Raw genomic sequence first — 121,896 nt, 5'->3', positions numbered from 1 at the left:
CACAGAAGCTTTAAAATCTTCACGTAGTCACTCACGTGACTCCGAAGTAAAATAGTAAGATCAAACGAGAACTCACCAGTTTGAAGTTTGATCTTTATTTTATGAGGAGTTACTTCGAGGAACTACTTGCCCTCCGCTCCCACCCTAATAAGATCAAAGGTAAGTTAAGTTTGTATCACGTAGCTTACTATTATGCTTCGGAGTATATCATCTGTGATTTCACACCGCTGCTTTGAAGTTTGACGCACGTGTGCGCCTGAACGGCCTTCTTCACGTAGTCCCTCGACGTAACTCCCCATAAAATAAAGATCAAACTTCAAACTGGTAAGTTCTCATTTAATCTTACTATTAAAGTGTTTACAGGAGGTAGCACCGATGCAGTCATCAATGTAACGGAGATAGAATTTGGGGATAGGGCCAGTGTGCGCCTGGAACAGGGATTGTTCAATGTACCCTACAAAGGGGTAGGCATAACTGGGGCCCATGCAGGTGCCATAGCTATGCCTTTGATTTGGAGGAATGGGGTGGAATTGAAGGAGAAGTTGTTAACGGTGCGGACCAGCTCTGCTGTTATTAGAGGGAAATTGGATGGTTCTACGGTCGAGGAAGAATCGGAGGGCGTGTGAGGTACCTTGGACTAAGGTCGGGAGAGATTAGACCAGGGGGCTAAGATGGAGTCAAGGTAGGTGGATATATTTTCCGTGGGACAGGAGCAGGCAGAAACAATCGGTCTGTTCAGGCAGTTATGTTTATAGATTTTGGGGAAAAGGTAAAGCTGGGCTGTGCGGGGCTGGGAAACAATAAGGTTGGATGCTGTGGAGCACAGACAGCCGGAAATGATCAAATCAGAAATGGTCTGTGAGATTATGGCCTGGTCCTCATCTGTGGGATTACGGTCCAAGGATCAGTGGGAGGTGGTGACTGGCCTCAGTGTGGTAGAGGTCAGCTTGCGGCACGTCCCTTGTTGGTGGGTTTAATGATAACGTTGGGGTTGCTGCAGAGTGAGCAGATGGTTGCAAGTACAGAGGGGGCGAGGTTAGAGTCGGTAAGGGGAGTGGAAAAGTTGAGATGGTTTCGCAGCATTATTGTCGCCGCAAATTTTTCAACATGTTGAAAAATTAGCGGCGACCAGAATGAAGCCGCCATGGAGGCTAGCGTGAATTCTCGTGCCGTTGGTGGGCCGCCAGGAGGTCCACGTGGGTTGCCAGGAGGTTGAAGGTTATCGTAGATTGTAGCCGGTCTTGACCAATGAATTTCATTGGCTCATTGGGGAAAAAAAACATAAGCAGTAGTTTTCAGAACCAAGGATAACCGACCGGTAATGTTAAATGTCTGCCGAGTTTCTCAGCCGTGTATCTCTGGCTTCTTAAAAGATGTCTCCACTCCTTCCCCCCCCCCCTCTCTTAAAGGACATACTATACACTGTGCTTTAGCCGTCTTAATCAGAGCGCCAACCTTCCTGTTCATCGCGGTGTGTGTCGGGGGGGGGGGGGGGGGGGGGCGTGTGTGTTTGTGTTCCACTCTGACAGTCGCCGCTCCAGTTGCCGGTTTTTCAGTAAAATTGCCTCTGTAGGACAGACCCATAAGTCAGCAACTCTACTGCTCCACCATGCCGCCCAAATTCTATATCTATATCTCAGTCATAACAGTTCCTTGAGCCCAACTCGTGCATGCTGCAAACAAAGTAGTCGCCCAGTCATAACAGCTGCAACATTTCAACACTACTCCATTAGCCGTAATGGGCTTTGAGATGAAGCTTGCAAAACAACCGATGTGAATGCAATTTCGAAATTCATGACAGAGGAAGTTCATTAAGAAATATGAAGGACATGTTTACAAAATCTCATCAGCGTGTGTTTATTACCATTATACAGTCTATGGACAGATATATTGTTAAACCAATTCACAATTAAGCGTGCACAGGGAAGACTTAGAATGTTCCATTCGTTATTACGTTTTTGCAACAAAATAGTCTTTGGATTTTATTTTTTAATACATTTTGTACAATGTTCCATCGAGTACAAAGAAAAAAGACAATTAATTTTGCCATGTTGTTATTCTCAAGTTTGTCTCAATAACTCACCAACGAAAAGATAAAACAGGGTTGGCATGGAGACACCCCTTTAATAATTACTCCATTGTGACAACATTTCTGATCAACCCATCCCTCAACTTGCAAGCAGAGTGTTTGATTTATCAAATATATTCCAAAACTTTTGTGATGCCATTAACATCGCTCGTAAAACAAACTGCATTGTGATTTTGTGGAGAGCTCAAGCATGCTCATATTTAAGATACAAATTTGTGGGTTAAGTTTGTGACATTTTAAAAAAGTTGACTTCAAACCACATTGGGGAATGTTGAACTAAAAGGTGGGAAGATTATGACTCGGACATTAGTCCAAGCGACTTGGTCTCAAGGGCAGCTACGGAGTTTGTGACTAAGCAGGCAATATTCTTGGCTGCAGTACCCTCGGCTTCAATTAAAACATTCATTTTTCCTCCTCTTCCCCTCCAAAAGGAAACATGTTGGCATTTAAAAACCCAGTGTTTTACCCAAAAAAAAGTGGGTTTAAAACATTGCTCCAAACGCCACCTTTGTTTGGTTAGCAGTGCAATTGTCCGTTAAAAAAAACTCAAGCAGCAAAAAGAACATAAAGCAGGGGTGTAAGACATTTGGTAAGGAATTAAAATTCCAGAAAACATCAAAATCGAGGGTGGAGCCAATTATTTTTAAAGAGAACGATTTTTTAGAATTACAAAAAGCCTGCAATTAGAGTACCTTTAAACAATTGGGAGAGTGTTTCTTAATAAAGTGTAACAATTATGAGATACTGCAGTTTTTTTATTTGCAATCGATTCAATTGCACAGTAGTGTTGCCATCAAATGGTTCATCATTCATCATGTGTGTCTAATTCCAGGCTTCAAGCCCCTTCCCCGAACATCCACGTAAATGCAGGCTGCCCCTGTTCTCAAGTCGGGGCTTTGGCAACAGAGGGCAACCTGTGCGCAGCTAAGCTACGCCGCTCACAAATTATTAAGCTCCTGCAGGGTTTGATCGAGCATCTGATGCATGTTGAGGTTTTCTTCCTTGGCTTGTGCCAATTTCTCTGTTGCAAGATTAAAAAATAGTTAAATAAAGCACACATTATCTCCAAGATTCACAGTCAAGGCATGCACACTGTACTTAGCCAGCAAGGTCAAGCCATTTACTCATACGCAGAAAACTCTAGTCCGGAAAGTAGGAAAATAAAGATAACTTATCTCCAAAGCAACATAAGGTATCTACTTTTCTCATGTAATACGAGAGACTACATGTCATGGTTCCAAGGCATCAGGACAAAAGGGTATGCCAGGATCCTGCAGAATGTTATTTTTTTTACTAGCAAAGATGACAAGCTAGGACGATGCAAAGATATATAGTACTTGAGTACAAAAATAAGCATGGCCCAGTGTCATCTGGTAGGACGAGCGCATCTAAAAATACTGGCTTAATGTTGCACAAATCAGAATGTTTATGCCATGGAATGAAGAAGGCATAAAGCAGAATTAGGCCACTCAGCGCCCATCGAATCCACCCCACCGTTCAATCATTGCATAGCATTTGCACTGTACCGACTGTTCTCCAGTAGACTAGTTAACTTACTGAGAAATCAAAATCAAAATTTGGCAAAGCTAGCTAAATTATCTGACTCTGATAGGCGAAGGACATATCCCCAAAATAATATCGCCATATCCCCAAAATAATCCAAAACTAGTCAGAAGAGAAAGTACAACAAACAAGTGACAATTGTCAGAAACAAGCTAGATATCACCCCGCAAATCAGTCACTCAGGTCATTCAATGCCAGCTTAAGCTCATTAGCAAGAAGGCGGTTTTGCTCAAGTTGGTGATACAGACGGTCTTCAGGATCCCAGGCAAGATGCAGGAAACAAAAGCAGAAAAGATCCAGTTAGGGTGAGATAACATGTCAGAAAAATAAACAGTAGAGGTCAGCAGCAAAGCAAATCCAAGTGGCTCTTGTTAATATTAATCTCCAACCTCTGCAGTGTCACAGTACCATGCTCGTGAGTACACAATCGCCGGCACAAGGCACAATACACCAGCATCACATCTACAGCCTGCCACAATTCCAAACCCATTCGCAGCAATGTCAGATTCAATACATTTGTAGCTTTTGTTTTAGAGATAAAGTATGGAAACAGGCCCTTTGGCCCACCAAGTCCGCACCGACTAGCAATCCCTGCAGTGTGCGGGGATCGCTGGTCGGTGTGGACTTGGTGGGCCTAAGGGCCTGTTTCCATACTGTATCTGTAAGGGACAATTTACAATTTTACCAAGCCAATAAGCCTAGAAACCCGTGTCTCTTTCGAGTGTGGGAGGAAGCCAGACATCCTGGAGAAAACCCACGCAGGCCACAGGGAGAATGCGTAAACTCTGTCATTTGCTCTGTACACAATTTATGGAGGATTGAGGATTACATTATCATGTACAAGTGACTTGCATTCATGCATTCACAACCTGGACAATCATTAACCATCGGCAGTGACCTGAAATCGAAGTATAGCCTGCATTGGACATGGGATGGAAACTTCCTTTCCCAAGAGAATTCAAGTAAATCAAGAACTTAGAGACACATTTAAATACAGAACCTGGACATCAAGTAATATCAGCAGAACCCATTCCTTCCATCCACAGATGCTGCCTGTCCCACTGAGTTACTCCAGCATTTTGTGTCTATCTCTGGTGTAACCCATTCCTACTATCCAGAGATGCTGCTTGTCCCGCCGTGTCATTTCAAAATTTTGTCTCTATCTCTGGTGTAAACCAGCATCTGCAGTTTCTCCCTACACATGTCTATGAAAAAGCATGTGGTAGGTATAGGGCTCTGAAAACAAAATGGCTATTTAGGGGGGGTCAAGTGTGTTTGGGGTAACTTAAAAAACAAATTAGCAGAATCATGCAACATTAAAACAAACCCTTCAGCCCAACTTGTCCATGACATGTTAAGATGCCCATTCCAAACTTGTCCTGTTTAACTGTATTTTAAGAATAAGGGGCAAGCCATTTGAACGGAGACGAGGAAACACGTTTTCTCACAGAGAGTTGTGAGTGTGTGGAATTCTCTGCCTCAGAGGGCGGTGGAGGCACGTTTTCTGGATGCTTTCAAGAGAGAGCTGGATAGGGCTCCTAAAGATAGCGGAGTCAGGGGATATGGGGAAAAGGCAGGAACGGGGTACTGATTGGGGATGATCAGCCATGATCACTTTGAATGGCGGCGCTGGCTCGAAGGGCCTACTCCTGCACCTATTGTCTATTGTCTATATTTGGCCTATAACGCTCTAAACCATTCCTATTCTTGTACCTGTCCGAAAGTCTTTTAAATTCTGTTACAATAACTGCCTCAACGACTTCCGCTGACAGCTCGTTCTATATATACCACACTATTAATGACAAAGTTACTCCTCAGGTTGCTATTGAATCTTGCCCTTCTCTTCTTAAACCTGTGTCATCTGGTTCTTGATTCCACTGCCTGAGAAAAAAAGCCTTGTGCATTCACCCTATATAATCCTCTCATGATTCATGATAAGTTCTAGGAGCAGAATTAAGCCATTCGGCCCATCATCTACCCTGCCATTCTATCATGACTGATCTATCTTTCCCTCTGAACCCCATTCTCCTGCCTTCTCCCCATAACCCCTGATACCCTTATTATATGAAGAATCTGTCAATCTCCACCTTAAAATTACCCAATGATTTGGCAACCACAGCCATCTGTGGCAATGAATTCCACAGATTCACCACTCTCTCACTAAAGAAATTTCTCACCTCCTTTCCAAAGATACATCCTTTTATTCTAGGGCTGTGCCCTCTGGTCCTAGAATCTCCCACTTGTGGAAACGTCCTCTCCACATCCAATCTATCCAAGCCTTTCACTATTCGCAAAGTTACAATACAATAAAACTCCTCTCATCCTAGAAAAATAGGTGCAGGAGGCCATTCAGCCCTTTGAGCCAGCACCACCCATCAATATGATCTTGGCTGATCATCCAAAATCAGTACCCCGTTCCTGCTTTTTCCCCATATCTCTTGATTCCTTTAGCCCTAAGATCTAAATCTAACTCGCTCTTGAAAGCATCCAGTGAATTAGCCTCCACTGCCTTCTGTGGCAGAGAAATCCACAGATTTACAACTCTCTGGGTGAAAAAGTTTCCCCTCATCTCAGTCCTAAATGGCCTACCCCTTATTCTTAAGCCGTGACCCCTGGTTTTGGACTCCCCCAAAATGGGGAACATTTTTCCTGCATCTAGTCTGCCCAATCTGTTAAGAATGTTCTATGTTTCTCTCATCCTTCTAAGTTCTAGTGAATACAAGCCTAGTCGACCCATGATATGTCAGTTTCGCAATTCCGGGAAGCTGCACTCCCTCAATAGCAAGATTGGCCTTCCTCAAAATAGGAGACCAAAACTGCACACAATACTCCAGGTGTAGTCTCACTAGGGCCCTGTACTCAAATCCTCTCGTTATGAAGGCCAACATACCATTAGCTTTCTTCACTGCCTGCTGTACCTGCATGCTTACTTTCAGTGACTGATATACAAGGACACTCGGGTCTCATTGCACCTCCCCTTTTCCTAATCTGACACAATTCAGATAATACCTGCCTTCTCGGAGAAGAAGCAAGGAAGAGATAAGACTTGTTTTTACCTCCCTTCGCAGTAAAGTGCGTGGAGGGGAGTCACTGTGATGAACGTTTATGTTAAATTTATGTAATTGTGTGTTTTGTTTGCTGTTTATTGGTACGACTGTATGGTAATGACATTTTGTACAATTTTCTTTTTGAATGACAAATAAATTCAACTCAATTCAATTCATTCAATTCAATTCTTGTTCTTGCCACCATAGTGGATAACTTCACTTTTATGCACATTATACTGCATCTGCCCACTCACCCAACCTATCCAATTCACCCTGCAGCCTCATAGCATCCTCCTCGCAGCTCACACTGCCACCCAGCTTTGTTTCAACCACAAACGTGGAGATGTTACATTAATTCCCTTGTCTAAATCGTTAATATATATTGTAAATAACTGGGGTCCCAGCACTGAGCCTTGTGGCCATTCTGCGGTCACTGCCTGCCATTCTGAAAAGAACCTGTTAATTCTTACTCTTTGCTTCCTGTCTGCCAACCAGTTCGCTATCCATGTCAATACCCAACCCCCAATACCATGTGCTCTAATTTTGCACACTAATCTCTTGTGTGAGACGTTGTCAAAGGCTTTTTGAAAGTCCAGGTACACATCCACTGGCTCTCCCTTATCCATTCTACTTGTTACATCCTCAAAAAATTCCAAAAGATTAGTCAATCATGATTTCCCCTTCATAAACCCATGCTGACTTTGACCGATCCCATCACGGCTTTCCAAATGCGCTGCTATAACATCTTTAATAATTGATTCCAGCATCTTCCCCACTACCGATGTAAGGCTAACTGGTCTATAATTCCCCATTTTCACTCTCCAGCCTTTCTTAAAAAGTAGAGTTACATTGGCTACCCTCTAGTTCACAGAGTTGAGAGAACATTGAAAAATGATCACCAATGCATCCACAATTTCTAGGGTCATCTACTTGAGTACTCTGGGATGCAGACCATCAGACCCTGGAGATTTATCTGCCTTCAGTCCCAACAGTTTACCTAACACCATTTCTGACTAATGTGGATTCCCTTCGGTCCCCTAGTATTTTCACGAGAATGTTTGTGTCTTCCTCAGTGAAGAGAGAACCAAAATACTCATTTAACTGTTCTGCCATTTCCTTGTTTCCCAATATAAATTCACCTGCCTCTGACTGTAAAGGACCTACATTTGTCTTCACTAATCTTTTCCTTTTTAAATACCTGAAGAAACGTTTACAGTTTTTATATTCCCTGCAAGCTTTCTTTCATGCTCTTTTCCCCCCCTCTTAATTAACCTCTTTGTCCTCCACTGGTGAGTTCTTAATTTCTCCCAGTCCTCCGGTTTCCTGCTTCTTCAGGCCAATTTATATGCCTCTTCCATGGTTTTAACACTATCCTCGACTTCCCTCGTCAGCCACGGTTGAGCCACCATCCCAGTTTTATTTTTTCGCCAGACAGGGATGAACAAATGCTGGAGTTCATCCATGCGGTCCTTAAATCTTTGCCATTGCATCTCCACCGTCATCCCTTTAAGTATAATTTACCCGTCTATCCCAGCCAATTCCCATCTCATACCTTCAAAGTCTCCTTTATTCAAGTTAAGGACCTAAGTCTCTGAATTAGCCGTGTCACTCTCCATCCTAATGCAGAATTCCACCATATTATGGTCACTGTTGCCCAAGGGGCCTTACACAACAAGATCGCTAACTAATCCTTCATTACACAAGACCCAGTCTAGAATGACCTGCTCTCTAGTCGGTTCCTCTACATATTGGTTTAAAAACCCATCCCCTATACATTCCAGGAATTCCTCCTCCTCAGCACTGCTGCCAATTTGGTTGGCCCAATTTATATGTAGATTAAAGTCACCCATCATAACCACTAGACCGTTGCTACACGCATCCCTAATTTCCTGTTTGATGCTATCCCCAACCTCCCTACTACTGTTTGGTGGTCTGTATACAACTACAACAAGCGTTTTTTGCCCTTGGCTATTTCCCAGTTTACCCGTACTGATTCTACAGCATCAAAGCTAATGTCTCTCCTTGCTATTGCATTAATCTCCACTAACCAGCAATGCCACGCCACCGCCTCTTCCTTCCTGTCTGTCCTTCATGAATATATGTATGTTTAGCTCCCAGCCTTGGTCACCCTGGAGCCATGTCTCCGTTATTCCAACTATATCATATTCCTTAACTACTAAGTGCACATTCAATTCATCCACCTTATGCATTAAGTTTTTCTTATCTCCCTCTGCTTCTGTCCTCCATTTATAGCCCTTTGTCTCTTGCATTGGGTCCCATCCCCCTGCCCTGTTAGTTTAGACTTGACCTTTCCTACACTTTCGTTCCAGTTAGCTGCACGGACACGGAATCCACATTGTTGACTCACTTGTCCCTGCTTGTCCCACCAGCCGGCATTTGGCCCATATCCCTTCATAACGTTTCTATCCATGTAATTGCCCAATTGTCCTTTAAATGTTGTTATTAAATCTTTCCCGTCTCACCTTCTCCCTCTATTCTTTAGTTCTTGATTCTCTTACGCTGGTTAAAAGGCTGTGCTCACAATTGACCCTTACAATTGCTCTCATGAGATTGCACTCTTTAGATTCTGGAGTAGTTCCAGAGGATTGGCGGGTAGCAAACGTAACCCCACTTTTTAAGAAGGGAGGGAGAGAGAAAACGGGGAATTACAGACCAGTTAGCCTAACATTGGTAGTGGGGAAACTGCTAGAGTCAGTTATTAAAGATGGGATAGCAGCACATTTGGAAAGTGGTGAAATCATTGGACAAAGTCAGCATGGATTTACAAAAGGTAAATCATGTCTGACGAATCTTATAGAATTTTTCGAGGATGTAACTAGTAGCGTGGATAGGGGAGAACCAGTGGATGTGGTGTATCTGGACTTCCAGAAGGCTTTCGACAAGGTCCCACATAAGAGATTAGTATACAAACTTAAAGCACATGGCATTGGGGGTTCAGTATTGATGTGGATAGAGAACTGGCTGGCAAACAGGAAGCAAAGAGTAGGAGTAAACGGGTCCTTTTCACAATGGCAGGCAGTGACTAGTGGGGTACCGCAAGGCTCAGTACTGGGACCCCAGCTATTTACAATATATATTAATGATCTGGATGAGGGAATTGAAGGCAATATCTCCAAGTTTGCGGATGACACTAAGCTGGGGGGCAGTGTTAGGTGTGAGGAGGATGCTAGGAGACTGCAAGGTGACTTGGATAGGCTGGGTGAGTGGGCAAATGTTTGGCAGATGCAGTTTAATGTGGATAAATGTGAGGTTATCCATTTTGGTGGCAAAAACGGGAAAGCAGACTATTACCTAAATGGTGGCCGATTGGGAAAGGGGGAGATGCAGCGAGACCTGGGTGTCATGGTACACCAGTCATTGAAGGTAGGCATGCAGGTGCAGCAGGCAGTAAAGAAAGCGAATGGCATGTTGGCTTTCATAGCAAGAGGATTTGAGTATAGGAGCAGGGAGGTTCTACTGCAGTTGTATAGGGTCTTGGTGAGACCACACCTGGAGTATTGCGTACAGTTTTGGTCTCCAAATCTGAGGAAGGACATTATTGCCATAGAGGGAGTGCGGAGATGGTTCACCAGACTGATTCCTGGGATGTCAGGACTGTCTTATGAAGAAAGACTGGATAGACTTGGTTTATACTCTCTAGAATTTAGGAGATTGAGAGGGGATCTTATAGAAACTTACAAAATTCTTAAGGGGTTGGACAGGCTAGATGCAGGAAGATTGTTCCCGATGTTGGGGAAGTCCAGGACAAGGGGTCACAGCTTAAGGATAAGGGGGAAATCCTTTAAAACCGAGATGAGGAGAACTTTTTTTTCACGCAGAGAGTGGTGAATCTCTGGAACTCTCTGCCACAGAGGGTAGTTGAGGCTAGTTCATTGGCTATATTTAAGAGGGAGTTAGATGTGGCCCTTGTGGCCAAGGGGATCAGAGGGTATGGAGAGAAGGCAGGTACGGGATACTGAGTTGGATGATCAGCCATGATCATATTGAATGGCGGTGCAGGCTCGAAGGGCCGAATGGCCTACTCCTGCACCTAATTTCTATGTTTCTATGTTACTATGATTTTACCTATGCCCTCAAAGCAATAAAGTCCTAGCGTGCCCAATCTCTGCTCATAGTTCAGGCCCTTGAGTCCCAGCAACATTCTGGTAAAACTTCTCTGCACTATTTCCAGCTTAATGCCACAATTGGTTTGGAGGTAGATGAAGGTGAGCTGTGGTAGAGGGACTAGCATGATTAGCCTATAACATGTCATGCCCTACAGGGTCTATTATAGATGTGAATGTGGATGGCATGGCTCATAACACATTGGTATAGTAAACGGTGAGAAAGGTTACAATGTGATCAACTGGACCAATGGGTCAGGTAATGACAGGTGGAGTTCAGATAAATGTGAGATGTTGCATTTTGATAAGTCACACCAGGGCAAACTTGCACAGTAAATGGTAGGACCTTGGAAACCACGAGGTGCATGTACAATGCAGATCCATGTAAGTGGTGAGACAGGTAGACAGAATGTGAAAGGCAGCATTTGGCATGCTTGCCTTTATCAGTCAGGTTATTTATTACAGGAGCTGAGACGTTATGTTACAACCGTACAAGACATACACTTGGAGTACTGTGCACAGTCCTGTTCTCACTCTGCTATGGAAAGGATGTAATTAATTTGGAAAGCATGCAAATTGATGTGAGGATGTTGTCAGGTCTGGAAGTTTTCAGTTATTCGGAGAGGCTGGATAGGTCGTGTCTTTTCCCTCTGGATCGCGGAACACTGAGAGGTGATCTTATAGTTATGTAAAATCACGAGGGGCACAGCCAAGGTGAATAATCACTGACTTTTGCGCAGGGTAGGGAGTCCAAAACTAGCAGGTATAGGTTTAAGGTGAGAGGGGGAAGATTTAAATAAATGGACCAATGGAGCAACTTTTTTTAGAAGGATGATGTGTATGTGGAATGAGCTGCCAGAGGAAGTTAGAGGGGGGGATATTTATGACATTTAAAATACACTTGGACGGGTACATGGATAGGAAAGGTTCAGAGAGATAGGGGCCAGATGCAGAGAAGTGTGACTAGTTGGGCCAATCTTGGTGCTGTACAGCTCCATGACATTGTCAACGGTGCCGGAGAACTTATTGGAGAAACTCCTGAAAGTTAGAACATATGTTCATTTAGAAAGCCAGGAGCTGATCAGAGAGAGATAGCATAGGTTTGTTTGGGGTAGATCTGACCTCATTGACCTTGAGTTGCCTGAGGGAGTAACAGGGGAGATTAATGGTGGCATGGCAGTAGATGTTGTGTATGCAGGAGACAGAGGGCACTGCTACTTGTCTGATCAAAAAGACAATACGGGGAGAAAAGATGAGGTACGAAGGTAAGCTAGCCAAGAATATAAAGCAGGATTGTAAAAGCTTCTTTAGGTATGTGAAGAGGAAAAAATCAGTTAAGACCAAAGTTGGACCCTTGAAGACCGAAAAAGGTGAATTTATTATGGGGAACAAGGAAATGACAGAGTTGAAAAGGTACTTTGGATCTGTCTTCACTAAGGAAAACACAAACAACCTTCCTGATATAGTAGTAGCCAGAGGATCTGGGGTGATGAAGAAACAGAAGGATATCCACATTAGGCAGGAAATGGTGTTGGATAGACTGATGGGACTGAAGGCTGATAAATCACCAGGGCCTGATGGTCTGCATTCCAGTGTACTTAAGGAAGTGGCTCTAGAAATCGTGGATGGATAAGTGATAATTTTCCAATGTTCTATAGACTCAGGATCAGTTCCTGTGGATTGGAGGGTGGCTAATGTTATCCCACTTTTTAAGACAGGCGGGAGAGAGAAAACAGGGAATTATAGACCAGTTAGCCTGACATCGGTGGTGGGGAAGATGCTGGAGTCAATTATAAAAGATGAGATAGCCGAACATTTGGATAGCAGTAACAGGATCGGTCCGAGTCAGCATGGATTTACGAAGGGGAAATCATGCTTGACTAATCTTCTGGAATTTTTTGAAGATGTAACTAGGAAAATGGACAAGGGAGAGCCAGTGGATGTAGTGTACCTGGACTTTCAGAAAGCATTTGATAAGGTCCTGCATAAGAGATTAGTGATCAAAATTATAGCACATGGTATTGGGGGTAGAGTGCTGATATGGATAGAGAAGTGGTTGGCAGATAGGAAACAAAGAGTAGGGATTAACGGGTCCCTTTCAGAATGGCAGGCAGTGACTAGTGGGGTACCGCAAGGCTCGGTGCTGGTATCGCAGATATCTACAATATACATCAATGATTTGGATGAAGGGACTCAAAGTAACATTAGCAAATTTGAGATGCAAAGCTGGGAGGCAGTGTGAACTGCGAGGAGGATGCTATGAGAGTGCAGGGTGTCTTGGACAGATTCGGGGAGTGGACGGATGCATGGTAAATTAAGATTAATGCGGATGTGAGGTTATCCACTTTGGTAGCAAAAACAAGAAGGCAGATTACTATCTAAATGCCGTCAAGCTGGGAAAAGGGGTACAACGGGATCTGGGGGTCATTGTACATCAGTCTATGAAAGTGAGCATGCAGGTACAGCAGGCAGTGAAGAAAGCCAATTCAATGTGATCATGGCTGATCATCCCCAATCAGTACCCCGTTCCTGCCTTCTCCCCATATCCCCTGACTCTGCTATTTTTAAGAGCCCTATCCAGCTCTCCCTTGAAAGCATCCAGAGAACCTGCCTCCACTGCCCTCTGAGGCAGAGAATTCCACAGACTCACCACTCTCTGTGAGAAAAAGTGTTTCCTCGTCTCCGCTCTAAATGCCTTACTTCTTATTCTGAATGGCGGTGCTGGCTCGAAGTGCTGAATGGCCTACTCCTGCACTTATTGTCTATTAGAAGTCGATGTCCAGTGATGTGCTGTGGAGATCATTGCCGGAACCCTGTTGCTTATGATGTCCATGAAGAATCTTGATGTGAATGATGGAGAGATGATTAGCAAGTTTGTGAATGACAATGTTCATTAGTTTCTTATAGAAACTTACAAAATTCTTAAGGGGTTGGACAGGCTAGATGCAGGAAGATTGTTCCCGATGTTGGGGAAGTCCAGGACAAGGGGTCACAGCTTAAGGATAAGGGGGAAATCCTTTAAAACCAAGATGAGGAGAACTTTTTTCACACAGAGAGTGGTGAATCTCTGGAACTCTCTGCCACAGAGGGTAGTTGAGGCTAGTTCATTGGCTATATTTAAGAGGGAGTTAGATGTGGCCCTTGTGGCCAAGGGGATCAGAGGGTATGGAGAGAAGGCAGGTACGGGATACTGAGTTGGATGATCAGCCATGATCATATTAAATGGCGGTGCAGGCTCGAAGGGCCGAATGGCCTACTCCTGCACCTAATTTCTATGTTTCTATGTTTCTTCAGTAATTGAGAAAACCAATGCATATTGCACAATCTATTGTGGCTTCAACAGTCTTTTGTAAAGTTGTAACATAATGTCGAATACCTTTGAATAATGTCGTTAGTGGTTTTCAAGGTGAGGTCAGGACTAATCAGACAGGAGCAGAGGAATCGATTCCAAGTTTTCTGACGTTTCTGCACATTCTTAATTGGATAAGATATCAAATTGATCTTCCCATCTCTCTGGTGTAGGAAGAAACTGGTTTACACCGAAGATAGACACAAAATGTTAGAGTAACTCAGTGGGACAGGCAGCATCTCTGGAGAGAATGTAGGGTCTCAACCCAAAACGTCACCCATTCCTTCTCTCCAGAGATGCTGCCTGCCCTGCTGAGTTACACCTGAATTTCATGTAATATACATTGTATACTAATTTACTCCAGTATTGTGTGCCTATCTCATCATCTCTCTTCTCAAGCAGATATGAAAGATTCCCCAATGGTAGCTAGCCTTTAATCAACATCACATCAAATGATGGTGTGGACATTGTCTCAACATTTGGGGGACCATGTTGTGATCAAACTGGCTGCAGCACTTCCCTTAGTCCAATGCACGTTCCATTTCAAAAGATCTTATTGCCAGTTAGACAGTTGGGTTGTGGTGAGTTTAGTGAAAGCCATTATTGCTCTGTCTATGACCGCCAGCATAAGCCTGCTCAGCTTTTCAGAAATTAAAATACGGTTGGTGCCAAAATATGGCAAGTTGTGCATGTGTGAGCGAGGGGGGGGGGGGGGGGGTCTGACCCTCCTCCCCCCCATCCGGTATGGAAAATTAGGAGGGGCACTATAGGGAAGATGGTAGGAAATATTTCCCCATGGTAGAGCAATATCTAAAGCTAGAGGGCACAAATTTAAGGGATAAGTGGTTTAAATGGGACCAGTGTATGAATATTTCCTTCCAGAGGGTGGTTGGGATCTGGAAGTCACTGGCCAAGGGGGTTGGTCGAGGTAGGGGCACTGATGACACTTAAGTAACTAGACGAGCACTGAATTGCCAAACCATAAAAGTGTATGGATCAAGTGCTGCCGAATGGGATACGTAGAGAAAGGGCGGCACAATGCGCAGTGGAAGGGTTGCTGCCTTACAGCGCTTTCAGCTCCTGAGACCCAGGTTCGAACCCGACTACGGGTGCTGTCTGTACAATTTGTACGTTCTCCCCATGACCGCGTGGGTTTTCTCCAAGATCTTCAATTTCCTCCCACACTCCAAAGAAACATAGAAACATAGAAAAAAGGTGCAGGAGGAGGCCATTCGGCCCTTCGAGCCAGCACCGCCATTCATTGTGATCATGGCTGATCGTTCCCAATCAATAACCTGTGCCTGCCTTCTCCCCGTATCCCTTGACTCCACTAGCCGCTGGAGCTCTATCTAACTCGTTTTTTCTCACCTCAGTCTTAATTGGCTTCCTCTTTATTCTAAGACTGTTTATTCTAAGACATACAGGTTTGTAGGTTAATGGCTTTCTGGATATGTAAATTGTCCCTTGTGTGTGAACAGTAATGTTAATGTGCGGGGATCGCTGATTGGCATGGACTCGGTGGGCCGAAGGGCCTGTTTCCACACTCTATATCTATACTATACATATTGATGCGTTCCTAGCATGGACATACTCGACCAGAGGGCCTGATTCTCGGCTATATTCATCAATCCAGCAGTTTTCACAGCATCTGAAATAGTGTGACATTGTAACAGCACAAGGGGATCTGACTATTGATATTAGGTTTACCAGCCAATTCAACAAGGTACATTGCATCCTTCCAGTGACTAACAGTAACAGAGGATAAGATAAATGAATAGGCAACAAGGAGGAAGGTTAATGCAGATATCGATACTGGAAATGACTCATGCACGCTTTAATGATATTAGTCAAAGATAATACCAGTGCTGTACTCAGCCCAGTAGATGAATCGGGTGAACATGTGCAATGCATCAATCTTCTGACTGGAGTCAGAGCAAGGACAGCAATGCGGCAACCATTGTGCTGATGCACTCCGTGATGACTGTTGCAGGAAAGCACCATGAAGCTCCAACCAGCTCAAGAATTCACACTCAAGTGGATAGCTTACAACTCAACTCAACTAAAGTGGATAGCTTACGAACAGCACACTCTCCACCTTTCAATTTCTCCTTTCTGAGACCTCTCACCTCAATGCGCATCCATTTCTCCCACCAACCCGTCCCCCTTTCTCCTCTTCCCAGCCCCTTCCACCTTAATTCCTCCATCTGGCCTTACACTTCACTCCTCTTTTTACCTCTCCTGACATCCTTTTGTATCCTTTACATCTCTCGCCTGTGTTAACTCATCGGCCAATCACTTGCCAAGCTTCATCCCTCCCTCTTCCAACATTTTCCCAACTTTCACCCCCTACTACAATCAGTCTGAAGAAAGATCCCAACCCAAAACACCACCTACCTATGTCTTCCAGAGATGCTGCCTGACCCACTGAGTTACTCCAGCACTTTGTGCTTTACTCAAGACTCCAGTGTCTGCAGTTCCTTTTGCCTCCACATCAAACTAAGCTGAGGATTGGGCCAAACTAATGAAATCATAGCGAACTGTGAGAAGCAAGTCTAACAGAACTGATGGTAGTTAGGAAGGAGAAGGAAACAGCAGGTGATTAGCAGAGATGTTTGATGCAAAGACGTCTGCACTGTGTACAGGAGAAATGCAGAAAAATACTCGAGCCCCGTGAAGATGTCGTGAACATTAAAAATGACTGTAACGGTTTGTACAAATCTGAAAAAGATACAGCCTAGTGAAGTCACGCTTAGATGCCTTGGTCAACCAGAGAAAGACTCAGTAGGAGACAAGGAATGAGTGTAGACTTGATGCGACATTAAGTGATGCACAGTCCAGCTTTATTCAGAAATCAAAATTTATAGACCACAGCCGAAGCAGACAAAGCAACATTTGCAGTGGGGTGGAGCACTGGGTCTAGGTCTGGATTGTACAAAGAAAACAATTCTACACTATTTAAACAGACAATGGCATCATGTTATCTGGAAAATAGGATGTGGATGTCACACTGAATCAGCAGTGGGAAGAGGACAGGCTGGTGATGAAGCTGGAGTGTGTTCATGTTCTCTACACATATAGTGTTAAATAGCTTCAACCCCACATTTGCAACCAACCTGCCACACTGTTAAACAAGTTCTGCTTCATTCCATAGATTCAGTGTTTTGTTTCAATTATTAACAGACAAACTGTTCTGCCTGCACCCATGGAGTCCCACAGCCTTCCTTTAGCATTCGGAAATTAGTTCACGTTTCCCTTACTCACTCCACAAAATACAAGTATCCATTGCACCTCTCAAACTGTACCTGAACATGGAGTCTCTGAAGATGCCAATGGACTTGGATCACCAGAGGAATTTGCAAGGAGTCTGTGACCGTGAACGACCAAGGCTGGGGAATGTTCAAAGTGGCTGAAATCCAAAGGCTGCAAATCACACTGCAGCTCCTCAATATCCTGGTGAGTTTGCACCTGGGACACTGGACCCGTTCCAACCGTCAAACCTTCAGCAGATAGTTCAGAGATACAGCAAGGAAACAGGCCCTTTAGCCCAGAGTCCATGCCAACCATCGATCATCTCTTCACACTAGTTCTATGTTATCCCACTTTCCTGTTCCCTACACACCAGGGGCAATTAACCTACAAACCCGCACGTCTATAGGATGTGGGAGGAAGCCGGAGCACCTGCAGGAAATGCGCACGGCCACAGGGAGAACGTGCAAACTGCACAGACAGCACGAGAGGCCAGGATCAAGCCCGCGTTGCTGATCCCACGAGGCAACGGCTGTGCCAGCTGCGCCACCCAAATGAATGATGAATGAATAGACTGGGATTGGAGGGAATGCAGTTGGTGATAGCCAAGGGTTAATTATATTTGTGCTGTATTGACTAAATTTTAACAATTATTTAGACGTTTTGGAACACTTCCAAGTGCAGGTAGTGGAAAAGATTTGGAATAATCTTCAGCAAACAGTTTTGATGCGGGTAAATTGTTGATCTACTATGGAGGAGGTGTGCACTGAACCCATCACATTGATGCCAGTTGAACAGCACCCCCTCCCCACTACCACACTGGTACAGACACACCCTTCAACACTGGTTCTTGTACAGTACACGTCTGTGCCCAAGAACTCCGCTCACATACCAGGTTCCAGGCTGCTGTCACCCTGCCCTGCTACCTTCAAGGTTCTTGGACATGGTCCAATAACAGAAGTAAGCGGGCATTTGGTTTACTTTTGCTGAAAGTAAACATGCAGGTACAGCAGGCAGTGAAGAAAGCTAATGACATGTTGGCCTTCATAACAAGAGGATTTGAGTACAGGAGTAAAGAGGTCCTTCTGCAGTTGTACAGGGCCCTGATGAGACCACATCTGGAGTATTGTGTGCAATTTTGGTCCCCTAATTTGAGGAAGGACATCCATGCTATTGAGGCAGTGCAGCATAGGCTCATAAAGTTAATCCCTGGGATAGCTGGACTGTCATATGAGGAACGATTGGAAAGACTGGGCTTGTATTCACTGAAATTTAGAATGATAGGTTATCTTATAGAAACGTATAAAATTATAAAAGGGCTGGACAAGCTAGATGCAGGAAAAATGTTCCCAGTGTTGGGGGAATCCAGAACCAGGGGCCACAGTCTAAAAATAAAGGGGAGGCCATTTTGATTTGAAATTGAAATTAGAAAATACTTTTTCACCCAAAGAGTTGTGAAATGGAATTCTCTGACACAAAGGGCAGTGGAGGCCAATTCACTGGATGCATTTAAAAGAGAGTTAGATAGAGCCCTAGGTGCTAGCAGAATTAGGGGATATGGGGAGAAGGCAGTCACGGGTTACTGATTGTGGATGATCAGCCATGATCACAATGAATGGCAGTGCAGGCTCGAAGGGCCAAATGGCCTCCTCCTGCTCCTATTTTCTATGTTTCTATGGTTCAATCAGGACCACCTCAGCAACATTTTCCTGTATAACTCCAAATCATCCTTGATAAATTCAGCACATGCTTCAACAGCCCTTTTAGATCGAGAGATCCAAAGATTGAGACCCATACTCTGAAACTCGTCAATGTTGTACCAGTTAACGTAACAATTCCTTGGAAGAGTAAGCTGCCCCATGCCATGAATCAGTGGTGCTCAGTTCCTCCACAGTTAATATGCTGCCACTTGCTCCACCATCCCTAGCCTGTGACACATCAAACTTCTTGGGATAAAATTGCCAATTCCCTGGCCTGCAGATCAGACCATCAATCTTAAGAGTCATGGACTGATACAGTGTGGAAACTTGCCCACACTGGCCAACATGTCCCAGCTACACGAGTCCCACCTGCTCGCGTTTGGTCCACCTCCCTCTAAACCTGTCCTATCCATGTACCTGTCCGTTTCTTAAATGTTGGGATAGTCCCAGAAAACTGTCTCCGCTGGCAGCTCGTTCCATACACCCAACATCCTTTGTGTGCAAAAAGCTATGCCTCAGAATCCTATTAAATCTTTTCCCCTTCATCTTAAACCTATGGTTCTCTATTCACCTACTCTTGGCAAGAGACTCTCATCCTCCTGCACTCCAAGGGCTAGAGTTTTGTTGGAGAATTACGCTGCTGAACTTTCAACTAGGGCGGCAAGCTTGCACAGCAGAAGATTTGCTGCCTTACAGCGCCAGAGACCTGGGTTCGATCCTGACTACGGGTTCTCTCTGTACGGAGTTTGTACGTCCTCCCCGTGAACTGCGTGGGTTTTCTCCAGGTGCTTCAGTTTCCTCCCACTCTCCAAACCCTACAGGTTTGTTGGCTAATTGGCTTCATATAATTGCAAAATTGTCCCTAGTGCATGTAGGATAGTGTTAGTGTGCGGGATAGCTGGTTGCCCTGGAGTCGGTGGGCTAAAGGGCCTGTTTCTTCACTGCACCTCTAAACTAAACTGGAGTGGAAACTACAACTCATGCAATGTTCTTGTGCTGTATGTCAATGGCACAGAGCTCACAAACAATGTTTATCATTTCAGACAAACTGATAGTTTTCTGAGAAAGAATCAGTTTCTTATTCTCGTAAAGAAATAAACATTTAGTTCAATGACTACTTCCAGGAAGAACTAATAGATTTCAGACGTTTCCACAGATATTGAGAGATGTTTATAGATTTCCTTCATGTAGCTGTGCCTTGGTTTGGATTTGAGCAGTTTGCTGTAGTTATGCCACTTTTTCCAGCTCATTATTCGCAGTGCCCTACCATTCCTCTACACAAACCAGGGAATACACTTCCAATTGTACACAATTTGGAGTAAATCATACAAAATGTTTGCAAGGATCAACAGTGAATCTTACGTTTCACCAATTACAAGTTGAAGTCTCATCTCACTGTACCAGCACAAGGAGAGAAAAGCAAAATTAAAACCATTTGTTTCCATGCTAGTTGTGACCTCTGCTTCAGTTTTCAAAGTTGCTGCTTGAAAATAAGTTGAAGAAATTGCAAAAGGATACAGTTGATCTAGAAAGTATTTATTTTACAGTGAAGCTGGGAGGAGTAGCACTGTACAAAGAGCATTGCGAATGTTACCAAAAGCAGGAAGCAGCACAGTGGGTGGGGCAACAGTTCGGCCCATTTAAATACTCGCGTCGAATCAGAAATTACTAAAGCCAGCTGGTTGGAGAAATCTTTGGCATTGCAGAGAAGCAGTTTATCTGCACAAGAGAAGGTACAGAACAGAAATAAATGAAACAGGTGAAAGCAAAACAAAAAGATTCAAGAAAATCAATGGAAAAACGTTGGCTATGTCGCCATCTCAGTTTTAGTGCAGGGTTACTCGTCAGTATGGTAACACAACAAGGAGGGAGCAGTCAGACAGAAGCTAATTAGTCGCATGCCAGGTTGCACAGGATGGATCAATGCATATCAAGCTGTCCTGCTTTAACTGCTGTCAGTTGGAACAGCTCCAACTCAATGTGACCCAACTGGAAGGTCAAGGATGTTAAAAGGAGCCAAGACCAAAACAGACCATACCAAGCTGTAGGATCAAGGAATCTGATCCAACATTGTCCTCATTTCCACAGTACGTTCCCGCCCTCCACAATGTCCAGTACCGGACAACGCCACCTCACCCACAGCCCAACCTCCCACTGAAGCTGAAGCAGGCCATCAAGTGGTGGAGTCAGATTTCAATTTGCCACACGGGTTAACATGTGTGACCAATCGCATTTACAATGTGTACTTTCCGATTACTGGTTTGGAATAGATTAGTAGATAGAGTCCACCATGGAACTTCAAATAATGTCATGAACGGCTAAAGTAGTGAGCTAGAACACTATCTTGCATGGATGTTGACCAACCCACAATGTACCATCTGCACACTACATCCTACAACTTGCATGGGCAAGTTTAGAAAGTGACTGAGGATGAGAACAGAGGAGCAACTAACACATAAATAATTGACCCATGGTCTCCTATTCTCCTTGTTCGAATATTACTTCAGTATGGGCACAGGAGTGCTTACATGGAGACTGGGGTCCTTGGACTGGAATAAAGGGGACATTTTAAAGGGTTCAGAAAGGCTCTTACTTGGGCTGCTGCCAAAAGGATCACAAAGGTTTCTGATAATTGCCAAATGGCCCGTTTCCATGCTACACAATTCTATGTTTTGATAGACACAAAAAATCTGGAGTAAATCAACGGGACAGGCAGCATCTCTGGAGAGAAGGAATGGGTGCGTTTCGGGTCGAGATCCTTCTTCAGTCTGGCTCGGGATAAGGGAACTGAGAGATATAGACGGTGATGTGGAGAGAGTGATATAGTGGTTTGAGGCATGGACAGAGCAAGGAGTGGGTGTCAGGGTGTAAAGGGTCAGGGGCTATGGGGAAGAAGCAGGAGAATGGTGTTAAGAGGGAAAAATAGATCACCTATGATTGAATGGCAGAATAGACCTGCTTCTTGACCTTATGAACATGGATAAAGGACTAACCATACAGATTCCAAAGATGGCCAGCTTTGTACCAAATGACGTGCTATGTCCTCTCAGGTGCAGGACAAGCAGATGAGCTGATGGGGCTTTTATAATAGTCTTCTTACAAAATGACCCAATGTAGACAGTTCACTGCCATATCTTGCTGTGCTGGGACCAGGTGTTAGGCCTATGCACTGGCATCACATGCTAAATACTAATACTCCTTTATCACTGCTCATCCCAACTGGAACTAAAAACAGAAGATACTGGAAACACTCGGCAGGTCAGGCTGCACCATAGGACAGTGGAACACATAGTAGCAAGGAACTGCAGATGCTGGTTTACACAAACTGAAACAAAGTGCTGGAGAACTCAATAGGTCAGGCCGCATCTCTGGAGAACACGGGTAGGTGACGTTTCGGGTGGGCACCCTTCTGCAGGCTCTTCACACCCTTCAGAGGAACAGATGTGATGTTTTCAGGTTTAAGATCCTTTGTCAGAACTGATAAAAATCTGACCAAGGGTCTTGGATTTGAAACGTTAACTGTTTCACTTTCAATAGATTCTGCCTGACTTGCCGACTGTTTCCAGTATTTTCTGTTTTAATTTCAGATTTCCAGCATCTGCAATTTTGCTTTTAGTTTCCAACTGGAATCAAACCAGCCAGACACTCGATTAATTTGCAGATGGCCAACGTTGACGCCACGTGAATGGCCAGAGGCTTTGCAAAGGTCTCAAAGTCAAGTGTGCAGGAACTAAAACAAGTCTAGTTCCGGCCTCAACTTCAGGCTGTGCGCCCAAATCTGGGAAAAGTAGCATCTCTGGTTGGTCTCCAGTGTTGTGTTAGTGCAAGAGAGGTGCATTTAATACCCGAAAGAACGCCAAGTTAAAGACACGCAAAAGATGGAGATGTGGTCAATGGTAGGAGGAGTTTTCTAATAATTTATTGATTAGTACAACATAATGGAACTCAATGAAAGTTATCAGAGTTGCACGGATATCCACACACACACACACACACACGTGAGTGAATGTGACCAGACTCAGACTACACAGGATGCCCACAACCAAGGCATGGTTAATTCTGTGTGGGATACATTTGCTTGGGGAGAGATAGTATATCACTTGCAAAGCAAATGAATCTTGGCTATTAAACAGAAGGTTAATCCAGCAATGTACACACAACTTTGTAGAGCCGACCAAACATGCAGGAATGCAATTTGCATTCCTGTTTATAGTAAATTCTAAGTATTTGCTTTGGGTGGGGAAAAAATCCAATTTTTAATTAAACAAAGCAAATGAACTTCAGAATTAAGTTTGGTTAGAAAAACGGAACCATAGATTTAAATACAGCACACTGATGTTCAATACTGAAATCCCGCTATACACAGGTACCATTATGCGGGAGGAACGATTGTACTTCCACTTTTAAGACAATTATTTTCCTGGAAAGAGTGTCAAGATAAATCAGTTCCTGAATCATAAAGTTAGTGCACTGCAAGTTAACTAATGTTAAGAGACAGAATGAAGAGAGTTACAAATCAGTTTTAGGGAGACACAAAGAAGTGCAGTGAGTTCTATGGGAGTTTATTAGATGTTATGCACAAGTATGATGGTGATGTGGAGTATAGGTGGAAACAAGCAGAGAGAAAGATTTACATTGATGTCATGTCGTTGAGAGCATGGTCCAGTTCCTCACTGATCGCCTTGTACTTCAGCTTCTGAGCATAGAGCTCATCTGCAGAGGCAGACCAGGCAGAGGCAAGCAGAATGCGATGTGATGAATGGATAGGGTGAAGACAGGTCCCAGCGCCAGTGCGGAAAGGACAGCAGGAAAGAGAGGAGGAGTCGGTGAACAGCGAATGCAAGGGAAAAACAAAACGGGAACAAATTAAAATAGTGATGAACAGACAGGCACCTTACTGCCCCGAGAAAGAAAGCTACTGTCCCCTGGTCAAACTGATGAGTTCTACATATTGTTCACAAGACAAACGGCACCCAACAACACAAAGACCACCCAGGACCCGTCGAGACACAGAACAACAATGGCTAGACTGAATAAGAATCAAATCCATGCGGAGAGCAAACTATTCCCAGCTGTCTGTTCTGAACAACAAAAATGGCCGATCCCGACCTCAACACCCTTCCCAGCAAATCCCCTGATCCAACATTCCCAATCCCGGCCCAAACATACTCCAACCCCAGCACAAACACACACAGACACTGACAACATACACCAACCCAGATCTAAACCACCACCGACTCCCAACTTAAACACCCTCCTCAGAAAACCCCTGACACTGACTCACCCAAACACCCAGCAAACATGAGTCAAACACACTAGACCTCCCCACTAGCAAACACCCCCGACTCAAACCACTCTCCAAGTAGTCACAAAGAAGCCCCAAACCCGACCCAAACTCCCAATCAAAGCCCCCACTCACTACGCTCCCTCCCCCACCCCGTCTGACAAGTCTTCTAACCCAAAACTACATACGCCCAACAAGCCCCTCCAAACTCCAATAACACCCCCCCCCCCCCAAAACCCTCCAATCTCATCCGAACACTCACACCTCACACTCAAACCCTTACAAATACCTTCCACCTAAATAGCCAGTTAGAAAACACTCCAAACTCCTTTGAGAATCCTCACCCAGCAAACTATTGATCTGTACCAAACCCAACTGAGATAACAACCCCGTAAACTTCACCCCTAAAGGTTGCAGCAGCCACAGTGCCACCCTCGCCATCCCGTCACCCATGCGCCCGTCACCTACCACAGCACCTTACCGGAAATCTAACAGAGGTAAAGCGGGTCATTTTAACCAACCTCCACCCTGAACCACAGGACGGTGCTCACAGAAGGGAGCAGCAGATGAGCCTGATGGGTCAAATGCACTCCTGCCCCCAATGTTTCCCCTCACTAAACTCACAACAGTGCGGCTGCGCTTAGCCCAGCCAAGCCCAGCCCCCTCCACAACTTACAGTCACACCTCAACAGGCTAGTCAGAAAGTCTACAAGAAATAACAGCCGCGCCCCACAGATACAGGCAGACTTGAACATTACAGTGAGACTTTAACATGTAACAGCCATACCTTCCAAGTCATCAATGGATTTTTCCAACTTGGCCACAGACCTTTCTGCAAACTCAGCACGGGTTTCAGCCTGAAATCACCAAGAGTGCACATGTTAGGACTGCCCAGCCAGAGAACCACAGCCAGATCCAATTCCAACAGCAAGCTCCACTTACCTCTTTCAGTTTGTCAGTCAAGACTTTGATTTCCTCTTCATACTTGTCTTCCTTTTGTGAGTACTGCACAAAGAGAGGACCAAGAAACAATGCATCAGCGACGAATCCTGGGCCACAAATATCAGACTCACTGTCTCACCAGCCCACCAACCCCCAAAAACAAATGGAGAGCAATTCCAGTGCGGGTAGCTAGGGAATCTAAATTACAATTTACAATTGTTTTCTCGACTATGTAGCATCTTAACATGTTTACTTTGAAGACATGCTATTCAAGAGTTATCTTCCTCAATGAGAAGACTATCGGTCAGAACTGTCCTGCAAGTTCCTTTCTCCATTCCGAGTGACAAAATACCCGAACCAAAAGCTGCCAGAAATAATCAGACTACATCAGAATACAAGTATTCAAAATTACAACAGTGCTAGCCAGAGTCAAGAGAGATGAGAGTCAGGGAAACGGGCACTTATGTTCGAGATTGCCTCAACCATTGAACTCCCATCAATACAAATCCCATTTTATTCTCCCCACATTCCCATCAACTATCTTACGCCCACCATTCACCTGCACAATTTACTTTACTTTTGTGATTATAGCATGGAAACAGGCCTTTCGACCCACCAAGTCCACACTGACCATCGATCACCTAATTCTATGTTATCCCAATTTCCCATCCACTCCCTCCCTACACTGGTCAATTAACCTACAAACCTGCACATCTTTGGGATGTGGGAGGAAACCGGAGCTCCCGGTGGAAACACACAAGGTCATAGGGAGAACGTCAATAGTGAAAGGCTTGGATAGCATGGATGTGGAGAGGATATTTCCACTGGTGGTCTCGGACCTCAGAATGAAAGGACGTTCCTTTAGGTAGGAGATATGGTGGAATTTATTTGGTCAAAGGGTGATGAACCTGTGGAATTCATTGTCACACAAGGCCAAGTCAATTGATATTTTTAAGGCAAAGGTCGATATTCTTGGTTTGTACGGGTGTCAGGGGTTATAGAGAGAAGGCACGATAATGGGGTTGAGAGGGTAAGATATATCAGTCATGATTGAATGGTGGAGTTCACTTGATGGGCCGAATGGCCTCACTCTGCTCCTATCACTTATGAACATCACATAAACTATACCGGAGGTGGAATCCAGGTTGTTGGAGCAGTAATGCAGCAGTTCCACAAACTGAGCCGCAGTGCAGCACTAAACCCATCAGTAAGTTAGGATGCTTCACACGGGTAACACTACAGCAGCGTTTATCCCATGGCCTACCTTCTCAGCCTGTGCCTCCAGTGACTTAAGGTTGTTGGTCACAGTTTTCAACTCTTCTTCAAGCTCAGCAGATTTACTGTTTCAAGTCAGAATAGAAAAAGGGAAGGAAAAGCAAAAATAAAAAAAAACAGGAAGGGTGGAGATGCAGGGGGGGAAGAAGGAAGCAGTAACAGGAAGGGAGGTGAAGAGGGACAAGTGAAAGAAAGAAAGAAAAAGATTTAATGAAATGGCTCTAACTGAGCACAACAGGTGGCCTTAAAGCAGCAGGGCCTCGAGAAGTCGACCAATATAAAACTTGGCTCAATCACTACTTTCTTGTCACTGGGAAGACCAATGGAAGGTTGGACGTTTACAAGAGATGGAGTGTAGGAATGCTTGATTATTGCTACATTACAGGACATTGGCAAGATCACACCTGCACTGCCACAAACACTTGTGTACTCCACAGTACAGGAATAGAGGAAGTTGATTCCTGGGAGAAGGGGAGTTGACTCGAGAAGAAAGGCTGAGCAAGCTGGAGGTTAGAAAACTGTCGGGTGATCTTATTGAAACATGCTCAGCATGGGACTGCCTGAATGGATGCCGAGAGATTTTACTCCTGGTGTGGGATCTGCAAGTGGATGCCCACTGCAGGCCAAGATGAGGAGTGTATTTTCTTAGGTCACGAGTCTTTGAAATTCTCTACCCCACAGAGCAGTGGAGGCAGTCATCAAATATTCTGGGCACAGGTGATGGAGATTTAAACTAGGAGGGAGTGGAGAAATTTGGGGAGAGAGCAGGAAAGTAGTGTTGAGGCCAAGATTGGATCAGCCATTGATTGAGAGAGCAGGATCGTGAGGCCAATTAGTCGACACCTGCTCCCATTTCTCATCTTCCCTTTGGGCCAGGAAAATAGGGAATATCGACAAGAATTCCTCATGGCTTTGGAAAATAGGCCAGCAATTTCTCTTTCAAAACGGCAATTGCTTTAAGGTCCCTGGAGGAAATAACACATCAAGACTGGAAACCCAGTACCAACAGATTGCAGAGCGTAGGAGAGGCAGCAGAGAGAAGCAAGTCAGCAAATCCTTCCTGAGCACAAAGGCAGCATCGATTTCACACAAGCAATAACCCCCCCCACCCGAGTGTGTGTCATTGTACCAGAGCACATTGCAATGTGAGCCAGTGCAGACAGTATTAGTTCCAGTACCTTGCTTTCTGCTGCCACTAATGATTTCAAGGTTTGGTCCATTATTCTAACCTCCTCGTCCACCCGGCGAGCACGACTATGAGATATCATGAGAAATGCACATGGCCACAAACAGTGTGCAATGAAAACATGCAGTGAAGAAGAGATAACAGGTTAAAACCCCAAACAGTACACGGCCAAGACATTTAACATCTGAACAAGCTTCATTGGTGCTTTAAATCTTTGAGTACAGAGCTTGGTTCACATTGCTGGATGAGGTCACGTTTTCTACTGATTTTGTTTTTTTGGATCGACAAGGTGACCAGAGATGTGAAAAATTATTCTTATCCATCATCTGAAACAAAGGGAAGGCTGCAATTTCCACTCATTGTACTCAAAGACTTAATTTTCCAGGATGTTTTAGCACTTTGTGTCCAAGCAGGATTTAATGAGTGGCGGCCACTGACATTGCACAAGAGGAGACGGTATACATACGATTCAGACAGCTCAGCTCGCTCCTCAGTCCTCTCCAAGTCGCTCTCAATGATGACCAGTTTACGTGCGACCTGATGGGGAAGCATGAGAATTAACACTGTTTGAGACACACCGCAATGACCTAGTTTTTGTTTAGCTTTGAGATACAGCAAGGAAACAGGCCTTCCTGCCCAATCAATCACCCATTCACAATGGTATGCCATTTTCACATCCACCCTCTACACACTGGGGGCAATTAACCTACAAACCCACAAGTTTAGTTTGGTTTAGATACAGCGCGGAAACAGGCCCTTCGGCCCATCGAGTCCGCGGTGACCACACAAACTGACACTATCCTACACACACACACTAAGGATAATTTACAATTATGCCAAGCCAATTAACATACAAACCTGTCTTTCAAGTGTGGGAAGAAACCGGAGCTCCTGGAGAAAACCCACACGGTCACGGGGCGAACGTACTAACTCCGTACAGATGGACCCCTAGTCAGGATCGAACCCGGGTCACTGGCACAATAAGGCAGCAACTCTACTGCTGCACCAGTTTAGGATGTGGGAGGAAACTGGAACACCTGGTGGAAACCCATGTGGTCACAGGGAGAATGTACAAACTCCACACAGATAGCGCTCATAATCGGGATCAACCCCGGGTTTCTGGCACCATGGGGCAGTGGCTCTACCCTCTGTGCCATTGTGCCACCCCTGTTGGGTGAGATTTGGTCCAAAAGTCTCCTGTTGCCCAGTGCAACATTACACATTGTCCATAGCTGTGATACCACTGGGCATCCTACCTCTCAGCCAGCACCAGCCTCAGTATCCACACAAGCCTCGGGTTACACAAACGCCTCACCTCCTCATATTTGCGGTCAGCCTCCTCAGCAATGTGCTTGGCCTCCTTGAGCTGGATCTCCTGCAGCTCCATCTTCTCCTCATCCTTCAGGGCCCTGTTCTCAATGACCTTCATCCCTCTATAGAAAGGAAGAGCAGAAACACGACAATGAACATCACTGTGAACCGAGCACAGCTTCCTGTTGGCGTACACTGGTCAGGTTGGGATTGGGAAGGGAAGGAATCCCACCAACTGTAGTCGCCAGCATTTTCATTTTGTTCCTAGGGGGCAATGATGTGCAAATGCCACCTCACCCTGATGCCAGAGATTCAAGCTGTGCCATCCTGGGTCAGAAGTCAGCAGTCCCCACCCCTGGACAATCGGTCTCAACAAGTCTTGTCAGCACCAGTTGGGTAGCATCAAACTTCACATTCGTGGCTCCCCTCAACAAAAATCACAGACCACCGATATTACCAAATACTGCCTGATCGACCTCCTCTTTATAGAGTCACGCAGCAACCAAGCAGGCCCTTTAGCCCAATTTCCCCTTGCCGATCAACATGGCCCACCTACCTGCGTTTGGCACATATCCCTCCAAACCTATCCTATCCATTTATAGCTCCCAATCTATTTATATGGATTATTTCTATCCATTTATAAATAAGGGAACAATGGCTTTTCTCTTGTTGCAACAAAGAACTGCAGATGCTGGATTACAAAAATAGACACAAAAATGCTTAAGTGACTCAGAAGTGTCCCAAAGGTTGTCTATCTATATTCTCCAGAGATGCAGCCTGCCCCACTGAGTTACTCCAGCACTTTATGTCAATTTTTGTAACCAAGCATCTGCAGTTCCTTGTTTCTACTCAATGTAACACTGGTTAGGACGAAGGTGAAATACTGCAGGAGGTTCTGGTCAACACACTGTAGGAAAAATGTGATAGTGTGTACATTGTTCATGTGCAGAAGATGATGCTGTCTGGGATTGAATACTTCAGACATGAGGAGAGACGGTCGGAGAGTTATTCAGTATGGAAACAGTCCCTTCAGCCCAACCCGTCCGTGCTGACCAAGATTACTATCCGAACCATTCCCACTTGCCTGCGTTTACCCCTATCCCTCTAAACCTTTTCCATACATGCTCTTGCGGGGTGGGCAGATGCATGGCAGATGAAGTTTAATGCGGATAAATGTGAGGTTATCCACTTTTGTAGTAAAAACAGGAAGGCAGATCTATCTAAATAGCGTCAAGTTGGGAAAAGTGGAAGTACAATGGGATCTGGGGATCCTTGTTTGTCAGTCTATGAAAGTAAGCATGCAGGTACAGCAGGCAGTGAAGAAAGTGAATGGCATGTTGGCCTTTATTACAAGAGGAGTCAAATATAGGAGTAAAGAGATCCTTCTGCAGTTGTACAGAGCCCTAGTGAGACCACACCTAGAGTATTGTGTGCAGTTTTGGTCCCCTAATTTGAGGAAGACATTCTTGCTATTGAGGAAGTGCAGCACAGGTTTACAAGGTTAATTCCCGGGATGGCGGGACTGTCATATGCTGGGCTAGTACTGAGCGGCTGGGCTAGTACAATATGGAGTTTAGAAGGATGAGAGGCTATCTTATTGAAACATATAAGATTGTTATGGGTTTGGACACGCTGGAGGTGTGTTGGGGGAGTCCAGAACAAGGGGCCACAGTTTAAGAATAAGGAGTAAGCCATTTAGAGCAGAGATGAGGAAACACTTTTTCTCATAGAGAGTGGTGAGCCTGTGGAATTCTCTGCCTCAGAGGGCGGTGGAGGCGGGTTCTCTGGATGCTTTCAAGAGAGAGCTAGATAGGGCTCTTAAAAATAGCAGAGTCAGGGGATATGGGGAGAAGGCAGGAACGGGGTACTCATTGAGGATGATCAGCCATGATCACATTAAATGGCGGTGCTGGCTCGAAGGGTCGAATGGCCTACTCCTGCACCTATTGTCTATTGCCTAAATTCTTAAGGACTGCAACAATACTCCCCTCGACTGCTTCAACTGGCATCTTGTTCCATAAACACACTGTCCTCCGTGCAAACAAATTGTCCCCAGTTCCCTTTTAAATCTTTCCCCTCTCACCTTCAATCTGTGTTCTGTAATTCTAGTCTCTGCTAATCTGGAAAAGACTGCGACCATGCCCCTCATGATTTCATACACCTCTACAAGGTCATGACTTCTACACTCCAGAGTACAAATGCCTCAGCCTCTCCTTTTAACTCAAGCCCTTCATTCCTTTGGGAATCCTTTCTGCAATCTTTCCAGCTTAATGACATCCTTCCCATAGCTATGCAACCAGGACTGCACACAGTACAACTGTGGTCTCATAAACAACTTATACAGTTACAACCTCATGTCCCACATGCTGTACTCAATACCCTGACCAATGAAGCCAAACACCTTTCACCACCCTGCGTCACCACTTTCAAGGAACTATGCAGCTGTACACTTGGACACTGTTCGACAACGCTCTCTGGGGGCTGGCAATTACTCTGCGTGACCTGCCCTGTTTAAATTACTGAAGTGCACCACATTGCACTTGTAGAAATTAAATTCCATCTGTCATTCCCCATGTTCATTTCGATCCATAGAGTCAGTAATACCGCACGGAAACAGGCCCTTTCCCCCAGCTAGTTCATGCCAACGAAAGGGCTCATCTAAGCTAATCCCATTTCCCCGTGTTTGACCCAGAACCCACTGAACCTTTCCTATTCAACTTCGACGCCCTTCTTCCCTGTCCACTATACCACTGACCCTATCAGGGGCTGTGACCTAGAGAACTATAAATGGTGCTGGATGGTGCTATCAGCCTAGGGAGCTGTGTTTCAACTGGTCTGGACGCAATGGGCCGAATGGCCTCCTCCTGTGTTGTAAATTTCTGATGACTGGGCGATTGACAGAAGCAGCCACAGGGCAGAATTGGGGAGGGATAGGAAGGTGTGGGGTGGAGAGCAGTCAGCTACAGCCCCAGCACAGAACACGGTATGTCTCCCACACACTGCACACCTTTCATTTGGATAATGCAAATGAAAAAGGGGAAATTTAACAATGCCCTCTTGTAGTGGCAGGGAGCTGGTGTCAGATTTCCAACTCTACTGGCAATCCAAACAGGAGCCTTGTGCATCTGGAACAGTGTCGAGGACCAAGCCCTCGTTACCACATAGCCAACAGGTCAGTCATTAGTGTAGAAACAGCAACAACTTGGAAGGAGCCAAACCGCGACTCAAAGGGCCCAACATAAATTCAAATTTTCATGCCTTTATGTCAATTGAAAAGTATCGCTAAATAGAGGCAAAACAAACTGTCACAGGAAGTCTGGTTGACAACCTTATCACGGAGGGTGTTGGGTGTATGGAATGTGGGTGCGTGTATAGAGGAGGTCCTTGAGGCAGGTACAATAAAAACATTTTACGATAACCAAATGGAGGTTCTTGGCTGGAAAGGTTTCGAGGAATGTGGGCCAAGCGCCTGCAATAGGCCGAGCGTGTACGGGGCACCTTGGTTGGCATGGACGTGTTGGGCCAAAGAGCCTGCATGTGACTCAATGACTCTCTGAACCCAGCATTAAACACAAAGCCCGGGACCGGATGGCTGAGCCAGCAGGTGCCCCTATTCAGCAAAATCTTACCTTTCACTCTCATCGGCGGCCTTCTCAGCCTCCTCCAGCTTCTGCAGGGCGGTGGCCAGGCGCTCCTGGGCCCTGTCCAGCTCCTCCTCAACCAGCTGGATGCGCCTGTTCAGAGAGGCCACGTCTGCCTCGGCCTTGGGGGGAAACAAGCAGTCAGAGCCCAGGACCAACACAGGGTGTGTCTCACACACAAGGCATGTGACCACCCACAAACATTCTTGTGTCATTCCCTTGCCCATCCTGGAATGAATACCCGGCCCACCTCCACATGGAGCTAGGAGTGGGGATAAAACTAAAGTAACTAACCCTGAGCTCCATGGAAGATAAACTGCGCTCCAAGCACTGCAAGGTACACTGCGAATGGCTCGATTGTAATCGTGTATTGTCTTTGCGCTGACTGATTAGCACACAACAAAAGCTTTTCACTGTACCTCGGTACACGTGACAATAAACTAAACTAAAATTAAACCTACCTACTCCCCCCCCCCCCCCCCCCCCCCCCCCCAATTGTACCAATTCTTCAAAATGGAGGCACTGACCTTCTGATGCCATTTGACTTGTTTTACACAGAAACACTTCACCAGAATGTGTACTGTGAAGTGAACACTGTTACAGTTTGTACAACAGCACTATGTTTGTACAGCAATACTATCTGTTGTGCTGCTGCAAGTAAGAATTTCATTGTTCTGTTTGCGACATACGACAATAAAACACTCTTGACTCTTAAATGATTCAACTTTGCACCTTTTTGGTCCCAGTTGCAAAGCAGTTCGGGACTTTCAAAGCTCCTAACCTTTCATCTATTTACATATGATTTACAAGCAAGGTGTTTTATCCTCAGTCACTGCTGCAGTTTATGACACACACACACCTTCCCTTTTATTCACCTGCTCCCGTATGCAAAACCTTCCAGCCCTTCCTCATTTGTGTCTTTTCCTGCTTCCCCCTCAATACAACAACGCCATTCTTTCCAACCTCTCCCAGCAGGACAGCATTTCACTGTCTCCAGAATTCCCTGAAATCTCCAGTTCCAATTTTGGCTCCTTAAACATATTACTATTAATTCCTTCAAATTGCGGAACAGCCAATAAACACTTCCAGTGAGGTCAGAGTGGGCAGCTTTCAGTTCTGACCCACATGGTCAATGATCCCGTAAGGCAGCAGCTGTACCGCTGTGTCACCCTGCCACCCAAATTGATAGTGAGGAAGCAACAGAAGAATATTGATCATTTGCTTTACAAGACAGATGGAGAAATGTGAGATGATGCATTTTGAGCAGATGAACATGGCCAGGATATATACACTGCACAGCTGGATCCTGCAATAGAGGCAGGAAGTGAGGGATGCTGGGTGCTGTCACAAGTGCGGGTGACAGCATTGGTCGATACAGTGGTTAGGGAGGCATAAATAGATGAAAATCTAAAATAATTTCCAGGTGCCGGAAATCTGAAATGAAATCAAAAACTGCTGCAAACACTCAGCAGGTCAGGCAGTGTTCGTGGAGGGAGAAACACAGCTAACGTTCCAGGTCTGAGACCTCAACTGAGTGGTTGGGATAATAGCCTTCATTTGCCTGGGCACAGAACATAAGTTGAGGGAGTGCTGAAGTAACTCAGCGGGCCAAGCAGCATCACTGGAGGACATGGATGAGTGATGTTTCGGGTTGGAACCCTTCTTCAGACTGAAGAAAGTTCCCAACCTGAAATGTTACCTATCCATGTCCTCCATGAAGGGTCCCAACTATAGTCTCTTGTGCCCCCATCAGTACAGGGAGGATTCAAGAGAGAGTTAGATTTTGCTCTTAGGGCTAAGGGAATCAAGGGATATGAGGAAAAAGCCAGAATGGGGTACTGATTTTGGATGATCAGCCATGGTCATATTGAATGGCGGTGCTGGATCGAAAGGCTGAACAACCTACTCCTACACCTATGTTCCATGTTTCTATGACATGGTACAACCGAATCATCCATTAGTTAGATCACTGTTGGAGTCCGGCACTCAGGTCTGGTCACCACACTATAGGATGGATGCCATTGTATTGGAGGGTGTGTAGAGGAGGTTCACCAGGATGTTACCTGGGGCAGAGGCTTTCAGCTATGAGGAGAGCTTGTTTCTTTTGTAGCAGAGAAAGCCGAGGGGAGGTGGGGGCAGATTGAGGAGACAAAATATTGGCAGGTCAAAATACTGAGGGGGACAGATAGTGAAAAACATTATCAGCAAAGGTAGAGGTGTCTTTAAACAAATAGGTTTATGGCACTGGGTGGGAGACTGCAGGTGGGGGGGGGGGAAGAAGTGTTTTTCACCAGAAGATGATTGAAATCTGGAATAGGTGAGGGAAATGTGCCTCACAACATTGAAGTATTTGGATGAATGCTTGAAGCGTAGAGACTGCAGGCTGAGTATTTCTAAAACTGCCATTGTATTGATAGCAATATCATGTTCGACAGGGCTAGATGGGCCGAAGGGTCAGTTTCCTGGCTGCATGGTTTAATTCTTCCGTATTTATACAATACTCTCAGTTTCCTTCTCTCTGGATTCTTAAGCCTTGATAATGCTGCATTATCAAAGCAGGAGTGTGTTATTAGAGTTCTGGTCATGAAGCGTCTGCCCTTTCCCCTAAACTCTTGCCAAATTGATAAAGAGAGTGGGCGCTGTCAGGAAGCTAATCCTTCAAGCCGAACTGATAACCATCATTTTACTTTGGTGACCTATAGACTTTATTTTGAGAAAGAGCTATAAACATTAATGATTGTACGAAACAGCTCAAGGGAAGGGAGGATCAAGGTACCTGCCACCCCGTCACAAGGAGAAGAGATTTCACAAGGGCAAGTAGTCACGTGGCCAAGGCGGGATGGGATACCTACCCTCAGCCGGGGCACAGAACACAAGGGCAAGGAGTCACGTACAACTTCGTAACATTCTGCTTAGGTCAAATCAATGCATTTCGTTGTCTCTGTACTGTACACTGACAATTAAAGTTGAATCTGAATCTGAATCTGAATCTGAAATCTGCAGAAGGACATCTAGAGAGAAGAGATGACAGGGAGATGTGTCGGGCAGTGGGTTAGATGGGATAGGCCCCAGAGCAGGGGGTCACTAAATCACCTCCGTCAGGGGGAACGTGGATGACATGAAGACCTAGCCTCAACATTCACCAGGCAACCAGTTAACTTCCACAGACACAGACACAGACACAGAGAGTTCTGGAGTAACTCCGCTGGGCAGGCAGTATCTGGGGAAAAGGGATAGATAGGCAGATTTCGGGTTTGGACCCTTCTTCAGACTGTTTGGGGAGTGGCGGTGGAGAGAGTAAGCTGGGAGACAAGAGGGGGGAGGGGCAGGACAGGACAGGATCAACCACAGCACTATCGTGTTGTGATAAGAAACAATTTAGCCTTTGGATTCGCTTGAATTTTTTTTTAAAGATTCACCAATGATTAAAGTGAGCGAGTGCCCTTGGAGCAAGGTCAGGCTGCATCCTGAACCCGGGTACACACACACCCCCGCCCCTTCCCCTCCCTCGGCCTGGGCCGTCACACAGTAGTGGCAGGCAGGCAGCCCGCGGCTCTAGGCGACTGGCTCAGTGAAGGATAATCATCTGGTGGAGAATTGTGTAGCCATTTGTTGCCCGCATTAACACATTGTTCTGGATTCCACACTGCGGCATCGACACTGACAAGCCCTCGCAGAAGTTGGGGAATCTCACAAATACACAGGAAAGATAGAAGCACGAAGACAGACACAAAATGCTGCAGTAACTCAGCGGGACTCGAGAGAAGGAATGGGTGACGTTTCGGGTCGAGACCCTTCTTCAGACCCTCGACCCGAACCGTCACCCATTCCTCCTCCAGAGATTCTGCCTGTCCCGTTGAGTTACATTTTGTGTATATATTCGGTTTAAACCAGCGTCCACAGTTCCTTCCTACATAGGAAAATGAGCATGCCACTCGGCCCTTCCAACCTGCCTCACCCACATGGCTGTTCTACCCTGACCTCAGGTCCTCACAGCTCTCAAGTCCTACACCTACCTCAATGAGACCAGCTCTCCCGGCTGTGGACCCACCTTACCCCCACCCACAGCCAGAAGCTCAGCCACAAGCTCAGCCGTGGACGCGGCAATTCCACTCCCCATGTCTTGGACACGGGCCAAAGCTGCACACTGAACTCCAAATAAGGAATCCGTGCAATCTTTACATGACATTTTATGTTTGAAATGAAGGCCATTGCCTTCCAATATAAACAAACACAAACTCCTTGTCCCAAAATGGAGAATAAATGGCGTTAATTTAAACGTAGGCACAAAAAATGTTGGAGTAATTTAGCGGGGCAGGCAGCACTGCAATTAAAGGTGCAGGGAAGAACTGCAGATGTTGGTTTAAATCGAAGGTAGACTCTTAATTAAAGGTACTGGAATATCAACAGATTCGTGATATTTTGGTGGGTGGTGGGGGGGAGGGAGATGGAGATACATGAGGGGACTCTAAGTCAATGCAGGATAGGTGTTGGACCCAAACTGATTCGTGATATCTTGTAGTAAGGGAGGGAGAGAGGGAGGGAGAGAAGGAGGGAGAGAAGGAGGGAGAGAGGGAGGGAGGGAGAGAGGGGGTACATGGGCGAATACAGTTGCAGGTTGTCTGCTGAACGCTATTGGTTTATATTGCCCTGTGAAGCAAGCCCTGATAGCCCTGGCATGTAAACAGCCTCACGTTCTAGATAAACCATCGTGGGGCTGATCGGCGATCTTGAAGCAAACAGCCCAGGGCTGGACTGATTAAGCCCCACCTTTGCACTGGCCGCTCAGACTCGCTTCAGCTTAGGCCAGTTGATCAAATCAAACCAGTCTCGCTGAGTGCCAGATGGCAAGAGCACATCAAAGGCTGTTTTGTCAGGAGGGCAGCACGGCTTCACAATCCCCATACACTGCATGGGCCCAAATCCGGGATTACAGCCACAACTGATTGTACCAGTATACACAAAACACGGGTCTCACCTCCGAATGAACTCATTAGCGTTATTAAACAATACACCGCCGTGACCAAATTAAAGGCATCGGACTGTGTAAACACGCTTCACACGGGAACAAGAGGCGAGTTCCAACCTCAGAAGTTACGGTGCACAGTACCAGGGAAGGTTGGAATTAAATGGGGCCATGATTTCTGGCGGCGCAAGGTTGCATCTACAGAGGGCGCCTCTGCCTCGACCTGTACTGGGTTTAGCCCTGGAGACAACGGCCGCATTTCCCCAGCTCGCCCGCTCCATGATGCAGGTCCGGCACTGAGTCAGCGGCCCGGCCACACTGCAGGAGCGGTCACCAGCTCTACCTCCACCCTCATGCTCCTACCCCCCTCCCATACATTCCCCTCCTCCCTACCCCATCTCCCCCCACACTCCCACTAGTTTCCTCCTCTCCCACTCCTCCCCATCTCATTCCTATCCCCTACTCCCTTCCCAACCTATTGCCACACCTGTCCCCACCTCATCTGCACCCCCGCTCCTTTCCCCAGTCCCGTGCCCCCCCCCCCGCCGGCCGGCGCTCACCAGCTCCCGGTTCTGCCGCTCGCCGTCCACGTCCCGCTGCAGCCTGTTAGCTTTCTCCTCCGCCACATCTGCCTGGTCCTGCAGGCTCCTGATCTTCCTCCTGACCGCATCCACCGGCATGGTGTTGGCCATCCGCTCGCCCCGCTCCTGCTCCTGCTCCCGACCCCCTGCTCTCGGCACCGCCACCCACCCGCCCGCGGGACAACCTTCAGCAGGTTGCCGGCTCGGCCTCCCCGCTGCACAGGCACTCCCGCCGGAAGTCACCCGCCGCTAACCTGCGCTGTTTAACCCTCTGCCGGCCGCTAGAAGGAGGGAGGGAGGGAAGGAAAGAGAGAGAGAGAGATGGAAGGAAAGAGTGAGGGAGCGAGGAAGGAATGATGGGCGACAAGGGTGAGGAAGGGAGGGGGAAGAGGAAGGAGAGGGCGAGGGAAGAAGGGAGGAGGTGAAGGAAGGAGGTTGGGCGGGAAGAAGGGCGAGGGAAGAAAGGAGGGTACGTGAAGGAGGGAGAGCTGGGGGAGAGATGGGGGCAAATGAGAGGGGGGGGGGGGGGGGCAAGGAGTATTAATTCCGGTCACCACATAGAAACATAGAAAATAGGTGCAGGAGTATGCACCGCCATTCAATATGATCATGGCTGATTATCATGGGAGGGATGAGATTGGAGAGGGTGCAGAGGAGATTTAGCTATGTGTTGCCAGGAATGGAGTATCTCGGTTATGAAGGGAGGCGGGAACGGATGGGTTCGATTTTCTTGGAGCAGACATAGTTGAAGGTAGTCAAAAGTGCTGGAGAAACTCAGCGGGTGGGGCAGCATCTATGGAGCGAAGGAAATAGGCAACGTTTCGGGTCGAAACCCTTCTTCAGACTTTCCAGCATCCGCAGTTCCTTCTTAAACATAGTTGAGGGCGGTCCTAAATCAGATACAAAATGAAGGGGTCCAGAGAGGTAGATAGTAAGGAACATTTCTCCAGGAGGCCAGATGTTTAGGGGAATGTGTAAGGGGTTTGGATGGGATCTGAGGAGGATTGTTTCCGCCAGAACATGGTTGGAATCTGGAGATCAATGTGGTGAGAGTCGTAAAGGCAGATATTAGCACAAGATTTAAGAAATATCCAGGCAAACAGAACTGCCAAGACATGGAGGTCCATGGACCAATGGGTTGGATGTGGGGTTGGTATTGAAGGGGGTGGAGTGGTGAGGGGAGAGAGAGATAGAGTGGGCAGAGTGTTGGAGTGGGGAGAAAGAGAGATGGAGAGATGTGGGGTGGGGAGAGAGGGATTGGGGGAGGGAGGGTGGGAGATGGAATGGGGAGAGGGGGAAGGAGATGCAGTGGGGAGGGAGGGAAATGGAGTAGGGTGGGAGGGAGGGAGGTCAGAAGAGCCTGTTTCTTTACAACCTCATGACCAAGAGCTGCGCTGGAGAGAACGTGTGCAGAATGTGTGCACACCATCCTCTGATATATCATCGTCCTTTTTTTTAAATTAAATGTCACTTTACAACCATGCCTTACATCCTTGTACATGCTTCTTCCCACTCCATGGTCAATGGACCTTCTAGCTTCACAAAACTGTCCGTAATTACTGCAGATAAAATAACCCATGTTCAGTTCTGACAATTAGTGGTGAAGACATTATCTAAGGTCACAGCAGGATACTAGAACTGGATCAACATGACAAGCAGTTCGGAATGGCAGCTGGAATTTAACTTGGATAGGTGGCATATGTTGTATCTTAGTGATTTATACTAGGATAGGAATTACATGGTAAATGATAGGGCCTCAAAGAGGTTTGTAGAACAGAGAGGTATGCTTGGGTAGTGCTACATAGTTCCCTGAGGGTGGCGACACAGACACAGACAGAGAGGTAAATGTGTTTTTATCCTTCATTGGCTGTGACACAGAGTATATGACTCCTGTATTTTTCATGGGGCAGAGGATTGCTTTCCATTGTAATGTGAAGCCACATCATCTGCAAAGGTGAGATGAAAAAAAGATTTCTGGTTCATTCTTTACCTTTAGCTAGGTTTAGAGATACAGGCCCTTTGGCCCATCGAGACTGCATCAACCGGCGATCCCCGCACACTAGCACTACTCTACATACTGGGGACAATAAAAAAAATTACCAAAGCCAAATTAACATACAATCCCGTACGTCTGTGGAACATAGGACTGTTTTCGATCTATTGTACTTTTGTCAGCACCACATACATGGCAACGCTTGTGTACGGTCTAGGTGTGGTCTGCTGTATGATTTTAACAAAGCATTTCACTGCACCTCGGTACATGTGACAATAAAATATTGTTAAAATGAATTGGATCACCCATCAGGTCACCCGGGGGTAGGGGGGAGGGAATAATAGGGACCACAAATCCACACACCCCTGTGACATGGGGGGAAAACCAGAGCACCCGGGGAAATCCACGCACCTGGGTGAACATGAAAACTCCACACACGCAGACAGCAGCAGAGGTCAGGGCTGAACCAGATTACTGGAGCTGTCAGACAGTGGCTCCACCAGTTCAGGCCTCAGCTGCTCTCCCCTTCCGAGGGGATGTTAGAGAGTCTGCAACAACTTAATCAAAATTATATGGATAGGACAGGTTTAGAGGGTTATGGGCCAAATGCAAGTGGATGGACATGTTGGCTGGTGTGGGCAAGTTGGGCCGAAGGGCCTGTTTCCTCGCTGTAATATTCTGTGAGTCTACGATTCTAAAGGTTGGAGGGCTGCACGGTGTTGCAGCGGGTAGAGCTGCTGCCTCACAGTGCCAGAGACCAGGGTTTGATTCTGACCATGGTGGAGTGGTGTTTCTCCCTGTGACTGTGTGGGTTTTTCCAGGTGCTCCGGTTTCCTCCCACATCCTAAAGACGTGCGAGTTGGCAGGCTAATTGGCTCTGTAAATTGTCCCCAGTGTTCGGCCTCAGAGGACAGACTGTGGCCTCTGCCCAAGAACCTCAGCGGTCTGTCTCACCTCTCTGTGTCCAAGCCCCAGAGTCAGATAGTAACTGGGGGAGAGTGACCTCTGTTTAGGAGCACCAGCGGTCAGACTGTGACCCCCTGTCCATGGATCCCAGAGGTCAAACCATGACTGTCCATCGCCACCATGGGTCACCGTACTGTGACCTCTGTCCAGGAGCCTATGACATATGTTCCTGTTTGTAGGGGTCAAACCATGATCTGTATTCAGGAGCATCAATGGTCAGACCATGACCTCTGTCCAGGTGAGACCCCGGCTGTGTGGGACAGACCAGACCTACCCCCTGAGCAGAATGGACAATGTTTGTGGCCAGTGGTCTGTCCCAGGGTTGTCTCGCTGCATGGGTGCTCACAGTGGCGGCAAGGTGGTCGGCGAGCAGCTGGTCAGCTTATCATTGATAAAAAAAACAATTCCTGTGGGGAAAGTCCCCAGTACTAACTAGATTTTGGAGTAGTGTATCACAGGAACAGGCCCTTCAGCCCACAATGTCCGCACCGAACACGATGCCAAGCTAACTAATCTCCTGTGTCTGCACCTGATTCATATCCCGCATCCCTGCATATTCATGTACCTGTCTCCTAAACCTCTTCATCGCCACTGTCCCACCTACCGTCACCCCCGCCCCTGGCCGTGCATTCCAAGCACATCACCTGTCTCACCTGATTCAACTTCCCGCTCCCTGCATATTCATGTACCTGTCTCCTAAACCTCTTCATCGCCACTGTCCCACCTACCGTCACCCCCGCCCCTGGCCGTGCATTCCAAGCACATCACGCTCTGTGTAAAAAACTTGCACTACACAACTTTTGTTAAAGTTTCTCCCTCTCATTTTAATGTTCTGCCGTCGAGTGGTGGACGTTTCCACCCTGTGGTATCTGACCATCTACCCAATATCTGCCTCACATCGCTTCAATCAGGTCTCCCCTCAACCCCCGCCGGCTCCAGAGAAAACTATCCACGTTTGCCCAAACTCTCCTTGGAGAGAATTCCCTCTAATCCAGGCGGCACCCTTGTAAAGGTTTAGCGGTGTGTGTTTGCACTATAGACCCCACGGTGCCCACTCCCAATGACAGCGTGTGGCCGGGAGCGGGGATCAGAGAGCAGCAAACTGAATTATTTGGAATTTTCTCTGAAAACATTGAAACTAAGTATTGTCTCAGGAGATTGTCCCTCTATCTGGGGGCGCAGATTCACTCTCCCTGGATACAGATTATCTCTCTCCCGCAAAAGATTCACTCTCCCCCTGGGACACGGATTGTGTCAGTGTGGCCGGTAAGGTTGTGGGCGCTGTCCCAGGCAGGCGGGGCCGGGGTGGGGAGCTGGCCGGGCCTGGGTGTAAAGACCCTGGCAGTTAGAGGGGATTTACACCGAGCGGGCTGGGAGCCGTGCCTGGCCCGTGCCGGTCCCCTCAACCCTGTGTCCAGCGCGGACTCCACTTGCTCCGGATGCCAAGGACGTAAGCGGTGAGCCGAATACTCCACATACTTTTCCTTTTAAGGAGTGTGAACGGCAACGTGATCTTCCGCTCACATTGCACGCTGATGGCCCCGGGGGGGGGGGGGGGGGGGGGTGTTGACGCCTCTGTCCCACATCAGCCCCTCCCCCGCACTCCCCCGGGTCGCCACCCAGGGGCTTGTCAAACATGGGGCAACCTTGTACCACAACCGGGCAACGAGTTCTCGCCTCGGCCGCGAAAGACACAATTAGCCCAGCGCCTTATAAAGTGCTGCCACTATTATTACACCGCCTCTCGCTCGCTTGCTGTTTACTCTACCCGTTTTAACCCTTGCGCGGTTATTTTTAGGCTCCGGCGGGGGGCATTGGAGGTGGGTGTAAGGAGATTCTTCAGGCAAGGAAGGGGGTGAGAGAAGATGTGACGGCGCTGCCCATGCAGAATGAGTGAGAGAGAGTGAGTGAGTGTGTGCCCGGAGCGGGCGGAGAGTGACTGCAAGCGGGCGTCTCATATACTCACGTCTGTCGCCGTCTTCTCCGCCAACTCCAGCTTCTCCTGCGCGTCTTTGAGAGCCTCCGAGTACTTGTCGAGCTCATCCTCTGTCTGCTTCAGCTTCTTTTGCAGCGACACCAGCTCATCCTCCAGCTTCAGGGCGCACCGCGGGCGAGACACAGAGAGAGACAGAGAGCGCGCAGCAGAGAGGAGACAGAGCGGGCGACAGGCAGCCAGGTGGACAGTCAGAGATGTGGAGACAGGGAGAGAGAGAGAGAGGAGAGAGAAGCAGAGAGATTAGCAAGCAGAGATCCGTCCACCGCGATACCTTCGCCGCGTTCTCCTCGGCCGCCAGTTGCCGCTCCTCCGCCTTGTTGAAATCTTCCAAAAACTTATCCCTCTCGTCCTCCACTGTCCGCAGTTGCTTCTCCAGTTGCAAAGCCTCGTCCTCAAACTACACACAATCAATCGTGCACAGATTAAAGGCGCATTCATCACACACTCCCTGGTCACCGTTACTCCCCGGAGTTTGGAGACAGTTCCCATCCCAGTGCAGTGAATCGCAACTTACAGATAAAGTAACCCACCAGAACCTGCTTCAGTCTGACAATAATACGGCTCGACTCATTCTAAACCCAACACTGTTCCCTTTCATCATCTACACGCTCACTTTTGCCCCTGACAATCATACACCCCAGAACCCGCACCACGGAAAAGTCCACACCCTGGATTCTGCGCTTCGGACCAGTCTAGACCCCGGGCACCGCGCTGCAGGCAAGGACTACAGACCCCGGACCCCCGCTACCCTGACCCCGCGTTACGGACCAGTCTAGACCCCGGACCCCGCGTTACGGACCAGTCTAGACCCCGGACCCCGCGTTACGGACCAGTCTAGACCCCGGACCCCGCGCTACAGGCAGACCCCGCACCCCCCCCCTCCCCCTCCGGCTCCCCGGTGTCTGAGCGCGGCCGACCTGCTTGCTCCTGTCCTCGGCTGCTTTCTTGTCGGCCTCCGCTTGCTCGGCTCGGTCCAAGGCGTTCTCCTTGTCCAGCTTCAGCATCTGCATCTTTTTCTTGATGGCCTCCATGGCTGTCGGTGTGTGGTGGCGAGGGGCAGAGAGAGAGAGAGAGACGGCGAGGAAGGAGCAGCGAGCGCAGCGGTGTCGGGGCTGAAGTGAACCAAATCTTCCAGTGGCCTCAGAAATATCTCCTTGGTAGGGGGGAGGGGGGGCAGATTGAATTCCTGTGGATATCTAATACTTTTTTGGAAGCAGCCTGGTCCGCCCTACCCTATGGCGATCTGGCTCCAGCTGATTTGTTGCGGGAGCCGCTGACCAGCACAGCACCGTATATGGGGAGCGGCCTGGGCCGCCGCTCCGCGTCAGCACATTCCCCCCTCTCTCTCAACCACACGAAAGCGGGACTCTACCACCCACCCGCCCGCATACCGACCGGGACAGACACGGGGAGACTCTCGGGCAGAAGGGCGCACATTCTACCTTGGGCAACACGCATAGGGAGTCTCCCATCACACAGACTGGGATGAGGAAAACCCTTTTCACCCAGAGACGCGTGTATCTGTGGAATTCTCTGTGGAGGCCGGTTCTCTGGATACTTTCAAGAGAGAGCTAGATAGGGCTCTTAAAGATAGTGAAGTTAGGGATATGGGGAGAAGGCAGGAACGGGGTACTGATTGGGGATGATCAGCCATAATCATATTGAATGGCGGTGCTGGCTCGAAGGGCCGAATGGCCTACTCCTGCACCTATTGTCTAGGTTTCTATGTGTCACACATCCCGCCAGCGGCCACGGAGTTGGCCATCGCCCTCTTAGTTTAGTTTAGACAGATAGACACAGAAAAGCTGGAGTAACTCAGTGGGACATGCAACATCTCTGGAGAGAAGGAATGGGTGACGCTTCGGGTCGAGACTCTTCTTCAGATTAGGGACAATTTACAAAAACACCAAGCCAATTAATCTACAAATGCGATACGCCTTTGAAGTGTGGGAGGAAACTGGAGCACCCGGCGAAAACATACGCAAGTCACGGAGAGAACGTGCGAACTCCGCACAGACAGCATCCCTAGACAGGATGGAGCCCGGGTGTCTGGCGCTGTGAGGCAGCAACTTCGCCCCCTGCGCCACCTTGTGTCGGGTTACCGGGTAGAAAGCAGTGGGTCTCCCCCACAGACAGGAGCTGAGGGTCGGACACAAAAAGCTGGAGCGACTCAGCGGACCAGGCAGCATCTGTGGAGGGAATGGTGGCTGGAGTTCAGTGAAGGAAAGGGAGTCAGACAGGGAGAGGAGTCGGGAGTCCGGGCACTGGGCATTGGGCACAGACACAGGGACTCTCACTGAAACTGGGCAGGGGATGGGATGGGAAAGCGGAGATAGGGAAGGGTGATGACATTCATTTTGCCACAAGAACAGGAACGCATATATTGTAAATATCAGGAGTTGATATTCGGAGGGAAATGTACTCCGGGCAGGAACCTTGAATCCGTTACCGAGGCTGCATGGAGGCTGCTACCGAGGAGGTTCAGGCCAGCGGTCGGCAGGCCCATGAAGGGGATCAATGGGTGTTGGAATTGATCTGAGGAACGGTCCCACCCCGAAAGGTCACCGATCCATGTTCTCCTCAGATGCTACTTGACCCGCTGAGTTACTCCAGCAAAGAAAGACACAGATTGCTGGAGTAACTCAATGGGTTAGGCAGCATCTCTGGAGGTGATGTTTCGGGTCGAGACTCATCATCTGGAGTAGATTTACTCCAGTCACCCGATGCGTAGCTGGTGCCGGGACATGGCGGAGGTACAGGACCTTTGACTGGTTGTGAGCGGGCCCAGGCACCGCCTGTGGAGGACACGGGGAGGCGACGTCTTTGGGCCCGAGCGTTTAACATATAATGAGCGTTTGATGGCTCTAGGCCTAACTCGCTATTAGAAAGATAAGTGGGAATCTCATTGAAATTTACAGAATCGTGAAAGACCTGGATAGAGTGGATGTGGAGAGGATGGTTCCAATCTCGGACCAGAGGCCACAGCCTCAGAATAAAAGGATGGTCCTTTAGGAAGCAGATGAAGAGGAATTTCTGTAGTCAGAGTTTGGTGAATTTGTGGAATAAATTGTCCCACACGGCTGTGGAGGCCAAGTCAATGGATATATTTAATGGCAGAGATAGATAGATTCTTGATTAGTACGGTTGTCAGTGGTTATGGGGAGAAGGCAGGAGAATGGGGTTGAGATTGAAAGATAGATCAGCCATGATCGAATGGCGGAGTAGATTTGATGGGCCGAATGGCCTAATTCTGCTCCAAGAACTTATGAACATGAGTTGGGTCGGAAGAAATGCAGCAGGATGGAATACTGAAGGAAGGATCAGTAGGAACCTGCACATGGTCTGGGAACCAGGGCTGGGATATGGAGCTTCCCAATGGACAGGGCCAGGCTGCGGGCAGGGGACAGGCAGGCCGGATGGGGAGGGGCAGTCTCCCTGCAATAAGGACACAGTTAGAGGCGCTGGAGGGTGGGCAGTGGGTGAGGAATGAGGACCAGCCTCAGGAGAAACTGCCAGCACCACAGTGCTCCAGGGCTGGTCATGAGGTCCTCCTGACAGGGAATTCTAAATGACCCAAATGAAGGAGATCCTCCTCATCTCAGCACTAAACCCAGACTTAGAAAATATTTTAAAAAATTAAAACTAAAAAAAAACTGCAGATGCTGGAAATCTGAAATAAATGCAGAAAATTCCAGGTAAACCCAGAAGATCAGGCAGCATCTGTGGAGAGAGAAACAGTTAATGTTTCAGGTCTGGGATCTTTCATCAGAACTGAGCAAGAGAGGGACAAGAATCAACCTCCTCCACCCACTGCTTGCCATCCTTACCCCCCTCCACAACACTGCCTCACCTTCCCTGCCCTCTCCATCCTCCTCCCCCACCCAGCCCCATCTACCCTCTCATCCCCACCCTCCAATCTCACACAGACCCCACCCTCCTCCAACCCCACCCTGCCCCACCCCAACCCCACCCTGCCACACCCCACCTACTCTGCCCCTACTACCACCCTCCCCCACCCACCCGTCCAGCCCAACCCCACCCTGCCACACCCTACTGTGCTCCTACTCCCACCCTCCCCCACCCACCCTGCCCCACCCCAACCCCACCCTGCCACACCCTACTGTGCTCCTACTCCCACCCTCCCCGACCTGCCCGTCCAGCCCAACCCCACCCTGCCACACCCTACTCTGCCCCTACTCCCACCCTCCCCGACCTGCCCGTCCAGCCCAACCCCACCCTGCCACACCCTACTCTGCCCCTACTCCACCCTCCCCCAACCCTCCTGCCCCACCCCAACCCCACCCTGCCACACCCTACTCTGCCCCTACTCAACCCTCCCCGACCTGCCCGTCCAGCCCAACCCCACCCTGCCACACCCTACTGTGCTCCTACTCCCACCCTCCCCCACCCACCCTGCCCCACCCCAACCCCACCCTGCCACACCCTACTCTGCTCCTACTCCCACCCTCCCCGACCTGCCCACACTTATGCCTCCTCCTCTTAATATTGACGTTCTTGGATTTCACCATCTCCCGTGCTGAATTCCCCAGTTACGATATCAGCTTCAGTCATGAAATCAGATGCCATGTATTCACTTAAGGTGCAAAAGGGAAAGGTCAAAGCAAACATGGTTGAGATGTGCTTTACTGCTGTAATGAATGAGGATACACTTGGAAGTTCTTCAAATGAAGCTGTGCAGCTGCAGGTGGAGCATAAAGAAGGGTATTGACCCGAAACATCACCCATTCCTTCTCTCCAGAGATGCTGCCTGTCCTGCTGAGTTGCTCCAGCATTTTGTGTCTCTTCCTATGGCTTGTGGACTTATGAAAATTAACAACTCTATTCTGTTAGCTTCATTTATTACTAGTAATGTAGACTTTTAAACGTTGTGCCCCAGAAGATCCAGGGCCATGTGCCTGTCCCTGCTCTGTGATCTCTCACATATTATATGACGGGCTTGCTCTTGTCAAAATGAACTACCTCACATTGCCCGATTATATTCCATTGCTAGATTGTTGCCCGCCCACTTAACCCACCTCCTATAGTCCTCACAAATCCTCTGTACAACTCACTCTCCTAATATCAACTACCATACCTTCAGCAAACCATCGATATAAACTGTAAAACGCTGAGGCCAGGTAACTATTTCGATATTGTGTTACATTTGTTAACCAGTAAATGACCCATTCACACCGAGTAAAAGACAAAGCGTTGGAACTTGGCAGGTCAAGCAGCATTTGTGGAGAGAAATGAACATTCAATGTTGTGGGTCAGGACCCTTCAATGGTTCGATCGTGCTTTTATTGGCACACGTGTACATGCACAGTGGAATTATTTCCTTACATACAGTCCAGTACTGTATTCCCACATCCTTGATTAGCACGTTTACAGAAATACTCTACTGAGCCCGCGTGCAAGAGACGCCACGTTTTTGTGCCATTTTATGACACAATTTTCTGATTGATATGAATGGGTCTCTGCAGTTTGCACTGTTCTACTTGGAATAGGTCGGTCAGTTGTATATCTATGAATACCCATCAGTTTGTTTTTGCTTCAGCATGCAGCAGCCTCTTGTGTCTCCACGTACACAAAGTGTTTCTTCCCTGACCTGTACATTACCTCTTCTGCCACCATGCTTCCTTTGCACAATGCCCTTTGATGCATCACCATGACAAATCTCTGTGGAAACCCTGCATTACTCCGGATCATCCAACTTATTCCATCGTTACATCAACCCTAGCAGAACAATCTTCCACATCATCCAGCTTTATGATGTTCAAGAATTATTGCAGTTTTATCCAACAATGACCTGAAATTATGAGATGTGACTCCTGAATTAGAGTCTGAAGGTGTTGCAGCACAGAACCAGGCCCTTCAGCCCATTGTGTCAATGCCGACCATCAGCTCCCTATCCCACTTGGTCTGTAACTCACTGTGCTTTGATCTTTCAAGTGCTCGTCCCAGCTTAAACATTGTGAGCATCTCTGCCTCCACCACTGGTCCAGATTGTTGTCACTCTCTAGGTCTAGGTGACAGAATTCTTCCTCAGATCCTTCCAAATCTCTCACTTCTCACATTAAACCTATTCCCTCTGGTTTTAGACACCTCTGCCATGGGCATTATCTTCCTGTCTACTCTTTCGTTCAATTCTCTGTTTCTCTGCTCCAAGGAAAACATACCCAGCCGATCCAGTCTCTCCCTAGAACTATGATGATACAGTGGCGCAGGGGTAGAGTTGCTGCCTTACAGCCAGAGACCCGGATTAAATCCTAACTACGGGTGCTGTCTGTCTGGAGTTTGTATGTTCTCCCTGTGACTGCATGGGTTTTCTCCGGGTGTTCCGGTTTCATCCCACACTCCAAAGCCATACAGGTTTGTAGGTTAATTGGCTTTGCATAATTGTAAATTGTCCCTGGTGTGTTGGATAGTGCTAGTGTACAGGATAATCGTTAGTGGGCCGAAGGGCCTGTTTCCACACTGTATCTCTAAACGTCTGAAGTGAAACTTCCCATCCCACTCAATATCCTAACAAATCTGCTCCGCACCCACTCTCAGATAATCACAACATTTTTGTATCAACAGACAAGATGCTACAATACATCCTGTACCTTTGTCTATTTTGTGAACATAAACAGTTGAGGCATCAGCATGGATCACTGTGATTCCATATTAGTTACTGATATCCAATTCAAAACTGATGATGCCTGTCCCGCTGAGTTACTCCAGCAGTGTCTATGTGGGGAAGGCCAGGGGCGTGTCCACTGTGATAGTGGAAAAATCCAAAGAGAAGAATTACTCCTTTCACACCACACCTGAGTTGCCCTGGCCCATGTACCGATTGTCCCTTTATTCCCAATGCCTTCATTCTTCCTCTGGGGGCTATCTTGCTGTTCATATACTCATCTCATGCCCACAATTGTTCTTAATCTGATCTCCAGTGATGTTTTATGTATTCCATTGCCCCTCTGGCCTTGTACTTCCCGTTTGAAACACCTCTCCAATACTATAATCCTGACAACCTACTCCTCTTTTCAGTATCTGTACCTACTATCCACATCCCCTGTGCAAGAAAGGAACTGCAGATGCTGGTATAACCGAAGATAGACATAAGTGCTGGGGTAGCTCGGCGGGTCAGGCAGCATCTTTGGAGAAAAATAATGGGGTCAGGACCCTTCTTCAGATGCATCTCCTTTTGTCTTGATTGAACCCTCAATATTACTTGCCTTCCAGGAATTTGCCATCCTAATGGGCCTGTCCCACTTAGGCAACTTTTTAGGCCACTGCCAGGGACTAGTTTTAATGGAATTCACAACACCTGGTGACAACCTACGACAGCATCTACGACAACCTACAACAGCTAAAAATTGTTGCCATTGTCACCCAAAAATGATCAACATGTTCAACATTTTGCGGCAGTTGCCTATAGTCACTCATAAAAATCGCCTAAGTGGGACACGTCCATTACCCTTCACCCTCACAGGGTGGCAATGGCAGGAATGCTCACTATTTCACTTTGAAAGGAATCCCACTTCCCAACCTAACTAAACCAACCTCTCAGTCTCCAGCTCTACTCTCGCCATCTTTAAATTCGCCAATAATCCCACCATTGTTGGACGTCTAACAATAATCAGAGTACAGGAGGGAGAGCGATAATCTGGTCGAGTGGTGACAGAACACCAATCCCGCTCTCACCTTCCCACTGATGGTTGGCATCAGGAAAAGAAAGTCGAGAGTCCATGAACCTAAATTCATCGATGGGACAGTGATGTAGACAGTGAACAGATTGAAGTTCCTGGGCGTGTATATCTCTGATCATGTCCTGGGTCCAGCACATTGATCCAAGCTGAAAGAAAGCTCATCAATGCCTTTACTTCCTTAGAAGTTCAGCATATCGCTGAATACTCTATTGAATTTCTACAGATGTAAGACGCAGTTGGTCTGGTTTTGTGACTCAAACACCCAGGAACAAATGAGGCTCCAATAAGTGATATACATCACAAACATAATTCTTCATTTACAACCCAATGATATGAATATTGATTTCACTAACATCCTTGCATCCCCTCTCTCTGTGTGCCTCATCCACCCTAGTTGTCCAACAAGCTTCACAGTCATCCTGCTTAGTTTTGCTGTTTGTATCCACTCATTGTCACCTTCCTCACAGCCAACAATGGACCATTGTGGGCTCCACATTTCCTTCATCATCATTGCTGGCTGTGATTTATCCTATTGCATACCTTTCATTTATTTGTTCTTTGGGCCTTTTCATATCTCTTGTTTCCCTCTCCCCTGACTCTCAGTTTGAAGAAGGGTCTCGACCTGACACATCACCTATTCCTTCTCTCCAGAGATGCTGCCTGACCGACTGAGTTCCACCAACATTTTGTGTCAATCTTTATTATCTTGTGTTACTTTGGCAATACCAAGCATCACACAGCAATGTCCAGCATGTCAAGCAGTATTCAGCGAGATCCAGTATTATACAGTAATATTTAGCATTATTTAGCATTATTCAGTAATATTCAGCATTATTCAGCATCCTGCAGAATTACATCAGTTGGTCAAATCAGCTGCCAGTAGAGACACAAACCCAGAGAGCTGGTTGTAGTTGAGATACTTGCCACTGCCCCATCTACACTACTCGGATGTGGACAGGTTTTGCCCATTGAATGGCACTAATAACTCAGCAGCAGTTCAGGCTGATGGCTCATCACTACCTTCATCAAGGGCAATTAAGGATGGACAAGACATGCTCTCCATCCAACCTCTGCCCCCAGTGATATACAGCTGTCTGAATGGACATCGATGATACCACAGTACAACCTTTAAAATACATTTGGACAGATATCGAGATAGGAAGGGGTCAGAAAGATATGGGTTAAACAAAGGCAAGTGCTATCGCCACTTGGTTGGCCTGGTCTAGGTGGGCCGAACAGTGGGTTTCTGTGCAGTACAGCTCCATGACTCTATAACTCTTTCTATGACTTCTCCACACTTGTGTTAAACCACTGAATTACAATCTAACTCAGTTCCTCATTATCAGATCAGACATGTACATGTGAGGATCTGGGTTATGTGCAGGCAGATAGGAGATGGTCTTGGCATCATGTGTGGTACAGACACTGTGGGTTGAAGGGCCTGGCCTGGTGCCTATGTTCCACCAGTAGGTTTTGAAGTGAATTGCTGAAGAGCCAATGGGCCAGCACCCAATGCCCGATTTGTGTTTTGGCACCGGTTAATTTGCTTCATAGAATCATGGACTGGCAGCCAGGAAGTGCCATGCCTCTGCCAGCACTATGTTCACTGGTCAGGCCAGCATTTTCACAATCGTACTGAGAATTTCCCCTTTTTCATATCTAATTCTGCTTTGAAAGTTGCTGTGGAATTTGCTTCCTCAATCCAGGTAGTGACCACTCACTGCAAAAGGAATTCTCCCTTCTGGAGGGCTTCCCCACTACCACAGCGCACAGCGCTCCTGGCCTTGTCTCATCTTGTTTCCCACACTCTGCTCCTGGCCAGAGCAGGAGCATGTTCCCCTCATCCTCCCCAGTGCCTCTTACCGTTACACCAAGCTCCAGGAAACACACCTCATGTTACATCTGGGCACGGCCCTCTCTCCTTCTAGTTGATAGAGACATTTAAAAGGCAATTAGATAGGCACATGCAGGGAATGGAGGGATATGGATCCCATGCAGTTAGAGGGGATTAGAGTCATTGAATCATTCAGCACTTAAACAAGGCCAAAATCTACCCGCCCCATCTGCCTGCATTTGGCACACATCGTTCTAAACCTTTCCTTCTACGTACCCGTCCAAATGTATTTTAAATGTAGTTCTAGTTTCTGCCGCACCTACCTCCTCTGGTAGCTCAATCCATATACCAACTACCTTCTATGTGAAAAATGTTGCCCCTCATTTTCCTACTAAATCTTTCCCCTTTCACCTTCATCCTACAATATGTCCTCTGGTTCTTAATTCCCATACTTTGGGTAAAATACTCTGTTTAGTTCAATTTGGTATCATGTTTGGCGCAGATATTGCGGGCGAAAAGGCCTGCTCCTATGCTGCACTGCTCTATGTGTAGAAGGGAACAGCAGATGCTGGTTTATACTGAAGGTAGACATAAATGCTGGAGTAACTCAGTAGGCCAGGCAGCATCTCTGGAGAAAAAGGATGGGTGAGTCTGAAGAAGGGTTCGGACTTAAAACATCACCATCATTTCTGGAAACAGGCCCTGTGGCCCAACTTGCCTTGCACACTGGCCAACATGTCCCAGCTACACTAGTCCCACCTGCCTGCTCTTGGTCCATATCCCTCCAAACCAGTCCTAACTGTTTCTTAAATGTTGGGATAGTCCCAGACTCAACTACCTCCTCTGGCAGCTTGTTCCATACACCCACCACCATTTGCGTGGTAAAGTTACCCCTCAGATTCCTAGTAAATTATTTCCCCTTCACCTTGAACCCATGTCCTCGGATCCTCGATTCCCCTACTCGGGGCAAGAGATTCTGTGCATCTACCCGATCTATTCCTCTATTCCTCTTTGTACATTCTGACTTGATGGGCACTTGCCAGACTGTCTTTGGACTATCTTTGATCAGACTTTAATGGGTTTTATCCTGCACTCAACATTATTCACGTTATTCCCTTTCGGCACGGACTTGTAGGGCTGAGATGGCCTGTTTCCGTGCTGTAATTGTTATATGAGTGATCCCTTTATCACATATCTGTACACTATAGATGGCTCGATTGTAATCTGGTATTGGCTTTCCACGGACTGGTTATCACGCAACAAAAGCTTTTCACTGTACCTCGGTATATGTGACAGTAAACTACACCGAACACAAAAAACTTAACCCTGGATTGCCATTGAAATGGAGGCTTATAATACTATGAGGGGTGTAGATGGAGTCTGGAACTAGAGTGCGGAGGTGAGAGGAGAAATTTAAAGAAGTTCTGAGGAGTAGGGTTTTAACACAGTGAGTGGCGGTCATCTGGAAAGATCTGCCAGTTACAATTCTAACAGTCAAAAGCATTTGAATAGGAATAGAGTAGAGGGATACAGGCCTAAGGTTTCAAAGGTTTCAATGGTCTTTTGTTGTCACGTGTACCAATTAATGTACAGTGATATGCAAATTACCATACAGCCATACAAAAAACAAGCAACAAGACACGCAACTACTTCAAAGTTAACATAAATATCCACCACAGCAGATTCCCCACATTCCTTACTGTGATGGAAGGCAAAAAAGTCCAATCTTCTTCCATATAACCATTTAACCATATAACAATTACAGCACGGAAACAGGCCATCTCGGCCCTACAAGTCCGTGCCGAACATCTTTTTTCCCTTAGTCCCACCTGCCTGCACTCATACCATAACCCTCCATTCCCTTCTCATCCATATGCCCATCCAATTTATTTTTAAATGATACCAATGAACCTGCCTCCACCACTTCCACTGGGAGCTCATTCCACACCGCTACCACTCTCTGAGTAAAGAAGTTCCCCCTCATGTTACCCCTAAACTTCTGTCCCTTAATTCTGAAGGCATGTCCTCTTGTTTGAATCTTCCCTATTCTCAAAGGGAAAAGCTGATCCACATCAACTCTGTCTATCCCTCTCATCATTTTAAAGACCTCTATCAAGTCCCCCCTTAAACTTCTGCGCTCCAGAGAATAAAGACCTAACTTATTCAACCTGTCTCTGTAACTTAGTTGTTGAAACCCAGGCAACATTCTAGTAAATCTCCTCTGTACTCTCTCTATTTTGTTGACATCCTTCCTATAATTGGGTGACCAAAATTGTACACCATACTCCAGATTTGGTCTCACCAATGCCTTGTACAATTTTAACATTACATCCCTGCTTCTATATTCAATGCTCTGATTTATAAAGGCGAGCATACCAAAAGCTTTCTTTACCACCCTATCTATATGAGATTCCACCTTCAAGGAACTATGCACGGTTATTCCCAGATCCCTCTGTTCAACTGTATTCTTCAATTCCCTACCATTTACCATGTACGTCCTATTTTGATTTGTCCTGCCAAGGTGTAGCACCTCACATTTATCAGCATTAAACTCCATCTGCCATCTTTCAGCCCATTCTTCCAAATGGCCCCTTTATTTTCCCGTGGTCGGGGAAGTCAAACCATCTGTCGGGACGATTGAAGCTCCTGCAGCTTGCAGTTCCCAAAGTCGTTCTCTGACCAGTGACCGCGGGCTCCGTGATGTTAAATTCTGTAAGCACCAACAGTTGGAGTTCCGTGGTCGATCCCTGGCAAAGGGCTTGTGAGCTCCACGATGGTAAGTTTGCAAGCCCCGCCGTGGAGCTTCTCGGTCTCCAGCAAACGCCACCAACTGCTCGATGTTAGGCCACAGTGTAGATGGACATACGATAGGGAAAAAAAATCACATCCCTGTCGAGGTAAGAGTTTCCCCTGCCCCCACCCCCACATAAAACAAGCGAAATAACTCTAAAAACATCGTTTAACACATACTATTAAACACAATAGAAAGAAAGGACAGACAGACTGTTGGCGAGGCAGCCTAATTCAGGCTAATGGGAGTTGTGTAGATAGGCATCATGGACTATGGACCAGGTTCTATCATAGACTTGCTTCTGTACTGTACAATCCCTGAAAAAACCTGTTTCCTCATTTTCTCAGTTCTGCTGAAGAGTCCCATCTGTTTCTCTTTCCACAGATGCTGCCCGCACTGCTGAATTTTCCAGCATTTTCTGTTTCTGTCTCATTTCTATTGGCTGTCCTTCTGACCATCTCAGCTGCAGCCCTTCCACTGTTCTATCACAACTCCTACGGCATTCGGTAATCCACACGAGCAGTAGATAAGTCTAAAGAAAGGTTCCGATCCGAAACGTCACCTATTCCTTTTCTACTAAGTCGGACCCTTTGAGTTACTCCAGCAATTACTGTCGATCTTCGGTATAAACCTGCATCTAAAGTTCCTTCCAACAGAATGGATAGGTTTCTCTGGAAAGTGTTGCTTGTAGGTGGGACAGTTTGGTTGCTCCCTTGTAGCCTGCAAACATTACAACAGGTCAATAACTTGTCTGGAATGGCTCACCTGAAGGATGCTGGGCTGACTGCAAAGCCTTCCGTGTTCCAGGGATGAGGAGCAAAGCCTTCTGAATTCCAGGGATGAGGAGCAATGAGAAATGAGCCTCCCTGGGCTCCAGTTTACACTGTGTGGCGTGCTGTCATGTTGAAGCAGAAGACTGCCGCTCTCATAGAGCAAGGGATAAGCAGTAAGGTGCAGCACGGCGGAGCAGCGGTAGAGTTGCTGCCTTACAGTGCCAGATACCCGGGTTCGATCCTGATGACGGGCGCTTGTCTGTATAGAGTTTGTACGTTCTCCATGTGATCTGCGTTGGTTTTTCCCGGATGCTCTGCTTTCATCCCACATTCCAAAGACATACAGGTTTGTAGGTTAGTTGGCTTCGGTAAAGATTGGACATTGTCCCTTGTGTGTAGGATGGTGCTAGTGTACGGGGATTGCTGTTTTGCACGAAGTCAGCGGGTCTAAGGGCCTGTTTCTGCGCTGTATCTCGAAACTAAACTTAGATGAGCCAATCCCACCACAGCCCAGTCACTGCCTGCCTCTGGCTCCTGTCTATTCTGCAGCGTATAACCTCAATCCCCACTTTCACCTGTGAGAATGGAGCACTGAGAATCAACTGTGCAGAATTTTACATTTCATTTCCACCTGATTGGAAACCCCTGAAGCTAAAGATAAAAGCACGAGGAGTTTTGCCAAGCATTGATTCAAGATATAGAGAAAAATCATAAATCAATGAAACTAAATCAACATGGTTGTAGCCAGGAGCGAAGATGGAATTTGGCAGATTTGCCCATGTTGTTTCAAGATATTACAAATAATATGAATGATTGGCAAGGGAGCAGACAAGTGCATTGGGGTTTCCTAATGTTATTTAATACGCTGCCGCATAAAAGAATATTACTCAAGGTGGGGATTGTGCATTATGTTGGCACGGATAGCGAAGAGCTAATCAACTGAGATGAATGGGTCATTTTTGGATTGGACATCAGTACCTGGCATGGAGTCACAGTGATCCATGCTGTTACTGAAAGCCTCAACTGTTTATATTCACAAGATATAAGATGACCCAGCGTGTACCATTGTAATGTTTTTGCTGGAACAAAAATGGTGGTTGGCTAGTCACGAGGAATTCAGGGAACGAGCAATGTGACATACTACAGTGGGATCTAGGGGTCCAAGTCCATAATTCCCTGAAAGAGGCCACACAAATAGACAGAGTGGTAAAGTTATCCCATTCCCTTTGTCTATTTAATGACTTCCGCTATCCGAGCCCCCACTCCCCCATCTTTACTATGGACATTCAGTCACTCTACACCTCCATCCCCCACCAGGAAAGCCTTAAAGCCCTCCATTTCTTCCTCGACCACAGAACCACCCCATTTCCCTCTACTAACACTCTCCTCCACCTAGCGGAGCTGGTCCTCACCCTCAACAACTTTTCCTTTGACTCCTCCCACTTCCTCTATGTCTAAGGCGTAGCTATGGGCACCTGCACCTGCATGTGCCTGCCTCTTTGTAGGGTACGTTGAACAATCAGTGGTCCAGGCTGCACTGGCCCTATCCCCGAACTCTATCTCCGTTACATTGATAATTGCATTGGTACTACCTCCTGCACCCATGCAGAACTCATGGACTTCATCAACTTCACCACCAATTTTCATCCTGCACTCAAATTTACTTGGACAATCTCCGATACCTCCCTCCCCTTTCTTGATCTCACAGTCTCCTTCACAGGAAATAGACTATTGATTGATGTCTATTACAAACCCACACAACTATCTCGACTACACTTCTTCCCACCCTGCTTCCTGCAAAGACTATCCCCTTCTCCCAATTCCTCCGCCTACGCCGCATCTGCCTCACTCATGCCTCCTCAGTCCCCCGCAGCCTCGCCCTTGCTCCCCCTCCCCCTAGTCGCCACAGAGACAGAGTCCCCCTGGTCCTTATCTTCCAACCCAACAGCCGTCGCATACAAAACATAATCCTCCAAAGTTTTTGCCACCTCCAGCGGAATCCCACACTAGCCACATTTTCCCATCTCCACCCCTTTCCATCTTCCGCAGAGACTGTTTCCTCTGCAACCCTGGTTACCTCATCCCTTCCCACCCCCTCCCCAGGTACCTTTCACCTGCAGCCGCAGAAGATGCAATACCTGTCGCTATACCTCCTCCCTCGACTCTGTCCAGGGACCCTGACAGTCCTTTCAGGTTAGGCAGAGGTTCACTTGCATCTCCTCCAACCACATCTACTGTATCCATTGTTCAAGATGTGGACTCTTATACATCGGCGAGACCAGACGCAGACTGGGCGATCGTTTTGTGGAGTACGTTCGCTCAGTCTACTTGAACCAACCTGATCTCCTGGTTGCTGGACACTTTAATTCTCCTTTCCATTCCTACACAGACCGTTCTGTCCTCGGTCTCCTCCATTGTCAGTGAGGCTAAACGCAAATTGGAGGAACAGCATCTCATATTTCTCTTACAGCCCAGTGGTATGAATATTGATTTCTCTCACTTCAGGTAGCCCCGGCATTCCCTCTCTCCCCATCCCTCCCCCCACCCAAGTCGCCCTAGCTTCTCATTTTCACCCTACAGACAGCTTACGATGGCTTGTTTCCTTTATCATCGTTACTGTTGCCTCGTCAACAGTCTGTCTGTCCTTTCTTTCCTTTGTGTTTATTAGTATGTGTTAAATGTATGTTTTTAGAGATCTTTAGTTTATTTTATGTGGGGGGTGTGGGAATCTTTTTCTAATCTCTTACCTCGAAGGAGAGGTGATTCTTTCCCTATCGTATCTCCGTCTGCATTGTGGCCTAACTCGAGCAGTTGGTAGCGTTTGCTGGAGACCGACTTCGAGAAGCTCCACTGCGGGGCTTGCAGGCTTACCATCGTGGAGCCCGCAATCCCTTAGCTAGGAATCGACCTCGGAGCTCCAACCGTGGGGGCCTGTGGACTGAAACATATAAGATTGTTAAGGGCTTGGACACGCTAGAGGCAGGAAACATGTTCCCGATGTTGGGGGAGTCCAGAACCAGGGGCCACAGTTTAAGAATAAAGGGCACATTTAGAACGAAGACGAGGAAATACTTTTTCTCACAGAGAGTGGTGAGTCTGTGGAATTCTCTGCCTCAGAGGGCAGTGGAAGCAGGTTCTCTGCTTGCTTTCAAGAGAGAGCTAGATAGGGCTCTTAAAAATAGCGGTCAGGGGATATGGGGAGAAGGCAGGAACGGGGTACTGATTGTGGATAATCAGCCATGATCACATTGAATGGCGGTGCTGGCTCGAAGGGCCAAACGGCCTGCTCCTGCACCTAAAGTCTATTGTCTATTGTCTATTGTCTAATATCACGAAGTCCGCAGTCTCTGATCAGAGACCAATGTCAGGGACTCCAAGCCATGGGATTTTTGATCGCCCCAATGCAGAGGCTTCGATCGCCCCGACGGATGGTCCGACTGCCCCGACCGCGGGAGAATATAAAGGAAGATGATGGGACATTTTTGCCTTCCATCACAGTGAGGAATGTGGGGATTCAGCTGTGGTGGATGTTTATGTTAACTTTTATGTATTGTTGCTTTTTTTGTCGTATGGCTGTATGGTAATTTGCATATCACTGTCCCTTAATTGGTACACGAGACAATAAAAGACCTTTGAAACTTTTGAAACATTTTTGTATTTCTTTCGTTTAATGTTCTTTATCTATCCACATCGCCGTCTATATCTTTCATTTCCCTTATCCCTAACCAGTCTGAAGAAGGGTCTCAACCCGAAACGTCACCCATTCCTACTCTCCAGAAATGCTGCCTGTCCTGCTGAGTTACTTCAGCATTTTGAGTCTATCTTAGGCAAATGTTGCCTTCATTGGTCGGGGCATAGAGTATAAGAGTCAGGAAGTCATGAAGCAGCTTAATAGTAATTTAGATCGGTCGTGTTTGGATGAATGTGTGCAGTTCTGGTCACCCCATTCCAGGAAGGAGTTCAAGTTCAAGTTCAAGTGAGTTTATTGTCATGTGTCCCTGTATAGGACAATTAAATTTTTGCTTTGCTTCAGCACACAAAAAATAGTAGGCATTTACTACAAAACAGATAAGTGTGTCCATATACCATGATATAATTATATACACACATGAATAAATAAACTGATAAAGTGCAAATAACAGAAAGTGGTTATTAATAATCAGAGTTTTGTCCGAGCCAGGTTTAATAGCCTGATGGCTGTGGGGAAGTAGCTATTCCTGAACCTGGACGTTGCAGTTTTCAGGCTCCTGTACCTTCTACCTGAAGGTAGCAGGGAGATGAGTGTGTGGCCAGGATGGTGTGGGTCTTTGATGATACTGCCAGCCTTTTTAAGGCAGCGACTGCGATAAATCCCCTCGATGGAAGGAAGGTCAGAGCCGATGATGGACTGGGCAGTGTTTACTACTTTTTGTAGTCTTTTCCTCTCTTGTGGAGGCTTTGGAGAGCGTGCAGAGGAGGTTTACCAGAATGATGCCTGGATGAGGACATATTAACTATGGGGGAAGGTTTGACAGATTTGGATTGTTTTCTCTGGAACATTCGAGATTAAGAGGAGACTATAGAAGCATCCAAAAATTATGAGAGACATTGAACTTCATAATTTTATCCCATATATAGAAAAGGGTGGCAGCTGGAAGAGCTGGTGCTTCACAGCACTAGAGACCTGGATTCAGCCCTGACCTACGGAGCTGTCTATGTGTAGTTTGCACGTTCTCCCTGTGAGTTTCCTCCCACACCCCAGAGGCGGATAGAAGTTGGGAGGTCATGTTGCAGTTGTATAAGACGTTGGTGCGACCACAGTTAGAGTATTGTGTTTAGTTCTGGGAACCATGTTATAGGAAAGATTTGTCAAGCTTGAAAGGGTTCAGAGAAGATTTACAAGGATCTTGCCAAGACTAGAGGGTGTGAGCTATAAGGAGAGGTTGAGTTGGCTGGGTCTCTATTCCATAGAGCATTGGAGGATGAGGATTGGATCTTATAACGGTGTACAAAATCATGAGAGGAATAGATCGGGTAGATGCACAGAGTCTCTTGCCCAGAGTAGGGAAATCGAGGACCAGAGTGTTCAAGGGGAAATAGAAACATAGAAACATAGAAATTAGGTGCAGGAGTAGGCCAGGAGTAGTAACCTTTTCCACACAAAGGTTGGTGGGTGTATGGAACGAGCTGCCAGAGTAGGCAGTTGAGGCTGGGACTATCCCAACGTTTAAGAAATGGTTAGAAAGGTACATGGATTGGACAAGTTTGCAGGGATATGGACCAAGCGCAGGCAAATGGGACTAGTGTAGCTGGGACATAGTTAGCCGGTGTGGCCAAGGTGGGCTGAAGGGCCTGTTTCCACAATCTATCACAATATGACTATATGACTATGACTTGCGGGTTTGTCGATTAATTTCCTTCTTTCCCTAATTGTCCCTGAGAAAGTGGGATAACAGGGAACTAGTGTGAATGGGTGATCAGTGGTCGTTGGGGTCTCGGTGCCCCAAAGGGCCTGTTTCCGTGCTGTTCCTCTAAACTAGTGGGAAGTAGTGAGTTGGACCAAGGGTTGATTGAGGCACAGTGATGGGGCACCAGTGCTATACTTTCACTAGTGAGAACTCACTGACTGAGTGGGGTCCCTCTGCAAGGGTTGTGGAACTTCGACTAAACTACAGTAAGAGGAAGCAGCTGGAGTTTGTTTTCAGTGAAATCTTTGTTATCTGAGAGAAATTCCAGCTTTGCAGTTCAGCCTGTAGGGCAAAGTGGGAATTGTTTGAATGCTTTCGAAGGGAAAGGGCAGGTCAGTAAGTCTGTGGATGAGGGAGCCGGGACTGACAGAGAGACAGCAGGGAACTGGAACTTCTGCACTGGTCATGACTGTGAATCATCGCAGACTGATCACTGCCCGGCTGTACAAGGTCACGTCACAGTGAAACCCCTCCATTACCATGTTAACGTTGGCTGGAGACAGACACAGAGTGCTGGAGTAACTCAATGGGTCAGGCAGTACCTCTGGGGAAAAGGAATAGGTGACGTTTCGGTTCGAAACCCTTAATTGGATAACATTTGCTGGACTTGGGTCCGGATTAGACAGTACTGAAATGCCGTGGATTCATGTCTCAACTGAAATGTACCATTTGTCACAAAGATTCACACCTGGTCACGGGCTCAAACCTCTGCAGTGGCTTTGAACCCAGGAACATTGTCACAATGAGGTGTCACTTGGTCACTGTGTGAACCCGTTGATCAAAGAGCTCAGGCCCTCCGGCCCAGGCTCGTCATAATTACAGCATTAAATCACATAATCTCAGTCATTATCTCATTACTCTTTATTGCTATGAATTGCTTTGGCACTTCTGACATCATGAGCCTATCTGGACAGGAACACATCTCACTTTCTCACTTTCTCACTGCTAACGAATGCCTCGAGTTCAAGGGAACAACACCAGGAAGCCTGTCAAATGACACAGCGGGATATAGCGGCATTACCTACAGAAATGGATGGAGGTTAATTCAAGCATGTGTGAGGTATTGCAATTTGGGACGTCTAACATAAGGATGTGTGGCACGGTGCCTTTACAGCGCCAGAGCACCAGGTTCAATCCTGAATATGGGTGCTGTCTGTCCACAGTTTGTACGTTCTCCTCATGACCTGTGTGGGGTTTCTCGATGAAGCTCTGGTTTCCTCCCATAATTCAAAGACGTACATGTTTATAGGCTAATTGGTTTGGTATAAATGTAAAATTGTCCCTCATGTGTGTCTAGTGTTAGTGTGCAGGGATCGCGGACCTAGGTGGGCCGAAGGGCCTGTTTCAAAACTAAACTAAACTAAAAGAAAATATATAATTAATGGCATGATACTTAACACCGTGGCTGTCCATCCGAAACTCGCTGACAGTGACAACAAATGTCGATAGAAACATAGAAACATAGAAAATAGGTGCAGGAGGAGGTCATTCGGCCCTTCGAGCCAGCAGCACCATTCATTGTGATCATGGCTGATCATCCCCTATCAATAACCCGTGCCTGCCTTCTCCCCATATTCCTTGACTCCATTAACCCCTAGAGCTCTATCTAAATCTCTCTTAAATCCATCCAGTGACTTGGCCTCCACTGCCCTCTGTTAGAGTTTGATTGAGTGGTAAGGAAGGCAGATATGATGTATTTGTCTTCATTTGTCAGGACATTGAGTATAAGAGTTAAGAAGTTATGATAGATCATTATAGGACTTTGGTTAGACTGCATTTGGAGTATTGCATGCAATTCTGGTCGCCCAAGATGTGGAGGCAGTGTAAAGGGTGCAGAAGGGGTTTACCAGAACGATGTCTTGATTACGAGGTATTATCTACAGGGAGAGGTCAGACATACTTGGATTGGGTTTTTTTTTATTGCTGAAGGTTACTGGGAGACCTAATTCTACTTCTTCCTCGTGTCCGGCCATCTTCTATATCACGTCTTTCCGGTCGGTCAGTGATGGTCGATGGTTGGTGGATGCAGAATTGGCTACTTCAGTCAGTCACTGTGGTACAGTTTCTGTTATCAGCATTGCCCGCGATGCGCCACATGGAGGCTTCTGCTTGCATCCCGAGAGACCTAATGGAAGTAGATGAAATTATTAGGAGGCAAAGGTGGGTAGCCAGTCAGAATCCTTTCCCTTGGATAGAAAAATCACAGACCAGAGGGCATAGCTTTAAGGTGAGAGGGCAAAGTTTAAAGGAAGTGCAGGGCAAGTTTCTTCACACAGATAATGATAAGTGCCTAGAGTGTGATGTGGGGGGTGGTATTTGAAGCAGATGCGTTTGTGGCATTGAAAACGGGAGCGCAGTGGTGGAGTTGCTGCCTTATTTTCAGTCATGAACCCAGAGATCCGGGTTCAATCCTGACTATCTATGGGTGCTGTCTGTATGTTGTTGGCATGCTCTCCCCGTGACCTGCATGAGTTTTCTCTGGGATCTCAGGTTCCTACCATACTAAAGACGTACAGGTTTGTACTGAAGAGCCCGTGATGTGCTGTACTGTTCTAGGAACGTTTAGACCTTCCCTTTGGTTAATTTAATGGATTCCAATTCGATAATATTTTTTCAAAGGTCATTCAAAACAGTGAAATTTTCTGATCTCAATACATGAGGAAATTACCTACTTTATTTATTTTGCAGACTGAATCTCTGCTTCTTTATCCAATATCCTGTCAACTTATCCTATGAGATGGGCATTCTCCTGGGGAGTTAGTTGTGCAGAATTACATGTCAAAACTGAGAGGCACACTGACTGCCTGGAGCTCTGCCCCGACCACAAAAATGGAGCGTGTTTGCACACTGCACGATTCGCAGTCTGTTTTTTGTCTTTTTTAAAAAATTTTGTGTGTGTTAAAGGTTTGTGTAAATATTCTCCGGTTTGTTTATGTGGGGGGAGGGGGAAACATTTTTTTCAGTTTCTTATCTTGCTGGAGATGTGATTATTTTCCAGATCGCATCTCCAGTCGTTCTGCGGCCTACCATCAATGGAGCTGGAGGCCTCCTTCGACTGACTTGAACCCCACTGCTGGGCGTGGACTTAACATCGGTGTCGATCTCTTGCCTGGGATCGCTCCACCTGCGGACTTTACATCGGGAGCTCGCAGTCTTGAGAGAGGCCTGGGCAGGAGCTCCGACGATGCGGAAGGTTTGACCCCAGCCCCGACCCGGAGTCTGATCGCCAGCGCAGGGGAGCTGACATCCCCCCAATGCAGGAGCTGATCGCCCCGATGTGGATGGCCCAAACACCACCAACTACGGGAATCAAGATTGTGCCGTCAATGGGGCGCTCCAGGTCCCCGACCGCGGGAGAGCTAAGGGAAGAGATTTGAACTTTTTTTTTGCCTTCCATCACAGCGAGGAATGTGGAGGAGTCACTGTGGTGGATGTTTATGTTCAAATGTATTTTGTGCGTTCCGTTGTTTTTTATTTGTATGACAGACTTGGCAAATAAAATTCCTGGAATGTTGCAAAACATACTTGGCTAATAAAGTATTATTGTGATTGTGATTGAAGATACAAGATATTGCTTCTGAAGCTAACAGGAGGAAGGGAGCAGTGAGGCAGCTTGAGTTCAATCCTGACCTCTGGTACTGTCTGTGTGGAGTTTGTATGTTCTTCCCGTGACTGTGTGGGGTTTCCTCGAATGCTGTGGTTTTCTCCCACATCCCATCTGTGTAGTTATGAATAGCTTGATTGTACTCATTTGTGGTACGATTTGGTTAGACTGGGTAGCACGCCAGGGGGGAAATTAATCTATAAGTGTCATAAGAAACACAAATCTCGGTATCTCAGTACACGTGACAATAATACACTAATATCTAAGACCTGCAGGTTGGTGGGTTAATTGTGGGCGAGTAGTGGAATCTGGGAATGTTATCGAGAATGCGGGGAGAATATTTAAGGTAAAGGGGAAGAGTGAGCAGGCTGGTGCTCTACTCCCTGGAGCACAGGAGGATGAGGTGTATAAAATCATGAGGAATACGTAGATCGGGCAGACCCACAGTCTCTTGCCCAGAGTAGGGCAATCGAGAACCAGAGTGCATAGGTTTAAGATGAAGGGATAAGAATTCTTATAAGAATTCTATCCCCTACACCCAATTCCTCCATCTATGCCGCATCTAACAAACTTAAAGCACACGGCATTGGGGGTTCAGTATTGATGTGGATAGAGAACTGGCTGGCAAACAGGAAGCAAAGAGTAGGAGTAAACGGGTCCTTTTCACAATGGCAGGCAGTGACTAGTGGGGTACCGCAAGGCTCAGTGCTGGGACCCCAGCTATTTACAATATATATTAATGATCTGGATGAGGGAATTGAAGGCAATATCTCCAAGTTTGCGGATGACACTAAGCTGGGGGGCAGTGTTAGCTGTGAGGAGGATGCTAGGAGATTGCAAGGTGACTTGGATAGACTGGGTGAGTGGGCAAATGTTTGGCAGATGCAGTATAATGTGGATAAATGTGAGGTTATCCATTTTGGTGGCAAAAACGGGAAAGCAGACTATTATCTAAATGGTGGCCGATTGGGAAAGGGGGAGATGCAGCGAGACCTGGGTGTCATGGTACACCAGTCATTGAAGGTAGGCATGCAGGTGCAGCAGGCAGTAAAGAAAGCGAATGGTATGTTAGCTTTCATTGCAAAAGGATTTGAGTATAGGAGCAGGGATGTTCTACTGCAGTTGTACAGGGTCTTGGTGAGACCACACCTAGAGTATTGCGTCCAGTTTTGGTCTCCAAATCTGAGGAAGGACATTATTGCCATAGAGGGAGTGCGGAGAAGGTTCACCAGACTGATTCCTGGGATGTCAGGGCTGTCTTATGAAGAAAGACTGGATAGACTTGGTTTATACTCTCTAGAATTTAGGAGATTGAGAGGGGATCTTATAGAAACTTACAAAATTCTTAAGGGGTTGGACAGGCTAGATGCAGGAAGATTGTTCCCGATGTTGGGGAAGTCCAGGACAAGGGGTCACAGCTTAAGGATAAGGGGGAAATCCTTTAAAACCGAGATGAGAAGAACTTTTTTTCACACAGAGAGTGGTGAATCTCTGGAACTCTCTGCCGCAGTGGGTAGCCGAGGCCAGTTCATTGGATATATTTAAGAGGGAGTTCGATGTGGCCCTTGTGGCTAAGGGGATCAGGGGGTATGGAGAGAAGGCAGGTACGGGATACTGAGTTGGATGATCAGCCATGATCATATTGAATGGCGGTGCAGGCTCGAAGGGCCGAATGGCCTACTCCTGCACCTAATTTCTATGTTTCTATGTTTCTATCTGCGCCCAAGATGAGGTGTTCTTTACAGGACATCCGAGATGACCTCATTGTTTAGGGAACGGGGCTTCCGCTCCCATTAGAGATGAGGCCCCCATTTGTGTCTCATCGATGCCCAATATCTCCCCCTCGCCCTAGTCGCAACCGAGACAGAGTCCCCCTAGTCCTCACCTTTTACCCCATCAGCCGTCGCATACAACACATAATCCTCCAAAATGTTGCCACCTCCAACGGGATCCCAACACTAGTCATATCTTCCCATCACCACCGCATTCTGCAGAGACCGTTCCCTCCACAACTACAAGGTCACATTTGTTTAAGAAGCATTTAGACAGATACATGGATATGACATGTTGAGAGGTCTATGGGCCAAATGCAGGCAGATGGGACATGTTGGTCGTCATGGGAAAGTTGGGCCTGTTTCCACACTGTATGTCAGTGACACTCTACGGCCCTCTGGGGCTAGTTCTGTACCCACAACCGCCTAACTCAGTGGGCTCGTCACAACTGCCATGGCCAACACCATTACTTCTCCCATGATGCTTGCCATCCAGTCAATCAACAACCTTACACGAGAGGCACGGTGGCGCAGTGTTAGAGTTGCTGCCTTACAGCACCGGAGACCTGGGTTCGATCCTGACTAGGGGAGCTCTTTGCACATAGTTTGAACGTTCTCCCCGTGACCGCCTGGGTTTTCTATGGGTGCTCCGGTTTCCTCCCACGTTCCAACGATTTACAGGTTTGTTGGTTATTTATCTTCTGTAAATGTGGGCGGAGCACCAAGGAAAATTCCTTGTATGTGAATACTTGGCCAATAAACTTACTTACTTACTTGTCCCTAGAGTCCCTAGAGTGTAGGATAGAACAAATGTATGAGGTGATCGATGATTGGAGGGGACGTGGTGGGCCAGAGGGCCTGTTTCCACACTGTATCTCTAAAGAAATTTAAACTTAAACTAAACAGTTAGAGGTGTCTAGCACAGAAACAGGCCCTTCAGCCCAAATAGTTGATACCGCCCAAAATTGTGAGATTGAGACAAGTTTGTGATCGAATGAAAGCTCCAAGCGATCAAATATATTCATCATGCTTCCTTTGTGCCAGACGTCTCCCAATCTCCTACCACCCCGCCCCCCCCTCCCCCTCACCCTGCGACAAGTCATACACTCTTTATCACCACCTGTTCACCACAGAAGGTCAGAATCTTGTCCCCAGCTGACATTTTCTGACAACTGCACCTGACATAAGCCAGTGGAGACACAAGGAACTGCAGGCTCTGGAACCTTGAACAAAACACTAAGTGCTGGAGGAACTGTGCGGGTTTGGCAGCATCTATGGAGGAAATGGACAGTCGACATTTCGGGTCTGGACCCTTCTTCAGACAGTCCAAACGTCAATGAGCCATTGCCACCAGCGATGTGCCTGGTCCGCTGAGTTCATCCAGTGTTTTATCTTTTACTGACATAGTGAGACAAGTGAGACAATGATCAGCAGACCTGGAGCCTCTATAACAACCAGTAATGATCTTCAACATGTTGATCCAGTCCTGAACCTGTTTGTTCTGTCCTGAACCTTGTTCTGGCTGCTTCCAACCCCCCACACCCCCTCACGTTTAATCTGAAGAAAGGTTCTGACTTGAAATGTCACCCACCCTTTTTCTCCAGAGATGCTGCCTGGTCCGCTGAGTTACTCCAGCACTCTGTGTCTACCTTTGGTATAAACCCGCATCTGCGGCTTGTTCCTGCACACATGTTCACACCTGCCTGATGCTGCTGTGATATTCAGCTCCACGGCAGCAGAATGAGGATAAGTGGCAGAATGGAGGAGAGTCTGGGTCTGGGCTGAAAGCCTCCACTGATTTAGACCCTGTGGAACGCGGGAGATGACTGGAGTCTGAAGAAGGAGGATGACCAGGCTCCTTGGGCATCAGGTTTCAGCTGATGAGCTCAGCTCACTAAGATTGGGGCTTGATCTGCTCACTCAGCGCATTGTGCACCATCCAGCCCCGATGTGCAAGCAGCAAGAATGAAGTGGCAGCAGACAGGGCCCGGTGTGTGGCCGGAGTTGAGGGGAGAGGGGGGGGGGACGTTCATGGAGGATCGAAATCGCTCCACTTTAGATCCCAGCTGAGTCTTTAAACCTCTCCCCGCACCAGAGCGGTCAGCTTGGAGTCTATTGCAGCAGCTTGAGGACTGGGAGAGACTTTCTCCTTCGTGATAAATTAGGACGTTCCCTAAATTAGCTTGGGCCAGATTTAGAAAGCTTACTCCTTGCTGACTCAGAAGCATCTAGTGTTCTCCAGCACCAACTCCACCGCCAGGCCTGCGTCTCTGAGAGGCGGGAACACCACACAGGAAACACAAAGTAGTGGTAAACTTACTACTCATGCCTATTACATTCACATCCAACTCATTAACTCAGCGGGACAGGTAGAATCTCTGGAATGGGTGACGTTTCAGGGAGAGACCCTTCTTCAGATTGGTTAGGGATATGCGAAACGAGAGATATAGACGATGATGTAGAGAGATAAAGAACAATGAATGAAAGATATGTAACAAAGTAACGGATAAAGGAAACAGGGCTGTTGTAGGATGAAAATGAGAAGCTAGGGCGACTTGGGTAGGGGAGGGATAGAGAGAGGGAATGCCGGAGCTACCTGAAGTGAGAGGAATCAATATTCATACCACTGGGCTGTAAGCTGCCCAAGCAAAATATGAGATGCTGTTCCTCCAATTTACATTTAGCTTCACTGACAATGGGGGAGACCGAGGGCAGAACAGTCTGTGTAGGAATGGGAAGGAGAATTAAAGTGTCCAGCAACCGGGAGATCTGGTTGGTTCACGCGGGCTGAGTGAAGGTGTTCCGCGAAACGATCGCCCAGTCTGCGTCTGGTCTCGCCGATGTATGAGTCCACATCTTGAACAGCGGATACAGTAGATGAGGTTGGAGGAGGTGCAAGTGAACCTCTGCCTAACCTGAAAGTACTGTCGGGGTCCCTGGACAGAGTCGAGGGAGGAGGTATAGTGACAGGTGTTGCATCTTCTGCGATTGTAGGGGATGGTACCTGGGGAGGGGGTGGGAAGGGATGAGTTAACCAGGGAGTTGCGGAGGGAACGGTTCTGTGGAATGCGGAAAGGGATGGAGGTGGGAAAATGTGGCTAGTGGTGGGATCCCGTTGGAGATGGTGGAAATTTTGGAGGATTATGTGTTGTACGCAATGGCTGTTGGGATGGAAGGTAAGGACTAGGGGGACTCTAGCTCTGTTGCGACTAGGGGGAGCGGGAGCAAGGGCAGAGCTAAGAAGTAGTGAGGAGACATGAGTGAGGGCCTCATCTATGATGGGAGAAGGGAATCCCCATTTCCTAAACAATGAGGACATCTTGGATGTTCTAGTATGGAACACCTCATCTTGGGCGCAGATGCCTCGTAGACATAGGAATTGGAAGTAGGGGATGGAGTCTTTGCAGGAAGCAGGGTGGGAAGAAGTGTAGTCGAGATAGTGATGGGAATCAGTGGGTTTGTAATAGACGGTAGACAAAAGTGCTGGAGAAATAGTCTATTTCCTGAGAAGGAGACTGTGAGATTAAGAAAGGGGAGGGAGGTGTCGGAGATGGTCCAAGTAAATTTGAGTGCAGGATTAAAATTGGTGGTGAAGTTTATGAAGTCCATGAGTTCTGCATGGGTGCAGGAGGTAGTACCAATGCTGTCATCAATGTAACGGAGATAGAGTTCGGGGATAGGGCCAGTGCAGCCTGGAACACTGATTATTCAACATACCCTACAAAGAGGCAGGCATAGCTGGGGCCCATGCGGGTGCCCATAGCTACGCCTTGGACTTGGAGGAAGTGGGAGGAGTCATAGGAGAAGATGTTGAGGGCGAGGACTAGGCAGAGTAGAGTGTTAGTATAGGGAAATGGGATGGTTCTGCGGTCGAGGAAGAAACGGAGGGCTTTATGGAATTCCAGATGGGAATGGAGGTGTAGAGTGACTGAACATCCATAGTAAAGATGAGGGAGTGGGGAAGTCATTAAAGCGGAAGTCATTAAGAGATGAAGGGAATGTGAGGTATTTGGACATAGGTCGGGAGAGATTGGACCAGGGGGGATAGGATGGAATGGAGTTACGTGGAAATCATTTCCGTGGGACAAGAGCAGGCAGAAACAATGGGTCTGCCAGGACATTTGTAATAGTGGATTGTGGTGAGAAGGTAAAACCAGGCTGTGCGGGGCTAGGAAATGATAAGGTTGGAGGCTGTGGAAGGCAGTAATGGTGTTTGAGATTAAGACCCGATGTTCATCTGTGGAATCATGGTCCACGGATAAGTAGGAGGAGGTGTCTGAGAGCTGCCTATGCCTGGTACAGGTCAATGCGCCAGACTACCACGGCACCTCCCTTGTCGGCGGGTTTGATTATAATGTCAGGGTTGCTGCAGAGTGAGTGGAGGGTTGTACGTATGTAAGGGTTGTAAGTTCAGAGGGGGTGAGGTTAGAGTAGTAAGGGATCTGGTTGGGGGGTGATGGGTGTTCAGAGAGGTGGGGCCGTGAGGACTATTGTTTGGGTGGGTTGTGGCCGGGGTAATCTGGTTAATAGAGGGGGAACGGGAAGGGGAAGACCCATCACTACTGTGTTTCCCTGTAGGGCGGGAGGGTGGGGGGGGGGGGGGGGGTAGTGGGACCCAGCAGAGTCAGACCACATGGTGTGGTAGTCTGCATCATGGACGCTGTAGGCCCGGTGCTGAACCTGGAACTCTGGTGAGGCAATAGCTCTGGCCCGCTGGTGGGCGGTGGAGAGGTGAGGATCGACGGAGTCGCTAGTGGAAGCCTGTGGAGGACTGGAGTAGAGATACGGGTCCTCAGCAGCTGCTTCGGTGGTCCCTGGAAGACAGTGCAGGAGGAATCACAGAAGGTGAGCAGCGAGAGAGGATGTTGCACATAGGAGGAGAACTTCTTCAAAGTAGACATACCTTGAGGAGATTTCACAGTGGAGCAGACATAATGTGTAGGAAAGAACTGCAGATGCTGGTTTAAACTGAAGATAGACACAAAAAGCTGGAGTAACTCAGCGGGACATGCAGCACCTCTGGAGAGAATGGATGGGTGACGTTTCGGGTTGAGACCCTTCATCAATGCTGATAAATGTGAGGTGCTACATCTTGGCAGGACAAATCAAAATAGGACGTACATGGTAAATGGTAGGGAATTGAAGAATGCAGTTGAACAGAGGGATCTGGGAATAACCGTGCATAGTTCCTTGAAGGTGGAATCTCATATAGATAGGGTGGTAAAGAAAGCTTTTGGTATGCTAGCCTTTATAAATCAGAGCATTGAGTATAGAAGCTGGGATGTAATGTTAAAATTGTACAAGGCATTGGTGAGACCAAATCTGGAGTATGGTGTACAATTTTGGTCGCCCAATTATAGGAAGGATGTCAACAAAATAGAGAGTACAGAGGAGATTTACTAGAATGTTGCCTGGGTTTCAACAATTAAGTTACAGAGAAAGGTTGAATAAGTTAGGTCTTTATTCTCTGGAGTGCAGAATGTTAAGGGGGGACTTGATAGAGGTCTTTAAAATGACGAGAGGGATAGACAGAGTTGATGTGGACAAGCTTTTCCCTTTGAGAATAGGGAAGATTCAAACAAGAGGACATGACTTCAGAATTAAGGGACAGAAGTTTAGGGGTAACATGAGGGGAAACTTCTTTACTCAGAGAGTGGTAGCGGTGTGGAGTGAGCTTCCAGTGGAAGTGGTGGAGGCAGGTTCATTGGTATCATTTAAAAATAAATTGGATAGGTATATGGATGAGAAGGGAATGGAGGGTTATGGTATGAGTGCAGGCAGGTGGGACTAGGGGAAAATAATTGTTCGGCACGGACTTGTAGGGCCGAGATGGCCTGTTTCCGTGCTGTAATTGTTATATGGTTATATGGTTATATCTGTGGTTAAGGATAAGGGAAATAAGAGATATAGACCGTGATGTGGAGAGATCAACAACAATGAATGAAAAATATGCAAAAATGTAACGATGATAAAGGGGAATTGTAAACAGTTAGTAGGGTGAAAATGAGAAGCTGTTGCATTTATATCTTATCCCTCAGAATACTCTCGAGTGACTTGCCTACCACAGATGTTACTCACTTGTCTATAGTTGCGAGGATTTTCCTTGCCACCCTTCTTAAATAGAAGCACAACATTAGTCACCCTCCAGTCATTCAGTATTATTTTTACACTGCATTGCTGCTCACACTGCAGTCTCTTTTTCCTTCATGTTCATAAGTTATAGCAGCAAAATTAGGATATTCAACCCATCAAGTCTACTCTGCCATGCAACCTTTCCCTCTCAACCCCATTCTCCTACCTTCTCCACATAACCCCTAATCTGTCAATTTCCGCCTTAAAAACATTAATTCACTCGGCCTCCGCAGCTGTCTATGGCAATGAATTCCACTGATGCACCACCCTGACTAAAGAAAATCCACCTCATCTCCTTTCTGAAGGAACGTTCTTTTATTCTGAGGCCCTCTGGACCTAGTCTCTCCCACTAGTGGAAACATCCTCTCCACATCCACTATATCCAGGCCTTTCATTATTCGATGTTTCAATGAGGTTTCCCTTTGTGTCCTTGTATTGAACAAAGTTGCTCTGCCGGATGCCTCCAATCGGCCCACAGTCCTGACCCTGGACTTTCAGCCCGTCTTGGACCATGCTATCCTCAGGCTGCAACTGTGTTCCACCACAGTTCAATGGAAATGTGAGCAACAGTATTTTTACAACCATCTTCATTGCCCATGATACCATCTACATTCGATTTATCTGCAGACTTAAGGGTCTGTCCCATTTATGTGTCCTTGGCATGCAAATTACGCGGCCTTGTGGTGGCGTTGAGGCGCACGGGCATCACGTGGCCGCGCGGGGCCGGTCCCACTGAGAAGCGCGGAGGGGTATGTAGTTGTGCGCGATATCGCGCGGCGCTCCGAAAATTTTTGTCGTGGCAGCATCTCTGGAGAGAAGGAATGGGTGACGTTTCGGGTCAAGACCCTTCTTTTCAGACTGAAGAAGAGTCTCGACATGAAACTTCACCCATTGCTTCTCTCCAGAGATGCTGCCGGCCCCGCTGAGTTACTCCAGCTTTGTGTCCATCTTCAAATGACGTCACGCGCTCCAGACTGCCGTGCGGGCGCATGAAATCGCGCACTACCTTCGCCGGTCCGTCGTGGCTCGTGGTCGCGTAATTTGCGTGCCAAGGACACGTAAGTGGGACAGGGACTTTACTAATCATGTCTTCTACATTCTCATCCAAATTGTTGATCTATCCAGTCTCTCAGATAGGTCGGTGAATCTTCTGTTCCCAGTTCAGCCCATTGATTCCCTGATTCATTGATTCCCTGGGGACTTGCATCTTCCTTTTCCATCTGTTTTTCCTTCTCCCTGCCTCTCGTGTTTTATCAGCTAAGCATTTGATAAGGTCCCACATGGTGGGCTGTTTGGAAGGTGAGATCGCATGGGATCTAGAAAGAGCTCGCCAGCTGGAGAGCAAATTGGCTTCATAGAAGAAAGCAGAGGCTGGTAGTTGGGTGTTTTTCAGAGGTCTGTGATTAGTGGTGTGCCTCAGGGATCAGGGATGGACCCATTACTGTTTGTGGTTGATTTGGATGAGAATGTAGATGGCATGAATGTAGTTTCAGATAACACTAAAGTGGGTGGAATTGTAGATAGTGAAGAAGGTTATCAAAAATACAGCAGAAACGTGATCAGTTGGGCAAGAGGGTGGAGGAATGTAAATGGAGTTTAATGGCAATAAGTCCGAGGTGTTGTATTTCAGGAAGTCAAACCAGAGAAACTGAGTTTCTCCAGCATTTTTGTCTACCCAGGACCTTTACAGTGAATAGCTGGGCTCTGATGAGTGTTGTAGAGCAGAGGAATCTCGGAGTGCAGGCATATAGTTCTAAGAAATTGTCACCACAGGTAGACGGGGTGGTCAGGAAGGTTTTTGGTACATTGGCCTTCATCAGTCGGGCTATTAAGTATAGAATTTGGAATATTGTGTTACAGTTCTACAAATCATTAGTGAGGCTGTATTGGGAGTATGGTGGCCAGTTTGGTCACCCTGCTGAAAGAAGGATATTGTTAAGCTGTAAAGAGCGCAGAGACGATTTACAAGGATGTTGTCAGGACTTGAGGAATTGAGCTACAGGGAATGTTTGGGCAGGTTAGTACTTTATTTTGTGGAGCGCAGGAAGATGAGGGGTGACCTTATAGAAGTATGGAGAAGGATTTGGGTCAAATGTGGGCAGGTGAGACTATCTAGATGGGACATCATAGGCAAAGGGCCTGTTACCATGCTAAATAACTATAACTCTATAACTAACTGGCCTTAGAGAACCTGGAGATTGATAGATTCTTCATTAATAAGGGTGTTGGGGCTTATGGGGAGAAGGCAGGAGAATGCGGTTGAGAGGGAGAGATAGATGAGCCATGCTGTATTGATGGGCTGAATGGCCTCATACTGCTCCTAAAACCTATGAACATATGAACTGACTGTGAACTGTGGAAAGTGGACGGAGCGATGCAGTGTGAAGAGGAGAGCGTTGTGGGTGATGGAGGAGAGGCAGTGGGTGCAGAGGGACAGGTCCGGTCGTGTGCACCTTGCAGTTTTCTCTTCCCCCCCTCGCCCTTCCTCTCCCCTTCTTCAGAGAGCAGAGAATTGTGGACGCAGCCCAGACCATCGCACAAACCAACCTCCCTTCCATTGACTCCATTTATACCTCATGCTGCCTCGGAAAGGCCACCAAAATAATCAAGGACGAGTTGCACTCTGGTCACTTCCTCTTCTCCCCTCTCCCATCGTCAAAAGGTTTAGAAGTGTGAAAACGCACACATCCAGATTCAGAGACGCTTTCTTCCCAGCTGTTATCAGGCAACTGAACCATCCTATCAACAACTAGGGAGTGGTTCATAGCTACTATCTACCTTATTGGAGACCCTCGAACTATCTTTGATTGGACTCTACTGGACTGTATTACACACTGAGCATTATTCATGTTATTCTATTCATCATGTTTCTGTGCACTTTGATTGGCGATTTGAATCATGCATTGTCTTTTTGCTGAGTGGTTAGAACGCAACAACAGATCTTCACTGCACCTTGGTTCACGTAACAATAAACTAAACTTTACTGAAGAAGGGTCTCGACCCGAAACGTCGCTCATTCCTTCCCTCCAGAGATGCTGCCTCACCCGCTGAGTTACTCCAGCATTTTATGTCTACCTTCGATTTTAACCAGCATCTGCAGTTCTTTCTTAAACAAAGCTCAAACTCAAATCATTAAACACAGGACTCACACCTTCCAGGCTGTCGGTGGGGCATTGATTTGTAAAGTCATGCCCGTTTCTCTCCTCACAGGTACTACCTGATCTGAACCATATTTCAAATACGTCTATTTAAAATTGTTCTATTGATTTGTAATCCTTCATAATAAAGTTGGGGCAGCATGGTGACGCAGAGATAGAGTTGCTGCCTTACCACATTAGGCACAGGGGTTAAATCCTGACTAAGGGTGCTGTCTGTGCAGAGTTTGCATCTTCTCTCTGAAACAGCATAGGTTTTCTCAGGTGTTCCAGATCAATTGGCTTCAATAAAAATTGTAAATTGTCCCTGGTATATAGGCGAGTGTAGTGTGTGGGGATTACTGGCCAGCATGAACCCGGTGGGCTGGAGGGCCTGTTTCCGTGCTGTATCTCTAAAACTAAAAATATGTTGCCCAGCCTGCCCTGGTGCCAAATGTGCAAACTGTTTGTGACAGGTAACAAGTTAAATTCAGTTTCATTAACCACAGTTGGAATAACTGTCACCATTCTACACTGTTAGAATGAGCGATGTAGAACAGCAACAGGCCCTTCATCCCACTAAGTCCATGCCGACCATCAACCCCCCCTTTACAGTTCCATTCTGCCCACGCTCTTACGATCCCTGGGATGGCGGGACTGTCATATGAGGAAAGATTGAAAAGACTAGGCTTGTATTCACTGGATTTTAGAAGGATGAGGGGAGATCTTATAGAAACATATAAAATTATAAAAGGACTGGGCAAGCTAGATGCAGGAAAAATGTTCCCAATGTTGGGCGAGTCCAGAACCAGGGGCCACAGTCTTAGAATAAAGGGGAGGTCATTTAAGACTGAGGTGAGAAAAAACTTTTTCACCCAGAGAGTTGTAAATTTATGGAAATCCCTGCCACAGAGGGCAGTGGAGGCCAAGTCACTGGATGGATTTAAGAGAGAGTTAGATAGAGCTCTAGGGGCTGGTGGAGTCAGGGGATATGGGGAGAAGGCAGGCATGGGTTATTGATAGGGGACGATCAGCCATGATCACAATGAATGGCGGTGCTGGCTCGAAGGGCCAAATGGCCTCCTCCTGCACCTATTTTCTATGTTTCCACCAAACATCCATGGGGTGTGGGAGGAAACCAGAACAATTGGAAACCCACGTGGTCACAGGGAGAACATGCAAACTCCACACAGACTGCACCTGAGGTCAGGATCTAAAGTTTAGTTTAGAGATTCGTCCCACCGAGTCGGCATGTATTTAACACTATCCTACACACACTAAGAACAATTTACACATACCAAGCCAATTAACCTAATCTGTACATCTTTGGAGTGTGGGAGGAAACCCACGGGATCATGGGGAGAACGTGCAAACTCCGTACAGAGAGCACCCGTAGTCAGGATCGAACCCGGGTTTCTTGCCGCTGTGAGGCCGCGACTCTACACCACCATGCCGCCCTGTGAGGCAGTGGCACTACACACTGCACTGCTACACGAGGCAAAGATTCACTGTAGTGATTTATCGTGATGTAACCTGCCATCATGTAGTCAGGGTGCTGTTTTACTGATGGTGGCCAGGAAAACATGAATGACTGACTGACGTGGTTCTGGGAAAGTGGTCTGATATTGTCCCTTGTCTGGATAATGTGCGCTGCTCACACGTCACAAGGACGTCACTGGTCTAACAATACATTCAGTTCAAGGGCAGTCAGGTCAGGCACTAACATCTGCCGCAGCTGATAACATCTGGATCCAAGAAAGAAAGAAAAGAGCTGGAGGAGTAAGGATAGAATTTCTTTCACCTCTTGTTCATCTTCACCAGATTTTATCAAACATGTAATAATTATATGTGGCTAACAATCTATTAAAAATTAATAATCGCATGATAGACGGGCACCTCTTGAATTGTAGTGTGTAGGAAGGAACTGCAGATGCTTCTCACCAGAGATGCTGCCGGTCCCGCTGAGTCACTACAGTTTTTTGTGTCTATCTTGTATTGTATTGTTTATTATCATCACATGTACTGAGATACAGTGAAAAGCTGCGTTAGTGCTGTCCAGACAACTCATATTATGTACAACTAAGCCCCACACAAGTACAATCGGTAGAGCAAAGAGAAAACTACCAAAGAAAGACATCAGAATATACCAGAGAAATGATGTAGTAACAGCGGGTCAGTCAGCATCCCCGGGGAACAGGGATATGTGACGTTTCGGGTAGGGACACTTCTTCATTCACCACAGTTGGGGAGAGAGTGTCACAGCATTATAACGTTACACTTAGAGAAAGAACAAGTAATAAAAAGTGCAAGAGCTACAATGAGATAGGTTGGGAGATTGGGACGATACGCTAGCTGATTGGGAAAACTATCAGTAATGTGATAACGAGCTGGAAGATTCTGTTCCTGGGTATGACGGGACATCAAAGCCAAGAACCGTTCGGCATCTTGACTCCGGCCTCTTGGCTCCGGCTTCTTGGCGCTGGCTTCTCGTCCATCGGCACCTTGTCCGCACACGTACGGTGATACATGCTTTCAGGCTCTTATATCTTCAGCTTGACGGGAATGGGGAGAGGTATGAACGACAGGGTTGTAAATGGTCCTTGATTGTCTTGGATGCTTTCCCAAGGCAATGTGAAGTGTGGATGGATTGATGGTGGCAAGACTGGCCTGTGTGATGGACATCCACAGTTGTCTACAATGGTCTTGGACAGAGCTATTGCTGCGATGCATTCTGGTAGAATGGTTGTAACAGTGCATCTGTAGAAGCTGGGAAACATAATTGAAGACCTGACGGACTCGGTCTCCTGGGGAAGTGGAAGCATTGGTGTGCTTTCCTGGCAATAGTTGTTGGTTCCGGACAAATTGTTGTTGATATTCATACCTCGGAACCTGAAAGTCTCATCCGTCTCCACTTGTGCACCATCGATGCTGACTGGGGCACGTACTCTACTTGCTTGAAGTCAATGACTATCTCCTTTGCGTTGCCCACATTGAGGGATGATTGTTGTCAATACTATGTTCCTAAACATTCAATCCATCCCTGTAGTCCGTCTCATCATTGTTCAAGATGGAGCGGGACAATGGTGTAGCGGTAGAGTTGCTGCCTTACAGTGCCAGACACCCAGGTTCCATCCTGAGCCTGAGTGCTGTCTGTGCAGAGTTTGCACGTTCACCCCATGACCCACGCGGCTTTTTCCCAGATGCTCCAGTTTTCTTCCACAGGCCAAAGACGGACGGGTTTGTCGGTTAATTTGGCTTCTGTAAATTGTAAAATGTGCCTAGTATGTTGGCTAGTGTACAGGGTTAATGGTCAGCCCAGATTCAGTGGGCCAAAGGGCCTGTTTCCATGCTGTATCTTTAAACTAAACTATATCTGGCCCATTACAGTGATGTTATCTGCAAATGTAGAGTTGAGAACACCTCCTTGTGATGTTGGGAATGATTGTGGAGGTTATTTTGACACCTATCATCACTGGCTGTGGTTTGTGGGTCAGGACATCGATGTGGCAGAGGAGGGGTGCTGATGGCCTGGTCCGTGTTTAGGTGGGATTACAGTGTTGAGGGCAGAGCTATATTCAATAAATCAGAGTCCGAGGTCCTTGTGTGTAGATGTTCCACAGATGAGTGAAGGGACGGGAAAATTAGGTCTGTCATGACCTGTTGTGTTGGAGGCAATGTCAAGCTGCCTGGGAGGCTGGAGCTAATGAGTGACTGCTACTCCCTGCAGATGCTGCCCATCCCGCTGAGTAATTCCAGCATTCTCTGGCTTTGTTTGTCATTACTATTGGATAAAGTGGTAATAGTGAAATAGCCACAAATAGCTGGAGTAACTCAGCAGGACAGGCAGCATCTCTGGAGAGAAGGAGTGGGTGACGTTTCGGATCGAGACCCTTCTTCAGAGAAATGGCCTTTGTTCCCCACAACTCCAGTTGCTTTAATATCACTAAAAGAGTTTGGTTTAATTTAATTTAGGGATACAGTGTAGAAACAGGTCCTCCGGCCGACCGTGTCCACGCGGACCAGCGATCCCCGCACACTAACGATATCCTGCACACACTAGGGACAATTTGCAATTTTGCCAAGCTAATTAAACCACAAACCTGGACGTCTTTGGAATGTGGGAGGAAATTGGAGCTCCTGGAGAAAACCCACACAGGTCACGGGGAGAACGTACAAACTTGTACAAACAGCACCCGTAGTCACGATTGGACCCAGATCTCTGGCACTAGATTTGATCCTCACCGCGGGTGCTGTCTGTACAGAGTTTGTACGTTCTCTCTGTGACCACATGGGTTTTCTCCAGGTGCTCCAGTTTCATAGAAACATAGAAACATAGAAAATAGGTGCAGGAGGAGGCCATTCGGCCCTTTGAGCCAGCACCGCCATTCATTGTGATCATGGCTGATTGTCCCCAATCAATAACCCGTGCCTGTCTTCTCCCAATATCCCTTGGCTCCACTAGCCCCTAAACCTCTATCTAACTCTCTCTTAAATCCATCCAGTGTTTTGGCCTCCACCGCCCTCTGTGGCAGGGAATTCCACAAATTCACAACTCTCTGGGTGAAAAAGTATTTTCTCACCTCAGTCTTAAATGGCTTCCCCTTTATTCTAAGACTGTGTCCCCAGTTTCAGGACTCGCCCAACATTGGGAAAAATGTTCCTACATCTAGCTTGTCCAGTCCTATTATAATTTTATATGTCTCTATAAGATTACCCCTCATCCTTCTAAACACCAGTGAATACAAGCATAGTCTTTTCAATCTTTCCTCATATGACAGTCCCGCCATCCCAAGGATCAATCTCGTGAACCTACGCTGCACTGCCTCAATCACGGCTCAAATTAGGAGACCAAAACTGTACACAATACTCCAGATGTGGTCTTACCAGAGCCCTATACAACTGCAGAAGAACCTCTTTGCTCTTATATTGAAATCCTCATGTTATGAAGGCCAATATTCCATTAGCTTTCTTCACAGCCTGCTGTACCTGCACACCAACTTTCAGTGACCGGTGTACAAGGACACCCAGGTCTCGCTGCACCTCCCCCTTGCCACCTTCATTCCAAAGACATGCAGGTTTGCAGGTTAATTGAGTTCTGTAAATTGCCTCTAATGTGTAGGATGCAAAACTGAGATAACATCGAACTAGTGTTTAAGAAGGAACTGCACATGTTGGAAAATCGATGGTAGACAAAAGTGCTGGAGAAACTCAGCGGGTGTGGCAGCATCTATGGAGCGAAGGAAATAAGCAACGTTTCGGGCCGGAACCCTTCTTCAGACTGATAGAGGGTGGGGGGTTCGGGGGTGGGGAGAAGAAAGGAGAAAGGAAGAGGAGGAGGCAGAGGGCTGAGGGAGAGCTGAGAAGGGGAGGAGAGGAGGAGAGGAGGAGGCAGAGGGCTACCAGTAATTGGAGAAGTTAATGTTAATGCCGTTAGGGTACAAACTGCCCATGAGGTGCTGCTCGTCCAATTTCCGGTGGTGCTCACTCTGCCCATGGAGGAGGCCTAGGACAGAAAGGTCGGATTCGGAATGGGAGGGGGAGTTGAAGTGCTGAGCCACAGGGAGATCAGGTTGGTTAATGCGGACCGATCGGAGGTGTTCGGCGAAATGATCGCCAAGCCTACGCTTGGTCTCACCGACGTAGATCAGCTGACATCTAGAGCAGCGGATGCAATAGAAGTGGTTGGAGGAGATGCAGGTGAACCTCTGTCGCAACTGGAACGACTGCTTGGGTCCTTCAATGGAGTCGAGGGGGGAGGTAAAGCGAGAAGTGTAGCATCTCTTGCTGTGCCTGGGGAGGGGGTGGTGCGGGTGGGAAGGGAAGAATTGAACAAGGAGTTACGGAGGGAGCGGTCTTTGCGGAAAGCAGACAGGGGGGGAGATGGGAAGATGTGGCGAGTGGAGGGGTCACGTTGGAGGTGGCGAAAATGTCGGAGGACTATTTGTTGTATGTGCTGGCTAGTGGGGTGAAAGGTGAGGACTAGGGGGACCCTGCCCTTGTTGTGGGGGGGATGGGGAGAAAGAGCAGTGTTACAGGATATTGAAGAGACCCTGGTGAGAGCCTTATCTATAGTAGGGGAGGGGAGCCCCCGTTTCCTGAAGAATGACGACATTTCCAATGCCCTGCTGTGGAACACCTCATCCTGGGAGTAGAAACGGTGTAGACGGAGGAATTGGGAGTAGGGGAAGGAGTCCTTACAGGAAGCAGGGTGGGAAAAAGTGTAGTCTAGATAGCCATGGTAGTCAGTGTGTTTATAGTGGATGTCGGTCAGAAGTCTATCACCTGCGATGGAGATAGTGAGGTCAAGAAATGGTAGGGAAATGTTGGATATGGTCCAGGTGTATTTGAGTGCCGGATGGCAGTGAGTGGCGAAGTTGATGAAGTCAGTAAGTTGTGTGTGGGTGCAGGAGGTAGAACCAATGCAATCGTCGATGTAGCGGAGGTAGAGTTGGGGGATGGGGCCCTGGTACGTATTGAACAAGGATTGTTCGACGTACCCTACAAAGAGGCAGGCATAGCTGGTGCCCATGCGCAAGCCCATAGCTAGGCCTTGTATTTGGAGGAAATGGGAGGAGACAAACGAAAAGTTATTAACGGTAAGGACAAGCGGGGGAGAGTATCTGTAGACGGGGATTGGTTGGTTCTCCAGTCGAGGAAGAACCGGTGGGCTTTGAGACCCTCCTGGTGGGGGATGGAGGTGTAGAGTGACTGGACATCCATGGTGAAGATGAGGGGATGGGGGCCTGGAAACCGGAATGCTCGGAGACGACGGAGAGTGTCTGAGGTGCCTTGAACATAGGTTGGGAGGGGTTTAACAGGGGGGATAGGATGGAGTCGAGGTATGTGGAAGAACTAGTGTACGGGTGGGCGTTGTTCAGCGGGGACTCTGGGAGCCTCACTGCCTGTTTCCACGCTGTAATTCTAAAAGTAAACCAAACTACAATATGGATATGCAGGGACTAGAGAGATACAGATCACACGCAGGCAGAGATTAGTTTAGTTTGACATCATGTTCACCACAGACTGTGGGATGAAGGGTCAGTTCTTGTACTTTTCTATGTTCTATGTTTTATGTTCTATTCCAAATCTGCCTTCTTATTCTGATTGCCAAAACTATTTCCAACTCTTCTGGGTTTAAGGGTGTGAAAGAGTTAATTTTTATTCATCAGATTAGTTGACAAAACTGCAAAAAGAGATGTATTTCTACATAAATTCCATTCACACGCTGAAGCAGAACAACACACTCTCCGAGTCTGAGCAACGTTACACAACTGGTGGATCCAGAGAGACGGCAGCGACTGGAAAAGGCCAAATATGGTGTTAGCTAAAAGCACGGCTTGCAACAATTCCATTCTCAGAGAGAACGAGAGTGACAGAGAGAGAGAGGGGGGGGGGGGGGGGGGGGGGAGGGAGGGGGGGAGAAAGAGGGTGAGAGGGGAGAGAGACAGGGAGAGAGAGACAGGGAGAGAAAGAGGGGAGAGAGAAAAGGAGGGAGGGAGAGGGAGAGAGAGGCAGAGAGAGACGAGGAGAGAGAGAGAGAGAAGGGGGGGGGAGAGGGGGGAGAGGGGGGAGAGGGGAAGAGAGAGACAGGGAGAGAGAGGAGGGAAACAAAGAGAGAGAGTGGGGGGGGTGGGAAGAGGAGGAGGGGAAGAGGGAGGAGGGGGAAAAGGAGGGGAATGGGGAGGAGGGGGAAAGAGAGGGAAGGAGGGAGAGAGAGGGAGAGAGGGAGGGGGAGGAGGAAAGGAGAGGGGGAGGGAACGAGGGAGAGGGGGGGGAGGAGAGGGAGGAGGGGGGGACGGGGAGGGGAGGGTGGGGACGGGAGAGGAGGGGGGGGGAGGGGGAGGGAGGGGGGAGGGAAGGGGAATGGAGGGGTGGGGAGGGTTGGGAAGGGTTGGGAGGGATGGGAGACCTGGGTGGGGAGGAGAGCAGAGAGGTGTGAGGGAAGGAGAGTGTTGGGGAGACTGTGGGTGCAGTAAATGGAACGGTGATGATTCTTCTGTGGAAACCAAGAGGGAATTCAGGAGTTGGTGGGATCAGGAGATGGATCTGCCAGATAAGGTAAAGGAGAAACCCAAAGAAAACCTACAAATATATTAAATGCAAGAGAGTACCTTGGGATAGAATAGGGGAGCTAGAAGATCAACACGGTGGTCAATGTCTGGGATCACAGCAGATGTTAAAGGCATATTTCCCATCTGTATTTACTATGGAGGTGCCAGGCCACCCGACTTCAAAACTCAACGTGTGTGTGGAGTAACTCAGCGGGTCAGGCAGCATCTGGGAAGGGAATAGATAGGTAACATTTTGGATCAGGACCCTTCTCCAGTGTGAAGAAAGGTTCCGACTCTAATCCATTTCCTCCCCAGATGCTGACTGACCCGCTGAGTAAACTCCAGCAGTTCATGCTCTACTCAGGATTCCAGCATTTGCAGTTTCGTCTGTCTACCAACATATTTCGACTTGCCCCTTGCAACTTTTTTACCTGCACTTTCTCTGTAACTGCAAGACATTAACGCTGTAACACGGCATTCTGCGCTCTGGTTATTTTTTTCTTTGCACTACCTGTTGATCTTAACCATATAACCATATAACAATTACAGCACGGAAACAGGCCATCTCGGCCCTTCTAGTCCGTGCCGAACACGTATTCTCCCCTAGTCCCATCTACCTGCATTCAGACCATAACCCTCCATTCCTTTCCCGTCCATATAACTATCCAATTTATTTTTAAATGATAAAATCGAACCTGCCTCCACCACCTTCACTGGAAGCTCATTCCACACAGTCACCACTCTCTGAGTAAAGAAGTTCCCCCTCTTGTTACCCCTAAACTTCTGTCCATAGACAGCTGTGGAGGCCGAGTGAATGAATGTTTTTAAGGCGGAAATTGACAGATTAGGGGTTATGTGGAGAAGGTAGGAGAATGGGGTTGAGAGGGAAAGGTTGCATGGCAGAGTAGACTTGATGGGTTGAATATCCTAATTTTGCTGCTATAACTTATGAACATGAAGGAAAAAGAGACTGCAGTGTGAGCAGCAATGCAGTGTAAAAATAATACTGAATGACTGGAGGGTGACTAATGTTGTGCTTCTATTTAAGAAGGGTGGCAAGGAAAATCCTCGCAACTATAGACAAGTGAGTAACATCTGTGGTAGGCAAGTCACTCGAGAGTATTCTGAGGGATAAGATATATATGCACCAGCTTCTCATTTTCACCCTACTAACTGTTTACAATTTCCCTTTATCATCGTTACATTTTTGCATATTTTTCATTCATTGTTGTTGATCTCTCCACATCACGGTCTATATCTCTTATTTCCCTTATCCTTAACCACAGATATAACCATATAACCATATAACAATTACAGCACGGAAACAGGCCATCTCGGCCCTACAAGTCCGTGCCGAACAATTATTTACCCTTAGTCCCACCTGCCTGCACTCATACCATAACCCTCCATTCCCTTCTCATCCATATGCCTATCCAAGTTATTTTTAAATGATCCCAACAAACCTGCCTCCACCACTTCCACTGGAAGCTCATTCCACACCGCTACCACTCTCTGAGTAAAGAAGTTCCCCCTCATGTTACCCCTAAACTTCTGTCCCTTAATTCTCAAGTCATGTCCTCTTGTTTAAATCTTCCTTCTCTCAGTGGGAAAAGTATATCCACGTCAACTCTATCCCTCTCATCATTTTAAAGACCTCTATCAAGTCCCCCCTTAACCTCCTGCGCTCCAGAGAATAAAGACCTAACTTGTTCAACCTTTCACTGTAACTTAGTTGCTGAAACCCAGGCAACATTCTAGTAAATCTCCTCTGCACTCTCTCTATTTTGTTGACATCCTTCCTATAATTATTGTGTATTTGTGTATGGATTACTTGTACACATGTATAACGGGATTTGACTGGATAACAAACATGGGAAAATGAACTAGGGCAACCAATAATGAAAGATATTTGGGATGAAAGTTTACAACATATACGTCAATGCTCGTTAAATGCCAGACATTCTTTAATACAATTTAAAGTATTACATAGGTTACATTACTGAAAAACGAAATTAAAAATAGAATCTTCCCACATATTTCTCCTATTTGTGAAAAATGTCAGCATTTAGAGGCTAACTCACACATTTGTAAATTATATAAAAATTAAACATTATATAAACATAAAATAATTTCGGAGGTTGTCAATTGGATCCCGACTCAAAACTAATAATACTAGGAATATCAGAACAAAGTCTAACACTTACTACAAGCCAAATAAACTTTCTCGACTATAGTATAATAACTGGGAAAAAAATAATATTAAAAGTTTGGAAAGGCCCTACAACTCCCACAATTAAAATCTGGATTATGGAAATAATGTGGTCTCCATTTATTGACTATTTGAAGGGGTAGAATGGTTCGGCACGAAAAACTGACTGAAGCTCGAACTCAGGATTAGATGAAAGGTTATACTTAATAATTTTCGAACCTGTCTCCAATGTTGTATTATTAGTAAATTATCACATTCTTCTTTATTATGCCTTTTTTTCCCTCTCTTTATTATTTTCTATCTATAAATAAAATAGAAGCAGTCATTAAATAACTGATAATATTAGCAATGTACGGCTGATATACATGAAATGTTCTTATTATGTCCTTGCTTCTATTAAAAATATTTTTTTAAAAAGAGGCCAGTTCTCAAGATACTTTCAAGAGAGAGCTAGATAGGGCTCTTCAAGATAGCGAAGTCGGGGGATATGGGGAGAAGGCAGGAACAGGTACTGATTGGGGATGATCAGCCATGATCACATTGAATGGCGGTGCTGGCTTGAGTGGCCTACTCCTGCACCTATTGCCTATTGTCTATCCAATGTCTTGTATACATACAACATGATGGAACTTGTAGAGAACATTGGCAAGGATGTAGCAGCAACAGAAGGAGAGCAGCAGAGATTCCCCGGGATGTTGTGTGGCAAGGAATGCTGAATTTAGAAGGAGACATTGGTTTATTCTCACTGGAGTATTGGAGACTGTGTCACAGAGACATGGATCTATACATGGATTTTAGTTAGGCATTTGATACAGTGACCCATGGTAGGCAGATCCTGAAGATTAAGATACATGGGATTAACATTGACTAGGTCGTATGGATTCAGTATGGCTTACAGATTTAAGCCAGCGGGTTGTGGTGGAAGGACAAAAGTCAGGTCGGAGGACTGTGGGCAGTGGAGTTCCTCAGGGATCTATGCTGGGACCGCAGCTGTCTGTGATATATGCAGTATATATGACTTGGACATAAACGTAGCTGGTTTGCTGAATAAGTTTGCAGATTACACCATCGCAGGCTGTGAGAATGCTGACAAAGTATACAGCGGGATATAGATCAGCTACAGAAATGAGCGGAGAAATGGCAGATGGAGTTTAATCCGAGCAAGTGTGAGGTGCTGCAGTTTGAGAGGCCAAATGTAAGGGGGAAATATACAATTAATGGCATGGCCTTTAACAGCATTGATGTACAGAGGGTTCATGGGGTCTAAGTCCACAACTCCCTGAAAATGGCAACACAAGATAGAGTGGTAAAGAAGGATATGGTATGCTTGCTTTCATAGGTTGGGGCAGTGAGTATAATGTTCAGGAAGTTATGATGCAGCTTTATAAGATGTTGATGAGGCCACATTTGGAGTGTAGTGTGCAGTTCTGCTCACCAGAATGATGCTTGAATTAGTGAATATTAGCTACAGGGAGAGGTTAGACAGACTTGAATTGTTTTCTCTGGCATGCTGAAAGTTGAGAGGAGAACTGATCGAAGTATTACAAAGCATGAAATATAGACAGGGTAGACAGTCAGAACCTTTTTCCCAGGATGGAAAAGTCAAACACTAGAGGGCAGCTTTTTCTTTACACTGAGAGTTGCAAAGGTGGGAGGAGCAAGGTTTAAAGGAGATGTGCACTGTAACTTTTTTTTATGCATCGTTGTTAGTGCCTGGAATGTGCTGCTGGAGTTGGTGGTGGAGGCAGTTACGTTAGTGGCATTTAAGAGACTTTTGAATAGACACATGGATATGCAGGGAATGGAGACAGGTAGATCAGTGATGGTCTTGGCATCATGTTCAACACAGTGGGATGTTCTTGTGCTGTACTGTTCTATGTTCTATAATTTCTAATAACACCCAGCACATAGAAACATAGAAAATAGGTGCAGGAGGACGCCATTCGGCCCTTCGAGCCAGCATTCATTGTGATCGTGGCTGATCGTCCCCAATCAATAACCCGTGCCTGCCTTCTCCCCATATCCCTTGACTCCACTAGCCCCTAGAGCTCTATCTAACTCTCTCTTAAATCCATCCAGTAATTTGGCCTCCACTGCCCTCTGTGGCAGGGAATTCCACAAATTCACAACTCTCTGGGTGAAAACGTTTTTTCTAACCTCAGTCTTAAATGACTTTCCCTTTATTCTCAGCCTGTGGTCCCTGGTTCAGGACTCGCCCAAGATTGGGAACATTTATCCTCCATCTAGCTTGTCCAGTCCGTTTATAATTTTATATGTATCTATAAGATACCCCTCATCCTTCTAAACTCTAGTGAATATAAGCCTAGTCTTTTCAATCTTTCCTCATATGACAGTCCCACCATCCCAGGGCTCAATCTCGTCATTTACTATCAATTACTACAGGCCCCCAGTTTAAAAGGAAACCCTCCACCTCCATTCTCTGTCTTCTATCTTCAAACCAATTTTGTTCCAGTTAGACACAAAATGCCGGAGTAACTCAGCAGGACAGGCAGCATCTCTGGAGAGAAGGAATGGGTGACGTTTCGGGCCTGTTTCCAGTTAGCTGGTATACCCAGGATCCCACGTGACCTAACCTTCCAGACCAATCTATTATGTGGTACATTGTCAAAGGCCTTGCTTAAGGCCATTTTGACACTCAATTTGTGAAACATGACTTGCCACACACAAAGTTACACCGGCTACCTCTAACCAGTCCCTGCCACTCTAAATGCATGTGGCTCCTGTGTCTCAGAAACCCCTCCAACAAGTTCATCACCACTGATAAAGAAGACAGAGTGTTGGAGTAACTCAACACTTTGGAGAACATTCTTACGCTCCGGAGATGCTGCCTGACCCGCTGAGTTACTCCAGTACTTTGTGTCCTTTTGTGTAAACCAGTGTCTGCTCTTCCTTGTTTCTAAGCACCATTAATGTTAGGCTCACAAGTCTGTAATTCACAGGTTTTTCCTTGCTGCCTTTCTGAAATGGAGACACAACATTGGCTACCCTCCAGCTTTCTGGCACCTCACCCATGTCTATCGATAAAACAAGCATCTCTGCCAGGCGCCCTGTCATTTCTTCCCTTGCTACCCACAAATTCCTCGGATACTTATGCTCAATCTCGTGAACCTTCGCTGCACTGCCTCAATCACAAGGATGTCCTTCCTCAAAATAGGAGACCAAAACTGTACACAATACTCCAGATGTGGTCTCACCAGAGCCCTATACAACTGCAGAAGAACCTCTTTACTCCTATACTGAAATCCTCTTGTTATGAAGGCCAACATTCCATTAGCTTTCTTCACCGCCTGCTGTACCTGCACGCCAACTTTCAGTGACTGGTGTACAAGGATGCCCAGGTCTCTCTGTACCTCCCCTTTACCTAACCCCATTGAGATAATAATCTGCCCCCTTGTTTTTGCCACCAAAATGGATAACCTCACATGTATCTAGATTATACTGCGGTGTTCAGGTGGCGGTGGCCCGGCTTCGGGGCCGAGGCGGCGTTCCGGCGTTCCGGTGGCAGCGACCTGAATTCGGGGCACGGACACGGGCCCAGTGGACGACATCGTCGGGAGCTCGCAGGTCACAGGTTGGTGACCTGTTTTTCCGGAGCTCCCGCAACTACAGCTGCGTCCGCTGGACTGGAGGGCGGCATCTTCGGCAGCTTCGACCATCCCGGGCCACGGAGCTTGAACCGGCCCATTTGCGGAGCTCGGTTGAGCCGAGGGACTTACTCACCATCATCCGGCGGGGTCACAACAACGGAAGCCTGGATCGCCTCAGCGCAGAGGGAGAACAAGGAGGGAAGAGACAGAGACTTTAAGACTTTTGCCTCCATCACAGTGAGGAGGTGCCTGGTAAACTCACTGTGGTAGATGTTAATTTGTGTTTATTGTATGTCTCGTTATTTCTTATTATATGTATGACTGCAGGCAACAAAATTTCGTTCAGACCAAAAGGTCTGAATGACAATAAAGGAATCCAATCCAACCTAATCCAATCTCCCACGCATCTGCCCACTCACTCAACCTGTCCAGGTCACCCTGCAACCTCCTAACATCCTCTTCACAGTTCACACTGCCACCCAGCTTTGTGTCATTCACAAACTTGCTAGTGTTGCTCCTAATTCCCTCTTCCAAATCATTAATATATATGGTAAACAGTTGCGGCCGCAACACCGAGCCTTGCGGCACTCCACTCGCCACTGCCTGCCATTCTGAAAAGGACCCGTTCACTCCTACTCTTTGCTTCCTGTCTGCCAACCAATTTTCTATCCATGTCAACGAACTGATCCTGAATCTATGGAAAATTGGAAAATGATCACCAATGCGTCCACTATTTCTAGAGTCACCTCCCTGAGGACCCTGGGATGCAGACCATTAGGCCCAGGGTATTTGACATCAGGTAAAGAAATACTTATCAAGTTGGAGGCTTTTACGAGCGAGATAGGGAGAGTTCAAGGTCATCATATCCCTGTTCGAATGAAGGTATCATCGCTAGAAATGGTGCATAAAATATTCACGAGGATGTTACAGGGACGGGAGGGTTTAAGTTATGAGGAGGGAGGGGCTGGAGTGCAGGAGGCTGAGGACATGTATAAACACATGAGGGGCAGAGATAAGATGGATGGTCGACACTGATCCTTTCCCAGAGTCGGCCACTTTAAAACTCCAGGGCATAGATTTAAGTTGGGAGGGGAAAGATTTGAAAGTGATGTGAAGTATATCTGGGATGGTGGGTGCGTGGAACGATCTGCCAGAGGAAGCTGTAGAGGCGGGTACAAATGTGAAGTTTAAAAGACATTTAGCCAAAAACATGGATGAGAAATTGTTAGACGGATATGGGGCAAATGTATGGGACCATGTTGGTCAGCATGAACGAGTCGGGCCGAAGGACCTGTTTCTGTGTTTCTCTGACACACTAACCCTTGACCTATGAAGACATGCACACCGAATACCAACTTCACCACCCTGTGTCACCAGTTTCAGGGAGCCATGGACTTGCACACCGAGGTGTCGATGTACATCAACACTCATACCCTCCCGAATATTAACTCCATATTTACAACTGCAATTTGACCACTGAAAGTACAACATCGTACATCTGTCTGGATTCAATTCCATCTGACCAACTTTCCCACTGCATCTTTAGACAACGTTTCTTCATCTACAATCACATCTTTTGTTGGTTTAGGCTCATGGAGTATACAGCAAGGAAACAGGTCCTTTAGCCCAAAATCCATGTCATAGAGTGATACAGTGCCTTCCATAATGTTTGGGACAAAGACCCATCATTTATTTATTTGCCTCTGTGCTCCACAATTTGAGATTTATAATAGAAAAAAATCATATGTGGTTAAAGTGCACATTGTCAGATTTTAATAAATGCCATTTTTACACATTTTGGTTTCACCATGTAGAAATTACAGCAGTGTTTATACAAAGTCCCCCCATTTCAGGGCACCATAATGTTTGGGAGACAGCAATATCATGTAAATGAAAGTAGTCATGATTAGTATTTTGTTGCATATCCTTTGCATACAATGACTGCTTGAAGTCTGCGATTCATGGACATCACCAGTTGCTGGGTGTCTTTTCTGGTGATGCTCTGCCAGGCCTGCATTGCAGCCATCTTTAGCTTATGCTTGTTTTGGGGGCTAGTGCCCTTCAGTTTTCTCTTCAGCATATAAAAGGCATGCTCAATTGGGTTCAGACTTGGTCACTCAAGAATTTACCATTTTATAGCTTTGAAAAACTCCTTTGTTGCTTTAGCAGTATGTTTGGGATCATTGTCTTGCTGTAGAATGAACCGCCGGACAATGAGTTTTGTCAAACATTTGTTTGAACTTGAACAGATAAAATGTGTCTATACACTTCAGAATTCATTGTGCTACTACCATCAGCAGTTGTATCATCAATGAAGATAAGTGAGCCAGTACCTTCAGCCGCCGTACATGTCCAGGCCATAACACCCCCACCACCGTGTTTCACAGATGAGGTGGTATGCTTTAGATCTTGGGCAATTTCTTCTCTCCTCCATACTTTGCTCTTTTCACATAGAGAGTGGTGAATCTCTGGAACTCTCTGCCACAGAAGGTAGTTGAGGCCAGTTCATTGGCTATATTTAAGAGAGAGTTAGATGTGGCCCTTGTGGCAAAAGGGATCAGGGGGTATGGAGAGAAGGCAGATACGGGATACTGAGTTGGATGATCAGCCATGATCATATTGAATGGCGGTGCAGGCTCGAAGGGCCGAATGGCCTACTCCTGCACCTATTTTCTTTGTATCTATGTATGTATCACCCTGATATAAGTTAATCTTTGTCTGTCCACAAGACTTTTTTCCAGAACTGTGGTCGCTCTATTAAGTCCTTCTTGGCAAACTGTAACCTGGCCATCCTATTTTTGCGGCTAACCAGTGGTTTGCATCTTGCAATGTAGCCTCTGTATTTCTATTCATGAAGTCTTCTGCGGACAATGGTCATTGACAAATCCACTCCTGACTCCTGAAGAATGTTTCTGATCTGTCGGACTGGTGTTTGGGGATTTTTCTTTATTATAGAGAGAATTCTTCTGTCATCAGCTGTGGAGGTCTTCCTTGGCCTGCCAGTCCCTTTGTAATTAGTAAGCTCACCAATGCTCTCTTTCTTCTTAATGATGTTCCAAACAGTTGATTTTTGGTAAGCCTAAGGTTTGGCTGATGTCTCTAACAGTTTTATTCTTGTTTCTCAGTCTCATAATGGCTTTTTTGACTTTCATTGGCACAACTTTGGTCCTCATTTTGATTAACAGCAATAAAAGTTTCCAAAGGTGATGGAAAGACTGGAGGAAAGACTAGGTGCTGAGAGCTCTCATATAATTGCATTAAGGAGGCAATTTTACTTCGGAGTCACGTGAGTGACTACGTGAAGACCCCGTCCAGTACGCATACGTGCCATATCGTCTATCGCATTGAGTGACGACTGGCAGGGTGAACATGATTCTCCTGCCAGCAACAGACCTGAGGTAAGTATTTTTTTAAACTTTCAGGTTAAATCTTCTTGCAGGAACCTCTACTTAGAGGTCCTGCTAAAAGTCCGGGGCAAAGTCGGGACGGAGGGGAAACCCCAGTCTCGAACTTCAGGGAACCCCGGTCCGCTCACAGACCTAGGCGCTCCCTAGGCGGAATGCGGGTAGCGAGCGACGGTGGATTCACCTTTGAGCCGCTGGCAGTAGAACCAGCGGCTTCATATTGGTGGAGAACCCGCTCGGGAGACCGCGGGGAGCGGGGAGCGGACGGCGGTGGATTCGCCTTCGAGCCGCTGGCGGTGGTGGCAGCGGCTTCATATTGGTGCCGGGGGCACCTGGACAGTCGCTCCGGAAACCGTGGAATACGGGGAGCGACCTGAGAACCCGCTCCGTAGACTGCAGGATGCGAGGAGCAGACGGCAGTAAGTCACCTACTGTGCTGCAGGCAGTTAAACCAGCGGCTTCATATACCCCCCCCCCCCCCCCCCCACTTTGGAAACCCGGGCCATCCCTTTGATGGGGGCCGCGGGGATTTTCCCCCCTGCGGGGATACCCAGATCCGGGGGGGAAACCAGACCCCAGGAGGGAGGGGTGGGGGAAGGGGGGGTGGAAGAAAGCTCCGACTGGAGAACACCATGGAGAAGCCCTGTTATAAGGGATCGCGGAGAAAAAGCTCGGGGGAGAAATAACTCGCAATGGAAGTGTTTCTACAAGGACCACAGAGGAACCCCAGCTGTAACAAACCAAGACCACGAGACCAGGCTCGGGAGGAGCGTTGCCCCGCAGCAGAAGGTTTAAAGAGGACATGCAGGTAAATTCCTTACTCGAAAGTCGTTTTGTGCTATTTTGTGAGAATATGTTACATGAATGGACCACATCCAGACTGACTGCGGAGGACCGCGGAATTGCGAGCAGTCAGCAGCGGTAGACTGCACCTGGATAGCTATTGATCAGCAGTCTCCGACCTGGCACCTGCACAGTCGGAATCGACACCTCAGACTGGTGGGAAAGCCAAGCAGAAGTCGGACAGGCCTGAAGACTCGGACGAGTCAGGCTGTGAAGACTCACCGCCGGCGGGAGCAACTGTGATCGCATATCCCGCATGGAGTGGTTGATGGAGCAGAAGCTCCAATGTGACATGCTCCGGTATATGGAGTCTAATCACCAGGGGGTCCTGGGACACCCATGGCAGAACCTTATTGAGGACTGCATAATGCATCTCCCTCGACAGAGGGGAGCATTAGAAGTCACTTCTGGGCTGACTCTGAAGACCGGGGTTTGGCTGAAGAAACCACAAGTGTGCAGGGGGTGCAGGAACAACACTACCAACAGCAGGAGCTCGATGAGTGGCCGTCGGGTTCAGGAAGGCCACATCATCACGCAAGACCTCACATCTTCAACAGCAGCACCCCTACGCACCCACCAGCAAACCACGATGAACTGAAGCTGGTTAAAGCTTGAAGGCCGTACAACCAGGACAAAGGTCTTTTTTAGGTCACAGCCCAGAACGGCCTTCCTGGAAGATGCGCCAACCTCGCACTCGAGTTCCTCCACCTCCCAGGAGCAGATGTAAAATCATGCACACATGGTTGAGGCAGCTCCTGGGTCGGGTTGCATAAGTCCTCCCATTCGGATAAAGGTATGGAACCTCATCGATGATGTCTCCTGTCACGGATACAAGTTGGTAATATTAAACTGGTTTGAATATTTACACTGGTTTGGGATAACACTAGATTAGTTTATACTGCACACAGGTATGGTTGGAGTTGCCTTTCAAGACAAGGCTCACAAGAATGGGATGTGGACTGATCATTGTCAACAGCCTCAACCCGCATGTGCAGTATAGACTTTTCTGAATAACTTCCATGTGATCATTTCCGCTCACAGGGTTGAAGATATTTGAAATTTAACTGGATGAGGCAACGATACACTCAGTAGCGTTACAAAATGGGCTAACTCCAGTTTCCAGATTATTTACCAAATCACTACTATCAGTGCTTCGGCTGCACAGAGCTAACAAATAAGTAGCATGGCCAATCTGGATGATATTGAACATACTGTATTTTACTAAATTAGCCTTATCAGCCACATAGCTATATTTGAGGAATTGGTTCTCACCCGTCCAGTTAAATTTAAATTAAGTTGATACCAACTGAAACTATTGATTATTGGGATACAATCATCCATTTATTGGTCTGGGATCAGCTCTGAGACAAAAAAATAGACCTCTGCTATTCTTAGCTGAAACAATCAAAGTCAAAATGATGGACAGCTTTGGTCCACTAAAACCTCTTATCCGTAAATCTTCAGTCATTTCTAAACTGATGCTATTGCCCAAAGATGGGTAATTTACTAATACCATCTCTAGTTACGGAGGCAGATGGGATTAGCATGAGTTATCAAGTGTTCAGTCATGGTATCAACTGCCAATGGACACCAGGTGCATTCTGTGCATTAAAGGGTGTGTGGATATGCATATACGGCATGCACAAGTCCAAGGTGATTTGGTGGTGGTATATGTTAATCACAAAGGTACAATCAAATCAAAGTATCCGGTGATAGTTTTACCAAACCGCATTTAGCACTGGTGTATTATTATGCAAAATCAATGACAACACAGAATGAATGTGTGATCACAAAGTATTTAATGACAATGTGGATTGATAGAACACTAACTATTGAGTTGCTTGCATCCAGTTTCAATCAACAGTGAACGAGGCATACAGTGGCGAAGGGTGCATTCTCGCTACACTAGGAAGGAATGTTCTTTTATGTCTTCCTCCATTTGGCCTCAATAGACGGGTCTTGCAAAATTCAGCAAGATTCCCGCTTCCGGGTTTTCATAGTGCCTGCCTGGGTTATATACCTATGGCTCCTGCTGAGGCGAAGAATGAACATAAAACCTTACATGGTTAATTCCGGATAAAAAGATGCTGGTTCAGTTGTGATGTTGAAACCATCCTCTGCATGATATAATCAATTCATAGACTTACAGACTCTGCGAGATTGTTTCTGCGGCTCGGGTTGTCAAACCATAAGCGTTAAGAGTGCTCACTACAGATTGCAGGGATAGCACCAAATAGCAGCAATCTGCATTGGAGATGGGAAGCATTGTTTATGCTTCCTTACGTTTAACTCGGCACGGATGACTGACACATTAAAATTCAGTTTTATGGGATTATAACATTGTTACTATTCCATTACTGTGCTTGAAGTACCTCTTCATCATTTGGCTGAGGAGTACATAAACCATTCTGTCCAGTCTCACCCTCTGATATCCAGAATATGAAGGTATCGTCACCTTAAAACCTCCCAGGCTTAGGGACGCAGAGATATGGGTTGTTAACATTGTACTACGTCACTTCACCGATGGGCACCAGCAACATCCCTGTCCATGGTCATACTCACGTACTAGTGATTACGCCATGGCACTGAGTGCAGTGCTATGGGTCCAGTCATTGCAACACTGGATAGGATGATCATATCTGCGAGCTATAATAAAATGTTTTGTTTATGATTAATCAAGCAGATTAGACAGGGACACAAGACCAAACTAGATGTTGCATATCCCATGGACCTTGGGTTGCATGTGATCATGCATTTACACCAGTATGTCAAGGTTCCTAACAACCTTATAGACTGACAGCAATATTATTAGTTCCATAAAATCTTGTTAGAAGGAATCACTACAAACCTTCTCCAGATTGTTATATGGGTCTGGCATATACCTGTTATCTGTGATTTCACACCGCTGCTTTGAAGATTGACACGCATGCGTACTGGACGGGGTCTTCACGTAATCCCTCAATGTTACTCCTCATAAAATAAAGATCAAAGTTCATTGGTAAGCTCGTTTAATCTTACTATTTAACACACCTGAGCAATTACAAACGCATGTGAAACCATGTGTCCCAAACATTGTGGTGCCCTGACATAGGGGGGATTATGTATAAACACAGCTGTAATTTCTACATGATGAAACCAAAATATATAAAAATGGCCTTTAATAAAATCTGACAATATGCACTTTAACCACATATGATTTTTTTCTATTACAAATCTCAAATTGTGGAGTACAGAGGCAAATAAATAAATGATGGGTCTTTGTCCCAAACATTATGGGAACAGGCCCTTCGGCCCAACTCGCCCACACTGACCAACATGTCCCAGCTACACTAGTCCCACCTACCTGCATTTGGTCCACATTCCTCCAAACTTGTCCTATCTATGTACCTGTCTAACTGTTCCTTAAACATTGGAATAGTCCCAGCTTCAACAACCGCCTCTGGCAGCTTGTTCCACACACCCACCACCCTTTGTGTGAAAAAGTTACCCCTTAGATTCGTATTAAATCTTTTCCCCTTCACTTTGAACCTCTGTCCTCTCGTCCTCGATTCCACTACTCTGGGCAAAAGATTGGCAAGAAGAGGGCTATAAGCTCCGACCGCTGGTCCTGCAGTCTGCGGTGCTTCTGGCTGCGGCGCAACGTGGACTTTAAATCTTCGACCGCCGGCCTGCGGCCTACACCATCTTGAAGCCGCGGTCTCCGGTAGGGAGGCATCGATTCAGGACTTACCTTGTCTGGACATCTGGACGCCCGCAGCAACGGCTGCTGAGGTTTGAGGTCCCGACCACGGGGGGAAATGGAGGGGGACTGGCCAATTTTGTGCCTTCCACCACAGTGATGAATCCTGTGGTGGATGTTTGTGTTACATTTTTATTGTGTATTGTGTGTTCTTTTTTTATTGTACCGCTGCTGGCAAATTCATTTCACTTGCACTTTATGTGCAAGTGACGAATAAAACTTGACTTGACTTGACTTGAGATTCTGTGCATCTACCCAATCTATTCTTTTCATGATTCTATACACCTCTATAAGATCAATATACTTCACCAATATACTTTATCTAAACTTTTCTCATTTGCCTTCCTTTGGCCCATATCCCTCTAAACCTTTCATATCCATATACTTGTCCAAGTGTTTTTCAAGTACCTCCTCTAGCGGCTTATTCAACATATCTGCCATCCACTGTGTGAAAAGATTACCCCTCAGATTCCTCTTAAATCTTTCCCTTCTCGCCACTTATACTTGATTCCCTGACCCTGGGGAAAAGACTGCATTACGAAAGATGCTATAAGAAGGATGTCATTAAGCTGTAAAGAATGCAGAGATGATTTATGAGGTTGCCAGGACTCAGAGGCCTGAGCTGTAAGAAGAGATTGGCCATACTGAGAATTCATAAGTTGGAGTGCAGGAAGTCAAGTGGTGATCTTATAGAGGTGTATAAAATCATGAGGGGAAGTTATAGGGTCAGTTATCCAGAGTAGGAAACCAGGAATCAGACGACATAGGTTTAAGGTGAAGTGGGGATAGATTTAATAGAAACCTGAGGGGCAACTTTTTCCACACAGAGGGTGATAGGTATATTACATGAGCTTCTAGAGGGGACAGTTGAGGCAGGTAATCTAACAGTATTTAAAAGACACTTGGACATGGATAGGAAAAGTTTAGAGGGAAATGGACCAAATGAGGGCAAATGGGACTAACTTAGATGTGGTCAGTATGAAGAACTTGGGCCGAAGGGTCTGTTTATGTGCAGAATGACTGTGATTCTATTCACACCTTCTATTCCCCTCATGATCTTATACACGGTTATAAGATTACCCCTCATCCTCCTGAGCTGCAAAGAATAATGTCCTACCTAGCCTGTCCAAACTCTCCCTGCAGCTCAGGCCCTAGAGTCTTCAACAAATGTACTGATTATGCTCCTTCATTCTTAACCAGGACACTCAACTCACATAAAAGACAAACCTCACAGGTCCCAGCACCAATGTTTAGGGTACACCACTGATTACAGGCTGAAGACGGGTCTCCACCCGAAACATCACCCATCCCTTCCCTCCAGAGATGCTGCTTGAAGTCAGAAACACCCATCCGCCGTGACCCTCTGCCTCCGAAGCCCATTTTACATCCACTTTGCAACCCTGCATCAAATCCTTCTTGGGATGTGGCACCTTGTTTAGTTTAGATTAGTTGAGAGATAAGGTGCAGAAACAGGCCCTTTGCCTAGCCAAGTCTGCTCTGACCAACCGACACTAACACTGTCCTACACACACTAAGGACAATTTACAATTTTTACCAAGCCACTTGATCTACAAAACTGTACGTCTTTCGAGTGTTGGGGGAAACCAGAGCACCCGGAGAAAACCCATGTGGTCCGAGGGAGAATGTAAAAACTCTGTACAGACAGCACCAATAGTCAGGATCGAACCTGGGTTTCTGGCGCTGTGAGGAAGCAACTCAACTGCTACGCCACCGTGCCGACGGTAAAAGCCTTACTGAAGAATATATAGACAACATCGACCTGTCGGGTCCATTTTTTAATTTATCTCATCATAAAACTCAATTAAATGCGAGTCATCTGCACAAAATCACATTCTTCTTCGAGTCAGTCCCACCTGCCTTTCATACATCCTGTCCCTCACACTCTATCAAACAACCTCCCTGCCACTGATAGGGTCACTGTTCTGCCCTTTGGCCACTGCCCTTTCTGTGCAAGGGGACAAAATGAACCACTTCACCTCACCCTCGACCGTGAAGATGTATATCTCCACCAGTCATAAATTCATAAGTGATAGGAGCAGAATTAAGCCAATCAAGTCTGCAATATACATCAATGATTTAGATGAAGGGATTCAAAGTAACATTAGCAAATTTTCAAATGACACAAAGCTGGGTGGCAGTGTGAACTGTGATGAGGATGCCATGAGAATGCAGGGTGACTTGGACAGGTTGGGTGAGTGGGCAGATAATAATAATAATAATAATAATAATATATTTTATTGTCATTGCACGTCAGTGCAACGAGATTTAGTATGCAGCTCCAACCGATGTAAAAGAAAAGTAAAATAAATAAATAAGCTGTGTGTCATGACCATCCGAGGGAGACAGTCCAGGGGGGATGGGGGGCACTCAGCAGGGCCGGTTCAGAGCCGCTATAGCTCTTGGAATAAAGCTGGCAGATGCAGTTTAATGTGGATAAATGTGAGGTTATCCACTTTGGTAGCAAATACAGGAAGGCAGATTATTATCTAAATGGTGTCAAGTTGGGAAAAGAGGAAGTACAATGGGATCTGGGGGGTCCTTGTACATCAGTCTATGAAAGTAAGCATGCAGGTACAACAGGCAGTGAAGAAAGCTAATGGCATGTAGGCCTTCATAACAAGAGGAGTTGAGTATAGGAGCTAAGAGGTCTTTCTGCAGTTGTACAGGGTCCTAGTGAGACCACACCTGGAGTATTGTGTGCAGTTTTGGTCCCCTAATTTGAGGAAGGGCATTCTTGCTATTGAGGGAGTGCAGCATTGGATTACAAGGTTAATTCCCGGGATGGCGGGACTGTCATATGCTGAGAGAATAGAATGGCTGGACTTGTATATTCTGGAATTTAGAAGGATGAGAGGTGATCTTATTGAAACATATAAGATTATTAAGGGTTTGGACACGGTTGAGGCAGGAAACATGTTCCCGATGTCAGGGGAGTCCAGCACCAGGGGCCACAGTTTAAGAATAAGGGGTAAGCCATTTAGAATGGAGATGGGGAAACACTTTTTCACACAGAGAGTTATGAGTCTCAGAAGACAGTGGAGGCTGGCTCTCTGGATACTTTCAAGAGAGAGCTAGATAGGGATCTTAAAGATAGCGGAGTCAGGGGATATGGGGAGAAGGCAGGAACGGGTACTGATTGGGGATGATCAGCCATGATCATGTTGAATGGCGGTGCTGGCTCAAAGGGCCGAATGGTCTAACCCTGCCCCTATTGTCTATTGCCATTCAGTCACGGCTGATCTATCTTTCCTTCTCAACCGCATTCTCCTGCCTTCTCCCCGTAACCCCTGACACCCGTACTAATCAACTAACAATCTCCAACTTTAAAATATCTATTGACCTGGTCTCCATAGCCGTCTGTGGCAATAAATCCATCAGATTCACCATCCAGTAATCTCATCCCTTGCTTCCCTTGGTATCCCAGGGATAGATCGTCTGAGGCACCCAACGTGGTCCAATATTTTTTGCGCCTCTTCCTTCCTGATACAGACATGCTGCAGAATATCAGCAATATTCGCTTAGCCCTGCCGTCTCCGTACCAGTGTCCCCGGTGTGTATGGAGAATATTCTGTCACAGCTCACCCACTTCTCCTGGCTCCAAACATTGATCGTCCCTGAGGAGACCTCCTCGTTCCTGCCCTCCACTCTCTCCACATTCAGAACCCCACATTCACATAGTCATATACATTCATTTTTAGTTTAGTATAGATACAGCGTAGAAGCAGGCCCTTCGGCCCACCGAATCTGCACCGACCAGCAATCTGCCACATTAATGCTATCCTACACACACTAGGGACAATTTACATTTAAACCAATCCAATTAATCGACAGACGTCTTTGGAGTGTGGGAGGGAACCGAAGTTCTCGGAGAAAACTCATCACGGGTCACATGGAGAACGTGCAAACTCCGTACAGACCCGGACAAGCACCGGTAGTCAGGATCAAACCCGGGTCCCCAGTGCTTTAGGGCAGCAACTCTACCGCTGCACCACCGTGCCGCCTCCAATTGTGTAAATGCACGCCCAGCATCAATACCTGTGACACCACTCTGTGCATGTTGCCAACCAGGAAACCTATTTACGATCATTTCCCATTTCCTGTTTACTAGATAATATGTTGCTTCCTGTACATTTTTATTTGTTACAATTAGTTTTGATGCCGCATCTGAGCAAATTGCTTCTGAAATCAAACTGGTTCCCCTTTAAGCTTATTGTGATCCTTCAAAGAGCTCCAATAACTAATTAACCACAGCTGTCAGCAATTACTGCTTTCCTGTACTTCCTGTAAAGAAAATATTTATTTAATTGCTTTGGCATTTCCCTTTTCGATGATAGAATATAAAATGATGAGAGGGGGGGGGGGGGGGGGCATAGATAGGATAGACAGTCAGAACCTTATCCCCCAGTGGAAATGTCAAAAGCTATATAGTGAAGCTTTAAGGTGAGATGGGCAAAGTTTAAAGGAGATGTGCGGGGCTATTTTCTTCAGAGCAGGGTACCTGTAATGTGCTGCAGGGAAGGTGGTGGGGCAGGTAAGTCAGTGGCATTTAAGAAGCTTTTAGATAGGTACATGGATATGACGGAAAAAGAGGGATATGCATGATGTGCCAGGAGAGGAGATTAGTTTAACTTGGCATCATGCTCAGCACACACAATGTGGATTGAAGGGCCTGACCTGTGCTGCATTGTTCTATTTTCTAATCCAGAGACTAAGGTTAAATTGGAAGGATGGAGACATCCACAGTTCCACAGTTTAGGAATGGGGGTCGGCCATTTATAACGGAGATGAGGAAAAACCTTTTCACCCAGAGTTATGAATGTGTGGAATGCTCTGCCTCAGAGGGCCGTGGAGGCCAATTCTCTGGATGCTTTCAAGAGAGGGTTAAAGATAGCGGAGTCAGGGGTTAAGGAGAGAAGGCAGGAATGGTGTACTGTCAGCCATGATCACAGTGAATGGCGGTGCTGGCTCGAAGGGCTAAATGGCCTACTACTGCACCTATTGTCTATTGTCTATTGACTACTGTAAATCTGATTAGTTACTGAGCTTGTACCATATACAACAACTGCAAAACCAGTTGGATTTTTGTAAAGATTCACCAGTTCTGTTGATGCCGCTGTGTAGTTTGTGAATCTCCATCCATTCCACATAACCATATAACCATATAATGGTTCCACATCCCCATCCATTCCATATAACCATATAACCATATAATGGTTCCACATCTCCATCCATTCCACATTGCTACTATTGCCGTCTGGAAAACATAGAAGAGTTTGGGGTTTTGGTGCTGCACAACTTGATGAATTTGTGACTCTGTGATCAGTAGCAGTATTAGTAACGTCAGATGTAACCTCTCCAACAACGGAAGCAACAGGTACCAAGTCACCAACCCAACCTACCAAACACAACTAATCTCAAAGAGGAAAGACACAAATTGCTGGAGTAACTCAGTGGGTCAGGCAGCATCCTTGGAGGACATGAATAGGTGTCGTTTTGAGTCAGGAACCCTCTTCAGATTGTTTGCAGAAATCTGAAGTTGATTAGAGGCTGAACAAGTGTCCTGAAATGTCAGGGATGTTCACACTGAAGATAGACACAAAATCCTGGAGTAACTCAGTGAGACATTTCTGAATGGAAGGAATGGGTGACGTTTTGGGTCAAGACCCTTCTTCAGAGATGTCACTTAACTTGCTGAGTCACACTAAATTACACTGTCTTTCCTTGCTTCTAAATCTCGATGAGGATGGCTTATTGTTGTTGGCCATAACTGGAACTAATCTGTACCTAAAGAAACTGTGCTGTGAATTCAAGCTTCTCTGATACACTTGTTATTTATACAGGGCATGTGGGCTTCCCAGACTGAGCCAGCATTTCATTGCCCATTCCCAAATGGGTGGCAAAGTGGTGCAGCGGTAGAGTTGCTGCCTTACAGCACCAGATACTGGGTTCCATCCTGACTATGGGTGCTGTCTTTATGGAGTTTGTATGTTCTCCCTGTGACTGCCTGTTTTTTCTGAGTGCTCCGGTTTCCTCCCACAGTCCAAAGACATACAGATTTGTAGGTTAATTAGTTTTGGAAAAATTGTAAATGACCCCTAGTGTGTAGGATAGTACTAATGTGTGGGGATTGCTAGTCGGTGTGGACTTGGTGGGCCGAAAGGCCTGTTTCTGCGCCGTACCTCAACGTCAAGGTGGTGGTGGTGGTGTCTGTCTCAGGGTTTGCTGGATCTTGGTGGCTGGTGGTGATATTCACTTCTTGTTTATTATTTTAAGTCTAAAGGGCTTGGAAAAGGTGGTGGGAAGTGTTGCTTCTTTAGGTATGTGAAAGGAAAAAAATAGTTAAGACCAAAGTTGGACCCTTGAAGACTGAAAAAAGTGAATTTATTATGGGGAACAAGGAAATGGTAGATGAGTTGAACAGGTACTTTTGATCTGTCTTCACTAATGAGGACACAAACAATCTTCCTGATGTACTAGTGGCCAGAGGATCTGGGGTGACAGAAGAACTGAAGGAAATCCACATGAGGGAGGAAATGGTGTTGGGTAGACTGATGGGACTGAAGGCTGATAAATCCCCAGAGCCTGATGGTCTGCATCCCGGGGTACTCAAGGAGGTGGCTCTAGAAATCGTGGATGCATTGGTGATCATTTTCCAATGTTTTATAGATTCAGGGTCAGTTCCTGTGGATTGGAGGGTGGCTAATGTTATCCCACTTTTTCAGAAAGGCAGGAGAGAGAAAACGGGGAATTATAGACCAGTTAGCTTGACATCGGTGGTGGGGAAGATGCTGGAGTCAATTATAAAAGATTAAATAGCCACACATTTGGATAGCAGTAACAGGATCGGTCTGAGTCATCATGGATTTACGAAGGGGAAATCATGCTTGACTAATCATCTGGAATTTTTGAGGATGTAACTAGGAAAATGGACAAGGGAGAGCCAGTGGATGTAGTGTACCTGAACTTTCAGAAAGCATTTGATAAGGTCCCACATAGGAGATTAGTGGGCAAAATTATGGCACATGGTATTGGGAGGAGAGTGCTGACATGGATAGAAAATTGGTTGGCAGACAGGAAACAAAGAGTAGGGATTAACGGGTCCCTTTCAGAATGGCAGGCAGTGACTAGTGGGGTTCCGCAAGGCTCAGAGCTGGGACAGCTATTTACAATATACATCAATGATTTAGATGAAGGGATTCAAAGTAACATTAGCAAATTTGCAGATGACACAAAGCTGGGTAGCAGTGTGAACTGTGAGGAGGATGCTATGAGAATGCAGGGTGACTTGGACAGGTTGGGTGAGTGGGCAGATGCATGGCAGATGCAGTTTAATGTGGATAAATGTGAGGTTATCCACTGTGGTAGCAAATACAAGAAGGCAGATTATTATCTAAATGGCGTCAAGTTGGGAAAAGGGGAAGTACAACGGGATCTGGGGGTCCTTGTTCATCAGTCACTGAGAGTAAGCATGCAGGTACAGCAGACAGCGAATGGCATGTTGGCCTTCATAACAAGAGGAGTTGAGTATAGGAGCAATGAGGTCCGTCAGCAGTTGTACAGGGCCCTAGTGAGACCACACCTGGAGTATTGTGCTCAGTTTTGGTCCCCTAATTTGAGGAAGGACATTCTTGCTATTGAGGGAGTACAGTGTATGTTTACAAGGTTAAAGAATGACGGGACAGACATATGCTGAGAGAATGGAGTGGCTGGGGTTGTACACTCTGGAATTTAGAAGGATGAGAGAGGATCTTATCGAAACATATAAGATTATTAAGGCTTTGGACACGCTAGAGGCAGGAAACATGTTCCCGATGTTCAGAGAGTCCAGAACCAGGGGCCACTGTTTAAGAATAAGTGGTAAGCCATTTAGAATGGAGATGAGGTAACAAATTTTCACACAGAGAGTTATGAGCTTGTGGAATTCTCTGCCCCAGAGGCCGGCTCTCTGGATATTTTCAAGAGAGAGCTAGATAGGGCTCTTAAAAATAGTGGAGTCAGGAGATATGGGGAGAAGGCAGGAACGGGGTACTGATTGGGAATGATCAGCTATGATCACATTGAATGGTGGTGCTGGCTCGAAGGGCCGAATGGCCTGCTCCTGCACATATTGTTTATTGTGTATTGTCCTGGAGATGTGAATATGCTCAGTGGTGTTAGGGAGGGAGCTCCAGCACTTTGATTCAGTGAGAGTGAAGGCAGCTTAGGATGGTGAGTGGCTTAGAGGACAACTTCCAGGTGGTATTGTCTCCATGCTGCCCCTGCCCTCCGAGCTGCTGGAGGTGTAGGAAGGAACTGTAGATGCTGGTTTAAACTGAAGATAGACACAAAAAGCTGGTGTAACTCAGCGGGTCGGACAGCATCTCTGGAGAAAAGGAATAAGTGACGTTTTGGGTCAAGACCCTTCTTCAGTAGAGGTGATGCATTTAGAAGGTGCTGGCTAAGAAGTGTTGCAGAGTTGCTGCAGTGCATCTTGTAGATGGTACATACTGCAGTGCAGTGGGTCAGTGGTGGATTGAGCAAATGGTGGTGAATGGGGTGACAATTGAATCAGCTGCTATGTCCTGAGTTCCAGGAACTCTGTTGAAGACAAATACATTCTATTACACGCCTGCATCAAGCCCTGTCGAAGGTGGATCGACTTTGAGGAGTTACAATCCACGGTTTTAGGATGTTTCCCCAGGAGGTCTCAGTCTGAGTTGCCGAGGCATCCAGGGTATGGATTGCTCACATCTCCTATATATAGATATGAATTCACCACCTACATCTCAGACTTCAGATATATTCCGGACACAGATTTCGGATGACTCTGCAATTGTGGGCTGCATCAGTGAGGGGAGGGGAGTTGAATACAGTGGTGTTGTCAATGACTTTGTTGAGTGGTGTGGGCTGAATCACCTGCAGCTCAACACAAACAAGACTAAGGAGTTGGTGGTGGACTTTAGGAGGAGAGGAACACCCCTGTTCCTCTCCATTAATGGTGTGGATGTGAAGTTTACCAGGGAGTACAAATACCTTGGAGTGTACCTGGACAGTAAACTGGACTGGTCCAGGAACACTGAGGCCCTGTACAAGAAGGCTGTACATTTTTGAGAAGGCTCCAATCCTTCAATGTCTGCAGTGAGATGCTGCAGATGTTCTACCAATCAATGGTAGACAGTGCCATCTTCGTCACTGCCGTGTGCTGGGGCAGCAGGGTGAATGCCGCGGACTCCAACAGGATCAACAAGCTCATCAGGAAGGCCGGCTCTGTCCTGGGGGCGGAGTTGGATTCATGGGAGGTTGGTTGGAGTGGAGGATGCTCCTCAAACTGCAGAGCAGCTTGGACAATACAGCTCACCCCCTCCGTGACACACTGGTCAGTCAACCTGAGGAGCATCTTCAGCAACAGGCTGGTTCCACCAAGATGCAACACAGAACACCACAGGAGAAACTCCTCCCCCTACTGTCCTGGGGTAGGCTGGCTCACCCCCCTCCCCCCTTCATTCAGATGTGAAACAGTTGAAGGCTCCCACCAAAAGCTTTGCAGAAACTGGTAATAAAACCTTCCGCTGCAACCACAGGAGATGCAACACCTGCCCCTGTATCTCCTCCCTCGACTCTGTCCAGGGACCTCAACAGTCCCTCCAGGTTAGGCAGAGCTTCACTAGCACCTCCTCCAACCTCATCTACTGTATTATTTGTTCAGGATGTGGACTCTTATACATCGGTGAGAACAAACGTAAAGTGGACGATCGTTTCGCGGAAGACCTTCATTCAGTCCACCTGGACCTACCTGATCTCTCGGTTGCCAAACACTTTAATTCCCCTTCCCATTCCCACACTGACCTTTCTGTCCTAGGCCTCCATTGTCGGAGTGAGGCCAAACGCAAAATGGCGGAACAGTATTGGGCTGCTTACAACCCACTGGTATGAATATTGATTTCTCTAACTTCAAGTTGAGTCTCATTATCTGTACTCGTTCTCACCTAACAAACAGCTAATCTTTCATTCATTTACCTATATCTCTCTACATCACCATCTATATCTCCCGTTTCCATATTCCCCTAACTCTGTCTGAAGATGGCTCCACCCAAAACGTCACCTATTCCATTTCTCCACAGATGCTGTCTGACCCGCTGAGTTACTCCAGCTTTTTGTGTCTATCTTGGAGCGTTAGAGCTAGACAGCTTGGAAACAGACCCTAACCGAGCTCGACCCACTTCCCTGCATCCGGCCCATATTCACTTCCCTATCCGTACACTGGCATCCTCAGAAATCCTCGTAAATCTATTTTTACACCCTCTCCAGTTTAATGACATCTTTCAAATAGCGGAGTGAACAGAACTGGACACCATATTCCTAATATTGCCTTCCCAACATCTAGTACAGATGTAACATGATGTCCCGAACCCTACACTCAATACACTGACAGTTGAAGCCAAGCGTGCCAAATGTCTTCATCACCACCATGTACCTCGTTGCCACTTTCATGGAATTATATACATCACACCTCGATCTCTCTGTTCTACAACATCCCCCAGGGCCCGACCTATTACGCTGGAAGTCCTGCCCTGGTGTGTCTTACCACATAGCAACATCACACCATTTATCTGAAGTAAACCTCATCTGTTATTGCTCTGTTCCTTGGCCCACTTTATCAAGTTGTATCAAATAAATCCTGTTGTAATTATAGATACCTTTTCTTCACAGCCTAGTGTACCACCATGTTACCCACAGACCTGCCAACCTTGTCACCTACACTCACATATGTTTGAAGGAAGTCGAGACGGAAAGTTAAGAACGAAAGCAGAAGGACAAACAAGGGCAGGAGGGAGGACAGGCAGGTAATATTTACGGAAATCCAAAGTTTTATAAGTACATTAAGGGAAAGAGAGTGACGAGAGAGAGAGAGGGAGAGAAAGAGAGGGAGAAAGAGCTACAAGGGAGCTGTCCCCCTTAACATCGGGGACCTGGGGTGGAGAGTGTTGCACAGACCGGTGGCGTGTAATAAACTTGAGTCGGTTCACGGGCCCGTCCGTCGCATGTATTTTCTGCGGTGAGGAGGAGACCGTGTTCCACACGTATATATGGAGTGTGAGAGGTTACTGCCCCTGTACCAATATCTGAAGGGGTTGTTCCTCAAGTTCTGGTTGCATTTTAGTCCCATGATTCTAGTGTTTGGACACTAGGCAGAGAGTGAGGAGAGTTGATCGGGGAGTGGGACTTCCCTGTCGGTTTGCTCCTGGGCCTGGCTAAGATGGCCATTCACGGGTCCAGGCAACGGGCGGTCGATGGTCAGGCTAGAGTCGGATGCCTGCCCCTCTACCGGGCCGACGTCCGTGCTCGCTTGTCCCTGGAGAGGGAACACACGGTGTCCACGGGGACTCTTGATGCCGTCTGTGGGTGGTGGTCACCACGTGGGGTTGAGAGTATCGTAAACAATGAATCCATCATTGTACTATAATGATTATTTGTTATACTGTATTTCTCATTATGTTTTGATGTGATGTATCGTGTGATTGTGTCGAATAAAGTTTTGAAAAAAGATTGAGAGAGAGAGAGAGAGAGAGCGAACAGGGCTGTCAGAAACCAAAATGGCCATCTCTGTGTGGAGTTGCAGGAGATAGGCAAGGTCCTCATGAACAATTCTCCTCTGTTTTTACTGCGGACAAAGACATAAAGACAAGGGATCTTGGGACAGTTAATGGCAGTGTCTTGAGGACAGACAGTATTACGGACATGGAGGTACTGCGTATGTAGGTAGACAAATCTCGTGGGCCTGATTATATATATGCGAGGCCAAAGCTAGAAAAGCCCCAGCTGAGATGTATGAATCATCATTAGATGTGGGTGAGGTGCCAGAAATTTGGAGGGTGGCTAAAGTTCAGCCTCTATTTACTATAGTTCAGTGAGCCTAACATCTCTAGCAGGCAGTTCACTGGAGATTACTCTGATGGATATATACACTTAGATAAACGGGAGTTGGCCTGGTTTTGTACAAATCATGTCTCACGAAACTGATAAAAGATGTAACCTAAAAGGTTGATAAGGACAGAGACGTAGCTGGATTTCAGCAAAGCATTTGATGAGGTTCCACATGGTAGGCTGCTCTGGAAGGTTAGATTGCACGGGATCTAGGGAGAGTGAGCTGACTGAATCAAAAATTGGCATAGCGGAAGGAAGCAGAGGGTGATGGTGGAGGGTTACTGTTTGGACTGGAGGCCTGTGACTAGTGGTGTGCCCCAGGGTTTAGTGCTGGGCCCATTGCTGTTTGTGGTTTATATCACCATTATATCAACCATTGCATGAGAATGTGCAAGACATGATCAGTATGTTTGCAGATGACACTAAAGTACTATTGTAGATGGTTATCAAAAATTACAGCAGGATCTTGATCAATTGGACAAGTGGGCTGAGTGATGGTGAATGGAATTTATACAGATAAGTGCAAGGTGCTGCATTTTGGGAAGTCACCTTGACAGTGAAGGGCAGGGCCCTGGGGAGAGTTGTAGAACTGGTGGATCTAGAGTGCAGGTGCATAGTCCCGTGAAAGTGGCATCACAGGGTGGGCAAGAAGTGTCCTTCATTACCACTGCACGATGGCAGCCTCGCCAACAGTCTGTCTTTCTGTAATTTTTTTGTTATTTGTAGTGTGTTTTAAAAGTTTGTATTAATGTTCTCTGGTTTGTTTTATGTTGGGGTGAGGGGTGGGGGAGGGGAAACTTTATTCAATCTCTTACCTGGCCAGAGATGCGATTATTTTCCAGATCGTATCTCCGGTCGCTCTGCAGCCTAACATCATGGAGCTGGAGACCTTGCACGGGACTGACTTTGAGCCGTGGACTTACCATCGCAGCCGATCCCTGCCTGAGATCGACACTCCAATCGCGGCCTGCGGATTTCACCATGGAGGAGCTCGCAGTCCCGGGTAGAAACCGATGTTGGGAAGCTCCAGTCGCAGAAGGTTCGACCAGCCCCGACCCGGGGTCAATCATTCGGCGCTCCCCCCCCAAATGCAGAGCTTGATTACCCCGACGCAGAGGGCCCAACCGCACACTACAGGAGCCAAGATCACCCCGTCAACGTGGGGCTCGAGGTCCCCGACCATGGGAGAACAAAGAAGGGAAGAGATTTAACTTTTTTTTCCGTCTTCCATCACAGTGAGGAATGTGGAGGAGTCCCTGTGGTGGATGTTTATGTTAAAATGTATTTTGTGTGTCCTGTTACCTTTTATCAGTATGACTGCACGGCAAATCAAATTCCTCGGATATTGCAAAACATACTTGGCTAATAAAGCATAATTAGGATGATTATGATTATGATTAGAGTGAGATAAAGCATACATTGGGATGTTATATTACAGTTATACATTGGTGAGGCCAGATATGGAGTACTGTGTTCAGTTGTGATCACCCTCTTATAGGAAAGCTGGAAAGAGTACAAAGGATATTTATAAGGATGCTGACAGGGCTTAAGGCCCTGAGCGATAGAGAGGTTGAGCACGTTATTCCTTGGAGCATAGGAGGATGAGAGGTTATATAGGATCATGAGGGGAATAGATAGAGTCTTTTATTCACAGTAAAAGGGGCATCACGATGGCACGGCGGTAGAGCTGCTGCCTTACAGCGCCAGAGACTCGGGTTCCATCCTGACTTACGGCTAGCGGAATCAAGGGGTATTGGGAGAAGGCAGGAATGGGATACTGATTGTGGCTGGTCAGCCGTGATCACTACTCCTGTACCTATTGTCTATTGCAAATGCACTAGATCCTATCTGTCAGAATGTCCTACAATCACTTTCCCACCACTGATGTATTACCAGACTGTAGTTCCCTGACCTACCTGATCACTGGACACGTTTGGAGGGATATGGACCAAACGTGGGCAGGTGGGACATGTTGGGCCGAAGGGCCTGTTTCCACGCTGTATCACTCTATAACTGGATGACTATGACCTTTTTTTGAAGCCTTCCTGAAATCAATTACTGATGTAGGGGAAGTCCAGAACAAGGGGTCACAGTTCAAGGATAAGGGGGAAGTCTTTTGGGACCGAGATGAGAAGATCATTTTTCACACAAAGAGTGGTGAATCTCTGGAACTCTCTGCCACAGAAGGTAGTTGAGACCAGTTCATTGGCTATATTTAAGAGGGAGTTAGATGTTACCCTTGTGGCTAAAGGGATCAGAGGGTGTGGAGAGAAGGCAGGTACAGGATACTGAGTTGGATGATCACCTATGATCAAATTGAATGGCGGTGCAGGCTCGAAGGGCAGAATGGCCTACTCCTGCACCTAATTTCTATGTTTCTATGAAGGCATATCATGAGCCTCCCTCCCTCCAGACGCCCGGCACTTCACCCGTGGCTAATTGTGATACAACTATCTCCACCACGCAGCTTCTCTCCGCACTTCCCACCATGTCCTAGCTACAATTGATCAGGTCCGCGGAATTTATATACTGATCTATTTTAAGACCTCGAGCTCCTCTTCTTCGGCCGATGGATTCCTCATGACATCACCATTAACTTCTCCGAGTTCTGTAATATCCTTTTCCTCCCTTTACTTGTCCCTTTACCTCCCTCCTCGACTCCATTCAAGGACCCAAGCAGTCGTTCCAGGTGCGACAGAGGTTCACCTGCATCTCCTCCAACCTCATCCATTACATCCGCTGCTCTAGATGTCAGCAGATCTATATCGGTGAGACCAAGCAGAGGATGGGCGATCGTTTCGCCGAACATCTCCGTTCGGTCCGCAGTAACCAACCTGATCTCCCTGTGGCTCAGCACTTCAACTCCCCCTCCCATTCCATATCAGACCACTCTGTCCTGGGTCTCCTCCATGGCCAGAGCGAGCAACACCGGCAATTGGAGGAACAGCACCTCATATTCCGCTTGGGGAGTCTGCATCCTGCGGGCATGAACATTGAATTCTCCCAATTTTGTTAGCCCTTGCTGTCTCCTCCCTCAGCCCTCGGGCTGTCTCCTCCTCCTTTTTCCTTTCTTCTCCCCGCCCCCCCCAACATATTCATGTTGCACCTCACCGCCTCCTGTGGCTCCACACGTCGATGATCTCCTTGAGTTTTAAGACTCTCTATTCTCTCCCTAGTTCCTGTTTTGCCATGAATACACTTTATTTTGGTTTAGCTTAGAGATCCAACGTGGATAGAGGCCCTTCGGCCCACTGAGTCCATACCGTCCATTGCTCACACATACATTTGTTCTATGTTATTCCACTTTTGCATCCTACGCACTGGGCATTTTTTTACGGAAGCCAATTGTCCTACAAACCTGCACGTCTTTGGGATGTGGGAGGAAAATATATGCACCTGAAGGAAACCCACACGGTCACAGGGAGAACATACAAACTCTGCACAGACAGCACCCGAGGTCAGGATCGAACCCAGCGGTTCTACCCACTGTGCCATGTAGAATCCATTTGAGCTCCTTCACCATTTTTGCCAAAGGTATTTCCTGATTTGTTCTTGAGTCCTGATTTCCTCTTACATGCACTACACCCCTGTACTATGAAAGGGGTTCATTTGATCCCAGATGCCGGTACCCAGCTGACACAAGCTTCCTTCTTTATCTTGACCAGAGCCTCAGTGTTCCGTCATCTCAGCTTCCTACTGCCAGCCTTGCCCATTATTTTACCATGGATATGCTGGCCATGTATAAATTGTAAAATCCTCCCACTTGCCAGATGCCCCTTTATCTGCAAACAGCCTCTCCCCATTCAACCTTTCACTAATGTCACAGAGATTGGCCTTGCCTCAATTAGGACATCAAACTCTGTATCATTCCAGTCCTTTACCAGAATTGCATAAAAACCATGAGAATGGTGGTCCCTGGTCCCAAAGTTCTCCCCTATTTACACACCTGCAACACTCACCTCTAAACTAAACGAAACAAAACTATCTACACTAACCTCCATTTGCCATTCCTCAGCCCACTTGGCCAGCTGATCAAGTTCCTGCTGCATTTTTTGATAACCATCTTCACTGTCTAAAGAGGAGGAAGAAGGTAAAAGTTAGTTGCCTTCCATCACAGTGGGGAACGTGAGGTTGCCCAAAAACAAGATGGATGCTGTCTGCGCTGGTGGGGACTCGGAGGGAAAGCCGCGAGTGCAGTGAACATGGTGTTTGCAGGGACATGGCTCCATGAGGACATCCCGGACTCTGGTGCGAGTGTGGACGGCTTTCTGGCTCTTCGGATGAACAGGGGCTGCAGAGAGTGACAGCGGTCGGTACAACTCAGGTCAGATCACGGTGAAGGAGCGTGTGTGTGTGTGGCCCAGACATTGAACTGATGGCTGTGGATCTCCACATGCTGTGTCACCCAGGGATTCTCACAGGCAGCTTTCAGCTAAAGTGTAACCCTTGATTCCTCCCTCTCTCAGTCCCAACTAATCATCCTCCAATTTCACTGTAGTCCTGCTCAGTTTCACTGTTTGTATCCATTCATTAACACCTCTTCCACAGCCAACAATGGACCATTGTGGGCTCCACCTTCCCTTGATCATCTGGCTGGCTTTGATTTGTTCTTTTCATACCTTTCATTCATTCATTTATTGTACCTTTTCATACCTCATGATGGAGTAGATCTGATGGGCTGAATGGCCTAATTCTGCCCCTAAGACATGAACTTATGAAGACTAGTTTCCCTCTCCCCCGACTCTCAGTCTGAAGAAAGGTCTCGACCCAATACATAGAAACATAGACAACAGGTGCAGGATTAGGCCATTCGGCCCTTCTTGTCAGCACTGCCATTCAATGTGATCATGGTTGATCATTCCCAATAAGTACCCTGTTCCTGCCTTCTCCTAATACCCCTTGATTCCGCTAGCCCTAAGAAGCTCTATCTAACTCTCTATTGAATGCATCCAGTTAATTGGCCTCTACTACCTTCTGAGGGCCAGAATTCCACAAATTCACAACTGTGTGTGAAAATGTTTTTTCTCATCTCAGTTCTAAATGGCCTACCCCTTATTCTTAAACTGTGGCCCCTTGTTCTGGACTCCCCCAACATCAGGAACATGCTTCCTGCCTCTAACGTGTCCAATCCCTTAATAATTGTATGTGTTTCTATAAGATCCCATCTCATCCTTCAAAATTCCATTGAATACAAGCCCAGTCGCTCCATCTTTCATCATATGACAGTCCCGCCATCCCGGGAATTAACTTCGTGAATCTATGCTGCACTCCCTCAATAGCAAGAATGTCCTTCCTCAAATTATGAGACCAAAACTCCACACAATACTCACCAGGGCCCTGTACAACTGCAGAAGGACCTCTTTGCTCCAATACGCAACTCCTCTCGTTATGAAGGCCAATCTGTCATTAGCTTCTTCACTGCCTGTTGTACCTGCATGCTTACCTTCAGTGACTGATGTACAAGGACACCCAGGTCTTGTTGTACTTCCCCTTTTCCTAACCTGACACCATTCAGATAATAATCTGTCTTCCCGTTCTTGCCACCAAAGTGGATAACCTCACATTTATTCACATCCAGAATCAGTACCCTGTTCCTGCTTTCCCCCTGCATCCCTTGATTCCTCTAGCCCTTAAGAGCTAAATCTAACTCTCTCTTGAAAACATCAGGTAAATTGCCCCCTACTGCTTTCTGTGGCAGTGAATTCCACAGATTTACAACTCTCTGGGTGAAAATGTTTTTCCTCCTCTCTGTCCTCAATGGCCTACCCCTTATTCTTAAACTGTGATCTCTGGTTCTGGACTCCCCCAACATCGGGAACGTTTTTCCTGCATGTAACCTTCCATTTCTTTAAGAATTGTATATGTTTCTATCAGATCCACTCTCATCCTATACATCACCTATTCCTTTTCACCAGAGATGCTGCCTGACCCGCTGAGTTAATCCAACATTTTGTGTCTATCTTAAGTCAAGGACCATCAGTTCTACTTGCTGTGGATTCAGTGGGTTGTGTGTGAGCATTGAAGGGGAGGGGAGTTTTGTACCATCTCAGTCTGTCTGACATGATTCAACTACAGTTTGCTCTTCGAACCTTGCTTCCCAATCCAAACGACATGGTTGTTGGGAGGTTCCACCTAGTGGAGTTCCAGAGAACTGCAGATAATTGTAACTGAATAAACCTTGCACCAGAGTCAGAGTCATTCGGCACAGAAACAGGCCCTTCAGCCCAACTCGTCCATGCTGACCCATCTAAGCAGTTCACATTTGCTAACATTTGGCCCATATCCACAACCATATACATATCTGGCCAAGCATCTTTTAAGTGTTGTATTTGTACCTGCTTCAACTACCTCATTTAGCAGCTCTTTCCATAAAGCAATCATCCTCTGATGAAAAAGTTAACTATTAAATCTTTCCCCTCTCATCTTAAACCTATGTCCTCTGATTCTTGATCCCCCTACCCTGGGTGAAAGACTCTGTACATTCACCTTATCTATTCCTTACCTCTATAAGATCACCCCTCAGCATCCTACATGCCAAGGAATAAAGTCCTAGCCTGCCCAACCTCTCCCTGGAGCTCAGGCCTGGAGGATTGAAATACAATAGCAGCAGGCTGCCCTCCATTATTGGTAATGTTTCTTAAACAGAGGTCGGCAGTGCAAGAAGTGGCTCATTTTAACAGAAAAATGACTCTTAAGCATGCTAACCTTGGTCTGATTCTGAAAGTTGTGGCTCAAAAGCAAAATCTAGGACCAGAGACCACAGCCTCAGAATTAAAGGACGTATCTATGGAAAGGAGAGAATTCCTTTAGTTAGAGGGTGATGAAACTGTGGAATTCATTGCCACAGACAGCTGTGGAGGCCAAGTCATTGGGTATTTTTAAGGTGGAGATTGACAGATTTTTGATTAGTTCAGTTGTCAAGGGTTATGGGGAGAAGGCAGGAGAATGGGGTTGAGAGGGAAAGATAGATCAGCCATGATTGAATGTCAGAGTGGACTTGATGGGCCGAGTAGCCAAATTCTGTCCCTATAAATCCAACAGCTGCTGGAATTAAAAGCCGTAAATGCAGGAGTCACTGTGCAGATGGGGGAGCGCTGGGGAGGGTGAAGCAGAGCTAACGTGTCAGATTGTGGACTCATGATCTAGATTCAGAGTCCAAGTCCCACATGGGATGTGAGCTCAAAGCCTCTGCCGAGAGTTGATGAGGAGTTGATGGAGAAGCACCTTGACGAAGGATCCGTCTATAAACAAGAGGCCCTTTGTTCTCTCCAGCAGACAGCATTAATCCCATTGCACTCATAGGAAGCAAACATTTACCCCAGGGATAATACACAAGAATTAAAGGGATTATAATCATATTCTTTCATATGAAGAAAGACTGGATAGACTCAGCTTGTACTCGCTAGAATTTAGAAGATTGAGGGGGGATCTTATCGAAACTTACAAAATTCTTAAGGGTTTGGACATGCTAGATGCAGGAAGATTATTCCCGATGTTGGGGAAGTCCAGAACAAGGGGCCACATTTTAAGGATAAGGGGGAAGTCTTTTAGGACCGAGATGAGAAAATCATTGCTCTTTTCACATAGAGAGTGGTGAATCTGTGGAAATCTCTGCCACAGAAGGTAGTTGAGGCCAGTTCAATGGCTATATTTAAGAGGGAGTTAGATGTGGCCCTTGTGGAGATCAGGGGGTATGGAGAGAAGGCAGGTACAGGATACCGAGTTGGATGATCAGCCAAGATCATATTGAATGGCGGTGCAGGCTCGAAGGGCCGAATGGCCTACTCCTGCACTTATTTTCTATGATGCTTTAGAATCTTAGAGTGAAAGAGTCATACAAGGCAGAAACAGGCCCTTCAATCCATCTGTCCATTCTGCCCAAAATGCCTCCTCTGCACTGATCTGACCTGTTTGTGTTTGGCCCAAATCCTTCTTAACCTTTCCTATCCATGTCAGACACAAAAAGTTGGAGTAACTCAGCCTGACAGGCAGCATCACTGGAGATAGGTGACATTTCAAATCGCGACCCTTCTTCAGACTGAGAGTCAGGGGAGAGGGAGTCTCGAGATATCGAAGGGTAAGGTGTGAAAAGGATAGACCATTGCAGGGATCGCTGGTCGCTGCGGACCCGGTGGGCTGAAGGGCCTGTTTCCTCGCTGTATCTCAACTAAACTAAACAAAGGAAGTAAATAAACGACAGTTTAATTGGGCAATCAGGTAATTCCTTAGTCATAAGAGTTGGGGAGAAGAAGGTGGATCCCAAAGGGATTAGCAGAGGGATAATGATTTACAGGGCACTAAACCTGGGAGTGACTTTGGTTTACAGAGAAACCGTCATCTGTGGAAAGTGGTGATCTGATGTGACAAAGCCGTTTCAGAGACTTCAGGATATTGAAAGCAACACATCATAAAACATTAATCGCAGATTGGGCAAAATGACAAGAGGCAGAGAGTAGAGAGGGTAAACCTCAGCTCACTTTCCACCAACATGTGGCACCCTTACTCATCATGAAACCATCCAAACCTGCCTTAAAACTAAAGACTGACAACCACCTGAGAGAAAAGATTCCGTCTCTTAAATGGGCAGCCCCGGAGTTTCAGAGATCTGTAGTTCTCGATCCCCCTCTCAAGAGGAAATTTCCTCTCTTCGCCCATCCTGTTAAGACGCCTGAGGACTTTTTATGTTTCATTCAAGTCAAGCGGCACGGTGGCGCAGCGGTAGAGTTGCTGCCCTACAACGAATGCAGTGACGGAGACCTTGGTTCGATCCTGACTACGGGTGCTGTCTGTATGGAGTTTGTACGTTCTCCCCATAACCTGCGTGGGTTTTCCCCCGAGATCTTCAGTTTCCTCCCACACTCCAAAGACGTGCAGGTTTGTAGGTTAATTGGTTTGGTAAATGAAAATGCCGGATCGCTGGTTGGCGCGGACCCAGTGGGCCAAAGGGCCTGTTTCCGCGCTGTATCTCTAAACTAAACTAAAAGTCCCTCTCAGTCTTTAGGAGATACAAATCCAACTGTTGCTCAATTGAGAAGCCATCCGCCCCACGCATTAGTCTGGTAAATCTACTCTGGATTGCTTCCAATCTATCCACAAATAACAAGACCAATAACGTCCATGATATTCCCCAGATGCCCGATCTAAGTATAACCTCTCTACCTTGGAATTAAATTCTCCAGCCAATGTATGATGCCATTGTGTTAGTGTTCCTGATGACGTGTTGCACAGACCATGCTAAGTGTTTGTGAAACAAGCACGTGGACACCTGGATCCTGCTGCAGTTTGAGTAAAACACTAAGTGCTGGAGTAATGGCCTCTGTGGAGGACACGGAGAGGAGACCTTTCGTGTTGGGACCCTTCTTCTACGTTGAGGATATCCTCATTTTGTGTCTGTAGAATCCAGCAAAAAGGAGGAAAACAGACCCACTGGCCCAACTTGTCCATGCAGACCAAGATGCCCTGTGAAAGCTGTTCCTATTTGTCCATATCTGTGAATGTAGGGCTCTGGAAAGTGTTATAGTACAGAGGGATACCATTCTCTGAAAGTGGTAAAGAAAAAGTGTTGTGTAGCCCATATCCCTCTAAATCTTCTCAATCCACATACAAGTCTTTCCAATGTTGTTATTGTACCCGCCTCAAATTTCTCTTCTGGCAGCTCCTTCCATATATGTTGTTCTTCAAGTTCCCATGAAATCTTTCTCCTCACTTCAAACCTATGTCCTTGGGTTGTTGATTTCCCTCCTCTGGTTAAAAGCTGGGTGGCACACTATACAGCGGTAGAGTTGCTGCCTCACAGCGCCAGAGACCCGGGTTCCATCTTGACCATGAGTGCTGTTTGTATGGACTTTGAACGTTCTTCCTATGGCTGATCCTATGGGTTTTCTCCCGGTGCTCCAGTTTCCTCCCACATTTTAAAGACGTCCAGGTTTGTAGGTAAAAATTGTAAATTATTCCTATTGTGTGGGATAGTTTTGATATACGGGATGAATGCTGGTCGGCACGGACTCGGTGAGCTGCTGTGTGTTTCTGAGCTGCACCTCTAAAGTCTAAAGGCTTTGTGCATCTATTCACCTCTAGACGATCATCTCTCAGGCTTCTGCGCTCCTTGCCTGCCCAACCTCTCCCTACAGCTCAGACCATCGAGTCCTGGCAACATCCTCGTAAATATTTTCTGCACCCTTTCCAACTTAATGACATCTTTCCTACCGCAGGGTGAACAAAACTGAACACAATTCTCCAAATGAGGCCTCACCAATATCCCAACTTTCACTCTGACCGATGAAAGCTTGCATGCCAAAGCTTTCTTTACCGCCCTATTTACCTGTTATTGAAAATGGTGGGGGGGGGGGGGGGGGGGGGGGGGGGAGATATCACCAGGCCTTAGACCCTGAAATGTGGATATATTCCACAAACAATAAAATCTAGGATTATAGTGGGGAGCTGCCAAAAGAGAATTTCATATATCATAATTTCATAAATATTTACCAATTTCCCTACATTTTGAAATAAATATTTTAAATAATTTGCTAACATTCAATGTTTAGATTTAGATTTTAGAGAAACAGGCCCTTTGGTTCAATGGGTCCATGCCAACCAGCAATCCCCGTACACTAGCACCATCCTACACACACTGGGGAATTTCCAATTTTTACTGAGGCCATTATCCTACAAACTGGCACGTCTTTGGAATGTAGAAGGAAGCCAGAGCACTTGGAGAAAACCCACATGGTCACGGGGTGAACGTACAATCTCCGTGCAGACAGGACCTGGAGTTAATATTGAACCCGGGTCTCCTGCGCTGTGAGGCAGCAACTCTACCATTGCACCACCGCAAACCGTTCAGAAACTGGACACTGCACCTCATTTAAAGAAAATGCACTTAGCATTAAGTGCCAGCTAAGAAGCAAAGATATATTGAACAAAAGGTGGGGGTGAGGGTATGAGTGAAGCTGAAACAGAAAGGCTGATTCTGGCTGGTGTTTCGTGAAGAGTTGCACCTTTAAATGAGAGTATGCGATGGAACAGAGCAACACAGGAACAGACCTTTCAGCCCACAACGTGTGTGCCCAGCATGATCCATGTCCCTCCACTCCCTGCATTTCAATGTGCCTAACCAAAAGCATCTGAAGTGCCACTATCGTATCTGCCTCCACCACCACCGCTGGCAGTGTGTTTCAGGCACACACCACGCTATGTAAATAAACTTGCCCTGCATAATTCCTTTCAACTTTCACCCTCTCACTTTAAACCCTCTTATCTGACATTTTCACCCCCCCTCCCCCTTTCTATGCCTCCCATTGTTTCATATACAGCCTGGTGGAATGAATTAGACTAGAGAAAAACAAACCACAGGCCTACCTCAGATGCTTGGGCAAAGCCAGTCTACCAGGACAGCAGCTGAAGTCAGGATCGATCGAACTGGAAGGTGTGTGTCAGAGCTGAAATCACAATCACCTCCAATGCACCAAAGTATCTGAAAGTTTTATCAAACGGGTGATGCATAGCTCAGCGGGATGAGCAGGTTTGAGAAGGTCACACAGATGGTGCCAGTTTCAGCAGCTGAAGGTACAGAAACTGGTTGTGGAAAGATTCCAATCAGCATTGTGCTGGAGGCAGAGGTGATGTTACAGGGATGTATGTAAAACAATGCATCTCACAGTACCTAGGTTTAAGG

The 121,896-nt window shown here is 46.7% G+C and overlaps 1 protein-coding gene across 21 annotated transcripts; it reads right to left on the bottom strand.

Annotated features, from left to right (window-relative positions):
• Positions 1 to 1,832: 1,832 nt before the first annotated feature.
• tpm1 (tropomyosin 1 (alpha)) lies at positions 1,833 to 44,413 on the bottom strand. 21 transcript variants are annotated; one of them, XM_055662761.1, is made up of 10 exons: positions 44,177 to 44,413; positions 43,531 to 43,656; positions 32,746 to 32,879; positions 29,121 to 29,238; positions 28,272 to 28,342; positions 27,798 to 27,873; positions 25,345 to 25,407; positions 25,190 to 25,259; positions 3,816 to 3,903; positions 1,833 to 3,110 (listed from the first exon to the last, which is right to left on the bottom strand). In XM_055662761.1, the coding sequence occupies exons 1-9, from the start codon at positions 44,288 to 44,290 to the stop codon at positions 3,824 to 3,826; spliced, it is 852 nt and encodes a 283-aa protein (XP_055518736.1). In that variant the 5' UTR covers positions 44,291 to 44,413; the 3' UTR covers positions 1,833 to 3,110; positions 3,816 to 3,823. The 21 variants fall into 21 exon arrangements, with proteins under 21 accessions (XP_055518736.1, XP_055518734.1, XP_055518744.1 ...); XM_055662759.1 differs by lacking the exon at positions 27,798 to 27,873 and adding an exon at positions 26,609 to 26,684 and having other exon boundaries at positions 44,177 to 44,405; XM_055662769.1 differs by lacking the exons at positions 3,816 to 3,903; positions 27,798 to 27,873 and adding exons at positions 26,609 to 26,684; positions 43,230 to 43,355 and having other exon boundaries at positions 44,177 to 44,402.
• Between the last annotated feature and the right edge of the window lie 77,483 nt (positions 44,414 to 121,896).

The sequence above is a fragment of the Leucoraja erinacea genome, chromosome 36 (assembly GCF_028641065.1).
Source record: "Leucoraja erinacea ecotype New England chromosome 36, Leri_hhj_1, whole genome shotgun sequence".
NCBI classification, from domain to species: Eukaryota; Metazoa; Chordata; class Chondrichthyes; order Rajiformes; family Rajidae; genus Leucoraja; species Leucoraja erinaceus.
This window is presented reverse-complemented; position numbering and strand designations above follow the sequence as displayed.

Bases quoted from the DNA above. Each gene is read 5' to 3' on its own strand.
- tpm1 (XM_055662770.1), bottom strand. From the start codon at position 44,290: ATGGAGGCCATCAAGAAAAAGATGCAGATGCTGAAGCTGGACAAGGAG. The intron at 27,874-28,271 runs GTATGTATACCG...GATATCTCATAG, and splicing joins CGAGCTGAGCTGTCTGAATC to TCGTGCTCGCCGGGTGGACG. The intron at 25,260-25,344 runs GTAAGTGGAGCT...TGGTGATTTCAG, and splicing joins TGACTGACAAACTGAAAGAG to GCTGAAACCCGTGCTGAGTT.